This window comes from Calidris pugnax, unplaced genomic scaffold (assembly GCF_001431845.1).
Source record: "Calidris pugnax isolate Ruff unplaced genomic scaffold, ASM143184v1 scaffold15, whole genome shotgun sequence".
In the NCBI taxonomy this organism is placed as follows: domain Eukaryota; kingdom Metazoa; phylum Chordata; class Aves; order Charadriiformes; family Scolopacidae; genus Calidris; species Calidris pugnax.
In genome coordinates, this window is record NW_015090774.1 from 3,710,126 (window position 1) to 3,854,304 (window position 144,179).

Consider the following 144,179-nt stretch of genomic DNA (forward strand, 5'->3'; position numbering starts at 1 on the left):
TTTTTTCCATTTTCAAAGGTTAAGCAAAAACTAGATTGGTGACATTTCTGTAGGAAAAGAAAACGAAGGAGAAACAGAAAGGGAAGGGGGTAACATCAGGGATTCAGATAACAGTTTCACCATAGCAACTACTGCACCACAGAAAAGATTGATTAACATAAAGCTGGAGATTAGGATGGAATGGCGGTGGTGTCACTAACTTTCTTCTTCCCTCCCTCCAAGGGATATGTTTTTTTTCTCAGGGAAGACGAAGATGGCCAAGAGAGATATAGAACATTTTATTATTTGTCCCCTATTGAAATACAGAGAACTAGAAAACTTTTGTCAGTCTTTGCCCTTGTGATGGTATTTGGGTCACTCAATTTGGTCTCTGCTGGTTATGCTAATGGAAGTCCTGCTATGTCCTATTTCTGTGAGCTATAAACTTTGTCAACTTTCTGAAAGCTTGTATAGTAAAGGGTAGGTTTTAGATGAACTCATCTTAAAGGCTTATCTTGTCCTGGAAGGTTCCAAAGTTTCATTCAAACATGTAAGCATTTTTTCAAGACAGGAATAACCTTCAGCTAAGAATGTATTTTGGTTCTTTTGAAGAGTTTTCTTGAAAGAATTATGTCATCCTTCACCCTTACTGCAGGCTTACTGATGGATGTTAGATTTATTTATGACAGTTTAAACACCTTTTTCTTCTTTTAAGAATTTTAAATATTGATGCAAATCTAAGTCTATATAATAGCAGATGAAAAATGTATTTTAGCATGTGTACTATGAACACAACTTAATGAAAAGATGTTTGATGCTGATAAACGCAAATACAGCATGTCCTGATAGCTTATTCATTTGAATAGACAATTTATTACAGCAGCTGCAGGGACACATGTCACTCTTAGAAGTGTCATAGTCATAGTGAAGAGTACAGCAGTGCCTTCATCAGCATTTGTAAGTGCTTTCTGCAGCAGCATAGCTGCTGCTGGTAGAGCAGCTAGTAGTCAGCAAAGCAGAGAGTTTCTGCACATAGCTTAAAAGATGGGAATCCTGGATTTTAAATATATATAAAAGTGACTTTGTTGCATTTTTTTTTCTGAGAAAAAATATGCTAGCATTTTGTATGTGTGTGCATGATTCTGTTCCTGATCTCCTCACCTCTGACACTGGCTTTTTAATGATCACAGTTTTGACAACTCTGAATCAAGGTTAATAATATGGGCCTAGCTCATAAATAAAGTGGCTACCTTTGCTTTTACGAAGAAATTTAATACTGAAGCATTAAGTATTACTTTCCTCACTCTTCCAGTAAAAAAAAAACAACCAAAAAACCCCAAAAAAAACCCAAAAAAAACCACCACAAAAAAAACCCCAACCTTAAATTACAGTAGTTAAACTGAAAAAAAAAAGTGGTACAGAAGCAAATATTTTAGGATGTAGAAGTTTCAGTTAGATGCTGTCAAGATGCAGGTCAGAGGTGCAAAAGCAGCAGTCTGCTGATTACAATGTTTTCATTTCTGACCCTATGCAATCTCTTTTTTTAAGCTCTTGTTTTGCTGAAGTGCGTCTGACCTGTCTCTTCCCCTAAGTGCAGAGAGTAATTCTCTATAGGAGTCGCTGGCTATACTAGTACATGAAACAGAATGTAAATGATAAAATATAGTGTTCCCAGTGGGCCTGTAGGGGAAAAAAAAACACCCCAACCTGATAGTTTTCCAGTCCTAGAAATCAATAACAACAACGTTAGTTACCGAAACTAAAGTACCAAGTACAGAGATTGTGTAAAAAATTGTAGGTTTACTAAAATTATATGATTTTATACACCAAGACTCATCCTGCACTGCCACTGAATATGTGAAAAAAGAAGTGAAGGCACAGTTATAAAAATAATTTCCTATTCTGAAGTCATATCCAAGCTGTTCAATTTGTCATAAGCTACCAAAACAGGTTCACTGTTGCCAGACTATGCTTAGGCTTCTGTACAACATCAGAGTTGGGAATTGAGGCTCAGGAAATGTGACTCTGGAAGTGAACTTGAATTCTAATTCGGCCTCTTGCCTTGTTGATTGCTTTGAGGGACAGATAGGATAGCTGAAAGCAAGAGTGCATTTGTTTTCCGGTCAGCTCTGAGAACAAGGTCTGCCCACACTTGTCCAGGTTTCCTCACCCCGGGTTGACTTACAAGGGCTCAGAACTAAAATAAACTATCTTCAAACTGCAGTAAGTCTTCTCTGGCTGTATGAGGAATCTGTCAAATCTGTCAAAAATTTTCTGTTGTCATTTCCAGAGAAACAACCTCCCCCTCCCCACATTCTAAAAGTTTTGAAGTATGAAAATGCTATTGAAAGGAATAAAATCTGTCTTTTTATTGTGTCCCAATGCTGACTGCCATGCTATAGCATACTGAAATTCTTTCCAGGTTAAAGGTAGTAGCAATGAGTGAAAATGTTTTGGTTTGTTGGTTGTTGTTTTTTTTCAATACTATTTCACTCGGGGGAATACTCTTGAAGTCTCATAAGATGGATTCTGCAACGCAAGTGGGAAAATTTTCCAAAATATGTTAGCAAAATATTCCTGTGCTTCTCATGGCATGCATATCCTTGAGATACTTATAATAAGTGATGTGATGAAGCCATTGTCAGTCATCTCTAGGTGGCTAATTGGTATGGATATACCTCAGAGTGGAATGATATGTATTTAAGTATGAGTACCCGACATATGTTTATCTGTTTTAAGGGATAGCGGTAGTTTACCAAGAAATGATTTATTGATACCATATGGCAATCCCCCAAATGATAGTCTAATTAAGCTTAATTTATCTCATAAAAGCTCCAATTTTTGTCATCAAAAAGGTCTTAAGGACTGAAAATATTGCTTAACATAGCTTGTGGGTTTTTTAGATTTGTTCCCTTTTTTTCCTTTTATGACTTGTTAAGATGGTTAGAGCATCATTGAAGCTCCATGCTGCTGCCATAAGGAAATAAAGTTGAGAAAAGCCTTTTTCCCAGGTATTCCAAAGTGTTCATTTCAGTGCTGTTGTTTAGTAACCTCTTGCCGCTTTGAAGGCTTTCCTTCTCAGAAGTCTCTCCATCTTCAGAGGTCTATTAAAGATATATAGTAGATATCTAGAAATCTGCTAAAGATCCAGAAATCAGACAGAACGTATGTGCAATAAACTTTGTGATTCAATAAAAGTCTAATAAGAAGCCCTTCAGCAAATTAAGAATAAAGTTCCTTTAAAAGTTTCTCTACAATATAAAACAAAATATATTTGATGTTATAACTGAAAACAAGTGTAGAAATTTTAAGGAAGAATTGCTTTTGAAATACTTAGGTATGATCTCTAAAAATATACTAGAATATCAGGAGAGAATGTAAAAAAGTACATGAAGGTCTATGTTATTACTGTATTGCATGTTGTATCTGTGTGCTGGAATTGAGTGTGTGTTGCAAACCGCTTTTCCAATGTGCCCAGTGGTTAAGCAGGGTAAGAGGACCTGGGAAATTTGATGCAGAATAATTGCTTATTTTTCATGTGTGTCACAATTGCTTTTTCTGTCAAGTAAGTAACATTAAAAATCTGAAATGAAGAAACAGACATGTAAATTTCATTTGAGATCTGTTTTCTTTCTTAACTAGAGCAAGCTACAGGGGTATATTCCCCTCTGCTCCACATGACATGTATGTGCCTTGCTTAGGGAGTTTCTCCATGGTATGACTCAGGGACAGTGCATAGCAACATCTTATATATATACGCCTAGGTCTATTAAACAATTCTATCATGCTGCAAAATAGCAAATCTGCATAACTATTTTTGCATAACTATTTAATGCAGTTAAGCATAAAATTTCATTCAGATAACATAATATAATTATTCCCCCTCCCCCCCCTTTTTTTTTTTTTCTTGTGATCATGGAATGACCGTAAGCAGAAGACTATTTCTAACAAATTGATTTCAGTAATATTTTGGGAGGAGTGCTGGGGCACCTTGTTTTGTTTTATTTTGTAGATTTCTGTCAGTTACTAATGGATTTACTTTTCCCAATATAGTTTTAGATCTTGCTATTCCTGAGCCAAAGCTCACTAGGAGAGTAAATTAGACATGTAAACTCAGGGAAGGAAGAAAATCCAGGTCCTACCTCCTCTTAAACTGTTTTAAATGGAAGAGATATTATAGAAGGGCTAAATTTATGAAGGGGAAAAATTAAAAAAGAAAATTCCCTGTGAACAATAACAGAGCTTTGTGTACTCAACTACAATTTTGTTGCCTTGATTTAGCTGATTAGAAAGGCAAGATATAGTTGTCTGATACTCTTTAAAATCCAGAAACTAGCCATTTCCATGCTTAATTATATTCAGGATCTGAATTTTCTAAGTGTTCTTGGAGCATAATAGGGAGTGACTCAAACCTCTATAGAAGCAGCTAGATCCTGTACTTGATCATCTTGCCAAGCCTTATGTTTTTGCATTTTCAGTGAAAATTCACACTGCAGGATGATGTTTAAAAGGTTTCTTAGATGTGAGCCATCCTATCCCTCAGTTTGAAGATGGAGGAGCACATAGCCCAAATTGCCTGACTTGTGGGGACTAGGAGGAAACAAGAGAGCATCTCATGAATAAAAACAAGCACTGTTTTTTTATTGTAAAGTCTGATTTCAGGGTTTCCAGGGGATAACTTCTTGCATTCTTTCAGGCCAAAAAAAGGAAAAAGCTTCTGAGAAACTCCATTGTGATGGGAGCAATTTTACACAAAATCTCCAGAGGAAGAACAACCAAGGAGACACAAAGGCAATTCCAGGTTGGTTCTAAATATTATTACTGACTAGGGAAAAACATTTTAGTTTGAATAGTCTCTATACTGTTTCTCTAAATAGTGAAAGGAAAGAGTGAAGCGATGTCCGGAGGGATGTAGTTAGTCTTCCCTACCACAGAATGATTAAATGATCACATCTTTCCTTCTGGACCAAGTCCTGCATTGAAAAACAAGCACAGTAAAAAAAAATGTCTTATGATTTATGAAGTATAGTCCATCTGTGTGAGATCCAAAGCAAAGTAGTAGAATCTTTTCTACAGTTGTAATTCTAACACATTGCTTGTATTAAAGTTTGCTTAAAAAACTTAAATTCCACAGGAACGTTTTGCACCTAATTCTAGTGGTTATAAAATAGATCCTTTGCAAGGAAGCTGAAGTTCTTTCTTTAAAAAGAAAGGATTGAAGTGACAAAACCATTAAATAGTCATTGATATGAACTCAAATAATCAACCTGATGTAGTTCAGAAACTTTGAAAGGACTGGTAATTTGAAGAACCATAAGAGATAGTCATCCAAGAAACAGAGTAGTAACTTTTAAAGTGATATAAAAAATGATTAAGGATGTTAAGAAATGTAAACACCTACATATAAGTAAAATTTGAAGGAAAAGAAAAATAGTCCTATAGAGAAATGGAAAGAAAAGTTTAAGTAGTGGCATTTACAAGATGAGAAATTATGACCTTCATGCTACTTTGTTTTTTACAAGGAAAGATTTAGTCTTCATCTGCACCCAAGGATGGAAAAATGTGATTTACTGTGTGGCACTAGAATAAAGCCTCAGGAGTCTAACAACATGCTGTTGAGAAAGATATATATATATAAAAAAGTAATCCATACTAATTATTTTTAAACCATTTCCCTATATCTTTTAGAATAGCAGGAATCTTAATTAACTAAAAGAAGGCAGAGATAGAAAAAGAATGGACTCTTTTAAACATGCTGTTCTGATTAACAAGGTGCATCTGGAAATTTTCCTGTCTGTTCCTTTACATTGGTTGAAAACACAAACATGTATTTATTGTTTTGGCTAGCTAAGCAGTTTTTAATGAAATGTCTGAGGTCATAAAAAGTTATGAAAGGATTTTTTTAGGTTTCACAGATTGATTTGTTGAGAAATCATATTCCACTGTGATAAAATTTATATTCTGGTTCCCACAAAAGCTAGAAGCCACCTGATTCTCAATGTGTTGGAAAAACTAAATGGTAATCTGACTAAACTCTCAGAAGGCCTTCCCAAAGGCCTTACCTGAAGGCAGTGTTCACTAATGTTTATAAAATTGCCAATGAAATTAAATAAAGTGAATATTATTAAAGAAAATATTTTTCTAAGGTGGAAAGAAAATATGATTAAAAGTAGATAAGCCATTTGGACTCAGCTATTCTCTCTATATGCTAATTGTTAGTGTCTATGAAGAAAAAAATCAATTACATTATTATTTCCAGGTTTATTTCAAGTTTTGCATTTTACTGTCTCCAAATTTGATCATTTTTTGCATACTTTCACCATAGTGCAAGAGTTATGGGAGCACATTTTATTCCAGATTTCCAAACAAGTCATATAGTGAACAAATGTTCATTGTTTGCCCCTTAGATTTCAAAAAAGACAATCTTTTGCCTCTCCCCTATCCATGCATGTTTCAATTAGAAAAATGATACGGAGGCCCCACTTTGATTTTCTCCTTTTGGTAGGTGTAGGCTTAAATGCAGGGATCACTCACTGCCAATAGGTTGGCTAAGGCCACCTTATCTATTGGTTAGTTTGCTGTCCCCTGATCAGGTCTGTATGATCACCATGTAGAAGATTTTCTCCAGAGTGCTGACCTTCACTCTCACATTTTATTTCTTCTGTTTGACAGCTGCAGTTTGGCTGCATATATGTTTAGTCAAAAATTTATTCTAATTTGAGGTGGAAAATTATCAGAATACTGCCTGCTGACAAAGCTGGGTAAGGGTGAGAAGGAAAGAGTAAAACTAAGTGTACCGTAAGTTTAATTAACGTACCTATAGGTTTCTTATATCGATAAATCCTTGAAGGTACAGTGAGAAAAGGAGAAACATTCTACAAGGAAAATCTGATAGTTTTAAGGGTAGTATGTCCTCTTCTTTAACCTGTCAAACAGAAGGCTTGTCTGCTCAAGATTGGTGTTGCTTTTGTTTGTTGTGCGGGTGTCTATTTGTGTCAAAGTTAGGTTGATGGTAGGACAAGATGATCTTTAAGGTCCCTTCCGACCTAGAAGATTCTGTGATTTATACGATAATAAGATAATGGAAAACCATAGGAGATAATGCTGATTAAAGCAACGTTTTCTGCACCTGCAGAAGTAAAATGTGAACAGGAAAAATTTGCTGTAAATGGCAGATCCTGTGGTTCACAGTCTTGTAGCCACTACTGTTTTGAAGTACCCCCCCAAAACATATCAGGATTTTGTAATGATTCTAGCTAAAATGAATGGGAGCCACCTCACTTTGCACCCCACTTACCTCCTTACTTTAGGTGGCTTCCTGTCATAAAAATGAAGAGGTGATCTAAACCCCAGCCAGTAATCTTGATATAGGCCATTATATGGTTGTATAAAAAAATATATATTTTAATAGTAGAAATTAGCAATCACATCACAGTGCTTTTTCTCTGTTTCAAGTCTTCACAATGTATTACTGAAACATAGTCTGTTAGATATGTCCTTAGTGACGTTCCTGGAGATAAAATCTGTTTGAATGTAGTAATGTCAACCCTGTCAAATAAACGTCCTTCTGACACTTTAAAATGTGCATGTATGGATGACCCAAAGTAATAGTAGTTTTTCCTAAGGTACTGTGATAGCTTTTGTAATTCAGGCTGAAGTTTAAAAAGCTTGCAAATGCTTGCTGTAGTTTTGTTCCTATGAGCAGGCTGACATTTTCAAACTATTTCCTCTCCTTTTTCTCCACATTTGACGTCTGAAGATGTAGTACCTACCATCAGCCTGTGTGCAGCGAGCTGAGATCCTGACACTTCACAAAGACGCATGCCAGAACATGAAATGAGACCACTGAGAGAGGAAAAATAGGTATGTTATTTTTTTAGCCTACTTAGCAGTAAAATTTTAAGTGCTATAGACCAAGATTTTAATCAAGTATATGTGTAAAAATACTTAATAGCAATATTAGATAAATACTTTTTTCTTTTTCCAACCATTAAAAAGACATAAGAAAGCTTGAAATCAAATTCTGAATTCTTCCGTAAAGCAAGTACTTATTTATCTTTCCTTTTTGTACAAAGATTGCATTTAGTACATTATGTAATGCAGTATGAATAACTCATCTGCCAAGTTCTGCTACAGCACAGCTGAGTGGTCTCAGCAATAGCTCATAGATTGAACAGTGCAGAAGGGGAAATACAAAGGATGATGGCTGTGCTAAAGAGTTAATAATCTAAGGATGGATGGAAAGAATCACTGACTAAAACAGACATATGGAGGGGAATAAGAAACCAATGAAATTATACTAATAAGCATGAAAAACAACGGGCACAGAACATTATGCAACCTCCATGCTGTCATAATGAAGAATTTCAGACCCATTTTCCACAGTCTTGTTTCTACCTGTCGTAAGAAACTGTTCAGATGGTTAAATGAAAATCAACACAACGGGGACATGACCTGAAACAACACGGATGTCTTAAGAATTTGATAGGTTGTGTACTGAAACTATTTTATAACATGCCTCTAGATTAGGTCCTTCTACTTGTAGATATGTACTTTAAATCAGCATAACTGACAAATCTGTGTTCCTAGAGAAGAAAACAACCAGTGCATGCAATGACTGAGTAAGAACTGATTAAAACAACAGAAGTGCAAGTTCTTCTCTCCTGTAACATCAAGCAGCCAAGCACACAGGAGCTTTGGCATGGCATATCTGAAATTACCTGCAGTTTCTCTCTGGCAGTGTTAACCAAAAATGCATATTATGTTGTTTCAGCTGTAGACAAGCAATCACATTGAAATCAACAACGGCACTCTGTGCATGTAGCTGCTCACTTTAAAAAAGCAGTCTTAATTTATTAACTCTCAGGTACCAAGTGCATCTGTTGTCAGTGTCAAACCTTCCAAAAGATGAAGTTGGCTTTTCCTTTCCTTTAGCTTAAGGTTCTATATTGATCTATGGGATCAACCCAGCAGGTTATAACTATACAAAATGAAAATTATTTGCCCAATATAAAAAGTAGAACAGAGGCAGTACTTTAGTAAGGTGATGCAATGTCCAGGAATATTCATTATCTGATCAGTCTAAATGAAGTCTGACAAATTTATCAAACACTTTTCAATTTGATACTTGCTGCTTGGCTCTTTTTGCAAATCACTGGAAATGGATAGGTACTTAACTTTACAGTGCTGTATTCTTCTGAAATACCCCTCCCAAATATTCTTATAAATTTTTTAAGTTGTTTACTTTAAAGCAATGCATTTCAAATATTTCTAACATCTAGAATGAAGAAACTGAATGCTTCCCTCTCTCAGTAAAATTCCAGGAACGAGATAAAAGTAAAACAGCTACAAGTCAACACAGGGGAGGAGGAATTATGGCATGGATTTCTCCTTTCTGCTAATTTTGGTGCCTTTTAATATTCATTTCCCTTTCTGTCTTGTGCAGATTATGAAAGCTTTAGATTTTGATTTTGCTCAGCACTTGAGAACTTCAGTGAATATAAGCCAAAATGCCTCAAGTCAGGGATGTAATTTGGAAGTGGTCTCTCAGCCAAAGTATATCTTAAAAGGCTGTGCTCTTATTGACTTTCTTAAGTATCTATTTTGAAAATACTTTAATCCTAACAGTGCATTCATGAGTGTGGGTACATTAAAATCCTCAACCTACTCATAATTTTGGTTCAAAAACACCAAATCAATGTTTTAATCCATTCAGTAGCACAGATTTTCAAATTTGTTGTTCTTTAGGTTGCACAAATACTACATGAGCCCTCAGTACAAATTTGTCAAACAGCTAAGTCAGCTGATGGGAGGTCAAGTTGTGTTGGCTGCAAACAGCAAGCAGGGACTTTGGTGATGGTAACAGCACAAGGCACCTAGCAACTCTATTAGGGCTGATTCTAAACAAGAAGTTAGAGATAATGTTCTTTCAGTACTTCTGATACCTAAAGTAATAGTAGTAATAAGAAGAATAAGACTTTCTTTGTAAACAGCTGCAGATTCCTGATTTGCTGAAAATTATGAAGTTACTTTGAAAGCTTCTAGGATTGGTGTCCTCTCATGTAACTTGAAAAACTAATCCCAGTCCAGTGTGTATCAGCCCTGCTTCAGCTCTAAACCTCTTCTAAGGAAAAAGAATCAGGTCATTTTCTGCCATTGTGTACAGTAGTGGTATCATGTCAGATCAGTAGCTTTGTGATAGATACCAGTCACCTTCCTGATGACATCTGTAGCTAATGCAGAATTTGACTATTGCAAAGTTTACTTCTGTGGTGTGTTTAGCTCTTGCTTAGCAAGAAATTAGTCCTGGAGCTTTCAAAAGAAGTCTTCAATATAAGAAAGAAGCAACAAGCATGAGAGGCAAGAACGTGATGTATAAAAAAAGAAATGTCTGTTTTATTTTTTTTTCTTTTGCTATTTATATATTTACCTCATTAGGAAAAGTGGATCCACAAAAATGATCTGATATTGTCTCCTTTAGTAAAATATTGGACACTTGCAAACCACAGATTAGTAAGAGCATTAAAGGACTTTACAGGTTCAGAATAACTTAGGGCATTTTTAAATAAGCAAACAGAAAAGGCAATTTGATTGATCAGGAAGTGGTTAAGAACAGAGATTTCCTGGAAACTAAATTGCAGTATTCATCTTAAAGACATTTGAGGAGATCTCCTGTACTTTGATGGATTTTAATTATGCACCTGGCTATAGGGAACATACAGGCGCAAGCACCACAAGAAGTCTCTAGCCTAATTGCCTGCACTTCTTACTTTTGTGAATGAATAGCTCTTACATTGCCATTACTGTTTCTAGGTTCCTTTTCAAAAGCTATGTAATTATTGAAAAGTATAATACAAATATGGTAAGAGGTTTTCTGCATTATAATAGAACTCCGTAAAGGCTTGTGCTATATCATCTGTTTCACGTCTATATAGAAGAAACTTTTAACTTAGAAATACTTTTTACTGTATTCTTTTTCTCATTTTTTTCTTGTGCCTCCCCACAAAGAAATTTAGTCACATTTGATCGCTTTCTTTGACCCAACTTTTTTTTTCACTTGTTACCTGTCACAGCTGCAGCCTTCTATTCCATTTACTATGAAAAGTAATAATTTAAACCATATACTAGAGCCTTTTAAACTGAATTTTCAGACTTATCAAGGGAATGTGACTGTCACAGGGGAAAACTACTTAATATAGCTTAAGCCAAATCAGGATCGAAGCAATTCATTGATTTATTGACAGTATAAAATTAACCAGTGGACTAAATTCAAAATCTTTATCAGTAGTGCAAAAGATAAACCTGAACACAAGACTCTTAACAAAATGTTGAGGAACACCAACAAATTTCCAAACATGGTTTTATAACTAATCCCAAGGCATTATAATCAGACACACACGAAGCATGTGTCCACATGTATGTGCACAGATTCTCACCACTGCACACGCATACTCTGCCCTTTTCCAGGCCCTGTGGGTTGCAGTCACCTCACTCTTTCCCAAGATTTTGGTTCCCCTATTTGCTCAGCTCTCTGAAGGGAAACACGGGTGCTCCCATTTTTCATGTGCCCCTGTGACTCTCTGCAGCTTGTGGATCTTTCCCCCACCACGAGGTCTTACATGGACACCAAAGGTGTGGGTCCTCACTGGTTTCACCCTGGACTGACAGCCCACTGTCCAGATGTGGGCTGCTCATAATGTCCCATGGGCAGGTGGCACTTATCTGGCCTAGGCTGAGGTTACTGTGGCATGGAGTGATGGCTGGCAGGGCCAAACCAGGAGTCAGTCAGTCTTGTCGATTTCAGTGGCGTTTGACAGCACTGATATTGATTCTGTTACTGTGGCAGAGCACAGCTGGGTTGTTTCATGCTAGCTCTGCTGAAGCACTGCCAGCTGGTAGCAGTGGCAATTTTTCTTTTGGGCATCCAGAAATCTGTATGTTTCCCCAAGGAACCATGCTGACCCAAGTGTTTCTGAAGTTACTGTATGTTGCTTCTTGAATAGCTCTCTTAGAGGCTTAGACTGGTGCATGACTGTTAGGAAAGTGATCTCTAACTATATATCTCATGCCCTTTACCAATTGTAGAAGGCGGTAGACCCCTCAGCCTTTATACTGGAAAATTCCCAGAAGAGCTGTTTACAGGATGGAGGCTTTGAATTACAAGCTCTGCATCAAATAGATTACATCTTCCTAGATTTCAGCACAAACCCCAGTCAACTCTGAGTAATAATAGTATTAGAGAAATATATCTGCTTTAAATGCTGCTTGTATAAAAACATTGTAACACTTTATCAGAACAGCTTTCAGAACATTGTCTCAACGCTAGGAAATTCTGGAATTTGCTGATGAGCTATGAAATGGTTCTTTTGCAAATGCATTGCCTGACAGAAAATCAGGTACTTAATAAGCATGCACACAGAGCCATTGTTATCTGGTTGTTTTTATTTTGTTGAGTAGTTTTGGTTTTTTTCCCTCCATGTTGAGCATCTACTAATTTACTATGTATTACTGAAGCCTGTCTTAAAAAAAGAAAAAAAAATATAAATTGGTCTACTCATTTTCACTGATGGTTATTATTACCCTGTTGCAGTGTTTCAAAATACTAAGCTCTGATGAACACTTTGACCAAACATGGCACACTTTTCCTCCCATGCAGTCCATTCTACTCTGCACTTCACCCCACCCTCCTCTTCATCCTAGTCCCACTCTACCGTTACCTGATGCTGAAACTTGCATCACAGAGCACACAGTCCATTCATTTTTCCAAGGGATTAGCACTTGTCAGACACTGCCAAAAATTGCACATAGACACTTTGTTACTCTACTTCTATTATTTATTATAATCTCACCTAATATGAATAATATTATAGTGTTAATTTCTTCAGGCTTCTCATTCCAGATCCAGTCTGCCCAGTGCCCATTAATTCTCTCATCTCCTTAACCTTCTTACTTGATCACCTCTTCTTACTACTGTTTCCCTGCCAGGCTTCTCCTTCTGGGAGATATGGTTTAGTGATGGTGTTGCTTTTTGTTTGTTGTGTGGGTGTCTATTTTTGTCAAAGTTAGGTTGACGGTTGGACAAGATGATCTTTAAGGCCCCTTCCAACCTAAAAGATTTTGTGATTCTGTGATTCTTTGCTCAGACAGAATAATTTCTTCTTGCTTCCTACTCCTCATCAAATCAGTTTCTTTTCTCTGTTTATGCAAACTAAAAGCAACCCAACTCATGTCAGGGCTTCCCCTGGCTGTTTAGTCCATCCTTTTTTTCATTTGTTCACAGTTCTTTATTCACTGTCATTGTCTGTGAGACCTGTGAGTCTTTATGCTTCCCCTCCTCGTGGGTCCATCTGTCTCACAGATGAGTTAATACCAGCCACCCCATCTGACATTCTAATTTCTATTTTACCCTTTCCTCTCTTCTATAATGAGTAACATATTCCTGACCAAATCCTGTCAAATACCGGATATCTTTGTTGTAGCAGAATGATTCAATTCATCACAGAAATTCCTAGAATTTCTTAGCACAGTGAAAGCTTACCTTTCTCTACCTAGTAACTGAATTAATTTTGCTGAAACCTTTCAAAAATTTAGTCCAAGTAAAAACATATTAGGTGAAATTCCACAGAAAATAATGACTTTTTAATTGCATTAAGATTCTATTTTCGTTCTTACATATCACAGTTGAACAACCCTACAAATGGGAGATGCTGTAGACCACTGATAATATAACTAATACATGTTGCTGTATTTATAGGCACTGTAAGTTCCATAACTCCTCTATTGTAGTCTAAAAAGAAACATGAAACTGACAATTATCAAGCAGTAAAAGGAAATTGCTTTACAGAGCCTTAGAAATATCAAGTTTAGTGACTTTTGTTCTTGTTTTGACAGATTTTTAATTTTATCATACGTATTTTGTCTCTTTTAGCATGATATGTGAGGCGTATATCTGTAGTAATGGTAAGAATAAACATAATCAGAAGCAGAGTCTTGAAACAATAATAATAGAAAATAATAAAAATAGTTTAAAAAATTCTTTTATTTGCCTAAAAAATTCATAGTACTATAACTAAACAAGCATATGAACATTTCATTTAATCAACATATAGATATGTGTATGTTAATATTGGTATTGTTCAAATGTGTCCCTACATTGTTCCTCAACAAATATCGTAATTTTAATCTTTCAGAAGACTTCCATTATTGAAAGAGCTAGGTTATTTTAAGAGTTCTCCATGTATAAAATTCAGGTGAAAGTTCTAGAAAAATGAGATAATAAAAACTCCACTCAAAATAATTTATCATTAAAAGTAATATCCATCCAACTCCACTGTAATACTATTATAAGAAAAAGCATTCTCACGAATCTTAGTGCTCTTTGTCTTCTAGCACTCGGTTATATTTCTTTCGACAGATGTTAAATGCAGTGCTGCAGAAGCAAAAGGTAACATATGCCAAATATGTGGCAGGAAAGCAGCAGGAAATAAAACCCCTCTTTGAGATAATCAATTATCAAGAACAGTGCAGTGAAAAGTGCTTGCAGAGAAATGAATCTTTAAAAGAAGTGGGAAAAGTGCATAGATGGTTGGGAAAAGAATGAAAAAGGCAAAAAGAAAACTTAAGCTTTCCAGAAAAAAAGGGGTTAAGAAAGGTTAACCATCTAAAAGTTATTCATGTTGCCTTAAGCTAGTTACCTAGATAGTCAATAGAGATAAGCAACTCCTGAGAAGCCTCTAAAATATGCGAAGGTAAGTCAATCTGTAAGTAGCTAATGCTCTTGGAAGGGGAACTATAAAGGCAATCTTTAAAGAAGGAAAAATTTTGGAGAAAAGAATAGCATATAATGAAATAGAAAGAGACAACAGATGCCTGAAACCTGATAGAGATTGGAACCTTAAGCTACAGCATTTACAAAAAGTCATAGTCCACTTAAATTTTTCCCATTACAAGACTGTTATGCTCCTACTAATGAAAGAGTAAGTTAAAACCGTTCTGAAGACCCCTTACCAGAAGTGTTCATAACAGGGAAAAAACAGCTGTTCTTGATGCAAAGAACTAAAATACTGAGCATTGAACCAAATCTGAAAATAGTCTTATTCTGAGATGCATGTATACATACATATCACGTAGGCACAGGGATGACTTTGAGTGAAATGCTCCTCTCTGGAGAGGCAAGAAGTTCTGTGTGTGAACCAGCCAGAAGGCAGTTCTGAGGCTGGATCTGGGTGTAGCTCCCCTTCACTTTGCGTGTCACAGCTCATTACAGCTAACACATACGCTCTCTATAAACGATATCTGATAAAAACAAGACTTTAAAGTACAAGGGGTGAAAAGTGACTTGGAATAACACATGTGAATATTTATCAAGTCATCAAATTTGAAATCTCTTGATATTGATTGTAAATTGTGTTAAAGGTTATTTTAAAAAGCCATTTCTAATCATCTCAACTGATCAGCCCGATCATTTCATCCCAGTGGAAACCGATGCAGGTAACCAAAGGCAATCTGAACATAGTCAATTTTAGGTTCAATTTCCTAATGTGACAGAAGTTATAACAACTTGTAGCAACTTCAGAAATTAGGAGTGAGGAAGAACTAAGATGGGATGCTTCCTGTTTTAAAGAAGATTTTAGCTCATACTGGCATTATGTTTCTCACCAGTGCATTTTTCTCCTGTGTTCTAAGGGACATGATCCTAGAGAAGACACTTAATTTTAGATGGCTAACATAAGCTAACATCTTAGACCAAGTCCTCTGAAAGAAGCAAGATGTCTAAAACTACTATGAGGTGAAGCTTTTGCAGAATTTAATTTTTCTGTCCCATATTTCCACCACTAACTTTTCTACCCAATGATTTTTACCACTTCCTTTTAAGCTTTGGAAGGTCTGTGTTATATCAGGCTTAGTCCATTAGTGTGAAGACACAAGATAAATCAGCTTTTCTTTATGAAAGTGATGTTCTTTTAAATAGCCTAGCTTTAGACAGCAAAAGTCATTTTCATCAAACGGCTTTGCATTTTGCTAAAGGAGCAGCTTTATCCCAGTCTCATTCTTCAGAAACCGTTCTTCAAATATGGTGTCATAAAACCATCTCGAAGCTTACCTATTGTTTAAAATACCATATCTGGCCTTCAGAAACAGCTAGTTTTAATCATGCCATATTTTTATTCATTTCTAATTGTTCCTCATGTTGTGCTTTCACATAGAACACCAACAGAGAGTCTTAACCTGTTACTGTAACCTATATAATGTTTTTTTTAAAAAAAATAAGCTAAAAATAATGACTTAAAAACAAACAACCAAATAGCTCTCATTACTCCTTATTTTTCACTAACTAATGAAATAAATATTCAGCTCTCTGGAGGAGGGATTTATGTCCCAAAGAATAGCAATAGTTTTAAAGATCTCAATGTTTTGGTTTGTTTTTTTTTTTAATGAAAAATAACCTATTAATTAATGAATGCAGGTGCTTTAAAGTGAAAAATGTGAAACAGATTTTCAAGCTTACAACTGCTCAAATGTTTTCTAAGATTTCAGCTTCCTTTTTATGTAAAACTAAAATCCAGATTTGTCTAACTCTTTTTTCCTTTTTAAAAAAACAGGTTTGCCACTGTATCCTAAGAATAGCTCCTCTTGATCTGGTTTCATCCCTCCTCACTGAAAACTGTCATAGTCACCTTCAAATATAGGCTCTGATGAAAAAAGGCCTTATTGAGAAACAAATCCTATTAAAAATATACTACAAAACTAATTTGATTCACTCTTTAGGGAGAACAGAGAAAGAAGGAAAGCTAATTTTAAAGCTCACCTCAAAGACACAGTACTCTGTAAATAAGAATATGTTTTTTTTCCCTGGTAATTCAAGACTATCACTGTGACCATCCTTCTAAAATACAGCTCTAATTCTATTATTGTGTTTCCTGGTCTACAGTTAAGAAGTGTGATTGTATTCTAAGCAGATGTAAATTGGAATATTTTTTCAGGCTGTATTAAGTTATGATCTGCCTGCCACAGTGACAGTTGATAGCCACTTGTTTCTTAAACTAAATAGACCGGGATCAGCATCCATTTTTTGGTACGTGTATGTTACATCCATCATTGATTTTTCCTTTTCACATGTGGAAATCAACCCCACTAGAAGACAAACTGCTTAAGTTGATGCCTCGGCAAGGACTCTTTGGAAGCTATAGACTACCTGGAGAACAGTCCTTTGGTTGAGATCTGCACTGATACTCCCTTCCCTTATTATTGGCTCTCATGCTTCACGCCCTTCCAGTTTTTTTTTTAATACTCAAAATCAGCTTACTTCCCCCTGCTTCCTCTTTATTTAATCTTCCAGGGGCATCCTCAGTGCTGTGATTGCCCATTTAGCTGACCATCTGTCTCACCTCTAACCATGCTCTTGACTTGGCCCGCTGGGTTGTAGTGCCTGAGTTTTCTACCACACTTTGGCCTGCTTTTAACAACTCGGTCTTTCCTCTTTAGGTTATTCCTTTTCTTCTATATGTGGTTTAGATATGAGTTCAGGTATCAGTTCTTACGGCTGACATGGTCTTCAAAACAAACCCAGTGCAGATTTAACTGCTCAAAAAGACCTGAAGGTCATATATTGAGTATCACTTTCCTTTCAATAACTAGTGTCCCTGTATTCTTGTGTAATATGAACAAGCATTGCATCCTCCCATTTGTAACTCTAGGATTATTCTTGAAGAAATACTGAATATAGCAAAAAAAAAATAAATAATCCTTATGCAGAAGAAAAAAAATGTAGACAATAGTAAAAATTTTTTGCAAATTTTGCTTTACTTTAGTCAGAAAAAATAAACGAACATCAGACACAGTCCTTTGTAGACTAATCTGCAGATTTTCCACTGGTTCACTGGTTTAGGTGACATGAGTAAAGTAACACGTCACAAAGCACACCACCACCAAAACAGTCAGTTAAGGGTCCGCTTATGTCTTTTCACATATTAACATACTGATAATGGAATCAAGGGCTTCAATAACTAAGAATCAGAAGTATAAACTAATCCTAAAAGGATGAAGACTTACATCAAGTTTATAGCTACTTACCTAGCTCCGGAGTGCTATCCAGCCTTGCCATTACACACCCAAATAGGAGAAATAAATTGCATATTATCTCCTACTACCTCATCTAAGCCTCTGAAAATGCAATGAACTAGTATGTTGTATCTGAGAGCTGTTTACATGAGATATTCTTTGTATTGGCAGCTGATTCAGAGGAAAGAAAGCTTTCTTAATCGCTAACTGATTATTATTAGAATAAAATGGAACGCATTTCACAAACGCATTCTCCCTTTCTCTGTATGTTAGAAACAAAAATATAAAACACTGAATTGTTTTCCAGATCACAGAATATAGCTTGGTAACTGATTCAGTGTACTTTAATAGCTGGTTCCTAGCTAACCCTTATATCATACAAAGTGTCAGCCTAGAAATGGCTGCTTGTTTAGAGCTAGTGATTCTTGTCAGACTTAAACAGATTATTTTCCTATTCAGCCACATATTTCAATTAATAAGTCCCATTTCTAAGAGTTATAAATGGAATATGCTTGCTTGCTTGGTTTATTTCTTTCACGTTATTACAGATTTTAAAACTGTAAGTGTTCTCTTTGAATTGGTTTTCTGTGTAACCTGTGCTACATTCATTGCAGAAAATCTGCAGTTACTGCAATCGGCCACAATTTCCTTGGAATTAAAAGGAACTAATCAATCAGAAAACTCATTCTCATATCTATCATAAATAAAGCTGTTTGCATACATTTAAAGTGGATATGCTCCACCTGTTTGTTCAATGAGATGCCCTAGATTTAAGTGGCAATTAAAACTCACGACTCTCGCCTGAACATCAGCTGCCAAGAAATGCCCCACCCAGATGAAATTTTGCTTAATTAACAAAGGAAAAAATGTTCTATGAGTACTTAACACATGGTTACTTTGTACTGAGTGCTTTATATTTCCCTTTTTATGGGAACAAAACCATTCAATTTTATGATTTTCTTCACTTATGAAGCACTCATAAATATGAACTTGATCCTAGAAGATGCTGAGCATCTGGACTAGGTCCAGAAAAGCACTTCAGCGCATCTTTGAGTATGAAACTAATCTAAGGATTTAACTGACAGTTTTCCCAGCTGCCTATGTGCTTTGATGAATCAGTAGGGCTAGGCAGGAAGGATAGGGCTTTGGAAAACAAATTTTCTCTCTGTTCATGTTAGGTACTGCCTGCAGTTCACTGGTAAGTGCTGTCAGGTACAACAACAAATTATGTGAATCCAGGTGTTTCTTGTAATAATTGGGAAATATGACAGAGAATAATGATTGCATGGTGACAAATACACCAGAAGTGCTGATGATTCTGATTTCCTGTGGGTCTAGTCATATTTCATATCCCAGTGCAAAACTATGGCAGTTGCACAGTCTTCACCACATAGCAAGGAAACCTTGCTGACAACTTTGTCTAGGTTAAGAGTAGTTCTGCTGTTTCATAAAGAGTTTCATGAGAATACTTAAGTGCATAATTGAGCAAAAGCTTAAGGATGCCCGTCCATTGAGAGATGGATACACCTTTTTGCCAGTGCAGCATTTGACCCACATGATCCACAGTCCATCAAAGCTAATGACAGTGGTAGGCTTCAATCAGGAACAAGAATACGTTTCACTGGCCGAGACCAAGTCAAGCTAACGCAATGTTATTTCTCCAATAACAGCTAACAATAACAGAACCTAAACAGCTGTCTAGGGAATATTAGGAAGAGGGCAAACATTTATAACCATGCCCCTGCTATATCTTCTGAACCTTGAACTACTTCCATCTGAAAGGATTCCTCAGCCCAAAAATGGCAGGTCAATTTAGCAACCCACAGTGGCTTACCCTTTCAATCTTTTCCAGTTTCCCTGAGCCCCTCTAAACTTCTTAAATCCAGAACTTTAGCAAAAATCTATTGCAAGAAAAGACATCTTTTCCTCTTTTAAACCTGGCTCCTACTGACTAGCAATTTTATGAGTCTCTCTGATTCTTTTAAGTGTCATCCTGGCAGAGTTGAGAAGTTTTTATGTATATCCACCCTCTTCATGCCAAAAATCTCATTATCTTGAAGATGTCTTTCATAATCTCCTTATGTTCTCTATTTGCAGGCTGTTCATATAGCTTTTGATCACCCTGTTCTCATCCCAATCCACTCTTTCTTTTTTGGAGGAGGAGGCAATAAGGCTTTCCATGGTGAGTGTTTCAGTTGACTAGTTTTCTAAAGAGCTCGTTCATTTGAATTGCCACACTTTGTCCTAATTATATGTGATAATTAATTTTTAGTGACTGATAATGTCAAAGCTTTACACTAAATCCTATCTGTCCTAAAAGCTTGAATCTCTCATCTTCCCTCACCTAGTTGCTTTCATAGAACTGTTGCATTAATTGCACTGCATAGTAACTAATCTATTTAATATATACTGAAAAAATTTCTTTAGAGTTGGGTCAGATTCATAACAGAAACAAATGTTTCCTTTTTTGTCATATTCATGACTTAAAAAAAAAATGGTTTGAAAATGGAAAGATGAGAACTAAAATATAAATAGGATTATCTGTCTCAGGAACCCAAATACAAACAAGAGTTATTGCAAGATGGAAAGGAGAAGGCTGCTCTAGTCTGAATTTTAAGCAAGATGAGTGAGCAAGTGTAAAATGCTTAGAGTTCTAGCCCATGAGCCTAAATTCAATGCTTTTCAGGTCAAACCTGCATTGTGACCATTTTGGCCAAAAAGCAAAAGTATATTTCTAGTCCATTCATGAAGCATTTTGCCTAGGGGGGAAATAAATCTTTCTCATGAAAAAAGATATTGTAGTGAACTATTTCTATTATATTAGTATTAAACTTCAACAGATGGTATGCTTTGGAAGAACATGGATTAATTTGATTATTTGCTGTGAATGCTTTTGTTAAAGTAAAACAAAAGTGCAAAGAATATCATTGCTGTCATCCATCTGGTCAAAGCTAAATTTATGTCAAACTAGGGATTTAAGAATAATTGATTCATATTTAAACTGGTTAGAATCTTATTAGGAACTAACATTTGTAAAAGTAAAATGTTTTAATTTTTCAGTTCTTCTAAAATGACACTTCAGGTCACAAAACAGCACAAATCAAAACTGTTAAAAATTATATAGGATATATTGACTTTTGTACCCTCCCCCAACAGAATTAATATAAGTAGCGTGTACAAATAACTACCACTGTGCAGATGAAGTACTGTGGTACTTACAAGAACAAAGACTAAAACTACCCTATTAACCCCTACAGTTCTTTAACTTAACCCTTAATTAAGCTTGTATTCCAGGCTATTTTTTCTTATCTACAAGAAAATGAAGCAAAAGTTGTTCACTCCTAGTAGCACAAACCCTAACCTTAGGGGTTGGTTAAAGAATGTTATCCTACCTCACAAGCAGGTAGCCTATGGGGTATAGCTACCATCACGATACGGCTGAACCATTGCTATAGCTGTGAGTTAGTACTGCAGGAACTGACAGATTCTGTTTAGTGATGGGTTCTACCAGGTTTGAATTTCTGGGATAAGATCTGCAGGACTGAATGAAACTCACTGCTTCTTAGGACAAAAAATTAAAATATTTAGAATATAGTTAATGTTCTGAAATTAAAACTAAAATTGTAAATAAGGTATCTAATAAGTTATCTAGAACACATTGACTCTGTTATACTTACTTCCCCTGCTTCATCTATCTTTAGCGTTTCCACCATTTACTTTGGGTCTGATGTCTCTGTCCTCTGTTCTCTCCTCATACAGAGCACACCCAGTCATACGTCACTGTCACTCTTGCATCACAGGCTGAATGATGATGTCTGCAATGATTTCAAAGTTGGAGGGAATGATCTCTCATTGCCTGTTTTGCAATTGAATGTGAAAGACGTGGGGTGGAAAATTTTGATGAAGTAAGTAATCAGATTTATGTGTAACTTGAAACTGTGATTAGAATATGATAAATAGATAAAAAAGTAGTACTGAATGAGAACATGGGCATGTAATATTTCTCTGTTGGTAAAGCTGGCTCACCAAGTCCTTTACTTTGATCCAAGCTACCCATTCTTTCCATTGTGGCCCAAGTCTGGAGGACATATATCACAACTATAGTAATATAACTGCTTGTAAAGTCAACATCAAAACATTTTGAGTTTCTGTCTATGGGTTTTATAACCCCGATCATGATAGTCATTCAGTTCAGAGTATTTTATCAGGACAAGTCACAGTACTACAAGTGCTGCACAGGAGTGGGTACAAGTGGCAAAACGTAGATGCATCTTAGTTTATCTCACCATGAAAAAGTAAGTGCACAGTGACAACCAGGAAGGAGAAGACCACTGAATTTCAGCTACTCTCAACTGAATTTTATATACAAAAAGGTTATTATTGCATACCCATAATCAATAAAAAATATTTTAACTAACAGTTTGCCTAAAGTTAAGCAGTATTCTTCTCATATGCTGTACTACTATTGCTTTTCAGTTTTTACACTTCAACATCTCTGTCATTCTCTTCACCATCTTCCATCTATTCTTCGCTTTTAGTGTCTTCACCATTTGCAGGTTTTTCTTTGTATTCATCTCTCATCCTCTGTCCCATTCATGGAATGTAAAATATAGTCTTTCTTAAAAACATTAGCTACAAGTTCTGGAATTATTTGGTGGTGTCTTTGGTGGTCTCTTAAAATGACAGAGCTGTTTTGCACCACTATGTTTTTTTCCAGTAGAAGCTAGAGCATGATCCCTGCCGATAGTCATTCTGAGTATGAAGATTTCAAGTGGTCTTTAAAGGGCACATTCACTACTACACAAAGAGTTTTGATGTCACTCCTCTTGATATAACCCCAAGATCAATATTCATTTTCTTGGCAAAATTCTTCACAGCAAGCGATAGGTGACCTTCGAATGCATCTAGGACAAGGATTTTCTTAACAGCACACCCGGTCTCCTGATCCAAATGATGTTCAGCCAGTCCTTCATTAAATCTGTAGACATCCATCCTTGGTTTTGACACCTTACAATTATTCCAGTCGGCAGCTATTCCTTCGGCATTGCTTTCTGCTTCCATATCACACGTGGTAGCAATATTATACCATCTGTTAACACTACTAACATGACTATATCATGCATGTTTTCATACATTAAGGCTTTGATGGTGGCAGATTTTGTACCTATTTTTTCAATGCTACGATGGATGGCAGGTCAAAGTAAACCAGTTGTCTTGTTTGGCTCAGCAGATAATGAAGTAAAGGGTCAGATCTAGGCAAATTCTGAAGTTCTTTGCCAAAGAATATGGCAAAAAATATTATGTTGTATCATTTGAACACAACCCCCCTCACTGGTTTTGAATTCTTGCTGAGAAAAATTTTGTACTTGTGCTAGTTCTTAATCTTTCTGTTTAATCACTTTCCGTGTATCTTGTTTCCATTTCTTCTTTGACTTTGCACAAATTATATGACTTTGTTCTCCCTCTCCACGGCAGTATCTTCTTCTGGGTCCAATTAGGCATCAATTTAGTTCATAAAAGCTTCTATTTTGTTTTTTTCAATATTCTCACGTTTTCTTTTGCCATTATATTTCTTCTAAGCCTCACAGCTGTTAATTGTTTCTGCACCTAATACCACCATTAGTTGAAAAATTGCATCATACCCTCTTCCTATACCTTTTAGTACATTTCCTTTTGCGCTCGTACCTCTCATTTCCAGACCAGCTGCCATTTCACAATTCAATTATGAGATTCGGGGAGATTCATAAAACCACCAGAAATGCCAGCAGGATTCTCTGAGCTACAGCAGGTCACACAGCCGTAACAGCGAGAGGGTGACGAAAGCAGCAGTAATCATGGACTCTCTCTATGCCATCTTAGTCCCTCTGGGCATATTTGTGTTTCTTTATTACTGTGCGACCTCCCACACTGCACAGTCATCATGCACTTTAACCTGAAAGGAAGGTGAACCAGAATTTAAGTCAGTCCCTGATTTTTAATTTAAACTACTTGGAAATAAAACCTCGTCTTCTACTAGGTACATATGGTATATATTAAGCCAAGGCATCATTAGAGTCTTGATAGGATAAAGAAAATCAAACATGAAGACTTAAATTATTAAAGACCTTCTATAGTCCAGATCCTGAAGGTTGAATGAAAGGTTACCTAAATATGTGTAGTGCCAGAAAAAGAAAAAAAAAGAAAAAAAAAGAAAAAAGAAAAACGTAAGCCCCACCTTTGAGGTCCTTAGAAAGGAGAGAAGTTGTAAATTAACTGGGAACTGAAGAGATACATTAGAGCTACAGCATGTGCTGAAGTCCTTAGGTATCTTCCAAAGGTAGTATCATTTATTTGAATCACCATATAAGTGAATAACAGTTCTAGCTACACCAGCTATTTAAACAGCATAAAGGAGGTTGAACTAAAGGTCCTGTCTTGTGTACATTCTGCAAAGTTTTATTCATCTGCTTTTACTGAAAGTCAGCAAAAGTGAGTGATAAGGAAAAGAAGGTGGCATATATATTTTGTGCAAGTTTCAAGCAAATGGATACATGAAATATTTTGTGATAAGATTGGAAGCTATAACAGAAGTGAAGGGTTCTTAGCAAATCAAAGCAAGAGGTTTCCATAAGGTATTTTGTTTCTGAGCGTAATAAGCAAATCTTATATTTTAAACTAGAGTTGATGATTTGCCTCTCTCCAGATGTCTCCTTCAATCAGAGGTGCCTTATCTGATGATTAGATTTATAGTGAGACTTTTATTGTCTCTTATGGTAGATCATTCACATCTTTCACAGAGACATATGTTGCTCCTAAAAGACTACTGGAATTTGATCCCCTCTTGCGATAGATCAAAGATACAATAACCTGCATATTTGCTCATTTAAATGAATACAACACTTCAGTATCTTTCTGGCCCTTGTATACACAGAAAATACTCATTATCCTCATTAAGAATTCAACCTTATTGCATAAAATATATAGCTCTGTCTCTTACATGGTATAATACTTATTTGAATTTGAACTTGCGGTCTATTCTTCATACCAATATGTTATAGACAGACTTCGGAGATTTCCCTTTTTCTTTTGTCCTTCCAAAGAAAAAGAAGACATAGAAAAAGACAAGTAAGTAAAAAGAACTTACTGGACATTAATAACAGCATGAAGTATAAAGCTCTATCGGGTCTGCTGGTTGTTAGTTCTCTATTTATAGACTTGATGTCAGAGGTATAGTCCTCTCTTTTGAATAATTTTTAATAGCATAGACTTTGACAGAATGAGCTGTCAAAAAAGAAAATGTTTCACTGTTTTGGAAAGACAGAGCTCAGCTTTGGTTTGTCCTTTTTAAAGCTTCTGCCTTCTTTCTTTCTTTTTTTTTTTTTTTTTTTTAAGGTGAGAAAGTGTCATCGATGGCAGCTAATACCTAATGTGTCAAGGTTGCCAAGTAACAGGCTAGAGATGTGTCAGTGAAGGCTGTTTCTATGAGAGGAATTCAGTAGGGTAGTTTCAAGTACTTGGAAATAAACTCACCCCTGTGTCTGTCTCTCTTTTTTTGTAAATGAAAAAAACCCACACTTGTGCTCTAACTAATGATAATTAATGTAGTCAAACAAAGGATACAGTACATGCTTAAGAAACGGGTCTAAAATGGGTAGCTGTGCCAGTAGTTTGTGTTGCTTCTAAATTTTAAAAATAGTGGAATAATTAACGTAACATACTGTTGCCATTTCCAGAAATAAATGCATGATCGAAAAATGACATGAACGTATCATAATTTCGTGTGAAGTTACATGAATTAAAGAGGTGCTATAAGCAAAGTGTGAGCTTAATTGCTGAATCAATTTTAAAAGAGCAGAATTTGATTGGATAGAATAACAAGGTGTTAAGAAATTGCCAGTGTGAATTTATTAGGAAGAAATCAAGTCAAACTAGTATAATGTTTTTTCTTTTTTCCTTTTCACAGTCTTAGAACTGACTTGGTCAACAGTGGGGAAAGCTGGACATGTGATACCTTACCAACAACTACTTTTTTAGACACTGACTTCATTGATTCATGACTTACCCTCAGGCTGCTTAGGTGAGTTTTGCAGTGGTCTGTACTGGACAAGAGAGTGGTCAATATCTCCATTAGAGCTTTTCATTATGGAACATAGTGTTTCCTTATAAAATCCAATGGGAATGTTTGCAAGCACTTTGGAGGACAGGATTAGAATTCACAATGTTCTTGAAAGACTGGAGAAACAGACTGAAATCAATAAGATAAAATTCAATAAGGACTAAAGACAAGTATAAAGTACTACATGCAGGAAAGTAGAATCAAATCTCTCCCAAACAAAATTAATTCAGTACAGAATTAAAGAATTAAATCATAAAATAAGGCGGAAGGTCCATTCAGAGGACCATTTGCTTGCTTTGCATTAATCTGTACTGTGATTTATGATGAGCGGTCTTTCTGATTAAGGACGTTCCAATGAAAGGCAAAGTACTTTAGGCTGAACTTTTTGCTAACAGCTTTGTAACTATCAAGACCGACCACAAGTCTGGTCAATAAGGCCAGGACAGTTTTGGATCCATCCAAGCTTGAACTGCATGGAGAGACCTTAAATTGGATCATTCTAATGAGTGTGCCAGAGTCAACAACCTACAATTTATGTATGAAGCAGGTAAATTAGGCAACCTGGATCTGTGCTGTGTATCTGGCCAAGAATGTGCTCTGTATACAGAGATGACATTCAGAGTAGCGCAGGTCTAAATTTTCATGAGATTTAAATTTATGTCAAGCTACATTTGGATTTACTCATAGTTTTCCTAGGCTTTACCAAAAAAAGTGTTGTCTGCCATCTGAAACATAGACTAGAGTATCTATTTTGGAAGGCAGGTTACAAGTTTCTTTCAATGCATTGTGATTATGCATATCTCCCTACTGTAAAACGTATCACCAAGGGAATAGGACAAAAGGGCAAAACCAGAAATAACATCCACAAAATTTTAACAGAAAACTAGTAAATTTAATGCATGCTATCCTTGAAAGAGGCTGCCTACCTCTAACATCCCTTAATTATTGTTTTTCTTCCTTTCTCTGTCAGAAAGAATGAGAATGACTATGGTTGAACATCTCATAGCTTGGTTTGCACTTTCTATTTGTCTGTAGGTTATGTACATTCAAGTCTCAATTTGCCAAACAGAGAAATTATATTCTTGAATTTTCCATGGTTTAGAGTGTTTCCATTGTTTGAGCTTTGAGTAGTGGACTTTTCTTCATCATTATACTTCCTTCTCTCTGTTTTTAATATGCATATGTGCAAAGGATAGCTGTAGTAATTGGTTGGACCAGATGATCTTTAAGGTCCCTTCCAACCTAGAAGATTCTGTAATAATAATAAAATAAAAAAAAAAGCACAAAAAAATCAACCTGGAAACCTCAGTAAGTTTGCATACCTTTTTTTCTGATAAATCATTTCTCAGTATTGAGGGAGAGGAGGAGGCAAATATGAACTTTTATTTATGTCTTCTGCTCACCTATGCTCACTGAAGTGATCTAGAGCAGGTACAGTACTAGCCATATGCAAAGTAAATAACTGCCTCAGTTGACAGCATTTGTTTTGCCTGCCCTAGAGCAGGTGGGAGTTAGTTCCTTTAGCAGTGAGTGTAATCCAAGTAATTGCTTGTTTACTCTTCCTTGCAGGTGTCTCTGTTGCTGTTGATGTTCCTGATGGACTCACAAGGCTTGCAGTAAGTGGCAGAGCCAAACTCCTGTGTATTCTTCCACTGTCTCATCTTCAAACTCTAGCTCCCCTGAGCTCCCAGCCCCTCATCCTAGTTTCTTTCAGTCTCCACTGTCCTTACCTAATACCCATTGCAAACATCAGGAAACACACAGAAAATAACTCTTTACACTCCCTTTTTCCTATCTGCAGCCCAAATAAAGCCTTACTAACTTCTTCTACTGCCGCACAACTCATCTCACAAAAACTGCTTTGAAATTCTTACTGACTAAATGGGCAGTCTTGGTTTTCTACTTCCCCCATTATAATCAGACTAATGGCATATGTGGCGTTGACCATAGTCAACAGATAAACCCACAGCCACCCGCTCGCTCACTCCCTCCACAGCTGAATGGGGGAAAGAATCAGAAGGACAAAAGTGAGAAAAACTCATGGGTCAAGATAAAGACAAGTGAATAAGCGAAACAAAGCTGTGTGCACAAACAGAGCAAATTAAGGCATTTATTGACTGTTTGGTTTTGGCTGGCAGATGTCCAGCCAATTCCTGAGAAGCGGGATCTCAATGTGTGTAATGGATGCTTAGGGAGGATGAAAGCTATAACCACAAACGTTCTCCCTCTTCCTCCTTTCCTTAAGCTTTTGTGGCTGAGCACACATCCCTTTAGCCTGCATGGGTCAGCTCTCCTGCTCATGTCCACTGCCAGCTTCTTTCGCACTTCCAAACTAGTGCCTTTGAGGGAGGTAGAGTGAAAAAAAGAAAAGGCCTTGATGCTGTGCAAGCACTGCTCAGAAATAGCTAAAGCATGGTCGTGTTACAAACACTGCTTTAATCACAAATTCAAAACACAGCATCATACAAGCTGCCATGAAGAAAATAACTGCATTCCAGCCAAATGCAGTACCTGGCAAAATTCAATGTTATCAGCCGGCTGAATATGAGCCAGCAGTGTGCCCAGGTGGCCAAGGCCCACAGAATCCTGGCTTGTACCAGGCACAGGGTGTCCAGCAGGACTAGGGAAGTGATTATCACCCTGTACTCAGCAGTGGTGAGGTCACACCTCAAATACTGTGTTCAGTTTTGGGTCTCTCACTACGAGAAAGACATTGAGGTGCTGAAGCATGTCCAGAGAAGGGGAAAGCTGGTGAGGGGTCTCGAGCACAAGCCTTATGAAGGGCATCTGAGGGAACCTAGAGAAAAAGAGGCTGAGGGGAGACCTTATCACTCTCTACAACTACCTGAAAGGAGGTTGTAGTGAGGTCTCTTCTCCCAAGTAACAAATGATACGACAAGAGGAGATGGCCTCAATTTGCCCCAGGGGAAGTTTAGGATGGATTTTAGGAAAAATTTCTTCATTTAATGTGTTATTGAGCATTGGAACAGGCTGGCCAAGGAAGTGGTAGAATCATCATCCTTGAAGGTATCTATATGTGGAGGTGGTGCTTAGGGTCGTGGTTTAGAGGTGGTTTTGTCTGTTGGACTGGTGGTTGGACTCAATGATCTTAAAGATCTCTTCCAACCTAGATGATTCTATGATTCTGTGTTGCTAGAAAGTATGGAGTGACCTCTGTCTTGAAGTCTGAAAGTTCAGAATGAAAGTTCACAGCAGCTCAAAACAAAGCTGTGGAAAATTTAGGATTATAGTAAGAGAACTGATACTTCTGCATTACCAATACTTCACTTATTGCTGACTTTATCCACTTCAATGTAACTCTTGCTAATTTCTATATTCTTCTAAATGATAGTATCTAAATTTTAACATATAATTACAAAAGAGAATATATGTATGCAAAGCACATTATTAACAGTGAAAATAAATATTAGGCTAATATATGAAGGAAACTGCTGGTTTGATTTCTCAATTTAGCTCCAAAAACTGACAGCATATATCTGTCAGCCAACAAAACCATGGTGGAAGTCAGTTGATGTACTATTCCACTCTATTTCCATAGATAGAACATGCAAATTGTATGTACTGAACAGTATCTTCAAAATAATGACAAATAGTAACTACTGCCATCTTTTTCAAATATTCAAAGATACATTACAATATTTTAACAGCTCTTTGTGAAAATAAAACACCACCGATGTTTCAAATGGCAGTCACACACTCGACAACTACTTACTATGCTTTCATTCCAATTTCCTTTGAAATTTACAGGAATATCGTACCATTGAGTAAAGAATGGCAATTTCTTATTACTTTAGCTAATGCTAAAATGAAGTTTTTCTCAATTCTCATTGCTGATCATTCTCCATTAAGGAAAACAGAATATAAAAAGTAGAGGCAGCACTTTGCTGGGGAGCATGTAACGTCTTCTCTTATTCACAGTGCAAATTGGATTCACCCCGCACTGCAGCGGTGTGAACAGAGATCATTGACTAGGGAAGTGATTATCACCCTGTACTCAGCAGTGGTGAGGTCACACCTCAAATACTGTGTTCAGTTTTGGGTCTCTCACTACGAGAAAGACATTGAGGTGCTGAAGCATGTCCAGAGAAGGGGAAAGCTGGTGAGGGGTCTCGAGCACAAGCCTTATGAAGGGCATCTGAGGGAACCTAGAGAAAAAGAGGCTGAGGGGAGACCTTATCACTCTCTACAACTACCTGAAAGGAGGTTGTAGTGAGGTCTCTTCTCCCAAGTAACAAATGATACGACAAGAGGAGATGGCCTCAATTTGCCCCAGGGGAAGTTTAGGATGGATTTTAGGAAAAATTTCTTCATTTAATGTGTTATTGAGCATTGGAACAGGCTGGCCAAGGAAGTGGTAGAATCATCATCCTTGAAGGTATCTATATGTGGAGGTGGTGCTTAGGGTCGTGGTTTAGAGGTGGTTTTGTCTGTTGGACTGGTGGTTGGACTCAATGATCTTAAAGATCTCTTCCAACCTAGATGATTCTATGATTCTGTGTTGCTAGAAAGTATGGAGTGACCTCTGTCTTGAAGTCTGAAAGTTCAGAATGAAAGTTCACAGCAGCTCAAAACAAAGCTGTGGAAAATTTAGGATTATAGTAAGAGAACTGATACTTCTGCATTACCAATACTTCACTTATTGCTGACTTTATCCACTTCAATGTAACTCTTGCTAATTTCTATATTCTTCTAAATGATAGTATCTAAATTTTAACATATAATTACAAAAGAGAATATATGTATGCAAAGCACATTATTAACAGTGAAAATAAATATTAGGCTAATATATGAAGGAAACTGCTGGTTTGATTTCTCAATTTAGCTCCAAAAACTGACAGCATATATCTGTCAGCCAACAAAACCATGGTGGAAGTCAGTTGATGTACTATTCCACTCTATTTCCATAGATAGAACATGCAAATTGTATGTACTGAACAGTATCTTCAAAATAATGACAAATAGTAACTACTGCCATCTTTTTCAAATATTCAAAGATACATTACAATATTTTAACAGCTCTTTGTGAAAATAAAACACCACCGATGTTTCAAATGGCAGTCACACACTCGACAACTACTTACTATGCTTTCATTCCAATTTCCTTTGAAATTTACAGGAATATCGTACCATTGAGTAAAGAATGGCAATTTCTTATTACTTTAGCTAATGCTAAAATGAAGTTTTTCTCAATTCTCATTGCTGATCATTCTCCATTAAGGAAAACAGAATATAAAAAGTAGAGGCAGCACTTTGCTGGGGAGCATGTAACGTCTTCTCTTATTCACAGTGCAAATTGGATTCACCCCGCACTGCAGCGGTGTGAACAGAGATCATTCACTGAAATTAGAGTACTTAGAAGAGTGGAAAGAACAGTGAGGAAAGAAGATACAGGTTTTCTTTGCTAGTACGGCCTCATCACAGGCGGCTACTCTCTTTCTGACTCAAGTGCCAGGACTCCAGGAGTCAGTGACTATGCTAGTATGTTCACACAGCTGTCTAAGGTTCAAAACATGAATTTTTTTCCCTGTGTGTATGTAGTTATACTTGATCATTCCAGCTATCATTAGCTTTTTCTTCCTATAGTTATCTTAATGGTAAGAAAAATTGGTCAAGTTTCTTTTCTAGTTCCTCCAATAATGCAGTGTTTAAGAAAGTTATGAGTAATTACTTTACTTTCTACCAGATTCAGTTTTTTCCCCCAATAAAATTGTATCTTTTGTCTTTCACAATACAAAGGAGCTACAACAATACTTACCCACCCTTCTGCATCCAGCATAATCTTTATATTCATGGGGGCTTTCTCTCTGATCCACATAGCAAATAAAGCAGTATTTAGTATTCTGAAGGACATACCCTCATAATCCTTGAGAAGGCTGCCAGTATATGGTACAACAAAATGTAATGATGAGCAAAACAGCTCATTAGCATTTACTTTTCACGTTTAGTGTATTCCCTTTCAAATAACTATAATGCATAATAGTTGCATATCACAGCTGGACTTTCAAGTCAGCTATTACAAAAATCAGTAAGTGCTTTGAAAACCATGGCTACCAATGCCCAACCGAGCCCATATTCTCGGTTGTGTTTGTATTAATTGTCATGGCACTTTAAGAACAGTATTTAGTCTCAGAAAATGTTTTGTAATCAGTCAACCCTCATGGCTCTTCAGAGCCGGAGGTGCATATAGCCTCCCTGAATACAGACAAGCACAGCTACTGTCCAGATGGCTGCTCTGTGTCCTGGGAAGAAGGTCTATGAGTTTCCTCCCATCATCTCCACGCTGTCCTTAGGGCCTTCAGTGCTCTCACTCCAACTCACATTACTGTTGCACTAGAGAAAAAGGGGCAAAGCTTCAGATCACAAAGCGACTGACTCCTTCTCCCTCAGTGCAGCCCTTTCTGTCAGGAGCTGCTCTGTAGTGTTGGTCTTCATCAGTAGGAAGATGGAACTTTATTACTCAGCTCAGTCATGAAATGATGAAGGGGATGTTCTGTAACACTGATATCTGCAGACTGAAAAAAAAGTATGGGGCTTTCTGCTGAGCTCCCACATTAGCAACACTCTGGCGGGTTTGCTTCCCATTTTGCATATTGGGAGGAGAAACTGCAGGGTATCAACAAGCAACCTGTTTCAATTATCTTAATAAACACAGATCTCATAATTAACAGGATACCTTCCTCCAGCAAAGATTCTGAGATGTGCAGCTGATAAGTTTATTATTTGTCAGCACTCCCCCAGGTACGCTTACCTTTTCATCTGAAGGCCTTAATCATCTACTTGTGCATTTCCAGTTCTTTTATCTCTTTCTGCTCTCGGTTTCTGGTTTTTTTATTAGTCTTCTAGTTTCTCACCCAGCTGCTATTATTCATTATATCACTGCCCTTTTATCATAAATTGCTTTCTCTTTTGCTTTAATCCAGATGCCATTATTTTATTACTTGATCTTGCATTTGAAAAAGTTGTAATTTCTATTCTATGAAATTCTTTATTCTTATAAAACTCAAAACATTCCCTTTAAACTGTCCTCAGTTGAATTGAGGCTGTCCTCAGTTCTAAGTTTCTCCTCAAATCCATAATTCAAAGATGGGCGGCGGGGGGAGTATGGATGGCAGTTTGGTGCCTACTTTTTTTAAAGGCAGACAAGTAAATGGGCCAGTATTGGTTTAACAAGAGTATGTGCACTTATTAAGTTCCTGTAGTGACAAAACAGGATGACATCAATTCCTGTCAATAGTCAATAAGTAGCAATTACTGTAAACTTAACTAAATTACACACAAGGGCATCTCCAAGACACCCTGCTACCAGTAATCCATATGTGTTTTGTCCTTTGTTTTGTTAGAACATTGAGGTGTAACACCGAAATCGGCAATAAACAGCAGGACTTAAGATCAGTATTTGAGCCAGATACCTGAGAGGTTTTGACTTAGGTTGGTTTTGTTTGAGACTTAGAACTGATTTCTAGGGGAAATGTGCTGACTTTTCAATTAATTGGGAAAATGTATAGTTTCCACTGAAAACAAATAGTAACTCTCCTTTTTCCTCCTGCTTCAATCTGATAATATTCAAACTGTGATATCTCCAAATGCGTAGGTTTGTTTACAATAAAATTGATGTGCTAGAAAGTGAGACGGTGAATCTGAAAACATAAAACACACAGAAGGATGCCTGCAAACCAAACCCATAATTCAAATAGTTCAAGGAATATGTTATAACTTCAAGTAATTTAGTTTGCCTATTATTTGAAACTGCCATTTTTACATCAAAATGCGGCCTTGATATCAGAAAATATCTTGACAGCCTGTAAATAAACATAAAGAAATATAAGTTTCAAATAATGGTCATGATATACAAATACCTTTTTTCTTATAAAAAACACCTCAACAACAGTAATATAATGTTATAAAAAAAGAAAAGGAGTAGCTGGTAAGTTGATTTCACCACTGATAAGCTAGAGGAGTTCAAAGTGGTCTCGCAACAAGGAAAACCATCTTTGAGTGGAATTGCAGTATGTCAATATATTTTAAAAATTAACAAATAAATAATAAAAATATGTGAATAATAGTAAAAGCATTTTTGCTAATACCTCTATTAGGAGCATTATTTGTGCTTTGCAGATTTTAAGAACAAACATGTTCTTTGAATTGAATTAGATCTAAAATATAAATTATATTAAAATTATATTTAATATATAAAGCTTAAAGAAAAAAAGAATAAATTATACTAGTAAAAGTTTCTGTAAGAAGCACATTGGCATGTTTTCCTTTGTCCTTCTCAAATTTAAGCCTTACCTCAGGCACAGCTTTTGTAATTGGCTGGGATGTTACTAAGCAGACTGCATTCTAAGTGGCATAGAATTCTTGTGTGTTTATTTTCCATGACAGGTTTTCTGAGACCTCAGGATTCTCAGACACTTTTAAGAGGAGATTAAAAAAATATCTCTCGGGAACAATTTTGATTTAGTGGATTACATCTTTTGGTGGAGAAATGACTTTGGTGGAGAACAGAACTTTGGTTTCTATTTTCTAATTCTGTGATCTCCCAAACAGATACTCTAATTTGGAAGTTGCCTCCTTCTTGTGCATTCTGTTTTCTTTTAGTATTGTTTCTTAAGGAACTGTATTCTTAAACCCAGTGACTGACACATCTTTTTTAAACTGTCAAGTAGTTCATGCTGCCTTCGTAAGCAATCACTTCTTCTTTCGGATATTTGCCTCTCTTCAAGAAACTATCTCTGAAGTTACCACAGGTCTCCGTTCATTATCTTTTTTTTTTTTCAGTTTTCAGGATATCACATTAGGAATCAACCAAACCAGTTTCACCTCCATTTGTGTCCTGCATGCCCTACTTAGTATTGCACTTCATTATTGTTCTTCATTTTTGCATTTCCCTTTTGTTCTGTTTGAAGTGCACTGTATTTTATCTATTTTCTGGTATCCTGGCACATAGTTTTCACCTATAATAATGGGAGTGGCTGTTTTTCTTTTATCTTTAGGTGGAAGATGACACTTCTAGAAATAAAACGCAAGAACATTTATATATTTACACAAATATGTACAGAACTATTTAATACTGTTTCCAGTAATCTGGGGGGGTGGCGGGGGAGGGAGCACACAGCTATTCTTCAATGCCTTTGAGCTAACACAGTGTTCCTCCTGAAGTATTCAAATGCGCATCAGTAGCTCTAGCGATGGCACACAATCATAGACACTGAAGTATTGAAAAAAATAATCATAGCTGCAGGAAGGTTGTCTCCCACACAGCAATTCTCATCATTTTTTTTTTTCCCGGTATATCAGTGTCATTTTAAATATAATATTCAAAAATCACATTTTGCCATTGTGTGTAACTAATTTAATGGAAATAAGCTTTCAGGGACTCCCCTGGGACTTCAGGTTTGTATGTGCAGGAACAGTAAGAGAAATCATAAAATGGGATATTTGTCAGACATAGATTTTTTTCAAATGTTGTTGTTCGATGACAGAGGAGAAAAAACCACTGCAGCAAAGAAGTCACAGATATCCTGTACTTGCACATTACGATTCCAGAGGATTTAGTGGCCTGGCACAGGGATCTGAATAACTTAAGACTGATCACCAACTCTTTTCAGTTGCATGAGATTTATAACTAACATCTAGGGTTCCGTGTACTAATGGGGACCAGTTCTGAACCTCAGACTTCGGGCTTAGATAGAAAGGAACTTGTTTCCCTTTGAATAGTTAGCAAGAACACCCTCAGTCATTCATAAGAGCTCTGTTAAGGGCTGCAAGGTATGACAGGGCGCTGGGTGGAAGCAGCCAGGTGCAGCCCCTTTGTAGGGGAGCTTTGTATGGTTCTGGGCAAGAAGCCTACACATTGGTCTGCTGTGTCTTAGACATAGCTGTGCATTTCCCTGCCCAGAGAATCATCTTTTTCAAGCTAGACTGAATTATGGAATAGGTTTGTTTCTTGTCCTGTACGTTGTAAGTCACAGAGACTTTCTAATTAAGTGCTTCAGAGCCATGGACAAGAAACACTTCTTCTGACTGAAAGCATGTGTGTTGGTTTGGTTTTTTCCCAGTATGAGGAGGTACTAAAAGGGATTCCACTAATAATGTCTGATCTGTGTGGCAGAATTGTGCTTGGTGCTTCTTAACAAGAAGTCTGCCCTAAAGACTTCTTGAAAGTAACTATCAACTTTAAGCAAGGGAAGGGAATCATAAACCAGTTCCTAGTGTTGTCCCAAGTTCCCTCTCAGAAGAGGCACACCCAGTTATAACACTATGCTAGAAATAATGTTCTTTTATAATGATTCTCTACAATTTTTACTTTTTTTTAGAAATATAAACCATGTTTGTGGTTCAGTTACACACATGCAACATATAGCAGAAAGTTCCATTAACTCTTTCTTTAGGGCCTGCAGCTGCTTCTACCCAGTCTCTTTCAGTGCTCTGCTTTATTCAAAGTTTTTGTGTGGTCACTTTCAACACAGAGTCTGATTGCCAGCAATGCTTAACTTCTCTAGTCTCAAAGAGATTCAAAACCAGATGGTATTGAAATTCAGCTTTCACGGAAGTATTATTGCCTTTTTTAACTTGCATATTCTTAATCATGAGTTGTTTTAAACATCCCTTGTTCTTCCTGGAAAATGAAAATCATAGAAAACAAGATTTTCTCTCTGTGATATGTATAAAAGACTATGCGAAGATTTACTGGAATGATATAATGCATGTATCATTGGTCTGACAAAAGATTAAGACAGCAATTCAAAAAAGTAATGAAACTTTCACTTCAAGTTCTTGATAAATTTGGCCTTAAACCTTGTTAAAATATAACTTGCTAGTCTAACATTTCAAATTGACACCTCATGCATTAAGTGTGGCTCAGTTCTGTGAAACGGCATCTTCTGAGTACTTGGTATATAAATGTGCATGGTGATTTTGAAACACCTCTGAAACACAGGGAGCTAAAATATTAATAAAATGCTTGAAAATAAATAAATAAGAACTGGACTGTTAGGAAAGCTTTCCTCACTCACTCAAAGACATGGCTTTCAGTAAGAGCTATTAACATGGGACAATTAGTCCTAGCTACTGATAAGCACAGAGTAGATTAGAGTGAATTTCTGAAGGGATTAATGGTCTAGTACTTTTCCTTAAAGACTATTAACTACTATATTAATGCTCTTTCCACTGCACTAATATTAAGTAGTTAAATTGTCAGTCCAAGTATGGGTTATTCTAGGCATGTTGATGTCTAGAGATATGGTCCTTGGAAGGTCTTTAGTTATAAAGAGACTATGAATATTAGAGGCTTATAGATGCAGAACAAATATTTTTTGAATTTTTAAAATATTGCCATATCTAAACACTCAATATTGTATCCAGCAACATGAACCTGCACATGTGCTGTTGGTCCCACTTACAAAGTTTGAGGTCTATGACTTTCAAAGAGTTCTTATTTATTGGATTTTTGAACCTCTAAGGTGATGGTGACTGCAGGTATTTCTAGATATTGAATGCAGTCCAAATGCGAACGCGTAACATCTGTATATGGACATTCAGGAATTCTGTAATTGATTATCCTCACAACTTTTCATTGTGATCTTGTGATCACTTGATAAGTTTGCAATAATGTTTTTGCCTTTGACTCTACCTTGCTATTTTCTCTTAGTATTTAGTTTTCTTCCTCACTGTCTAAAATCGGACATTTTGTGAAACACAGGGTTGTGCAATTACTCATCTATCATGGAGTGTATTCATTGGGCGATTTAGGCTTGGAAATGTTTGGAGCTGTTTTTTTTCTGTAAAGTAAGAAATGTATCATCTGTAAGCCAGTAATATTAGATTACACGAAAGGAAGCAGTATAAACAGATGTCCTATGGGAGGTTCTGGTCTGACCCTTTCTGTGAGTCTACGTGAAAGATAATTTGTAAAAATTCTCCGAAGTTAAAAAAAAAAGAAGCCTACAGGAAAGAACAACAGCAGCAACACCCCACCCTCTCCTGCAGACAAAATAGCAAAGGCAGTTAAAGAAAAGAGGACTAAAGTAGAAAAACAAAAAGTTATAGCAGAAGATCAAAAGTTCCTGATAAGAATAAGCAGGCTTCCTTTTGGTAGTGGTTTATGTAGCCCCCGAGATGCACACTTGATAGGAGTAACGGATAGTGGTAAAATACAGAAGCCGCACAGCTCATCAAACTGCTTCTCATGTACTTCTTATGTTGATACAGTTCTCCATTAGGTGGCCGGACGCTGTCAAACTCTGGTTGGCAATGTCTATAGAACAATATCTGTAAAACATCATAATGTCTTTGTGTATTATGTAAGTGGTTGACTATTGGCTCACTCCCATTTCATTTGAATGCTGTAAATTCAGTAGAAATTTCTTGCAAATCCCCTGGTGCAGAGAGCTGAGGTGTGGTTTTCAAAGTTTTGCTAAGGCATAGACCACAAAAAATGATAGACAGAAAAAGGAATGATAGATTCTGACCAGCAGTGAGGTTTAGTTATGGAGATATGTGTTTGTCACTTTCAGCATTGCAGGAGCCCTTCAGATAGTCATGTACTGACAAGCATGAAAGCACACTGACGTGAAAAGAGTCCGTAAGAGAGAAACTGAAAAAGCAGTCCTGTGAGTTAGTCATTTCAGGAAAGGTTTAATGTATGTTGTTCAGATTTTTAAAATATAAAGCTGTTAAACATCAAGGAAAATAGAGAATCTGCAAACTGTCAGGGCACCAGTGCATTAAACAGACTTATACAGACTTAATCAGTTTAGAATATCTTATTTCTCCTCCTGAGGCCATGATTTGCTTATGCCTTTCACAGATGCATTTTACAGTGAATCTTCTGATTGTTCTGACTAGGTGTCGTAGCTTCTGACCTAATTTTTCTTTCTTTCCCCTGTAAAAAATAATAAGAGACTTGGTAAATCTGTTTGATGCAAACTGAACCGAAGCTGTTTTGAATTTTCTGGCAGTAGAGTTTTATCTGGTTCACAGATCTCGCATATAAACCCTGCTTGATGCCCTATAGAGACACAGAATGAAACATTTTCCCCAAAACAGATAAATGATGTCAAATCTAATACGATGCAAAGTGTAAGATTACCCATTGAATTTGGCTACACTGTCTTGACTTTCAAGCACGTATCTTGTCAAGTGAAATGTCAGTCTACAGCGGCATGTTGTGGGGTGAGTCTTTGAGTCACAGAGCGTGCCTTGAGTCACCCTTTGTCCTGTGAGGAGGAGGATGCCCAGCACATCGCAGCACGCTCTGCTGGAGAACGCTACTGCAGCTCCTCCTCTGGATCAGCACCGGATGAAGTCACCAGAACTTACAGCGTCAAAACAGCCAGCAGATCTCTGGAAAGCCTGCGCTGCTACTGCTCGGGATGAACAGCGACGCCTACGGTAAAGCTGCTCTTTGTCTGCTCTGTGCTGCATCTTAATTACGCTGGGATTCACAAACGAGGCCTGCAGGCTAGGACCTCACAGGTGTGTTTAGAGCAATCTGAATCCCTTGCAAAAATACATGGAGAAGCGTCCACTCCTGCCACAGAGCACAGCTGCAGAGCTGACAGGGTGCTCAGCTGGGACTCAGTTAATGTCTCTTCCGTATCTGATTGCATTTTGATGAAAGTATTTTACATCTCAGCAGAGTGCCCTAATTGCAGTGTTTCCAGATAGCCTGGGACATCTCTCTCTTGCTCTGAATTTCTTCAGCTGAAGGTATTTAATTAATTTCCCTACCAGAAAGTAATGAAATAGTCACTGGAACAAAGAGAAAGGAGAGGGAAAGAAACACAAGGCTGATTCATGTGCGGGCTCTAGTCCTTGCTCCAATGAACACTGAAGCCTCTTAATTGAAAGGTAGCATTTTCCACAGGAGAAAAAATTACCCTGGAGTGCAGCTCAGCCCTGTGGTTGGATTATTTGGTCAAGTATTAGCAGAGATCTGAGCTCTGCTAAATTGCTTGAGACTGTAAGTGGACTGGTGTAGCCAGCTGCTGGGGCAGGGGAGGTGCAGGGGAACGGCTCTTTCTGCGTAGCTCTGTCCGTATGTTCTTGGCTGCTTCCTGTTTCCTAAAAGCCCAAATACATTGTTTGCTATACAGAAGTTAAATTAGTTGGTAGAACATATGCCAGCAGTCCTTGCAATACCTGACTTTAATTTTCCTGTCAGATATAACCCCTCACGAATTTTAGGGATGCACAGACTTTGGAGCAGTGGGAACGTGGAGCTATCTACAATCTTTGCCCCGCAGTGCACCCCCAGTGGAGCTGGTTACGACTACTTACTACCTTCTGAAAAGGTAATTTTAAAACAATATGAAAATGTATCAGCAATACGAATTTGTGCTGGAATGAAAGAGGCATAACTTCAAACTAAGGCATTATGTAGTGTAAATAAACCCTGAATCAGACTCTATTTAAAACAGTGTTAAGGCAGTGACACAATGACGTGTATGTCAACGTTATCTCCCAGTTGTCATGGTTTTGTATAATTGGTCTTAATACTGTTTAGAAAGAGGTCTTTTTACAATTTATTAATGAACGAAATGTCTATGGTCAGGATTCAGCAGGCAGCTAAATGATGCAAATTTGCTGTGTCTTGTGGGCTACACATAATACTGCTGTATTATATACCATTTAATTACAGAAATAAAATATTGGTATGGAAAGAGGGACAGGACAGGGAAAGAGGTTTTGTAATTATGTGTAGATATACATGGACACCAGGGGAAGGTACAGAAAAAATACCTGGTTTTACTCAGTAGTTTACACTGGTAAATCTCTCTTTTCCCAGTGCTGCTTGAGAAATACAAAGTGATATGTAAATGAGAATGATGACTTTGGCTCACAGTTGCTTGTTAAAATCTTCTCATGAATGTTTTTTTTCCAATCACTGGTTAAATTTTGACACCCTGACAATTCAAATGGGACATAGAGTACTAATTATTTTTGTTGTTACATCATTCTTTAAAATGTTGCATTCATGCATATCAGAATTAATATTGCATGACTCAGGGGAATGGTTCTCCACAAAGGGTGAAATAATGCCATCAACCAAAACATTGCTTTTTAGTCTGTAAATACTTATGTAAGTAGCAAATGAATTATTAAAAAATAGGGTTGATTAATGAAGGATTTTCACATGTGAAAGCTAAGTTTTTTGTCGCTATTATTTGAACTAAAAAGCCTAATCAAGTCTACTGAAACATAATTGGGATTTGCATAATAGATGCTATGCTAGCAAAGGGTCAGTTGAGTTTCCACAGAAGACAATGACAATATTGTACTTGTTCAAATATGAACAGCCTTAGATGCTAAAGATATTTCATTGTGTGCTTGCATAATATGTCCTCTCATGCTGCGGGCTTGAGCTAAAAACCTGCCCTTTTAAGAGTACGCTCAGTCACATTCTATAAAATATTTAACTGCAGTTGCTACATAAAATTCTCACTCTGCTTAATATGTGACAGTTAAGATTAACACGAGTAAACAATAATTTAGCCTATATTTCAATTTCTTTACTTTCGAAGTTCAAAGGAAAACTTGGGAATGTTATAACTGTGGAGGTAGAAGCAATTCTTTTCGTGTACTGCTGCTGATGTCACATTTGTTCTATCCTAACAAGGGGTACACCTCAGCTTCTCTTTCCAACTCACTGATTTTGGTGCAAATTAGCTATACAGTGCAAATTCTGTAGACAATTCAGTCGGTTTTTTTTGAACACAGAGCAAGGTTTGTCTGTATCTGATTCCTAGGAAGCTGTTACACAGCTGGGAACAATCGCATCTGGCAACAAATCTCAGTTGCTGATTAGGAAAATAGTTGCCCAGTGCAAAATATTAAGTATCACAGTGTCTGAATCACTTGCTGCAGCTTAATGATGGCTTTAGAAGTGCTCACAGCTACTTCTTAGATACCTTAATACATTAGTGTAGCTTCTGAAATGGTGAGCAGAACAAATTTTGTCCTTTAAAACCTCCAACACGATGTTGGAGGCCCTCTGTTCCTAAATATCTAGTGGCCTCCCAAGCAGTGGGATATCCAGGCCCTTCTCAGCCTAAAGCTTAAGTTGACTTTTTATTTCGTTAGTGTCTACAGGTAGAAGCAAAGATGAGAAAACCCACTGTCTTCTCATAATACCCAAGATGCTACAATTCATTTCTGCAAGAGCTTATATTCTAATTCAAAAAGCACTACAAACATGATGTAAGGGCAAAGAGCTTTGAAGTGGAAGGAGGTAAGGTCTCTATCACTAAGCAAGTTAAATAGCTATTCATCTTTATGGTTGTGAGTCACCTGAAAGCTTTTTTTCCCTCTAATATATTCTTTATACAGTAATGCACTTGTGCATGAATGTGTATTCATAAAGCAAATAGTTAAGGCTGGCACAACAGTCCCAAAATAACAGACAAAATCCATTTTCCCCTGTTTATAGGTATTCTAAGTGCTAAAGAAAGGATCTTAGCTTAAAATTTTGTTTATCATATCCAGTATATCATATGGTCTCTGCATCTAAGAGCTGAATATCATCTTTAGCTTCCTAATGAACTAATGAACTCTTCCTCGTTCCTCCTTTCCAAAATGCCAATGACTCAATAACTAGTTGGGTGGCAGGTACAAAATTGGTAATTATGGAATTGTACAGCTATTGTGCACAAACAATCACGCATCCATTTATTCAGACATCTCTCTGGTATGGTTATGTTTATGGAAAACACTCAATTTATCTTAGAATGTAAATCAGTACATTTTATTATTTCTACACCTCCGCTGTGCCCCTGCTATTGTGGTTCTCTCAGGATGTAAGGATAGCACACTATATTTAAGTAGATAACCAATAATTACTAATATTTATTAAGACTCTGAAAGGTTTCTTGGCCTTGGTTTCTTCTCTACATGGCAGGGGAAAAGTAAGATGTATTTCTAATTAATATAAAAGCTTTAATTCTAGAGATCCAAAGGCTTTGTAAATTCAGAACCCTGGTATTGATTTTTTGGAGATCATTTGCTGTAAATTATTCACATGAAACGATTGACAGTAATGTAATGAATGGGCACTTATAGCATGCTCAGTACAGTTCTATAATGTAAAACCAACTGAAAAAGGATCTATTTTAACATGGTTTTTTTTAAGTTAACAGAGAATATCCTACCTGGGTCACAGCCAACATATATCATTTTCTCAGTCTGTAGTTATTAAGTCAGTCTCATTACATCATTCAGGTAAAATATAAAAGCAAATTCTTGCTTTTTCAGTGGAAAGTAGCTCTTTAATCCTCTGGCAGCCAGAATTTAAACCATAACAAATAAAACTTGTCTTTAATATAATTCCATTGCTATAATTTAAACTGTATCAAAATTAAGTTTGTCTTTAAAAAGCGTTTTCTGACAAGACCTTGCAGGTATCCATATCTTTTTGATTTGGATCACTTCCCCAGAAGCATGCTTTAAAAGCTTCTAGCCTACCAGCTGGGCATCCTCTGCAATTTGGAGGACTTACAGCAACTATTCCAAGTCACACAGGACCAGCCCTGAGATATAACAGGCAAAATTCTATGATGTGAAGGAATATGGGATTTCCTGCCATTCGCATACATAAGAATCTATGTCTGCTAGACCATCTAAATTAGGTTTATGGCTCCAGGATGACTTTCTCAGTTTGTGTCCAACAGAAGCCTTTCTGTCATCTCAATATCATGTTTTCCATGTCTAGACTAGTAGTTTGTCCTTGCTATATCTTATAACTTACTTACTTTTCTGCTGTTTTAAGCCCAAACTTATTCAGATGCTATAAATACTTTCCTGAATACAAATGTGTTCTTGAATTAAGACTGAGCAGTAATAAAAACTGAGTGCACAAACACTGAAAACAAAGGCAGCTTCACGTATTTAAAAAACATTCTTACATCATAATTTATATATAGTGTTGGTTGCTTTCTGTTCCTGTTAGTCAATTGATCCCTATCTTTGGTCAGAGTTTAGCAGATTGTGTCGGGACAAACACTCTTTTCTTTTTTTCACGTGTGTATGAAGCTATAATTTTGTTGAACAGCTTGTTCATAGGAGGATTGTGCCCAGCAGAAAACTAAAAGCTCTCCAGTAGAGCACTTTTTTTCTGACAGTCGGAGCGCCTGTGCTGACCCAGCCCATAATGTTTTAGCTATGCAAAGGCTCCCGAGACGCATAGTTTATTGTGCAGCAAGTACAATATTTTGTGGATGCTTATTGCCAGAGTAAATCAAAAGACATGTCAGACAAATTCATTGTCGTTGCAATCACTGGCAGGGCAGGGCCACTTTCAAGCAAGAGAAATAAAGAATGCAAGCAACTTCTCTAACTGGCAAGAATGACAAATGGAGATGAGTCAATTCTACATTTTTCTGCCAGAACAATTTCTTCTTCAGAATGCTTATTCATCCACAGTAATAGAAAACGTGTCACAAAATCACTAAGGTTGAAAGGGAGATTTTCTATTCCGACCCTCTGCTCAGAGCAAGGTCAGCCTGCTCAAAAACAGGTTCCTCAGGATCACGTCCAGTCAGGTTTTGAATAGCTCCAAGGATGGAGACTCCACAACCAGCCTAGGCAACCTGTTCATTTTCAGTCACCCTTATAGAAAATAAGGGGTTTTTTTCTTTTGTTTAAATGAGATTTCCAATATTTCAGTGTGTGCCCAGTGCCTCTCATCCTTTCACAGGGGCATCACTGAAAAAAGTCTGACCCTGTCTTCTCTGCACCCCCATGAGGTATTTGTACACATTGATAAGATCCCCCTGAACCTTCTCTTAAGGCTGAACAGTCCCAGCCTTCAGACTCTCCTTGCGTGAGAGATGTTCCACTCCCTTAAAAATCTTTGTGTAATTATGTGAGCAAAAATATTTTAAATAATATGACATGCATTAACTCCTTTGGCAAATATGAAGCTCTCATAATTCATAGGTGAAAGGATTTTTTCCTTCATTCATTAGCATGTTTACCAAGATTCTGGCATAGTAATTTCCAGACTTTTTTATTGTTTCATAAACCATACTGCTGAACTGCTGAAGCCATTTAGAATCTTTTTCCTTTTTTTTTTTTTTTCCTGACAAAAGGTATCGTTCCTTATGCTCCATTAAGAAAGTACACTGGAGTTTCTCCTAGAAAAGCACAGTACCACTTCCTTATTTTTCTGTTGTCCTCATGCACTGCAGGAAAAATTCAACAATGGAAAAAAATAACAGCTAAATGTCTTTTCCTCTAAGAGCCCATGCTTGTGCCTGAAGCAATAGGTCTAGTCATCTACAAAGACTTGGTCATTACTTGTTGAATTCATTATCATTTTAGGCTGGTTTATTTTCATACAAAAACAAGTCCCAGTTGCACAAGCACATTCGCTAATGGTATGTTGCAAACCTATGCAGATACGTAAGAATACACCTTTTCCTATTCTGCCCTTCCCTAAATCTCACGTCTTTTTCTTTTAGGTCCCAAAAAAAAAAAAAATATCATTTTTATTCCATCTAAACTCAGCCCCCAGTCATTGCTAAGCAATGAATTATTTTTAAGCACAAGACCTGATAAACAAGTGATGGCCAGTGAATACAAAATTCTCCTTCTAATTTTAACATATGCATTGAACCAATTTCTTGACTTAAATCTTATCTTAATAACTTAATGTACTCTGCAGCTTGTCTTTGACTCCATTTAAAGTGCTTTGTAGGGGTGATGATATAAAAATCCAGCGTGCAGCACTGACAGGTGCAAAGGTAGCCTAATTTCTTTTTTTTTCCTTTTTAAACTTTTTGGTCCGTGTAAGCCAGAACCAAGGAGCTACTTAAACACAGTTTCAGTCTTTATTTTATGTTTGAAAATCAAAGGTGGGCTTTTGAATGACAAAAAAGACCCCAAAACCCTGAGCTTTTCACATTTTTACTGTGTTTGATACTGAGGTTCCTTGACTATTGTGTTGAAAATGTAAAGGATCAGTATTTTGCATACAGTGCAAAACATATATACTGCAAAATATTCTCAATATCTTAAGAAGCTGGCATGATCCTTGTGCCACCTTATCTATGCAAAGGAGGAGTCATGGAGAATGGGAAAATGCTGGCTATATCTTATGATAGACTTCAACATTATTTACTTAAAATTCAAGTTGAAAGCATTCCTCTAGTATGCATTTATTTCCAAACAGACATTCATGAGATTTAACCCCCACAGAAAGGAGTTTTTAAATAACCTCAGGCAATAAAAATTTTGAACGTACTAACAGTTGCCACTGTTCACCCATCTGCCTGTTCTGGGGATGTTACCCAATAACTGTCATAATCACCATGGGTGTAAAAAACTGTCCTTTTAAAATTTAAGAGGTGCCTTGACTAATGCAATTTAGATATATATTCATCCACAGTGCAAGATTTTTTCTTTTTAGTTCCTTCAGGAGATAGATGAACAAATAGACATTTTAGATCAAATTCTGGTACAGGAATCTGGAGGTAACATTTGAATTGAGCTCTATTTGCATATCTTCAACACCGATCATGGGAATAAATCACATCTAAAAACATCATCCTAGTTATTTGTCAAATCCTTATCAGCATATAAAATAACCATCAATTTAATCATTTAAAAATAAAAGCTCACATCTTCCAAAGTAATAATTTTGCATGGCTATAACTTTCCATAACCAACACTGATATTGCTTTACTCTTAATCTCAAAACATTACCTTTTAAAAACCATGAAATTACGTTATCATTTTACAAAAGATATTACCTTGAGACTGTCATATAGTGACCAATTAATATTCCTTACTATTGCAAATTTTTTTAAGTACCAGTGTACCTCAATGAAGGTATTAAATCAGTTAGTTATCCATGTGACCCCTTCACAACGATCTGTATATCAAAACTGAATTTTTAGGAAATATATCTTTAGCTCCCAATGAACAAATAGCACACAGAAAAGAATTCCTAGATGTAATCTTCCATCTTCCAGATAACTTTTAGATGAGTTATTTGTATCCATGGATACCGAGTCATTGTGAACAGCATTCATTTTCAGCATTGCAAATAATAACGTTAACTTTCAAACCTAACCTTCAGTACTTAAATTTCCTCTGTCAAATTTCAGTGATAAACCACATATGGATACAATTAAGGCACGAAACCCAGCATTTAGTCTAATCTCCCATTTTGGACAATGATCTATGCAATCTGCTTGACATAGGACTTCACAGCCAGGACTGTGGCTGTGCTCATGCAACTATTAGTAGCTGATAGTGAAGACTGGGATCAATTTTGGTTTAATGCAATATATTTAAACCTGTTACACAGTCCAAAAGAGGGCATCTCTCATATTTATTCTACTTTTAGTATCTGAGTATGTAGCAGCCTCAACAGTGTTCAAAACACAAAGAAATGATATTGGCAGTACACCACTTTCCTGTTTCTGTTTTTATATAAAAACTGTTGCAATTATGAACCTGCCTTAATGTACTTTAGTACTAAGGGAAACATTAACCACTTCTGGAAATTCTGCTTATTTAAAAACTTACAGCTGCCCACCTCCACTGCATTTTATAAATAAGAGGAATATGTCAGTACATACAGGTACATGTATGCACATTTGTATGATAAATAAAACATATCCCTCTTTTCCTACAATCTCACTTTAGTTTTTACCTTTCATGCCTTTTCTGAAAGGAGCACAAAGCCAACAACAAAAAGTAGGAAAGCAAGATGGTCATTTTTCAAATTGAAGATGGCTGTAATTTTCCACACCAAAGGGCACAGTGGAAAGAAGGTTTGATACTTACTTGTTCAGACTGTAACAACCCACTCCGTTTGCCAACATTTCACACAAAACTACTAGCAGGCACGGAAGGTCAAATCCTTGTTGAAATTTGGACCCAATTTTTCTGGCATATTTTCATGGAGAACTATTCTAGAAGTTTGAAAGCAGCAGAAGGCTTTATATAATATTGAGTTGTATAATGTTCAGCAAACATGATACAAAAGGTTTTTTTCTTATGAAGCTTTCTCTTTGCGGTATTTATGAAGTATTTCTTTTTTATATATTATGAAGTATTTCTTTTTGCAAACTATACAAGTGTGTAATAAGCTACCAGATGGACTTTAATATGACTATTGTTAATATTCTGTTCCATTTATATCTATTAAAAACAAAAGTTTTAGGAAAACAAGAGATGTTGAATATTACCTTAAATGCTCATATGATATGTCGAATGCTTATATGGTTGTTTGCATCCCTTTATAGGTGTTACTTCTTCCAACTATTTTTTTTTCCTTATTGCTGTTACCTGCAAGAATATCATTACCACTGAAACATTTCCACTTATAAGTTAGTTAAATATAAGAAAGAATTTTAAAATAGCATGCATTTTCTATTGAAACATCCATCTAATTAAATTATGCCTAATATGATTTTTATTGTATAAGGTCACTTATTGCAAAATCATTTTTATTATTGGAAGTATAAATTAATTCTGAATATTATTTAGAACTACTACATGATATGAACTAACATGTGACAGATGTATCATGTTTTAGTGCCACAAAAAATGGCGCTTTAAGTCAATATTTCATAATTCTATTTAACACTGCACAGAGTGATTATTATTTAAATATGTTCTCAGTGCCTTTTTCATACAGAACATAGGTGCAGGGTATCAGATTATACACATTAAAGCCTGATTAAATCTGTTTCCACTTATTTTTACTGCAGGTCTTCTCGTCTTATTTTATTGTTAACATTTTAATGGAATTTGCATACTACAGTGCAGAAGTATCTCGAGTCCACCTCTCCTGTTCAGGAGACATACAGTTATTAATTCAAATACCCTGTAAGCGTACAGACTGGGAAGCAGGGAGACCAATGTAATTAATTTACTTAGAAATGTCATAAAACTCAGTGATGTATAATGAAATTACACAGCAATAAATATGTAAGCATCACTTAATTCCATTATAAAGTCTGATGTGACAGAAGTAATGATGAATAGTAATGTAGGATGAAGCTTACTCTTGGTGATGAAACATTTTTATTAGAGAGGTCAAGTTTATGGTACTAAAGATGCAGATTTCTTTAAGAAATGTCCATGAGTTCATACTCATCAGCAATTAAAATTTGAAAGATTCACTGATAAGTATCCTAAACTAATTTAAAATAATATTTGACTGGGGTGTAAGCTTAAAGACATTATTGATAAATGGATGTAAACATCAGAAGAAAAAAATCCAGTATTTTACTTTAACTTGTGTTCTTAGTCAAGAAACACCATATAAATAAAAATAAACCAAAACCTTAAAATCCTCCCCATACTTGAAATAGTTGTCTTTACACTGAAAATACTGAATCATGTAAGATATAACAGTATGACTCCTTGTAAAACTTAATCAAAAATATCCCTGTGGACCAGAGAAACAAATAGTTTTTTTTAAAATTGCACAAAATCTATGCTGGAAGAACATCTGGAAAAATAAATAATAAGAAGAAAAATATACTAATTAGGCAATGGTGAGTTAAGTTTCAGTCAACACACTAATCTTTCCTCTTAAAGACTGTGTCTTTTGCATTTTGATAAGACAGTATAAGTACAACTGAAAAGTATAATCATGCATTAGACAGTTATTAAATATATATTAAGAGTGTGGTATGTAGAATTTTAACCTTATATCTCCCTGCATGGAGGCCTCTCTATATCCTTGCAGTCTTTGGGATGACAAGATGAGCTGACCTCCTGAGATACTTACCAGACTTTTTCCTAAGACTTTATGTTAAACAAAAAAAATAACTCTCCATGCTTTGTTCCACATCATGCTCAGACTTGCAGGATGAAAATATACATTAGCTGAGATAAGACTTGTCATAAAGGCCTTTGCCCACATCCTAATGCAGTCCTCATGCACAGCATGACAATTAGAGTGAAAAAGTCTGCTAGATTGGCTGTGTAAAAGGAACTGGAAAACTGTATCATTGCAGATACATACCAAAATGCAAAAAAAAAAGATACACATGGGACTGCTTTAGAATTATAAATTGGTGTAATTTATCAGAGTTCATCCGCAATATGGAGAAGCCAACAGATGCAGAATTGAAACTGCCAGCATTAGCACAATATCCGTATTTTCATTCCTGACCCTTTCACACCTTTCAGCAACAAATAAGTACATTAAATCTAAAGTTCTCAATGTGAGTATTGGAAGGGTTCATGTGTTTGAAGGTAGGAATCCTTTATTAAAATTCAAGTTTACTTCAGAAAGGTTTAAGAAGTGATTATCCTGAACAGTCAAAAAATTGGTTCCACTTAAGACCAGTGAGAAATAATATATAGTTAGCAATTATAACAGCAGCACATTCTTCTAAATAATTGGAAGAATTCTGAACTTATACTGACAATAGTTACCTACCACGAGTGCACTAGAGAAAGTAAAGAAAGTTCTGAGATACAACTGATGAGTTTTCAGCACGGAATCAGATAAACTGAAAAGCTTATATCCAGGTGAAAAGGGAAAAAAAATAGTTGAATAAACTGTGATTTTAAAATTATAACTTACTAAAGGCAGTATAGTGCACTTTTATGAGGATTGCCAGGCATAACATGTTTTCATATTTATACACAAAAATATATGTATAATATATTTTATATTTTTGTTGTCCTTGAATGAGGGATGTGAAGCGGAGGAAAAGCTGTTTGTACAGCTCTACCCTTCTGACCCTCTTTTTCTCTCTGTCTCCTACAGTTTAGGAAAGGAGTTAGCAATCTTTCAAGACTATGGTCAATCTTTCAAAAGCTATGTTTTTCTTACCCCAATTCTCTCTCAAAACATCTTGCTCAGGACTCTGTTGTTTCCTGTTTGCATGACATTTAGTCAAATTGTGACCCTAAATAAGAAGACCAAAGTAAGCACACAATAGCCAACAGAGGGAGAGTAAAAGTTAAAAAATGTCCCTGTTTATCATAACTACGATACGTATTTTTGAGTGGACTTTTACTTATTACCAAAAGAGATTATAAGGTACAACTCAAAATAAAACTGCCTATTCATAAAACTAAAATATATATCTCCTAAATAATTCAGAAAACGTCATTATTTTACATTTCCCAGTTAAATGTAATTAATGCCGGGAGGCATCACAGACAGCTTGAAAAATCAGAGATGTCAAAAATTCTAGCAATGTCCTTTTCTAGTAAATCTCTTCTGTAAATAACTGTAGATCAAACAATAATTTCTTCATATAAAGGGATTTGCATATTTTTCTGCCATGTAACTAAAATAGGCATCAGTTTTTTATAAACTAAGAGTTCTTTCTGAATTTATTTGTAGTGCTTCCTATGGTTCCTATATGTATGCTGAAAATACATATTTCCCTTTAAATCAGGAAAAAGATGCAAGAGTAAGGCCAGGAATGAGATCTGATGTTTTCCTTGGTTTGCATGAAGGGAAGGAGTTTGACGTGTCAGAGAAGATTTTTCTCACTGATTCAAAGCTGACGAGAGATGCAAAGTCTGGTCTCCTGAAGGATCCCTTCTTTTGCATGATTCACTACTTTTGCACAATACACTAAAGCCACAGAAAAAAACGTGCAATCTGTTTGCGGGTAAAACTCTCACATTCCAATGAGAAGAGGACTTGACCCGTGCACTTTTTACTCCTAGCTAGAAGTCTGAACATAATTCATCATAAGTATGTTTCTTTTGCACCACATGGTCTCTAGTCATGAATAATTCTTTCTTGATAGATACATAAGCAGACTTTCCGCATATAAGGGTGCAGAAAATAACAGCCAAAGGTTTCAACAGACATTATGCTCGTCTTTCCAGTCGTACCCATTCTCACTTAAGATCATGTTGTAGTCAGAACTCTAAACTTTTTGCTGAGTATGATCATTAAAATGATAAAAGTGTGATCTTCCTACTGCTATTGATTTTTCCACTGTGTTTTCAGCATGAACATTCTCTGCTCCTGAGAGCACTCCAGCTGTGCTGCACAACAGGATAAAAAACATCATTCTGTTTCCCTGAGAAGCTGCTTTTTTCATCTTCTGATCTGACTTTTCCAACTCCAGTTTATTTTTCTTTACACAAACCAGTTTGTGGATTAAAAGAGAAAAAAAATTTAAAAAACAGTCAAATGAAAAGGATATAAATGAAGAAATTACCTAGAAGTTGTCAAGTTCTTTCGAAGGTTCAACTGAAATATATGCTTTCTAGATTTCACCTTTTACTTTAAAGGTTAAAGGATGCAGCTGGAGTCTTGATGAGAAGGAAGGTTTTCTGGTTTTTTCAGTGATTCCAGGTAACTGCCTTCCTAAGGAAAGCAAAGAAAATAGAAAATATTGTGATGTGGATAGTTTTAATTTTGGTTTTAATGTGAAGATGTTTGAGGTTTTTTGGACTTTATTTAGACTGTCAGAGTGTATTTTTCACAGCAACTGTAGATACAGCTCTCCTACATATGAAAGCACAACACTGTCTGTATTTTCTCTGAGCAGTAGATCACAGGTGTTTTTATTTATTTCATGAATCATTCAAAATTTGTTTTAGTTATTCTATGAAGTAAGAATAGACTGTACCCTCCTTGGCAAAGAGAAAAAGACATAGTATTTTTGTCTGCTTTTCAACAACACACACTCGATTAACCTCACCTTTTTTTGTTTTTAAGCTACAGTGCCATAAACTACATCAATTTATCCAACAATTAAAAAAGAAACTTAATCTTTTCCTGCTTTACTATGAATTCGTTCTTTGCTGTTCAGGAACACAGAACATGGATACCTATCTTCTGCAAACTCACAAGCAAAACCGGCTCTAACTGAGTAGGTTTTAATATAGACAAATATTAAAAGTATGCCTGGAAAGAACTAGACAGACATACTATGGTGTTAGATGCTACATATGTTCTGTGTAATCTCTATTTTCCCTCAGTTGGTCATGATAGGATGTTACCATTAACAATTATCAAGCATTTAATAAATGTAATTAATTACACTGCCTGCAAAATATTTTCTTTATTTTTAATTTGTAGGTTTTAATCTCTGTGGTATACACTGAACGTCATAATCCTGAAACTGTTTAACAGCTGCTGTTGACACAGAATGCTTGGTCAGACATCTTGGTAGAAGCAATCAAGATGTACATGCAATGTTTCTCAATTGCCATTGAGTAGACTGGGATATTATCTATCCTTAATGACCTGCAGTCAACAGCAGAACCTAGGAGGAAAAAATGCTCTAGGACTTTTTTGCAGCATTTTGGAGCTCAGATCAGACCTTCGTGAGTCTTCAGGTGACATGTTCTAATACTTAATCAAAATTACTATTATTTCAAGCAACTAGAAGTGCATCACAAGCATTTTCACGCAATCAAGAATCACAGGCTCAAAAAACGATTGAGGTGGAAAGGGACATCTCGACATCATGTCCAATCTCAACACAGAACAGAGGTGGTGGCCTTAGAGAGGATCATGTCCAGATGGCTTTTGAATATCTCCAAGGAAATGCAGTTCACATTTGTGGGTCTTCCTAGAAAAATTGTAGGGACACAGTAGGAGTTGGAGGACAGAGATATTGCTATTAGGATCACACTAAGTGTGATGATACTAAATTGCCTTTGTAGCTATGCTTTTGTTGTCCATGGCTTGAAAATCCACTGAGAAGCAGTGACAATGTTTTAAAGATGGCATAACACAAGGGCTTTCGTACCACCTGACTTTGGGCACCCAAATTAAAAAGTTGAGTCAAATACTCTTCCTAGTGATTTCTAGTCGTTTCAGATAGTTACAAGTACTATGAAGGAATTTACATAATGTCTTCTTGGATTGTCATCTAAAGGCTTCCACTCTCTCTAGTTTGCCTGTAGAGGGAGCCTAGGGAGGATAACCATCTACCAAATCCTGGTAGTTATGACATCTCCCAGTCTTGCCCAGAGATACAATGCAGGAAAACAAAATGCTGTGCATTGCATTTGCAGCTCCTCACTCAGATTAGCTAAGAAGCACTTCATTCCCTGTTCTGCTAACAACTGTTCTGCTAGTTGTTAGTATTCCGAATTAAAATTATCTCCAGTGTCTGGGATAATATGAATAAAACAAAAAACCCCTACAACTGTCATAATATATATCTGAATGTGACAATCTATGTTAATTCAAAACGTCTATATTTCATGCTTACATTCATAACCTATTTAAAAGCCCCTATAATAGACTCCATCAGAAACAACAGGAGGGCTCTCAGGTGCAAATGCAATAAATATACTTTCATAGGCTATTCATAAACGTACCTTGTGGATACTGTATTGCTTATTTAAAGTTTCAAATTTATCTCTTCCTGATTCTAAGCATACCTAAGAGTAGTAAGAAAGTTGTCAATGTACATATCTTATTTTTCTTCACAACCCTTAAGCTACCACAGCCATTGCACAAGTTTTTTCCTTAGCCTGCATATATTTAAAATACCACAGACCAGATTTGTTTCATTGTTAGTACCTAGTGAGTAGGTTTTGCTGAGCCCATGATATTTTGAGTAAGTAGACAGGCTCAGATTAAATTTACCAAAATCACTTAGAGCGACAATTGATACTGTGAAGGCATCTCCTCTCCACTCCCAAAACTCAAATCGGAAAAGGCCTGACTACCAGCAGATGTTTTATGGGAAGGTGAGAATAGGATTGATACTTGAAGGTATTGCATGATTCATTGCAGTGTTTCTGCAAGCTGTTATCAGAAAGACTCTATGCCTTTTTGTGTATTGCTGGTTTTGTTCCATAAAATTTACATTTTAATCTACAGGGAATTTCATGTTGTTCTGTCAGAGTAGCAGCAGATACTCCAGGAAGAGTTCAGTTTACTAGTACAACTATCTTCGTATTATTTTATTTTCATGTAATGAGATCCATTTTTTGCCTTGAAATAACAGAGCAATCATATTTAACTTGTCTTAAATTTTGTATTGAAATGTGGATAAGTCAACAGACACCCTGAAGATGTGCTTCTCTGCTCATCTTCATTATGGCAAATGTGAAGTATACTATGTCTCTCTCGCCCTCTCTCTTTCCCCTTTTCTCACAGAAAGGTGAGTTGATGTAAATATTTTACATGTCAATATTTTTACTTAAATTTGCATGTACCTACATTTTTATTTAATTATTCCTTATCTAATACATGCATTTACATGTAAATATTTTTACACGCTGTGTAGATGTACACTGAAACCTAAATTGCTATCTGCTGTCCTGGGATTAAAGGTAGCCCCCTGGACTTTCATATCCTCTACTGTCTTTTCTTGTTCTTTCTATTTTGTTAAGTCTATGCTTTGCCCTTCACTACTTCAACCTTCCTCCATTAGACCGTTCAGCATCACTTTTCTCTCCCTTTTTTCGGTCACGACACTTGCGAGCTTCCATATCTGCTTCTTAATGTTCCCTCATTACCCTGCATGTAAAAGAAATTGAGTTCTCTGTGGCGTAGCACAGTCAGAGCACAAACTCTAATAGTATCATTTAAAAGAACGTTCAGAACAGTATTGCTGAAAACTATGCTTGAACAGCTCAAAACTACTGTTCTCATTAACAGGATGCTTTTTCTGAGCCAACTGAGAGAAAGTCAGTGGATCTTTATAATGAAAGGTGCAGAAACATGAGGGGGAAAATGCAACAGCAACAACAAAATGTTGAAACGTGTTCTGGCATTGCAAGGTGTCAGCGCTCTGCTCTGACAGAACTGAAGTTAATATAAGTTTTGACATAGACTTTAATGGGAAAAGCCCTCAGTTCACTGTGAAAACTAATGTCTGGTTTTTGTTTGCTCTTCGTGACAAGCCTATGAAAACATATTACCTGCTGTCTGAAAGTGGCATATATATATATATATATCTGCTATTTATATTAGAGTAGCTCCCCCTCAAAGTCTTTACAATGTGTTTTGTGCAGTTTTTATGACTTCAGCTTTGGGCAAGGATATGAAGGTTCTAAAAGCATAATATCCCCACATGGGATACTTCCAGTTTTCATTAACAAAATTAAATAGCCTGCACTGGATTTTGAATCCATCACTTCTTTTTTTAAATTTCAATAGGATTGCAACTGAATGTGGGGAAAATATACTTGTCTAAACTACTGTATCTTATCCTGAAAGCACAACATGACAGCTAGAAGGCAGACTACCTGTGGTTGAATTAGACATGACATACATGAATTCACTCACTTATTAAGACACCAATTTTAAGGAGGTTTTATTTTAAATCCCTAGTTTCTTCACTGAAATAAACAGACATTCTGACCCTGTAGCTTCAAGAAAAAAATGTAACTTATAATACTGTGTGATGGCTCTTTTTTGGTCTCAAAGAGGTCCTCCGGATATTTTTCACTCCGTGCTCTCTGAATGCAATGAGAGGGCAAGTGAGATAACGTACCCCACAAGCTTGCATGTGCCTGTGACATTTGTCAAAGCTGTTACATTCGATGACAGCTGAGAGGTGTGCAGTCATCTGATTGTGCAGGCAAGTGAATCCCCTTGTCATCACTCCGCAGCCTAAAAACTGCTTGGTCCTATGCCAGAAACACTGCAGTTTTAGCAAATGCAGCTTGTTGATATACCACTATTGCTAAGACCTGGCAACACGCTCAGGTTAATGACAGCTGCTCTGTCAACTGCTTCCTGATACAGCATTGTTTACAGATTAAGGAGTAAAGGCAATGTTTCCATAGGTTATTTTAGGTATCGCATTTGAATGTTTGTCTGGTTTTGTTGGTTTTGTGTGTTTGTTAACTTTTTGGGTTAAGCTAGCATGTGAGCAAACTGGTAAAATATACTTCTACATATGACAAAGAAATGAGTTGTTGCTATTGGGACTTTTCAAACAATATTCACTACTCTGGAAGACTAAAACGAGATTCTGTATTTCATCTCCCCAAGAAAAGGCAAGAATGAGACCCTTTCCACCAGGATAACAGTTAAACTATTAAGTAGATGTTTAAATGCATGCTGTTAAATTTTTTATCTAACTTAGACAGTGGTTAGAGTAATTGCTGAATCCAAAGAAGGCCAAAGGCTTATTTTAACATCTGATTTGGCTCTGTGGATGACCTCCTGACTTTACTAAGTCGAGCACAAACCTCTCATTGACTGCAATGAAGGCAGTATTTCATCCTGTCTGTGTCACTAAAGTGCAGCAAAATATACTCAGGTTTTGGCAGACTCTGCACAATTTCTGTCTTCCACAGTTAATGTCAGACCTGAACCGCTTCTGTATAAGACACCACAAAATTTCTACTCCTTTGGAGACTTTCATCATTTCATACAAATTAAATCCAGAGATACCATTACATGATCCTACACGTACCATTGCTTCCTAAGGTGCAAATGCAGAATAACAAAGAAAAATCTGCAGGGTCTCAAGCAGCCTACAGGGAGCTGCAGCATATTCCAGACACACAGGCAGCCGAAGGCCTCAAAAACACCTTTTCATCTCTATACCCTGCTGTGCCATCCTTCTTTAGAAATTTCAATTACTACATTGTCTGTCCCTCTGCACATCAAAAGTCACTAGGTTTCTCTCAGATATACTCTGTCAGGTGAAAAAACTTTAGTGTAGTCAGCAAAATATTTCAATCTTCAGAAAAATTAAAACATGAGGTACAGGTAGGGTACAGCACACACTAAGGAACTGCTAGTGCCCGAGGTCCCAAACAGACAGAAACCTCTGCTGCTGTTCCTGCCCTTCCCTTTCAAGTTCTATAAGGCCAGGGGAACTTCTCAGCCTTGAAAATTTTTTTCTTCTTCTGATCTACATCTCTTGCTGAATTCATATCTTTTATGCCTCCAGGCACTAACCAGGACATCTTAATGGTAAATGGAGAACAGCATTAGTCAGATATGCTGGCTCCCTGCAACCTTAAACAACCTTAAATAACAGAGAAGCATGGAGAGTGGCAGAGAACTCAACAGGAATATGGATCTGAAGATATGGAGGCACAGAATGAGGAGGTGCAGCATCCAGCAGAGATGAAGATCCTGTCCTGAATCAGTGCATGGACTGTTTTTATTTGCCATTGACACATACTGATAACTACGGTTGTTAGCTGGAAACAAACACTATGTTGCCCTCTTGATCAACAAAAGTAATCTATATATGTATGTGATTTTTTTAAGTGCTCCCTAAACACACTGCCCCCACACACATACCATTAGTACTCAATTTGTGTACTATTCTCAAGTTCTAAGTCCTTCACATCTTATCAAACCAACATTTGCTGTCTTTAACATCTTCTGTTCATGATCTAGCAAGAGCAAGAGAATTATGACAGCCTGTCGCGGACGGAGTGATTAACTTCACTAGTTAGAGTGAAGCAGAGAAATATGTATTAAGGTGAAACAGTGATTTAACAAAACCAGTAGTGTGATAAAACCAGTGGTAAATGCGATAGTGTTTACAAGATTCGATGTCAGGGTACACTCTATTATTTACTGCACAGAGGACAGGGTCAGACAGAACTGTCAGGGAGACCCTCCCGTTGAGTCACGAGGTTCAGAAAGGACCCCCTTGCTTTCTAAACTCCTTCTCAGAGAGGAGTCTAGGTGCGGCTGGATCCAATCCTAGTCCCAGACTTGGTCAACGGTTTATGGCTAAAGGATTATATATGCACAATTAATCCTTTACATTACTTAGATAAAATTTCAAAGTTTAGCATGCTATTAGTCACTTACCGAAACTGTTGCGGCAAGGATTCCCTCAACCTCGAGGAGTAGAACTGGAAACTCTGTTGCAGCAAGAAATCTCTCAACCTCGAGGAGTAGAACCTTCAGTGAGCATCCTCACCAAAGGGGAGATCCTGGCGTGCAGCCCACTGCCATACAGGAGAGCTCAAAGGGGCTCTGGGGCTGTCCACTATTTATACAGTAAGATAATTGACCTATAGTCATATTTTCATGGCAACAAAATTTCTAGGTCCCCACTCCAGACAGTATTTTGACTCTGCTGCCAGCCATCCCCCAGAGACCAGGTGCAAGTTATCACAGCTGCTGTTGTGATGGCCTTGGTGGCCAAGGCCGGGCAGGAGCTGAGAGGGAGGGGGGGGGGGCAAACCAGGGAGAGCACACCTAATTCTAGCAGAAATCATTTAATGGTCTTACTTAGTGACAATAAATAATCCTAACCAATGCTGAGATTCTCCTTGATTTTGTCAAAAAACTAAGAGAGTTTTCAAGTGAAGAAAACCGCAACTCTAAAACCACCTCTATAAAAGATCATTGCTGTTTCTGGTCACTTGCAAATGAAGTGACCACCACATTTTCTAGTTTTCTAAACAGAAAAAAGGTCCTGTCTTTTCAGCCACAAAGATTCAATCTGGGCTCCAAAAGATATTTCCTCCACCAGTGTCAGTATCAAACAAGAATCAACTGATCAAAAAAAGTGTTTATCAGTCATCTATTATGAAGTCTTGACTACTGGTGATTGTAGATAAATCAGAAAGCACAAAACAGCACTTCCTTGGGTTCCAAGTTCTTTTTAAGTCTAGTTGAGGAGAAAAGAGTCTTTTTACTTGTAAAGGCAAACAATTTCAATATGTACTCAGTGACAAATCATAAATAAGTCTCTCTATTCAATCACTTCTACCAAAAAATTTCAGTGTTTTTGACATACAGAAATTGAATATAAGTTTAAAACATTTTTATAATAATCTTGATAATAATAAAATATAATTTCTAAAGAGCTACTTATTTTACAAAATGCTGATGTTGAAATGGCTAGACATATTGAGAGTGGTTCTGCTCAGCCTTGTGCTGGATCTGATGCTGTTAATTTTTTATTTATTCATGAACTAAATGGAGGAGTAGACAGTGTGCATAGGAAGTCTGTTGACAAAAACAAGCTGAGAAGAACTGCAAATATATTAGAAGAAAAGCTTTACATTATAAATTATTGTACAGTGTTCAGTTTGGGGGTCTGGATCATATTCTTATGAAGAGAGGTTGCAACTTCCTCAGTGTGACAGAGAGAGGGCTGAAGGAGTACCTACAACTACTTCAAGGGATAATTTACTCAAATTCTTCTCAGTTGTGTCAAGCAAAAAAGCAAATTGCATGTGAGGAAGGTCATATCGGACATTAGGAAAGAATTTTTCACTATGAGGGCAGTGGATCACTAGAATGGATTATACCAAGAGGAATCTTCCTCCTTGGAGGTTTTCAAGAGGTAGCAAGACAAAGCCATGGCTGGTCTGGCCAAGGATATGCAATACTCACACTTCAAACTGGTGTTTTGGACTAGATGACCTTGGGAAATACCAATCACCGTTCCTGTCATTCTGCAGTTCTGTGAAAATACTCCTGTAATGGCAATAGTATAATAAAAAGTTTGCAGAAAATAAACAAGGGCAAGATAAATGCAAAATTGATGTGAGTTGGCTCACGAGTCAAATTCTGGAGTCTATTGCAGATCACAAAATAAACATTAGCTAATGATATCAAGCTGTCACAAAAAAGGGAAAGTGTACTTGAGTGCATAAACAGACAAGATGTCAGAGGAATTCCTCCTGATTTATTCAGTACACGGCATGCTATGTCCCTTTGGAGCCAATTTTAAAATGTCTTAGCAAAATCTTTGAAACACCTCTTAGGGAGAAAAAGACGACAACCCGTGATTTCAAATAACCAACACTGGCTTCAGTTTAGATTATATTTTTTTCTGGAGCTGCTCCAAAAACACTTTAAGGAATTAATGATCATTATTCTCAGGTTACAGACAGAACAGACACGCACACACACAAAAATGAGTAATGAAGGATCATCACCTAATCAGTTGAAGCAGCTCAAAACTCTACTGCATCAATAATACATACTGAAAATGTCAATTTGACTTAAAGTAAGTGTTGAACATCAGGGGTTTTGTCATTTTTGTGTAATCATTATTTCTAGTTCATATAGACATGTTTAATTATTATGATAAGAAATACTACTTTTAGTAAAGCATGTCTCCAATCATCATTGTACATGTACCAAAGAGAAATGTAGAAGAGGTGCAATTAAAAATTGGATTTTGGTTTTAAGTGACAATTTCCATTATGTTTTAAATGTGGAATGCTACAAGAACTTGTCATACCTTTTAACCTAGGATGAAGCCTTTCCCAGCCTTAATGTCATGATCTCTGTCAAATATGCTTTTTCTACTGGCAGTACCTAATCTTCAGTTTCATTCACGTACAACTAGAGGAATAGTATTGCAAGAGCCAAAATGAGCATCTGTTGCTTTCTTCCAGTTCCCAACCAGCCAAAGAAGATCTGGGTGGGGGAAAAATATCGACTATAGTTTCTGTTTTCTAAGAAAATTCCTTAATACAGGATGCAGAAAATGAGATTATGTCTACAGTTGAGCTTGCCACATACTATTTATCAAATACACAATTCATTGATTTTTTGTCATTTTTCATTGACTAAATTATTCAAATACTTCTTATGATATTCAACCAATTCTGCAGCAGCCAAAATGCTATTCGTCAAATAAATTATTTGACAGTATTTAATAATAGTATTATTCAAATCCCTTAATCAAATGGTTCTATTTATTTATTTATTTGTTTATTTTCAGCTAGCTGCAATCTCTGACATGTGCAGTTAAGCTGCTTAAGTACAAATTAATGATGCACATTAAATGCTAACAGACGTAAAGTTTCAGCTCAGATACTGCTGTATTTTCTATCAGTCTGTATCTTTCAATTGTTCCTTAACCATTTTGTTTCCTCTGATCCTTCTTTCCTTACTTTTTTCTTCTTTCCAGCTTATCATATTGTTTTCTAGATAACAATTGTCTTTTTATATAGTTATATCCAGGAGGTGACTCGATATTTGGGAAGTGCTTATGATTTGCAATCTTTAATTATTGTTAAAGTTTTAACTGCAATTTAACTACTCAGATATGGCTTCATAAAAACAGAGTTCTGAGAATGAATGTTATTTGTGTGCTAAAGAACGATCTGAGCTCTGCTGCAGCTATTGCTGTTGTTGAAAAATGGGGAATACATGGTGCAGCAATAGACAGGAGAAGAGACTGTTTTGCAATTAGGAAGATGTTAGTATAGACAACTGGACAGAAACCTTGCCCATGGGCAGGGTGCTGAGCAAGCAGAAGAATTTTTATCAGTAATCATGTCTTCCTCTTTTTCTGTATTCCCAGTGTTGAGCTACCACCAGTGGGGGCCCATCAGAGGGGATGTCTGTTTTCCTGGCTCCTTGGTGCAGGTCTGAGCTGGGCACAAGAGGCTGGGGACATGGGTTGTGGGAATGCATAGCTTGCATGTTGGAAAACAGGAATTTTAAAGTAGGAATCACCATTCCACTGCTACACCCACCCTCCTTAGTAACTAAATTACAGGTTACATGCTTCTGAGTGCTAAAGCTCTGCTCTTGTGGCCATCCCACCTGAATTCATCTTGACAATTAACAATACGACCAGGTTTTAAACTCAGAAGTTCCTCCATTACTTTTGGGAATTGGCACTGAGAATTCAAGAGAGGCTCAAATACCTAGATTTCTTATTTATTTTTAATAACTTAAACATGTAATTACTAATTTTATCATTAATTTGAGGGACATTAAATTTAGTATTATCAACAATTACTATATTGAACACTTAGTTTTTGTAAATTCAAGCTTTTTCTGCAACAGTTAAATCCAACCACGTGTAGGGGGGGTTGCATCTTATTCAATGCAGCTAATTATTCAGTTCAAATTCAATAAAAGTGTAATTAAGATGCTAAAAATTTGTAAAAGTAGCTCTAGGTATCCTAAAATTACATCACCTCATAATGCCAAACTGGACTACTTCATTTGCTCTGCTGCAAACAATTAGGAATATATTTTGATTTATATTTTTGTATAAATGCCTTCAGTGGTTTTCTTTTTCTTTTTGAAAGCTATAGGCATGCTTGTTGATGTAATTGACTAACAGAAAATTCATGAGAACTAACACTGTAACTACCAAATAACATATAAATCACTCAGATAACCTTTCTGCTCCGAGTCAGATAGCCTTTCTGCTCTTAGTGATCAGAAGTAACACCGGTCCTTCCCCGCAGTGGTCCTTTTGTTAGCTTGTGTGACTTTTACACTGCTCTCAGTACTGGATGTATGCCCAGATCTACTTTAGATGTTTCTTTTTTTTTCTCTGAATTTGTTTGCTCAAATCAACAATATAAAATCAAAAATCAACACAATACTTGGATTTTTTCCTTTTTACAATAAAATCTTCATGGAAGTAATGAACTACATTTGCAAATTCTGAAACAGAGCCTACAAACAGACTTTGGCATATGTTGTAGGATGCCTGTGTGAAAAAAAACACACCTCCAAATGAAGTCAAAGTTGTTTAAAATGCACATGATACACAACATGAAACATCTTTCTCTAAGTGAGTAGGAAGACGATCTTAGGAAGTTATTAAACACGGCAGGTTTCATGCAACCTTCTTTCTTACACCAGAAAGAAGTCAAGAGAAACTACATGGCTCTGCTTTCAGCTCATGGTGTCACTGAAACAAAATACCTCAATTTACCTGAGTATCTGAACCACACACATAATTCATTATGTTATTTCTTTAAAGCTGTAAATACAATGTTACCTCGGGTATCTGGCAAAAATGATAACTTTGGGAATAATTAAATAAATAAAAATCCTTAGAGAAGACAGTAGAAATGGTGAAGAGAGAGTTCTAGTCAGAGAAGACTCCAGAACAACACAAGAAAGACTTGCATACCCTACGCCACAACAGCACCAAGACTCAAATTATCCCTCATCCACTCATCCCATCTGAGTGATGGCTGAGAATCTGGCTCTTGATATTTAGCTAGATTGCTAATGATTCAGCTGTGGGTAACAATGATCTCTCTCTGATACTACAACTCAGCAGTCGTGATGGTGCTTTTAAGGATTAAAGTAACTGCATTAACTGAAAATAAAGAGTTGTTTAACAAAACTACCAATAACTACGCTTTAACTTCCTAAGTGGCTTTTATATAAATCATAGAAACCAAAGTAATCCACATTATTAATATGATTTATCTACATGCTTTTAATGATTTCTGATTATAGTTTTACATAAATAACATTCTGCAAATTCAGCAGGATAAAAGATTGCATTCTGTAGTAAATATCTTCTTTATGACTTGCTAATTTTCAGTTTTATGAAAAAAACCCCAAACAAATCTGAACTGCAGCATGCCTGGCTTGTCTTGTTTCAGGTGTGGGGGATAATGAGCCATCTGTCTTTTTTTTTTTTTTTCATCTTAAGCAGTACATGGACCAGACAGAATTGCTGCTTTAACCCCTGAGCTGCACTGAGGCTGCATTCTGTTCCAAAGCAAAGAGTAAGGGGTAACAATCTGCAAGGCTATAGCCAGGGAGAGAGGTGGTGCAGAGGGACAGGGCTGCACCCCCACTGTGAGCTGGCAGCTTGTGCACAGCCTTATAGACAAACAAGCTGCAGGAGGCCTTGTGTTCCAAGTGACCCGCTGTTGGTCTGAGCCACACAGCTCCACATCTTGACACGTTCTCACTCTGGAATTCATATGCATATTCTTCATATTTTGTACAGCCTTTGATCTCTAAGAGCCCATTATGATAAGAAGGGGAAAAGGAAAAGATAAGATTCAGCAATTATACCACCAAAAAAAAACCATTACAAAGATGTATGCTAATTTCCTTGGTGGGAGTTTGCTGTTTCAAACATATGGCAAATTAAGGGTCTTGTTCTACATGTTTTGAAGCACCCTGCGCAGCAACACAAGTAAATACCCAAATTCTGCTACCCTACACTGATGGGAATCAGTGTCAATTGTCCTGATAAATGAGATGTCTCCAGACTTATTTCAGAAAACAAGGACAGCAGAACCTGGCCCATGGGGAGTTGAGGGTAGTCACCTTTTTGTGAGGCAAAGTCTGGGCATTTCTGCAGCTGAAAGTACACAAAACATATGCTGCCACTTATGAACTAAATGTCACCTGTCTTCTAAAACTGCTTTTACTGTGAGGTTGCTATTACTTGTTTCCCCACAGTCCCCATAGCAACTATAAAAATTTCATTTCTATTCTAAATATTTAAATCCCAGTCAGACCTGTTAACATTTTGGAGAGTAAACACAAAGGAGCCGTATGATTACTCTGCACTATACTGGGCTTTGCTGGAAGGTTGTATCAGCTATAACTCTTTTTGCATTTTGGGCCATAGAGATTTCTTAGTAACTTCAAATATAATGTGTTCTGAGAGAATATAATTGTTCCAGGAAAAACTAGTTACAACACATTAGTGAACTGTTGGGTACTGGAGTATTATTTCCTTCATAGTTGTTTTTTGTTGCAAATTGAAACATTCATGAATCAAGGAGCATCACCTCATCAGGGAGTCAGACTTTTTCAAACATTGCCAGTGTTTGAGCTGACATCAGTTTAATTATTAGCATTTGTATTGCATATTATGGTTGGGATTAAAATCGATCATACAAACAAAAACTTTCTCCGGTCTGGAAGTCAGCATTTTCTAACAGTCACTACAACTATTGTGTAATTGATCTTACAGGTGAATTCAGAGGTTCTCATCCATATAACACCACCATTGTGCTAGCACAAAAATATGTGAAAACATGATGCCAATCACAAAGATTTTATAGTCTAAATGAAATTATATATGACCAAAAATGGTAAACAATCCATTTTTTCCATCCAGATGGATTGATCTGAATGTTCAGGTTAACAAGAAAATCACATCACTTTACAAATTAAATATAGCCCAAACATATTGTTCTAAAAATCTTAAAAGTGGTTTCCATAATTGCCTCAAAAAAGAAAACAGGAATTTGTTGTAACAGATGAATAACGAACACCTTTAGTGCTAATAATAATCTGACTATTTTCCTGCTCAGAAAATTTGTGTGATTTCATATTGTTTTCTTCATAAAATTTGTTGGCTTGGTTAATTATAAAGGAAACAGCTTGAAAACACCACAGCTGAAAATTAAGAACATTGATCTAAGTGCTCTTATATTGATCTCAGACCAGTCTTACTGAGAACATCTGCATAATATTCGTGCCTTAGGCACATGTGTCAGTCAGTACAAAATCAGTTTTATCCACTCTCATACATAATATTTTATTAATGAGAAATCCAAGAAAATACTTTTTGAAACAAAATGACTCTGATCTCTCTTTAGGAGTTATACCCACAGGCACAATTTGGCCAACAAAAATTTAGTATCCGTGGAAAAAAAATAAATATTTCTGCTTGTTATTTGCATGGGAGATCTATTACACAGAAGTGCAAATCTACTGTGCTGATGCTGAAAAAGCAGTGTCTAAAAAAAGTATTGACATTTACATTAATTGCACTATTTTTGGTCTGTTACTTGAAAAAATACTGTTATAAAATTAACTCTTATTGTAAAATAAGAGAGCTGGTGTTCAGTGAGCATAATGTGGAAGGGGAGAGTAAAGTAAAAACTAGAGTAATAAAGGCATTTTTAAGCCCCACCTGTGGCCTCGTGGGGGACCAACAACTTTGCAATAATAATGACAGTTACAAATGGCACTCATTTGATCTACTGGCCCACCCTGCACTGCCAAAAACATCTGCCTTGTATGGTGCCCCAAACTTTCTGAGGAATTCCCTGTAAGACAGAACTGTATGTATTTTATCATCCAGTGGTGATATCTACCAGTTCTATTGTTTTACCCCCCAAAAATGCACTAAGCACCTTTTAAATCTAATAAACTGTACTTGGAAACTTGTACTGTTTGTTGACTTGCAGAGAAGGACTGAGGGGGGCAAATTCTAGCTTCCCTTCTTACTCTCATATATTTTTTGCAACTGCTTTTGCACAAGTTAAGGCTTCAGTTTAAGCCCATGACACCCATGGCTAGCTGTCAAGCACCCACCTGGCCACTCACTCCCCACCTCAGTGGGACAGGGGAAAAAAGTAGGAAGAACGTAAAGGAGAAAGCCTTTGGGTCAGGATAAAGGCAGGGAGATTGTTTACCAGTTATTGTCATGGGCAAAACAGGCTCAACTTGTGGAAATTTAAATTAATTTTGTTAGTTTGTTATAGTAGTATCTCCTCCTCCTTCCTCTCATGCTTTTTTGTTCTCTCCTCCTTTTTCTGTCTGGTGTTTTATGCACTTTCTTGAATACACTTTCACCGAGGCACCACCAGTGTGGCTGAGGGGCTCAGCTGTACCCTGTGGTGGCTCCATTGGGACCAGCTGTGTCCTGGCCTCTTCCTTCAGGGACCACCCCTGCAGCCCCCCCACAGCTGCCAACACCTGGGCACCTGCACCCAGCACAAGACTCTTACTTAAGCATTTCTCTCCCAGATGCTGAAACCTTTGGCTGTATGCTACCTCTGATTTGAAACTGAGCAGAGTTTTTCTTCTGAAATAAAGCAAGCTATACCTCTTATCTTTCTTCCCCTCCTCTCCCCCTCACCTCCTCAGAAAAAGAATAAAGCAAAAAAAAAATATAAAATCCCACCCTCATTGCCTGGCATAACCTGACTGTCTACTATATAAATCCATTTATTTTCTACTTATTCTTCCATCCATCCACAGGCTAATCTGTCCCTGTGTTTATGTGTGTTCTTCTAGAAAAATGTAGAAGTCTTGATGGCTCATGTAAGAGAGCTGTATGTATTTGAGATTGAGAGCAGTGCATTGTTTTGAATGCAAGTTATACTATTTACAGAAGTGCCTCCTTGGTGCACTTCTCAGTCAATGAAAGAATTAATCTCCTTCACATGTGTGCTGGCATCTAAATAAAGTAAATAATAAAGACCAGTGAGTGAAATGTGACTGTTTGTTTGAAACCTATCAGGCCTCTTAATTTGCCAATTTGTAGAACAAGATAAAAGATTACACCCTGTAATAGACCAGACATCAGGATTTTGCGATTTTTAAGTATAATCAGGCATAACGGAAAATATAGATTAAATCTCTAAGGACATTAAAAGACATAAAAATGGCAAAAAGAAGAGAAAACATATTATCTTAAGACTCTCTCCTCCTTTGATCTCACTAATAATGGAAATCGTATGCTGGAAAAGAAAACCTGGAGATAGCTTGAGGAAGGTATGGAAGATAACTCAATGACAAAGAAATTCTCCAGAATAGCTAAAGAGTGAGCACTTACATTTACATAAAGAATCAAAGCTTTTATCACACACAAAGAAAATGAGAGATAGCAGAAGCTTGAGAGTTTCTCTCAGATGCTAGTTACCCAAATCAGAAACTATTCTTTAAAACAAAAAAAAACCCTAGATCAATTGCATAAAAGAACCAGGCTGGGGCATAGTAGATGGGTCAGAAAATTGTTAATCAGGAATGATTTTTCGCAATATTCTGGCTTGAATGTGATTTGAGCTAGTAATGAAGAAAAGCTAATTTTGTTTCATAGTTGTTTAGTGGACTGTGAGACATTTATGGAGAATCATTTCATACGTATTCAATTTGCAGTGGGCAGTATTCCACATGAGACCTGCAGATAGTAATCCTAGTAGAGCAGCTATGGATTAAAGGGACAATCTCCCTCCCTGAATTAGTTCTAGCTCAGGGCAAGGCTGACTGAAACAGCAGAACAGGGATTTGTACTGATCCTGAGCACTCTGTGTCATTTGGGGAGGCAGAGGCGGAGAGCAGAATGAAGCAGTAATAAATAAATAAAACAAGAACCTAGAATGTGTCTTCTTACCAGTTGCCCAGCTATTATAGTTTCTCATTCACCTATACTGACAGGTGACTTTCTCTGATCTTGACAAATTATTTTTGGTCCATTGAGGCAGGATTCTATAGGAATTAAAGTATGAGTAAGGTTAAAAAGAGAAACTGATTTTTTGTAACCTTAGTGTTTATAAAATTGAATTGATAATAACTGTAGATTCTTAAATGAATTGCAGTGGATTATAAAACAGTTTTTGCAATGAATTTGTTTTATAAACATAATTATTTATAAGATTTTTAAGAAATGCTTATACCCAGAAGGTAAAGCAGTCATTTTCACCAGGAAAGCTGATCTGCTTGTCTGCTTTTAATCTTCTTACTTCATAAATAGAACACACAGGATGGGAGTAAAATAAAGGACAAGAATATGACTAATCTTAAAACAGAGCAAGCTAGACAAACAAAAATGTTCCTGTGACTGGTGATACTTCTCAGTCTTCTCGTCTTTAAAATGTAGAATAATTAGCACTGAGAACGAAAAAAAAAAAGATATTTGCAAATGTGAAAGAAAAGAACCACCGTTCCTTGAGCAGAACCTGATGAGATCTGAACAAGCGAGTGAGGAAATTCTACAGCATCTACCTATTTAAAAATAAAATTCAAGTAAAGTACAGAGAACATCTCTTCAAAGGCCATTAACTCAAAATCTATGACTAATATTGCATTAACTCCCAACAGAATCATCTTTTGAGCAAAATCTTGTCAGAGTAGTTGTAAAAAAGAACAAATAGAACTCTTACCATTTTTCAGTTTGGGAATCTAATGTTTTCATCATCATCCTTCCTACTATAAGATATGATATCCAATATCCTGGTTTTGAGAAAGGCTTCTGGTGTAGAAGTGTATTAGTCTAAGAGGTGAATTTCCAGTATGCAGGCATGAAACCTCTCTAAGATCTTAAATCTATGGATTCTACAGCATCACCAAAGTATTCCATGAAGGAGTTTGTAAGACTACTGACATGGATGGACAACTAGACACAACTGAGCACAAAGAAAGACAAACTAGCCAAACTATTATACCAGAGAAGGTGTCTCTCATAAAGAGACATAGATCATAAAGAATCATTTAGATATTTCGAAGTGAAAGAGTAGAGCGAGATCTGAAGCTAAGCTTTGCCTATCATAATTGTTCCCCAAGGTTTCACTCAAGGGACTGCAAAAATCAGAGAAGGCACTCAAAATGTCTCCCCAGACATTTCCTTCACAAACTCGGGACTGCAGTTTACCAAGGGATATTCACAAGATAGAAAATGAAACAAGAATGCTGACATTTACCTCTTGGCATCTTCATCTGACTCTTTGAGTTGCTCTTAGCTGCATCCAACACCATGGAGCTCCAATAAGAGCTGAGCAGTCTCACAGGTGATGTCCGAGCTTCTTCCCCCTTCCTTTAAGCCATGAGGTAGAACAGCAATGATCTTCCCAAAATTTTGTGAAATAAGGATACTAAAAATAAAAGAAAAATTTATTGGTTGCTGAGAATTATCACATTTTCCATATAGGAGATAGTAGGTTTTGGTTTATTTTTTTTTAAAGTCATATATTTATCTTAATAAAATATTTAATCTTCTCCATATTGATACCAGTATAAATAGTTTATATGCATAGACATATACTGCAACCTACAGTTTAGGTTTTAAAGTCAGCCTAATGGCAGCCTAATATGAGGGAGCTCCCTAGAATTCTTTGGAAGGCTATATATGCTTTTATTGCATCTATAATAAAGTCATGAAAAGGATCAAATAAATTTCAGTAATCCCTTCAAGCACGTTGTTTAAAGATGACAAGATCAAGTATTCATTTGCCTCCACTTCATGAAAAGACTTTCTGAAGCCATGTAATGAAAGGAAAAGTGAGGGGGGGAAGGCGATCAAGACAACACGAGAGAAGGACAGGTAACTAGGGTTATATGAAGTGCATTCAGATATTAATGATTATGCTGTGTCTGTAGAACAGTTATAGTTCATTTGTTCTTAGTTTAACATTAACAGCTTATTTCATAATGCAAATATCTTTTCAAAGGGACACAGAACAAGCAATATTTATATGTTTTTTCCCAGTTATTTATTGCAGAATACAGACATTTGCATATAAACCACAAAACATGCATGCACACACACACACGTATACGCTATGTGTGTATATGCTCATATATATCCCACCATTATGGAAAGTGAAAATGCATTCTGTTTAGTAAAGCTTTTTGATAAAACAGATACAATCCTTCACAGTTCAGATTACTATGCAACCGCATTGCTTAAAATATAGCAAGAAAATTATTACAGCAGTGCAAACTCCAGTTGTGGAGCTCTAGCAGTGGACCACACAGGGTACTGTAAGAGTAACATTATTGATTGCTAGCAAGTCTATAGTGCTGAGAAAAAGAAACGATCTATCCCTAAAAGAAGATCCTCTAGATTAACAATACTGTGGAAGTAATAAGAAACAAAATGACTTGATCTAGACCATTAAAGCTGGAACGGTATCCACACCGTTTCTCTACTCATGTCCTTTCTGCCACGGATGGGTAGTTTTACTCACCATGTGCCAACCATCCTACACCAGCATCCTTCCTAGTGTTGATCCACATGATCAAGCCCTGATATGAATTTTGTATTTCTGAATAACACCAATACTCTCCGAAGAAAACAATAAAAGCAATTTGAAAAATTGAAAGAAGTGATACAGGTTCTTTGAGCATCCATTATTTAGGAATTTTTTATTTGGATAACTAATAGTTTCTTTTCAACAGCTACTGAATTCTAGGTGTGGTTGCTTCCTTAGATCTTGATATATAGATATATATCTCTTACATTTCCTTACTGGCATCCTGTAACTCTGAGACCAGTCAGTGAGAACAAACAGGTAATAAAGCAATAAAACCTCTTTAGTTAGAAATTACTATTATTCCATTAGTTCAGCTTTAAATATATTATTAGGTGCATAGAATCATCTAGAGGACCACCTCTGGAAAGATGTGGTGTTTATTCTTAGCTGCAGCTGTTTTCATTTTTTTCTTAATCTGACTTCTTTCATGGCATGAGCCACAAAAGCAAGCACATAGGAATACAGATTTATCCTGTCCTAAAAGGGGTCATTTGAAAACTGAAAGAATTGGAAATCTGTAGATTTTCTACTGAATTAAGTCCATGGCTATTAGATGACTGCATTTGAATCATCACAAATAGTCACCTTTAAGCAGAGGCTTACAATTTTCTATGAATACTAAGGTACATTTAAATATTAAGTATTAGTAATATGAAAAATGCACATACATTAAATTAAAAAGTTACTAGTACTGATCTCTATGCAAGAGAAAGTTCCATAGAAAAAGAAAGCAAAATAGAGTAACGAGTTGAAATTCAGGTAGTAACATTTTTTCCCTATCTGCAATATATTTGATTGCAAAGGTCTACATATCACAGCAAACAGTGAGTTCACCTCCATTGCATGTAATAGAAAACTGACCATAGCTGCATCATAGGCATCATATTTCAGATAATACACTCACAGCAGAACAGTAGCTCATATTTTCACTACATCAGAGGCTGTCTCCTGAGAGCAGTCAATAGGAGCTGGATATAAGTAATTGGCTTAATAATACTGAAAGGAAAGCAGTTCAACCACATCAACAGATGAGAAAGAGTACGTTTATCCTTAGGCAATCAGGATATCAAATGGGCAGCAGGAATTGTAGAGAAATTAGGGGACAGTGAGGAACAAGACATATATATCCCATAGCTTTAGTGGAAATTGCAACGAATGAGAAGTTTTTGCATAGGTTTTTGATAAGGTAGGTATTACTGTTTTATATTCTCATTGACTCAAGTCCAATCCACGCTTTGCAACATTTTTCATTCCTTAAGAAAAGCAAAGTGTTTTAATTTCAAAAAGTGCAAAACATAAGGTCTTTCAAGAAAACGAAAGAAGAAACAAAGAAACAAAGAAACAAAGAAAGAAAGAAAGAAAGAAAGAAAGAAAGAAAGAAAGAAAGAAAGAAAGAAAGAAAGAAAGAAAGAAAGAAAGAAAGAAAGAAAGATTGCTTTATAGTCACTTTAACAGCCAGCTTCTCTCCATAGCAACCATTTCTTGATGCAGTGGCAAAAATGCTTACAGAATTATCAGCTCATTGAGCTCATGTTGCTGCTTGGCACATTAGGATGGTTCTGTTTCCCTTAGCATCTGAATATAAAGGAACTGCTCTGTTGGTTTTACTCTAGTTTCTTTTGGTACAACATGAGGAATATTTATTTTGTTGTGTTTTACTTCAAGGATGACTGGCTGGTGAATAAAGTCAGGCTAATTTCTCCTTAAGACATCAGTCATTAAAATACTGAAGTTCTCCAGTAGGTCCCATAAAGAATTGCTTTACCTTGCACAAGAAGAAAAAGAACAGACGTGGAAAGGAGATGTATAATGGAAAAGGAATAAGTCCTGCAATATGGGTGTCTCACCAGCTATATTGGAGACTAATTCTCTTTGCTCCTTGGTTGCCATCTTCAGCACCCAACAACTCTAGCCTCACAGTTCAGCCCGTATCTTGTAAATACAGAATCAAATACCCCTTGAATATGAGTTTTATCTATTTATGCTGTGAAAGATACAGATGAGAATATGAAAACAGGGCTCTAAAAAATACAAGCAAGTGCAAACCCAGATAAAGAGACATGATAGGAGATACTTGTGGTTGTAATTGTTGTTTTCAGTCCGTAAACCAAGAAATTACACGCTTTCTAGCAATTTTTAATAGATGAGATGCAAAATATCGTAGTCAGATTTATCGCCAGAAAGATGAGCATAGTCCTACCTTAGTTGAACTGAAGGAGGAGAAAACTGTAGAGACTCAGCCACCAGGTCTTCAAGTGATACAGAAGTAGATCCTGGTATGGCAAAAGCAAATATTCTGTGAGCTTCCCCCCAGAAAATCTGTGCCTTATGTCATCTTTCCCAGGACAAAAGCACAGTAGAAGACCTGGTAGCTGATGACGATCTATCAGAATATGTTTATCATGAGAGAGAACAGTTGCTATGATTTTGATCCTTCCTCCAACCTATAAAGCCCCACACAGAAGAAAATGGTTCAAGATATAGTAAGCATATATGTATGAAGGCAGACAGATCTGAGTTTCTGTAAGTGAGCACAAAGTGAGCTGGGCATAAACAAGTTCTGGCCTTGAAAGTAGAGCTAACATTTCTCTGTATTGGCTGAAACAAAAAAATTCAGTCTTCTGACCAAAAGAACACTGGAATATTGTTTATTTTGCATTTTAACTGAGATGTTTTTCTTGCCATGTAAGAAGATGGAAGCAGCATGTTTCCTATCATGATAATGTCTTTAGTATCCATTTTGCTTTTGCTAAAATCCAGTGATCCTATTATTGCTGTGATAACATGACACTGCGAGTTGTTATGACATGCTGGCTTCACAGCTGAAGTTAGCTGGACAAGCAAAACTTCTGTTCCTGAGTAGCTGGATGTGAGTTTGGGGAGTCGAAGAAGAACACAGTATCCTGAGTGGAACAATCAATACTGAATCCTTTACATTATTAATTTTTATATAAAATTCCCATGTTGGACAAGTTAGGAAGGAATTTTAAAGTTGTAACTGGAAACATTACATAAAAATCATTGGTCATAAAATAATTAAAAGAGCTGGCAGGAAGAATTAAGGGAACTGACATTTACACTATAACCTTAGGTTACAAAGCTAAACAGCTAAAGGGAACGGAGTACATCCTTTAATACAACATTTTGAACTCTCTGAAGGTTTGGCAATGTAAGATCAGCAAGACAGATAGCTTGTCTACTATTCTCATTTTCAAAATTCTTTTTATTTCAGAAGTGTAAAAAAGATTTTTGATTGAGCATGCTTTCCTTCTTCTGATCTAAATTCAGGAGAAAAGCATTTCAGCAAGGCTTGTGTCCTAAATAAAACAAGTGGCTAGAAATCAAATGGAAATCTTAGTTAATGAGAGGCATGCTGATAAATTGGAATAAAAATGGATTCTATAATGCACAGAAGCTTAAAGTTCAAAATCTTTAGAGCACTACACAGTTGTTATTTTAATTAAAAAAAAAAAGTTCTAGCCATCTTAAAGAAGCAAGGTCTAATGATCAAAAAACTAGATCTAAATCAGGAAAAAATCCATTATAATCTTTGTACTTTAAAGCTGAAATATAAGGTTAAATTCAGGCCCCCAGTAGCATAAATTGCATGCATCATCAGTTACGGATGGATATCTTCAAATGAAGAAACGTTCTTTTCTTGTCACATTATAATATAAAATGTCAACACACATGGATGATTTTTATGAACTTGCCTGTATCTGAAATTTTCTGGTAGATTTATGCCATCAATAATACAGTCTATTTTCCAATCTCTACATAAATCCTTTTAAAGATATAGTGTTCTGCTACTGATTGACAATAACTGTTGAGGTTTTTCCTACCACTAATATAGAGCCCCAAGGTATGAGAGAAGAAAATTTTGGATTTGTAATAGTGGCAAAGTACAGGCTGGATGATTAAATTAACATTAATCATTGTTGGATGTGAATTATTGTTTGAATCACAATTTAGAACTGAAGATTGATTCTTAAACATCTCCATCCATGTTGTTGTGGAGCTTGAGCACTATTTCCAGTGTTTTAACAGGGAGGAGTATAATATTTCCCCATCAGTTGAAGATTGCTGAGGTGGCAGAGCCTGCCTTCTGCCTTCCCCAGCCATCAAGGCCCTCACAGAAGATTATCTCCACGTAGGAAGAAATGATAGAATGGTTGCTGTTATCCAGCAGTCTGTACCATCACCAACGATCATACCTTCTGAATCTAACTACTTCTGAAACCAAAATAAAAGGAATCGCAGAGAGAGGTCCAAAACAGTTGGCAACAATACGAAAGTAAATGCAGAGCACAGATTAGACAGATCAGAAGATCAGGGCTGTGTCATTTACCCTTTATATTTCTTTGACAAGATTTACTGTATTTTCTGCTCTGGAATCTAAAAGGCCAATCTTTGTTTGGTAAATTAAAAGCTGACTGGAAGTTTTCAAGATGTAATATATCCATTTAGTTCTTGTTTGCAGAAAGCCTGTGAACTTTGATAGGGCAAAACCTTCAGGCTAGGAAACAATCACCTTCCCCTCATTTCCCCAGTATAAGGAATGTTTAGTTTCCCATGCATTATAAAATCCAACAATTGTCCTTCTGTGCATGCATTCCTGAAAAACCATAGGCTAGTATTAATGTTTTAACCTGACAAGTAAACAGCAACACAACAACAGTAACACATCAATAAACATGGCACAGAAATTCCATGTTTCTCCCCGGATGCTAAGACGTTGCAAATTAAATTTAGTTCCACATTACATTGTGAAAAACACATTCATAGCTTTAAAACATTTTTCATTAAATATAAATCTTAATAAATTACATAATGCTAAGCTTAAAGAAGGGTTATTTAGGTTGAAAGACTCAAACGTTAGGACATGGTAGATTTATACTTAATTGGACAATTATAATTCTTGTGTCATTATACTTACGCAACATGGCATGATCTTCAACTTCAGGATCACATGCGTTTACCACAGGCTGTTGTCTCACTCAGGAGTAAAGCTGCATAAAAAAATTAAAATGTGATTATTCAAGTGTTTGCCTTTGCAAGTGAAACATTTCTGCGCATCCTCTTATGATGTTTTTCATTTTTCCTTTAGCTATATATTTTTACAGTTAGCAGCAGAGTAGTTACATTATTTTTAATATTTACACTCAGGATAAATTGGGCATCTTTGTTTTATTTGGTTTCACTTTGTAGTAAGCTAGCATGAGCCTAGGAGCCTCTGGGACAAATTATCTTCATACCTTTCTTAATGCCTCGATAACTGTGCCTGAGTTTATACACTTCATACAATGCAGAATAACCAGACCTAAATCCAAATCAATCACTTCTTTACTTGTTTCACCTGAACTTTTTTTCCCATGTAAACCACATTGTTTTATTAAAATTTAAAGGTCATCTCAAAAAGCCATAAGAACTTCTGCCTATACAGAAGTTTCACATTATACTGCTATTACAGCCATTACATATGGCTTTCCACAGATCCTACAAAGACACAAATATTTAAAAAAACCTCATCAGTGCCCTCCAGGTAGGAAATCAAATTAATAAATTAGGTCCTGTCCTTAAATTGTTTTGATGTTTCAGTGTTGCCAGGCTCTTCCTTTAACACCAACAGGATACTTGGCAAGAAACTGTGCCCTTCTTGGTATATTAGAAATGTGATCATTAAAAGGAGCAGAGGATTGTTGTTTGAAAACTAACACTATTCTGTCAGTTTATTTTCAGCAGTTTTCTTCTTTCTTTGGAAAGAGGAAATGCAGGGTAATGATGTGTGCTAACTGACAGCTTTCCAGGAGGTGTATCATTGAGAACATTTACTGTGAAACATCAAGATAACATTCCTTTTCCTGCAAACTGTAGTGGAAAGCTGTCAAATTCTGGTCTCTTCCTGTGCATAATGAACTTCTGCTGCTGTTACATTGTTCTGACTGATGTGGGGATTATAAATGGATTATAAATTATTCTTAGGTATGTAGTCTTACCTTTGTCATTTGCATGTATTTTGGAAGTGTTTTGAACATTTATTATGCCCATAACCTAAGGTCCATAAGCTGTTCATCCTCTGTTCATCACCTGACGGGAATAAAGAGCCTATGGAAAAGCAACAGAAGGAACTTTTCTGTAAACACAGACTTTAAGCTGTAAAATGAAATTGAGTTAGCTGTTTGCATTATTTTCTTTTTCCATAGCTAATAGACTTTTTGACTTAGTCACTTTTAATCTTCTCTCTTCTTAATGTTGATATTTCCCCCCACAGGTATTACATTTTTTATGTTGGAATTTTGAAACGTCAGATAACAGCTTTCTCTCCAAAAATGTTTTTCCAAAATATATCCTGGCAATTAAGGCCAAAAGTCTTCAAAACAGACATGCCTTGTAATTGCCCTGATTTTTGAGTGCTTTTTTATGCTTGATTTTCTGAGGTATAAAGTGTCATTACCCTGGTAAACACAATGGAGATTGTGGCAGAATGGCGTTTATAGGAATCAGAGACAAACAGCTGCCACTCACCTTTGCAGCAATGGGCCTTTATCCAGAACCCACTGCAGTTAGCTTAGTTAACTTCAGATAACTTGGTTAGCTCAAGGTGACAACGTGTTAGTGAATACTTCATTTGTTAGCTTAAGATCGAGGTTTCATCAGGGTATTCACCCTGCTGAAAAATTAAGGTATCATTTTAAAAACTGATTTAAAATCTACACTCTGGCAAACAGACTGCAGATAATAAGATTTGTCTTCCAGAATATTTCTGGAAAAATCGAACACTGTTTTTTTCCCTTTCCCCTTCAGAGTGGGAAAATATCTTGACTTTCTGCCTCAGGCTATTAGATTTTGAACACTTATGTTCAGTCACTTTATTTATTTTATTTTTATTTTTTTAATTCTCTGCATACTGTTGTCAGCTCTAGCACCCTCAGAAACCTTGTTCTTGCACAAGCAGGACATGTCAAGTATCAATGTTTTACTGTCAGCATTCAGTGAGGATGCATGAGAGGGAAGGAGGATGCCAGCAATGGAAACTGGTTTCATCCATCTCTTCTGTCAAATTAGGCAGCTTTGAAACAGATAAAATTCTTGCCATTCTACTGCTAAGCATTTTAAAAATTCAGTTGTAGGGAGCTGCTGACAGATCAGAAACAGCTTTATGGAGGCTGCTATTATAATTGTTTCATAATTAAAAATGGTCTCTAGAGAAATGGAGGCATTGTAGAGTAATTTGTGCATAAACCCTCCTTTTTTCCTTTGGTGCCTCTTCGTTTAGCAAGGCTCATTCGGCAAGCGGAGGATAGATCTTACCCTTTGAAATCCAGCAATTTCCTTCATGGTCAGTTTCACCCAAGCGATGCCTGGTACTTGGGAAGCACTCCTGGATGTTTACATGAGGCCTAGAGCAGCCTTGCTGAATAAAAAAAATTAAAGAAATAAACATTAACACCTAGAAAAGGACAAAACAAATAAGAAGGATCAAGGAAAAAAAAAAGTGACAGCCTATGAAACATGCAATAGCACAAAACACTTTACACTGTGCTCCTCAGCTGTAGGTCTGAGAAGCCTCAGAATTCAAAGCTCTTCAGCAGTTGCCTCAGGCATACAAAAGGATACAGGAGAATTAACTGAAATTTGTGTAATATTTCAATGAAAAATCTAGATTTATTTTTATGTTCAATAGTTTAACAATAAAGCACGAAAAACAACTATTAATCTTTTTTCTGTTTAGTCCTTTTTATCTAACAGTGAACTATTTAAAAATTCCAATATAAAACTCACAAGTAACAAAATTCAAGAGAGAGCCTTTTTTTAAATATATTTTCACATTATTCTTTGCCCCTGTTTTCTGACTAATCTGAGACCATAACTTTTAAATGCATTTATTTGTGTAAGGCAAGCTTTTAAAAATTCAGAGGTATACAAGTTGCTGTGAAATAATAGGAAAGATAAATGTGTATTGAATATTACAACTGAATAATGTGTTACATGTATTGTATAACATGTAATTACCTGTGCTACAGTATAAGTAAGAATATTACCTGTTTATTTATACTTTTGCAAAGGTCATTACTATCTTTCTCTCCTCACTAATGACAAAATTTATGTGACTGTGGACTTCTTTACTATGAAAAAATTGTGTGAAAACGATCAATATGTAAGTATTCAAGAAACTGAACTTTTAAGAACACCCAGGCAAGATTTCTGACAAGAGTTTCCAGGAAAAAAAATAATACTATGCTTTGTGCCAACAATACATTATGTTCTATTTTGTACAGGCTCAGGATGTTTTGCTGATAAGCAAGGCTATTACATGGCCATGCATGATTTTGTGTTTTCCTCCCATCATGCAGAAATTTTTTTTCTGAACAGAATTTGAAAGCTTTCTGAATTTTCTGGAATCTGTGGACATCGTGCTGTTTGATTTGGTTCCTGGATTTCTGGAGATAATGGATAAGAAGTGACATTAGAATTGGATGCCACATCAACAGTAAAATAAGTTGATGCAATCAAGATCATTTTTAATTATAGTGAATGTGCTATCCAGATGTGTTCCATGTGCAGGAGTAAGTCAGACATGATAGATTCACAGTACCTGTATCACACCCTGTATATGCACATAATTCTATCTTGTAAATCCTGGACATAAAAATGTGAACTAGTGTATTTAAGGGGAGGTAGAGTGTAAAAGGTAACCTGCTCTCTGCCTATCCCTTCACCTTTTGTGTAAGGAAGTAGTGACCCTGTAGAAGCTGTCTCTCCACTCTTTTGGGGGTTGTTAGATATGTCTATACAGAGAAATACAGAATACTTTGACACATTAGGGACTGTTGAATATGCAAGTGGAACAATTACTACAGCTGTTGTTGGTTTTAGTTGATTTTTAATACTTTCCCTTAAATTACTTTTTACTCCATATCAAATTCTCACAACAGTCATTTCCTGGGATCACAAATTTTACCCCCAAACTGTTAAACAATGAATAAATATGAGGAAAGCGTTACCTGCTTCAGCAGCAGAAGTACAACCACTTATTTTAATCGGGTCAGCACTAGTCAGAACAGTGTAAATCACATTATTTGCTCTTGTTAAAGAAAACTCTTCGCATTTGGATGACAGATGCAAGTACAGGCAATCACAACACCAGGATTTAATCTCATTGGAACCCATACCTTGCCTCTCTATAACAAACCAGCTGAATTATACTTGCCAAGCTGTATTTCAGAAACAAACTTTCTTTAGACAGCCAGAACTTCTTCCAAAGGAATCTTGAATTTTTATGGGAGCTGAATATCTTATGTCCCTTAGGATTTGTTTACGTTGCTGTTCTGCTTTTTCATTTGTTTTCCAAAGTCAAAATTCGTACTGTTCCTAGTATCTCCTGTGGAATATTTTTTCCAATTTTGAGACTGAAATCAGGCCAAGTATAGTGAAGCAACCCTCTTCTATTCATGAATGTGGAGTAACATTCTCACCATGTGCCTTGTTCAGTGGAGTTGTTTCCTTTCCCATTTCAGCATGTCACTTTGCCTTAAGCAAGGTGAAGGAGAGTTGCTGTGTAGGGGATGGGGAAGTATTTCTTCCTCTTTTCCATCCCATCAAACATAAAACCATATGATCTACCACATTTTAAATCCTTTCAAAATCTATCCTTACATAAAGGAAAAAATATATGTGCAGTTATAGTAGCTAGTCTGCCATAAATATGCACTCCAAATTTCAATAAGCCTCTTAAGCTATTAGGTTCCATCAGCATTTGTGCACCAGCAACAAAGGTTGTTCAAGAACATCAGAATCAATAGCATATTATATCAGGAGTGTCTAACTGTTGCCCAAATTGGTACAATTATATGAGAACATAAGAATAAAATGTCAGCTAGGTAATCTTGCTCTCCATTCAATACCAGTCTGACCTGGCCACAAACATACCATCAAGTGCTGGGCACTCTAATTGAGGAAAAAATGTGGGTTAGGTAGGCAATGACCAGATGAGAGGAAAAAGAACAATTAGTAGTAACAAAATACTAGAAAACAGTGGAAAAAAATTATTAAGTCTGGGAAAAAAACAAATCAAATAAACAAAAAAAAAAAAAAACCCACCCTTTAGGAGACATGATCATAATTTTCAAATATATAAAAATCTACTGCACGTTCACTTCTTTTCCTTATAGTCCCTGAAGACAGGAAGAAAAATACTGGATGTGGGAAAGATTGTGGAATCATAAAGGAAACATGAGGAAACGCTTTCTAAAAAGTAGAAGGATAACCTCCCAAAGGAGCCTAAGTATTATGGAGGAGGACAGTATTATGTCTGTCAGGAATCTCTCAGTCCATCTGTCTGTCTACTGGAATACAGTATTAAAGGGAGATAAACTAAGGCACTTTTCTTTCCTCTGACTCTGAGATTTTTTCCATTTTAACTCTCCTTTATATGAAGAAGCATTTTCAGTCCCTGCTGTCCCTGCCTGTCAAAGAAAAACCTTAGGCAACAGCTGGCTGATCAGAAGTCAATACAACAATCAGAACAGAATGGCAATCTACAGAGCTACATCAGAGCAAGACCAGAGTAAGACGAACACCACGTTCTGAATCTTGACTTTTCTAACCATAACACAGCACACTTTTACCTAAGGCTTTCTTTAAGATCAAATGAAAAGCTGAGACAATAAGCCTAAGAAAAATCTTTCATATGCTTAGCCTTTACCTAGGGAGTTTATGCTATTGCAAGAGAAATCGAAGGAAACCCAAGCTTTATAAAACCTAACTTTAAGATTTAAGTAAACTTACTTTGAATTCCTATTCCCATATTGCAACTGTTCAAAAAAAGATTCTGAATACATCCACACAGTGGCCATACCTTTAGCTAGATCAGACTGGTGTACCTTCACCGACTTTGATGTATATACCCTGATCTACATCAGATGGAAATCTGGACCTTTTGCTTTTACACACTTCGTTGTATTTGCATTGATAAATTTTCTAGAACAAATCAGACAGAAAGTAATAACCTTTTTTTTTTCATTGCAAATTCCTAATTTACATCTTTTTTTTTCCTGCTTCTAGATTGACCTCTACAATCTAGATTTCTGTGTCTTGCTAGTCATCTGGTTTCCCTTCATAACTAGTGGAGGCATATCTAGAGTACAATTCACCCTAACAAGACTGTCCAAAATGTCAAATGAATTACACGCTGCAAATGCCTAGTTCTCTTTATTGACTGCAAAAATATCTTACGCTGATAGTACTTATATAAAATTAGGTGATTAATCTGTTATGATTAATCTGTTATTATCTCAGCTACCTCTTTAAAGATGGTTAAGACATCTCATGAGATCTGTGAAACATACAAGTTATGTGTTTGTTTTGCAAGTATCAACTTTTCCACAGTTGGAAAGCCATGGAGAGAAGCAGCCTGTTTCTCCAAAGTACATACTGTCTGGATGAATGCAGGCTTTGAACAAAAACTGATGGGTTTGCAACTCTCTTTCAGCCAGTGAGACCATGCTAAAATGTGTTTCACTACTGGGATTTCACCTGCTTTTGCCCATGAAATATCTGCACGTAAATCAAGCTTTCTGGAATTTTATACTCTCAGATAAGTAGACAAGTTGTAGGGGGATTTTTTTGTAGGAAATAGAAAAATTGGAATAATAATATTTTCAAACAAGAGAGAAACATACACTGCAGCAGTAATTAGTCAGCAAAGACAGATGATGTTCTGTATTTTAGGAAACCAGGCAGTCACAGTCATTTCCAGAAAAAAAAAATTATAAAAAGGGACATTAAACATTCAGTTACAATTAATATTTCTAACATGTCTTTGAAACTCATTTTCCATAAAACTCAGTTATTCAGATGTGCCCAGAGAATAAACACAAAAGGAAATTGAGTATTTTGTTACAAATTAATTAAAAGCCTCTGATAGTATATTGATGGACACGTGTAAGAAGCTACATAGCTATTTATTTTTTAAAAAATCAAACAAATCTTTTCAGACTTTTTTTGTCTTTTCATATTTTAACCAGATACTACTGCCATAAATTCTGTTTAGCAGAGATCCATGGTTCTGAAGTATGAAAGTCTGTTTATCTAAGCCCTTTGACTTTATTCAGTTCTGTCACGTTTATGTGCAGCTTTCTTATAATATGCTTTGGACAAATAACTTGGGGATCAGTCACTCAAAACCTGCTGTTGTTTGAAGTGCACATTTACAGTTATATCTGGTTTTAGTCAAAACAAAACTAAAACTCAAAAAAGTTACACGTCTTAATTTGAGCTGAATCCGGTGCCCTACAGTATCTAAGACAGCCACACAGGGCCTGCCGTCGCTCAGGAACTACAGGAAATCTACTCCCTTCTGGGTCACCAGCTGGAGGCTGGGTCAGACACTCAAGAACCTCTAAAACAATATTAGATGTTAATCTCCAGGCACCTCCGCCAAGCCACTGTTCTGAATAGAAAAATGCAGATTATTTTGAGGAAGAACAGTAAGACTGTCCCCTGGATGAAAGTCTTAATCTGTCTGAAGTCTGTGGGTAATTTCAAAAGAACAGTGGTTTACAGAGGCTAACAGAGGCATTAGAAGGAGGTATCCTCTGGGAGTGTTCTGGCGTGAAGGCTAGGAAGGTTAAAGCTCTCTAATAGATGCAACCTGAAATATAATACACACTCAAAGAAGAAACCTTGATAAATTTTTTCTTAGAAGAAGAAAAAAAGAAAAATCATCTGAAGGAGGGAAAAAGGAAAGGAAAAAAAAAGGAGATAAATCTAATTTGCTCTTATTTTAAGTAATTAAAACTTTTTTTCATATCTCTATATCTTTTATAAATATTCTTAAATGTTTATCTATTTTGGATATTCTAAGCAAATACTTCTATCAACATTTTACCTTAATCTGCATTGAAAAGAATGTGATTTTAAGATAAATCAATAACAGCAAGACTGGATTTTAATAAGAAGAACTGAGGCCTCCGAAATAGCAATGACCTCGTAATGCAGAAGATGCAGAGAAGTCTTTCAACAATGAGATATATTCAGGAGGACACTCCAGCATGCAGTAAGATATCAGCTGCAAACTTTCCCCAACTGAAGCCCAATTTTAAGATTTGAAGGGATAAGGTATTCTTCCGAACCAACATTAACCAAAAATTTATACTGTACTTTACCAAGCGTTTTAACAAGACAAGTGCAAAACCTTCTCAAATGCAAGCAAAACAATTTTTAAATAGATTGAAATTTTTCGTTTTTTTCCCCCACATCCTTACAGAAGCAGTATTTTTCCAGATAACATATTTCATTCCTTCATTTTTGTATCAGATCTATAACACTCTTTCAGATTTCTACTTAAACTCCAGGGCTGATCTCTTTTACAATAATAAATTGTTCCATATCTCTTCTTGATGTAGAAGTTACTAGTTAAAGTGTATGCTTTCCTCAACTGCTAAGTCAGGAGTTTGCTTTCTTGCCATAGTCAAAGCATTTCTGTTTCAGTCTGAAAGAGTATATAGCACCATCTTGGTTAACAAGCTGCCAAAGTTAAATGTACCTTGAATAAATCGTTGTTCACTTACTGTAGATTTAATGTGCTAAAGATTTCTTGGAGCACTAATTCACCATAATTATCATCTGAAGAGTTTAATGGGAAGCCTTTCTATTATAAACCAAAAAAAAAGAAAAAAAAGGAACTGATGCTTGCCCTAAAAGTGACTTTTAAATTAGTTTCAACAAGAAAATAAGATGTGCACATTTGAGAGACTATAGTGATACAAGGCAAAAGAAAATTAACAACAGAAGGATTCTTGTCTGGCTCATATCGTATCATGTCACAGATGAGTCTAAAATTACTCTCTGTGCTGAAGTTTTCTCTACAATATAATTTAGGTTGGTTTTTTGGAATTGAGTTTCTATCAGGGACCTTATGTCTTACCTTACGTCACACTATTAGTTTTAATACTTAATATCTTGTAAATAAGGAAATGCTCTTGAAATTAATTTCATATTTGTAAAGAAAGCCTGCATTTTATTTCACTTGTTTTCATATTAAGCTGTGTAATTATATCAATAGAAAATAAATTACTATTGTACTGCCCCTTTAACAGTTCTAAATTGAAGATTAAACTTGCATATGTAACACATAGTGACACTGCATCAGCAAAGATTCTGTAACTGTGATCCTCAGACCTCCTTACGGTCCAAGTAGATTTGTCTTGAAACTTCTTACTGAGCAACAAGTCTTTATATTCACTCGATACATTCCAGTAACAAACATTTATTGCTGAAAAATATATGTTTAGACACTAATCTCCCAAGAGGGTCAGAACAAGATAGAAGTACAATTATTTTTTTCTTTTAGAAAAAGGGTGAATAATTATGGAAAACAAGAAAATGAGAACAAATCAAAGTATTAAAAATGCCCCCAAATAATCATTGAAAGTTTTCCCTGCAGTTTTTCAACAAATCCTAAATACCTATCTATGCTTAAAAGTTTCCTTTCAAATAATCTATGAAGAAAAAATGGTAAGTGAAAAAAAAAACAAGTTCAAACAATAGAAGGAATGTGACTAGAGGGAGCAAATAGAGTAATTCTTCATAGAATCAAATATGGATTTAACAATTCAATAATTCAGGTATAAATAATATTTATTTGGAACTTTGGGATTATAAATCATGCAAACATAGTAAGATTTCTCTAAGTATATAAAGTAAATATTCTAATTTAGTTGTAACTTTATAAGTAATCATGCTCACTGTAATGGCATTGTCTGTGCCATTAGTGGAATTATTTAACAGAATTTGTTCCTTTGTAAAATGGTAGTAAACTTTCAAAAGTTAGTCAAGGAAGGTTCCTGCATGTTAAACATTAATATATTATGTATAATTGACTAATTACATACTGAAGATTTTAACCTTCATTAGATATTTATGATTTATGCAGAACATTAGATGCCGTTGATAGAAAATTAAATTCAAAGGCAACAGGACTCAATAATGTGCTTACTCAATGCACTGGTAACATGAGGCTCTGGCTAGCTGCAAATATTTAGAAGAGATTATCAATCTAAGAACTTCTGTTCTTTCCTGTACCAAGTTCATACTTGAGTGCCTGGTTCCTATGAGCACTCTTATAGCTTATCTGGTAAGTTTTCCACGGCGTTGCTCAATGACATATGCAAAGTGCTAAAGAACATCTTCAGGGTCCTCTATACTAGGCACAACACGGAACATGAAGAAGGGAAACAAAAAGAAAAGTATCTCTGTCTTCCAACTTCTCATGCAAGAATCCACAGCAATGCAGAATCCCTAAAAACTGTGCCCACAGTCTTTTGTGTGTCTGTGTGTGTCATTTTTGACTAGCTTGACTACAGAGGGAGCTGGGGGACAGTTCTCTGAGGAAATGTTCTCCCACAGGTGTAGTTTGTTCACATCCTCCAAATACTGTTACAGTACTGAAAAGGGACAAGGGCGGAGAAATCATTTGCTCCATCCTTAAGTGCCAAAGAACTTCCTCTCAAAATCAGTGTGATATGAATGTGTTATAGCTATCACAATTACTGCTAACTGCCAGTTATGGAACTTTTCCCAGCTTTATAGTCCAAGCTTCTGCCTGCTGCTACACCAGTGTACAAATCTGAAACAAAACAGCAGAGGAGCTATTTCCTCCTATCTCTTGCATGAGAAAATAGACTGGCTGGATCTGTAATGCACTGAAATACACCAGGAGGGCTGCCTAGCTAATGAACCAACCCAGCCAACGTCTGGCATGGAACAGGGTACAAACTGCTGAAAGAGGTACGTATCATCTCCTGGCAAGACAGCACACAGTCTGCTATAAAGCCATCTATCATGCTGTCAAAGGTATCAAATCAGCACTGCTGCAGAGGGATCCCTGCCATTGTGACAGAGGCTTTTTCCTACCATGTAGTGCCACCTAACTATCAGACACCTAGCTTAGCTTTAACTTTCAGTCCAACAAATACCTGTCATTGCTTTTCCCTCTGGCAACCTTTCTTCTTCCTCGCATTTCAGACATGAAAAATGGAAAAAAATTTACATGTTCATTAATCACTCAACACAGATACCAATCTGTTAATGGAAAATTAATTGGCAAGATGAAATAATCTTTGAAATCCATCATCTAAGCACAAGCCGTGGACATTGCTGTTGTTGCTTTCTTGCCGGTTGCTGAAACAACTTAGAGTAGAACTGAGATAAATTTTCCAGGTAATAAATCTAGTCTGTTCTGATGCTGACATATTTCATGTCTTCTTGATATTACAAGAAACCGTGAAAATAATTTTGCTTAGGAGAATTTTCTGGACTGAGATATTATGACAGTCTTATCTTTTTAAATTTTGAATTCTACAAAGAAAATCCATTACTTTTTGACAAACCAAATTGCCAGCACAGCATAGGAACTAACCATAATAATGGATAAAGGTCATGTCTGATACAGATAACAAACTTTAAAGAAATTTGGACAAGACCCTCTTGTTATGATGGATACTATATTAGCCATTATATCAATGTAACAGCAACCTATGTGTAAGAGGAAGAGGAACAGTCTGAAGATAATGAAGCAGACAATGCAAAGACTGGTGGGCCTAAAGTTAAGAGAACGCCTACTGGAAATCCCTTTTCATGTAGCCAGAACTCAAGACTTACTTTTAGATCATTTAATCATTTATTTGTCTGGCTTGACAGATCCTTTGCTTCTGGCCTCAGTCCTAGATTGAAGAAAAACCTCAGCATTTACGCATGTTCCAGTCACTCCTCCAGCTGACAAAGCCAGTGATCTTAGGTACGTTCTCCCTCACCTTTCCCATGCAAAATGTGACTTCGGTCACACTTCATTTATTAGAAGTTGTCTTTGAGCATTATGTGCAAAGATTGATTTTATTGCTGCCAGTTTTAAAAAAATATCTTCCAAAGCAAAGAGCTTTTATAAGGCCCTCCCAGGACTTCAGTTCTGCTTCCGTCTTTCTGGATGGTATGTCCTTACCGGGAAAGCTTTCTTCTCAAACCCATCAACAGATGTCACAGTATTTGCATTCAGAATTAAATCCAAGAAACTCCTCAGCATAAAAGGAAAAGTTTTGTACTTGGTTTATAGGTCTTTGTTCCCAAGTTCAATGCAACAATTTAGACCAGTTACTGCACAATCCTATCAGACCTGTCAGTCACCAAGTATACTCATTGCCTCTGTACTGGATAATGAAGTTGCCTACATACCTCCACGTCACTGCACATGATCAAAACATTCTGGATGACATGTAGGTCATGTTTAATCTCCCATGCAAGCAGGGGATAGGCAAGGATGTGCTGAAACTCTGTGTTGAGTGCCTGCTGGCATTCTGAAATCTGTGAGGACAAAAGGGTCTGGAAGTGCTTCAGAAAAGTCTGGGATGTCTGTGCTGCTCCCAAATGCTGCAGCTCTCCTGTTTCCTGCAAAGCACTCGTGGGAGCTTAACCAAGAAACACAGGCCAGTCAAACACCATATGCCATAACTGGAGACATGAGTTCTATTAAGCCTTGTGAGTTGCATTTTGGAGGTTTCTGGCTTCTCCCTTTACTTAAGTTCCCACCTATTAATTACTCCACAAAACCAGATTCTTATTATTAAGGGATCAAAACCCGTAAATTAGTCACTTTGAGTAGAAATTCAGAATACAGACCTGTAATCTCAGCAGGCACTTCTGCCACTTTCTGTCTTCATTACTTCTACCATTTTACCAGGGTGAAGGGTAGCTATCGTATTTATTAGTGATTTAAAAAAGTTTCAAATTGCTATGTAATAAAGATATGTTTGCTGACAGCTCCTATCACACTCTAGTAGACTAATAAAGTCACAAATCTGGTCTGAATTGCCTTCCCTAACAGAAAAAAAAAACACCACCAAAACCTATGCACATTTTAAAATGCATTTAAATATAAAGCCCATAATTAAGTGCTAGTGTTCATAAGATTGGGTTTAAATGTGAATGTTTGATGTTGTTACTGATATATTTAAGCATATGCTTAGAATCTTAACTGTCATTCACTACTTTAAATCCATTAGAATTATTTGACCTTTTAAAATCAGAGTTAATCTGGTTGCCCTGACCTATACTGCAGATGATCATTTAAGGCACAGCTAGTGTTAAGTGCTGTGTTAACAGTTCAATAGTTTTGACATTGATAGTGTGGATATCATCCTTCTAAAACAGCAAATTAGATAAGATTAGCACTTTAAGATGATCTTTAGATTACTGTGTATTTAATTAATTAAATTGCATTACAGTTTCTTCTTAAACCTTTGAACATTTCATGCTAAATGAATATTCATTGGATAAATTGGTGTCATCTCTGAGGCAACAGTGTGTGCTGCAGGGAGGGGATGAAGGGAAGCACTGGCTGCCTACGAGAGGTCACAGGTCTTCTGCACGACACTTCTGTCTGGGGAGGGTCCTGCACAGCAATGCAGCTGGCACACTGTCTCACACAGCCCCGCAGCCAGGCAGACAGACGTGTCTCTTAGGTGTAGCCTCTTTAACGACACTCAGGCTCCCGGTGGGGTAATCAACGTAGCCTGTCTCCACCTACATAAAAACTATATAAAACTCGCTTAATCTCAAGGCGGGGGGGGGATATCTTACTAAAGATCAGTTTGGGAAAAAATTATTAGAACTGATTGACTTCAAGACTCCCTGACAATACTGGGTATTACAGCCTAGTGCCCCTCCCTGTCTCTCTCCCTCACACACATACTTTCCTGCTCACAAGCAAACCAAATAAATCAGCAGAATGTATTAACATAAAATAGGAACCAGAAAACTTTAATTCCTCCTCCCAGGTGATAGCTTGTCTTCCCCAAACTCTTTCCTGTCTCTATCTTGTCCCTTGCTCTAAGAATCCAGTTCTTGCTGCCTACTGCTGCAAGCTCACCAGTGAAATTAAAGCGTCTCCTATCAGCTTAGTGCTGACAGCATTCTCAGGAGCAGAAGCAGCACACTTGAGCAGAGGAGACCTAAGAACTCATATTTCACTTTACAGGGATATGCTCTAACTTTTATGTTGTTTCAAAAAAGGTAACAATTCAAATGCTGGCTTTGTGCATATTCTGAACTAAACTCTGATTCCTACACTTTGAGTATGTTTGCTTGGTGAAGTGCCCCCTCTGAGAATGCCTGAGGGTCAGATCTCTCTGAAGACTTTAACAGTTCAGGAGCCACATCTCTCAACTGCAATGGAGTTCAGCTGCCATCTGAGTGTATAGCCAGTCAAACTCTAAACTATGCAGAGATCCTTATTCACACACTTGTAGAGAAAAATGCAATCTAGAATAGAAACAGTTCTAAGTATTAGATATTTCCCAGCTAAGTGATAAAAGGAAAGTAGGGGGCCTGAATAGCTTGCTTGGTCTAACTTTACACCTAAATTTGTTTTAAACATTAAAGTTAGGCCATTTCCCAGTTTAACTTAGATTAAACCATGAGCTCTACCCTGTCCGGTAATACAATATCACATTTACCTGTTTTGTACATAACTGTACTAGATTAGCATATAGAAGGAAACAGAAATGTATGCCTTATCCCTCACAGGTAGAAGAAAATGTCTTCTGACTTTCCAGAGATGTTCAGACACATGTAAATATACTTTCGGGCTTGATAATATAATTTCCCACAATTTACTGTACCCTTGCTTTTTTTGTTTTCATTATGGCATCCTGACACTATTTAAAATCCTTTACAAAGCTCTTTTTCATAGGTGTTGTTATTTCTTTACTTCTATTTACTAATAGTTTAATAAATGCTTTCACTGAGATGAAATGTGTTTCTTTACATGCTAACAAGATAAGCAGCATATTTCTGAAAGCCAACGGTGTTTATGCTGCCTTCACTAAGAAGTCAGCATGTCATTGTATCTTTCTGAAAAAATAGCCCAGCTTACACTTTTCTTTAAAGATTTTTGGTATTCCTGTTGAGCCGTATAGAAACAGACCTTGGTAATAAGAAACTTAATGCTTCTTCATTACAGGTATTGCTCTCTCAAATGTTCTCATTTTTTTAATTTTATTTTTTCCACTGGGGGAAAGTAAGCAGTTGAATGTGCATAGCAGAGTCAATTTCCAATTAGCAATTCATAATATATCCTGTATTACAACCCTTGGCATCTATCCTTCACCTTCCTAAGCTTGATTCCAGCTTTTACTGGTGCCAGTAAATGCTTAACCTAGGATTTCCTAGAGGCATTCCTGGTTGCATTTTATACTGAGCTAACTGCAGTAGATATCTTTTCCCCCTTTTCAAGCCCTGAATATGAGAAGAGATGCACGAGGGCTTACTTGTATACCTTAGTAGGTGATACAACTAGTCAGCTTCTGCAAAACTATATGCCCAGCTTTGCAGTCAGTCATATAACGCAGTCAATGCTGTATACCCAGTAACAAATACTTAGCCTACAAGACGCCACTTCTTTTACAGAACATCTGCAGTCAAAAATCTACAGTCTACACCTTAGATATCTTATTTACTTTCCATCTACTATTTACTGCAGAGGGACTCAGAATGATCCTACTGAAGCAGATGCTCATCTGCTTTTGGATATCAGTAGTGGACAGGTATAGTATACTCCTTAGAAACTTAAGTTTCATTTTATGTAGATATAAAGAACTTTCCTTGCATAGGATGATTCATGAAAGAATGGCTGCTTTAGACCCTGAGCATCCTGCCTACATGTTTGCTACAGGGCACAGGCCTTCCAAATTTTGCTGGTGTACATGCCATGGTGTATTATATTCTTGGCTGAGCTGAGGCATATATCAAGCACATAATCACATTCCTATGACTGAACAAGTTACCAAGTGTCTTAATCCACTAAATACACACACATTTACTCCAAGCTTGCAGTAGATATGAGGAAACTAGGCTATGTTGCTGGACTTGTCATTAGATAAGAACATACATCCACAGTCAATATCATTTCCTCCATTCAAAAGATATACTGAAGAGCACCTACTTAGCATTCCTGGAAGTGCCCAGGAGAGATGCGAGACAGAAACCCACAGTCAACATAGTTAAGGTTGGAGGTTAAGACCATGAGTTAAAGAGCATCCAGAATGGGGGCAGGTGAGACAAACTGTCCCAAGGCTGTTTAGTTGTGAGGGTTTCACCCATTGTATCATAATAGATGGATACCATGATCTTCCCACATGACAGTTAATCTCAGTTTGGTGATCATTCATGAAAGTATATTATCTTTGCTAAATTGAAACAGAAGGAAAAATAGGCTTAATACAGCTTTTCATAAACAAGTCAGTTACAAAAATGGATTGCTTTGCAAATCCAGACAAGGGTGATTTGCATCTAGATACAAGTGCAATAGATCTATCTCTGAAGAGGAAGGCCATATAACTAATATGTCTAAAGATCATTAACACCCAGAGCTCTCTAGTCAAGTGTTTTCACAAAGAACAATGCATGGTTAGACATGTTTGGATGCTGAACTAAATAACTAAAGAGAAATCATTTGAAAACTCCAAGGTGAATGCCATAGCTATAAAGGCTGAATCCACAAATGAAGCTTTTTAGATGTGATGAAGCTTTTTAGAAATGCTGTATTATACCTAGCGCTGTTTCAGCAGTTGCCCAGCTGTGAATTGTTCTGATGTCTCTCAGCGTGGGCTGCCATTTTAATGCGACTTCCTCAGCAAAAAGTCTAGCCTGTGACCCTGGCTTTGTGACAGAGGAAGTTCTACAGTAATCACCAGATGAATAGATGAGGGAATCAGCAGATGATGATGGAGTATTTCGCTGGTGGTGTTTTAAGATAAACTCTGCTCTTTACTAAATTTCCTACACTTAGTTTCTTTACTGTGGTTTCACAGAATAGCTTGTCAAGAGCTTAAGTTGCAAAAGTAACCAACAACCATTTTATTTCTTTCCTGGGTTACCTGCATACTTTCCCTGTTTCTGCCTAATTTTTGCTTGATAGTTTCAGAACTTCATGTTTATCCAAATAGTGTACTGCTTTAAGCCAAATATTATACAATCTCACAGACACAAAAATACAGACCTATCTGACCTGCCTTCTCCATCAGCATCTAGCAACATAGTAAGTAGCTGAGATGAGGAGACACTTCACACAATCAGGGTATGTGACACAGTAACAGGTCCACAACGGGACTAGGTTCCTAAGGATGCTTCTTAGCGCCTGTATCTAATGTGGATGAGGCAATGTCATTCAAATGCCCTTCTTCTTCTTAAATCACTTAAGTCTGGGGTTAGATGTTCATTAAGACCAGATCTTTGAATTATGAGATGACCAGGCAGTAGAAATGACGAAGCTGTGCAATTTGCTGCATCAGAAGGAAAGCACACCCACATCATGCAGTACACTAAAGATGTCACTCATGAGTTATGCACTGAGTCATCCCCTACAAAGGCAGGAAACTAATATGGAAGTAACTTTAAGAAAGAGACAGCTTGATACCTGCACCTTCTTTTCTTCTTGTCACTTATACAATACAAAATAAGAAGTGCACTAGGCCATACCAAAAGATTCATCTAGCCCTATATGTTGCCCAGCAGTACCTACAGAAAGTTATATGAAAAAGACAAGCCCAGTACAGCCTGTTCAGGTTCCTCATCATAGCACCTATGGGCAGTTGGTACCCTGGGAGTCACAGCAGGCTTTGCTTGCATGGAATCTCCCAAGAAGCTTCTGTACCAGACTGCTGCTTGTCCACTGTGGGATGCTAAGGAGGACACATGAGCCAATGAGGCTGAGACAATGACATAAGGAAGGTAACAAAATCCTACTTAGCATCTTCAGCATTGCAGATGATGTCTTCTTGCCTAAATGAATTGTTCCTTCTCTGAACATGACTGAGCAGTATTTTCAGTAAAACATATGACATCATAGGCTTACTGTGGCCAGCTCACTCCACCCTTTTCAACATTGCATAAATTTGCATACTTTTTAATCTCCTCTAGATCATCTTACCAGCTTCCAGGCTTTCTTCAGGACACATTCATCATGCTTTTGATTGTTATCTATAGGTATCATTGTGGTGTATCTTCTTATTGAGATTCATTAACTCAAAACAAAGCAGACTTTCGTTTCTCCATGCTCTCTTAAATTCAATATTGTAGCAAAGACTTGGAAATTCCTGTCCTGACAGATGAAGGGCTAGACCCAAGTATCTCTGAGGCATTTGGGGGAAAGGTGAAAGAAGACACTGACAGCCAAAGTACTGACCTTTTTGATACTTTGTTAGCAGCCCTCAAACTTTATGATGTGATGATCATCCTTTTCACCTCAGGTCAACAAAGAGACCTTAGTCAGCATGTCCTATGGGCATCCCTATTGCAATCTGATCCAGTTCCTCATAGTAGGGCCAAAATAGCAAACTGAACAGAATCACTCACTGTTATATAACAGCAATTCCACAATTATAGCTGGATTTTTTCTAGTCTTTTCTCAAAATTTGACTATATAGAGATCACTAAAAGTCCACACTAAAATATATGGACAGAGATGGCATAGTAAATCATACCACCTCAAATGACAGCCATGCTGTCTCCCTGCATGAATACTGTCCCCTGTAACCTGAGCTGCTTATGGACCTTACTCCAGTGTGACCTTGAAGCTTATGATCTTGCAGGCAATCACGGCTCTGGTTTCAAGGTGGTTTCTAACCATAGTTTTGGGTTTAGCTGAACATCACTGTCACACTGTGCACTGAACAACATTGTCATTTTGGTATATATAGACATACACCAGCTTCACAGCAAGACGACAGTCCTAGAGCATAGAGAATAAAAGAGAAACGAGCAAGGTGGGGTAGCAAAATAATAAAATAAAATAAATCCCATCTCAAGGGAAGTATCATTAGAGAGGCAGTTCAACACTTAATACTTCCACTGGCAGGAAGTCAGTTTTATTACTCTCCCCAGTAGTTTTTTTAAAAGGTTTGATATGTTGGTCATTTTTTTCATAAGCAAAGAAATTTACAATATACAGAAGAAGTGTTTCTAGCCTCATAGGGTTTCTCTAGAACCAGATATTTTCCAGTTGTTGCATTATACCAAATTGAGCTCCTGAAAAAGTAAGTTTTCAAATAGAGACAGAGAGAAGAATACTATTAAGAGTAGGAAGTAATTAAAGTTCTCTGGCAATGCTGCACAGTCATGGAGAAGATTCAAGGACACTTTTGAATCTATGCATGACCAGCTGGACTCAAAAACAGTCACAAAAGGTAGCTATTTCTTAAATAAAGCAATAGCTGAAATTCTCAATTTCCTTGTTAGTACAGTACTAAAAGAGAATGGAAGAACTGGCTCTGAGAGTGTGTAGGAAAAATACTGTGCTCCTAAGAAAAGTAAAACTTTTGAAGGACATTATTGTTATCATTTGCACCTCTCAAAGAACAGAATTTCTTTCATTTCTCTAAATTTGAGGAATGTTTGACTGACAGTCACTTAACAAGTCAGCTGTGTAATTATGGCATACTGACTGATTCCATTAGAAAAGATCAAATAGTGATTGGAATCAAAGATATAAAGCTACGGGAGTGGAGTGACAGCTACAAGATAGAAACCTAAATCAGGAAGAGCAGTAAGGACATGTCAAAAAGATGCTAGAAGAAAACTGAGATGCAGTTACACTGGATAAACAGATTATCACAAGGGGAAATTGGAAAATGGAAAGACAAAATAAAGTGAGAAACATCACGGAATAGCAAGAAGCTGTGATGGACAGAAAGCGTATTAGCTGTAGAAATATGCACAGATCCAAACATCCATATTTAGATGGCATAAACATAAAAAAAATACAATATTTTGCAATGTAACAAAAATATCAGCACTCCATCTTAAGGAAAAAGTGTGCAAAAAATCTTAAAAGAACTTCTAGAGAGAGCCTAAGTCTTCAAAATCCTCTGTCAGGGCTGACAGAGGGCTGACATGTTGCCCTATACACGAAGGGAACAATTCTGAATTATAGATTGGGTATTAATACCAAAATGAATGTTGGATGGGAAATATAGCTGTAAGCTTTTGAGTGAGAAAACAAGATGACTAAAATCCCCATCAAAAATGCCTTTGGGGTTAAAATTAGTTCTTCCTGAAGAATAGCATGATCTTGAATTGAAAATCAAAAGTTAAAATAAAGCTGGTTACATTTGTTGTAATTGCTAAGCCCATAAATATTCTAAGCATTTACCAGCAGGTTAAATTCAAAAGTCAAAGAGAGATATTGAAGCTGTGATACACAGTTACACGTTTGGTCTATATTTACAGACACTGGCTAAACCAGTTTGATGTTGCATTATTATTCACATTTCTATGAGATTAGAATCTTGGGAGATCAAACATGAAAATCTTAGCGTACATTTGCAATATTGTCAAGGAGCACAGTGTCATATGTCATAAGTGCAGATTAAATCTGTACTTACAGGACATGAAACTCAGAAAGTTTTTGTCTGGTCACAGTTCAATGAACAAAAGAAACAGACTCTTCTGTAAACTGTTTAAATTTCTTTTTCATGAGAGTCTGTATTTCAGCATTTAACATACGCATCTGTAATTGAACAGCATGATGAACAAAGAAATTAAGGCAGTTAAAAGATAATTCAAAAGGTTACAGAGGTTGGAAGGGTTTAGCTGTACTAAACCTAAGAGCATCACCTTTGCAGCACACTACATCACCGTTGAAATTGTGTTTAGCAGGGGAAAGCAGATTCTCAATTTAGCAGAACTGCAGCAGACAGTAGAACAAATTGTAATGTGCAGCAAGAAAAACTGATAAAGACACAAAAAATGCATGGTATAAAAGGGATTCAAAAGTATGAAATCTGTTATAAAGTGGAGCTACAGTTCATTTCTACACTGATATTTCATGAACTTTAAATACTACAGCTATCAGAAAGGTTACTTCTCATTTCTGTGAAGTATAGAATCCTGAAAATGGAGTTTTGAGGAAAGCAAAAGGTGGATGACAACCAGTTCTTAACAACAAGAAGACCCCAAAGAAACAGTAGCAGAGATGGCAAAGGATCAGAAACAGGAATGTTTCATACGATTTTGGCTGGAATTCAGGGAAGATTTGTTGAATGTTGCTAAAATGGTTAATGGATAGTGTGTTTGACAAAAGGATTATATACTGTCATGTTTAATAACTGAATAAGATCATCAGGAGGCAAGTCAGATACATAATTAACATAAATATCTAGTCAGTCTGTGCCCAGTTTTAAGAAATGCAGATTGCACAACTCACAACCAAAGAGACAAGCAATAGTGTCTGTTCCCTTGTGGTTTAGTGGCACTTACATCGCATTGTCCTTCTCCTTTAGTTATGTTACTGCATAGTCTTATCAAACTACTTTGGAGAACTGCTTTCTTTAGCAGTCTTGAGTTTTTCAGCCTGATTATTTTCCTCTTTCTGCTCTTTAGGCATCCTAAAGATTGGTGCTTCAGCTGTCCTTTGACTGCTGCTGACCACCAGTACACTACCTAATTCTACTCCTGACTCCAGGCAGGCAGTTTTGCTGCTGGATCAAATTTTCTTGCCCAGGCTGTTGAACAACCACGCTGCTTTGTGTTGCTGCCTCAGCTCACCTTATTCAGCTGACTCTTGCTGAGACCTGCCAAACTCTCCTCAAACTTTTACTTCAGCTGCAAAAAAGTGTAAGTTTTCCAAAGAAATGTTGTATTAATTTGCATTAATTTTTGCTGTGAGTCATGCAAATTATGTATATAAGTAGCCTTAAAGCCTCTGGAAATGTGCTTAAGTGTCCTCCAGTGTCACAATATTTGCTTGACCTAGGCCTAGATACGTGTGAAGAGTCTCTGGGAAACGTAAATTTATCCATAATTCATTTTGCAACATGGACAAATTGAAATAGCATGAGAATATCTTGACTGTGACAAGTGTGTGAGAAATTCCGACATTCACTTCCAAAAACCTTAATCTTGAATAATTTATTTCATGTAATACAGGTTCAGGAATTTGTAAGCTTAAATGTCTAAGTAAAAATGTGTGGAGTGCTGAGTAAATGTTAGTATTCATCTGGAGATGCATACTTAGACAATATAGGAGTTTGCCAGCCCTGCAGAACAGGTCTACTTTCATGCAAACGGTGATATTTTTCATCATGACAGTCAATTGGTATAGAAAGGACTATAGCTGCACTGAGAAAAGCAGTGACAAATTCATGTACAGCTTCATCTGTGTTCATTGTGTTAGAAGCCATAAGGTTAGCAACTACTGTAGATCTCTCCTGTCTAAAATGTGGGCATAAAGCGTAAAACTTCAGATCACTGTGATGCTGCTGACTTTTAAAATTTATATTTTTAATTGTGCATTAACTCTACCCCTGCATTAGCTGTGACAGGAGTTCAAAATCGCAGTTTGAGTCCAGATCCTACAGACATCCTACTTAAAGAGTAATGTCAATGCAAGCAAGTTACTCTGCTTTTTTCCTCCCTCTTCTCGGCTTGATATTACTCAATGCAATACCAAGCATAAGTCTTTAAACTTACGGGTTTATTCTTGAACCACAAATTCATATGGCTGTTTTTTTAAAAGAAAAGTAAAGTTTATCTTTCTTATACCAAATTTTAAGGCTTTTTATTTCCTTTATGTAGTTTATTCTGAAACATTGAGATATCTCAATACTTTTGCAACTCTGAAAATCGAGCAAGAGTTGATTGAAATTCAGTAGCATTTATTTATGGAACATCTACAGTGAGTAAAGATTGATACCCTCTGGTGACTATAAGGGAATGTTGTGCATCAATGATACTTTTTAAAACATTCTGCTATGGGCATGTGTTTGCCATGTTTTAAATTCTGAACTGTTGAGGGAATCATGGAATCACAGAATGGTTGAGGATGGAAGGGACCTCTGCAGATCATCCAGCTCAACCATCTCCTGCTCATGCAGGGCCAGCTGGAGCCAGCTGCCCCAGGACATATCCAAATGGCTTTTAAGTATCTCCACATCCTTCCTGGGCAACCTGTGCCAGTGCTCCATCACCCTCACAGAAACAATTGTTTCCTGATGCTCAGACAGAACATTTTGCCTTTCAGTTTGTGCTCATTTTGTCTCGTCTTGGCACTGGCCACCAGTGAAAAGAACCTAACTCCATCCCCTTTGCACCCTCCCTTCAGGTATGTATGTACATTGACAAATTCCCACCTGAGCCCTCTCCTCTTGAGGTCAAACAGTCCCAATGCACTTAACCTCTCCTTATATGACAGATGCTCCAGTCTCTTAATCATCTTTATGGCCCTTAGCTAAACCCACTCCAGTAGTTTTGTATCACTCTCATACTGCGGAGCTCAGAACTGGACACAACACTCCAGGCAGGTGTCTCTCACTCTACCAGTGCTGAGTAGAGGGGAAAGATCACCTCCCTCAACCTGCTGGCAACACTTTACCTAATGCAGCCCAGGAGACCATCAACCCGCTCTGCCACAAGGGCACATTGCTGGCTTATGGTCAATTTGGTGTCCACCAGGTCCTTTTCTGCAAAAGCTGCTCTTCAGCCAGGCAGTCCCAGCATATATTGGTGCATGGGGTTGTTCCTCCCCAGATGCAGAACTTTGCAGTTACATTTGTTGGACTTCATTATGTTCCTGTCAGCCCATTTCCCCAGTCTGTTAAGTTCCCTCTGGATGGCAGCACAACCTGCAGCAGATCATCCAGCTCAACCATCTCCTGCTCATGCAGGGCCAGCTGGAGCCAGCTGCCCCAGGACATATCCAAATGGCTTTTAAGTATCTCCACATCCTTCCTGGGCAACCTGTGCCAGTGCTCCATCACCCTCACAGAAACAATTGTTTCCTGATGCTCAGACAGAACATTTTGCCTTTCAGTTTGTGCTCATTTTGTCTCGTCTTGGCACTGGCCACCAGTGAAAAGAACCTAACTCCATCCCCTTTGCACCCTCCCTTCAGGTATGTATGTACATTGACAAATTCCCACCTGAGCCCTCTCCTCTTGAGGTCAAACAGTCCCAATGCACTTAACCTCTCCTTATATGACAGATGCTCCAGTCTCTTAATCATCTTTATGGCCCTTAGCTAAACCCACTCCAGTAGTTTTGTATCACTCTCATACTGCGGAGCTCAGAACTGGACACAACACTCCAGGCAGGTGTCTCTCACTCTACCAGTGCTGAGTAGAGGGGAAAGATCACCTCCCTCAACCTGCTGGCAACACTTTACCTAATGCAGCCCAGGAGACCATCAACCCGCTCTGCCACAAGGGCACATTGCTGGCTTATGGTCAATTTGGTGTCCACCAGGTCCTTTTCTGCAAAAGCTGCTCTTCAGCCAGGCAGTCCCAGCATATATTGGTGCATGGGGTTGTTCCTCCCCAGATGCAGAACTTTGCAGTTACATTTGTTGGACTTCATTATGTTCCTGTCAGCCCATTTCCCCAGTCTGTTAAGTTCCCTCTGGATGGCAGCACAACCTGCAGCCACTCCTCCCAGTTTGGTGTCATAAGCAAACCTGCTGACGGTACCCTCTGCCCCATCCTCCAGACCACCAATGAAGATTGTGTAGGACTGGGCCACTACTGACCCCTGGGATACAGCACTAACTACTGGTCTCCAAACAGACTTTGTACCACTGACCACCACCCTCTGGGACAGGCCGTTCAGCCCACTTTTCAATCCACCTTGTTGTCTGATTATTCAGCCCATGGTTCAACAGCTTCTCTATGAGGATCTTATGGGAGACAGCACTGAAATCATTACTGAAGCCTAGGAAAAAATGCCTACTGCTCTCCCCTCATCTACCAAGCCAGCCATTTCATCATAGGTTATCAGTTTGGTCAAATGTGACTACTACTTGGTGGATCCATGCTGACTACTCCTGTTCACTGTCTTGACCTTCATGTGGCTAGAAATGGTTTCCAGGATTGGTTGTTCTATTACCTTTCCTGGGGCTGAGGTGAGGCTGATCACCTATCAGAATAGTATAGTTTTCCTCCTAGTAGCAGAGAACAGCTCTTTTAGTGATTCTTCATTGCTGTTACTGGACAATGATCTCCTAATTCTAGTTTTTCTGCTCGTGTTAGTTCACACCAACAGCTTATTTATTTGTTATGTTTTAAAACATTCTTGTTCTCCCTCTGATTGCTAACCCATAACTCATAGATGCACAAAGACTTCTTATGTAGGGGAGCTAGTTAAGAAATTTCAGCATGAATACTCTTGTTTGCACAAAAATATGATCATTTATGCTCCAGTAACCTTATTCATATGCACAGAAGCTCTTCTTCAAATATTTGTGTGAACAAAAAGAGTTTGTATGAATTTTCATGGGAAAATTGAACAAATAAAAGGTGTGTCCATTACTGAATCACAGAGAAATAAGAATTTGTAAAAAATACACATGATCAAAATTATTCTTCTTATACCTTAGTTGAGGTAGCAATCCTCTAACTTAAACATTTTCAATAAGCTCTGGACTTTATTTCTGTGTATTAATTATCTCAATACCAGTAGAAATTGTACTCTTAGCTGAAAGAAGTTGGGCTAATCTGTGACATTTCTATCGCCACAGAGAGGTGTCTGTCCAAATTCACCTGCTAGATATTAAATTCCTTTGTTCAAATCCCAACTCTAGATCAGTAAATTTGTAAACATTAATTTGAGGGGATTCCATTGATGTGCTTTTAATGTGAAACATTTTGCCATGCATCTCCTGGGCCACACAATTTCCGGATATATATTTTGAACAGAGATTCAAAGATAAAATCTATCTTTCTTACACAGATCTACAAATCTACAAAAAAACCAAAACAAACAAACAAACAAAAAAACCCAAAAAAAAAATTGATACCCTCTGGTGACTATAAGGGAATGTTGTGCATCAATGATACTTTTTAAAACATTCTGCTATGGGCATGTGTTTGCCATGTTTTAAATTCTGAACTGTTGAGGGAATCATGGAATCACAGAATGGTTGAGGATGGAAGGGACCTCTGCAGATCATCCAGCTCAACCATCTCCTGCTCATGCAGGGCCAGCTGGAGCCAGCTGCCCCAGGACATATCCAAATGGCTTTTAAGTATCTCCACATCCTTCCTGGGCAACCTGTGCCAGTGCTCCATCACCCTCACAGAAACAATTGTTTCCTGATGCTCAGACAGAACATTTTGCCTTTCAGTTTGTGCTCATTTTGTCTCGTCTTGGCACTGGCCACCAGTGAAAAGAACCTAACTCCATCCCCTTTGCACCCTCCCTTCAGGTATGTATGTACATTGACAAATTCCCACCTGAGCCCTCTCCTCTTGAGGTCAAACAGTCCCAATGCACTTAACCTCTCCTTATATGACAGATGCTCCAGTCTCTTAATCATCTTTATGGCCCTTAGCTAAACCCACTCCAGTAGTTTTGTATCACTCTCATACTGCGGAGCTCAGAACTGGACACAACACTCCAGGCAGGTGTCTCTCACTCTACCAGTGCTGAGTAGAGGGGAAAGATCACCTCCCTCAACCTGCTGGCAACACTTTACCTAATGCAGCCCAGGAGACCATCAACCCGCTCTGCCACAAGGGCACATTGCTGGCTTATGGTCAATTTGGTGTCCACCAGGTCCTTTTCTGCAAAAGCTGCTCTTCAGCCAGGCAGTCCCAGCATATATTGGTGCATGGGGTTGTTCCTCCCCAGATGCAGAACTTTGCAGTTACATTTGTTGGACTTCATTATGTTCCTGTCAGCCCATTTCCCCAGTCTGTTAAGTTCCCTCTGGATGGCAGCACAACCTGCAGCCACTCCTCCCAGTTTGGTGTCATAAGCAAACCTGCTGACGGTACCCTCTGCCCCATCCTCCAGACCACCAATGAAGATTGTGTAGGACTGGGCCACTACTGACCCCTGGGATACAGCACTAACTACTGGTCTCCAAACAGACTTTGTACCACTGACCACCACCCTCTGGGACAGGCCGTTCAGCCCACTTTTCAATCCACCTTGTTGTCTGATTATTCAGCCCATGGTTCAACAGCTTCTCTATGAGGATCTTATGGGAGACAGCACTGAAATCATTACTGAAGCCTAGGAAAAAATACCTACTGCTCTCCCCTCATCTACCAAGCCAGCCATTTCATCATAGGTTATCAGTTTGGTCAAATGTGACTACTACTTGGTGGATCCATGCTGACTACTCCTGTTCACTGTCTTGACCTTCATGTGGCTAGAAATGGTTTCCAGGATTGGTTGTTCTATTACCTTTCCTGGGGCTGAGGTGAGGCTGATCACCTATCAGAATAGTATAGTTTTCCTCCTAGTAGCAGAGAACAGCTCTTTTAGTGATTCTTCATTGCTGTTACTGGACAATGATCTCCTAATTCTAGTTTTTCTGCTCGTGTTAGTTCACACCAACAGCTTATTTATTTGTTATGTTTTAAAACATTCTTGTTCTCCCTCTGATTGCTAACCCATAACTCATAGATGCACAAAGACTTCTTATGTAGGGGAGCTAGTTAAGAAATTTCAGCATGAATACTCTTGTTTGCACAAAAATATGATCATTTATGCTCCAGTAACCTTATTCATATGCACAGAAGCTCTTCTTCAAATATTTGTGTGAACAAAAAGAGTTTGTATGAATTTTCATGGGAAAATTGAACAAATAAAAGGTGTGTCCATTACTGAATCACAGAGAAATAAGAATTTGTAAAAAATACACATGATCAAAATTATTCTTCTTATACCTTAGTTGAGGTAGCAATCCTCTAACTTAAACATTTTCAATAAGCTCTGGACTTTATTTCTGTGTATTAATTATCTCAATACCAGTAGAAATTGTACTCTTAGCTGAAAGAAGTTGGGCTAATCTGTGACATTTCTATCGCCACAGAGAGGTGTCTGTCCAAATTCACCTGCTAGATATTAAATCCCTTTGTTCAAATCCCAACTCTAGATCAGTAAATTTGTAAACATTAATTTGAGGGGATTCCATTGATGTGCTTTTAATGTGAAACATTTTGCCATGCATCTCCTGGGCCACACAATTTCCGGATATATATTTTGAACAGAGATTCAAAGATAAAATCTATCTTTCTTACACAGATCTACAAATCTACAAAAAAACCAAAACAAACAAACAAACAAAAAAACCCAAAAAAAACCCAAACAAAATGAAACACAAAAACTACCAAAGCCCAAAAGCTATCCATTAAGCCTGCCAGAGCAAGTTAGGAAATATTTTTTAGGATTTGAAATTAATTTCACTCTCCATGAAATGAAACTTTCAAAAGACAAATGAGGGAAAAGAAAGGAAGAATTGGAACAAAGATTTAGTAAGAGTGCAGCTGATTGGGGGAAGCTGGAAGTCCAAGTCAAGACAGTTCAGGCCTTTAACACATATTGAATTACTTAAGAAATGTGGAAAATCTTCAGCAAAGATGAATGAGTAGATTTTACTCTGTGATTATCTGTAACCTAATAGAAGTATTTACTTGAAACAAACATAAAAGATTTAAGCATCTATAGTGAGTAAGGCATAAGAATTCCAAATGTCATTCTCTCACCTACCAAGTAAATACCATGAGCATTAGTGCATTAAGCCATAGGTTAGTCTGAGTCCTTATTCCTCATTTCAGGTCCACCCAAGCCTGATACACATCACACGGAAGCTGTTGATCTTCAACACATAGATATTTTACTAAAACAACAAAAAGTTTTCAAGAAAATTCTAAGTTGTCTCTCCTGCAGAGGTACCTTATCTCTGTGTCTCTCTTTACAGATGTTATGAACCTGGAGGAAGATATCTCTGCCACCCTTCTCCAGAAAACAGCGCATATTTATTTCTTAAATCATGGTCATAGAATTATATTTTCATGACCTTTAAGATCATCGATCTAACACTACCAAACTCACCAGTAAATCATGTCCCTAAGCATCACATCTACCCATCTTTTAAACACCTCCAGAGATGATTGAAGGTGATGTTACTTTGGTTTCTATAATTAACTGACAATTATGACCAATTCTTAAGTCAACAATTCCTGTGATCCTAAAGCCAATCTCCTTGTCTTTTTTTGGAAATTTCTCTGATTTTCAATGCTAATAAGAAATGCAGCCTCTGTTCTACTTTTGAGGAATTTTCCCTGTTCCCAATGCCATGAAACTTACACCGTTTTCTCTGGGCACCACCTGCAATCATACAACATTCTATTATTCTGATGAGGACTGACATACAGCACAGGCCCCTGCATTACACCAATCCCTCTCTCCCAGAACAGACCACTAGGAACTGTTGACAAATTCACAACAGCTTTGGTGCAATTATATGCAGTCCTTAGAGCCAGTTTGGCTCCAGGGTGTGCCACACTCCATGCCACACTATGCACTCCACAGCCATTCTCAAAACACTGGCAGTGATGCTGGAATGCACACGCTGCAGAGTTTCTGTGCAAAATTGTTTAACTTTGCTTTGCTCTATGTGAATAGGAGTCCCTGAGTTCACAGTGTTCTTGCCCTCATCGGTGTTGAGAGAGACCATTTTATTAGCAGATTTCACAGAGACTTCGCTTGGGAACAGCTTCTAACTCTTGGTCTAATGGAGTAACATTGGTTAGTTGTTACAAAATTGATTGGCTTTATAAGGGAAATTAATTGGCCATGAAAGGGAAGAAAGGAAAACTGTACACTTTAGTTAACTATCAAATAAAATAGACTGAAAGTTCCTCCTATAGGCAGCAAAAACACTTTAATGAATTTTTCAGTGCTAAAGGGTGGCAGATGATTCAGAAAACTATAAAAGCTATATTAAATACTACTAACTAAAGTAAGACTGACTCTTTTAAGGCTTCTAGCACATTTTTCTCTTCTTTTTTTTTTTCTCCCAGAACTGTAAGTGCCATAATACATTGGAAACTCCCTATGACACAGTGTATTACATTGTATATTTCTTGAACTGCAGACAAAAATATTCTAATGTTATCTCAGCAGTGGTCTGAACTATGCACCATGCAATACTACTGCCATTCCAACTAATGCCTCTAAAGTCAGTAAGGTTACGCTAGACTGTGATTAGTTCAACAAAACAACAGCTGGTCCAAGATTTTCACAAACAATGACAACAAAATATCTTGATTTTGTTTAAGTGAGAAAAAAAAAAAAGGTTATTCTATGTTAAAGGTTATTTAATGCTTGGTTTATAGATATTTTTTTTCCCGTTTTATTCTGAAAAGAAGAGAAGGCAGCTGCAGTGCCTTGCTAAACAGGAATGGAAACCACTGTATTTTATGCCTGCCCACAGCTGTGGAACACTGCATTCAATGACTCAAAGATTACTTTCTTCCAATCTCTGTTCCTATAATAAAAGCTAAACCAGCATTTTTTTAAAGGATCATTATTACCACTCACAGGCATGACATATCTCCATGCTCAACAAGTAGACCATGCATTTAGGCGTCTAAACATTAAGTAAAAAGTTCAGTTCAAGTGACCAGTTGAATGCCACATATGAAAACACTATTAATAGGACCATTCTGGAAGACAGATGCATCTAGAAAATTTATCTGCCTGTTACCCAACTGTGTGCTCACCAGTAAGTAATCGAGAACTTAGATCAAACTCTGTTGTTATGGGCACAACAAATCATTCTAATTAGCATATAATTCTAGGTGGTTGTTTTCATTTTATTATATTTCTTAGCTGCTACTGCATTTTTATACAGACAGCTTTTATATGTTTTCTTGCTATTTTCCCTCATTACGTACTTCCAAGATGAATCTAAATGTGATAAAGACTGCTATTTTTCATGCTAATGAATGACTCAAACTATTGAGAAACATCTGAACTGTAGCCAAATTCATATTCAAAAGCAGTGTTGCTTAATTATATTTTATTATACTATGAAAACTGTTTTAATGTTACAGAAAGTACCCACTGTATGGTGCCTGGGAGGGGTATAGACTTTTATCACATTTTAGCAAACACAGGGCAATCTATCAGTACTGTGGTTACTTCCATCTGATTGTGTTAGCCCTTCTATGTGTACCGAAGTTCCTTCGCTCTGCCCAGCTTCTCAAAAGTCCCGTGAAAGGACCCGAAGCCATAGCAACTTTGGCATTCATGTCTGATGCTCTCAACAGCTGTGAGGAAAAAACAGCAACTCCACCTACAAATTTTGAATGATGAGCACGTAGTGAGAAAAGTTGCTCCCTCACTGCAGCTCCTTTTGGAGAAGTAGCGCTCTGGAGCTGTCACTAGGTTGAACAGCATTATTATCTGTATCTAAATATTGCTAAGTTAGTCCACTTCACCGTTTCTAATTTGTTATTCCTGGCTTTCTGAAAAATTCCTTTATAGCACAACTGAAGTTTTGTCAGTGCTGGCACTAAAGCTAAGGAAAGTTCTGTTTTGCTGAGCGGTTTCTTGCTTTCAAGAACAAGTTCCCTGCATTTACTGTTGCTCTGGCTCTCCTATTTCCATGGGTTGTAACTAATGATGTCATGGTAGTTAGCTGTCACAGCTACCTGATGTATTTTTACAGCACTGACTGAAAATGCAAAGTGTTAATAATTACAGTATTGTTTCATTTTGCCCTTTTCATTTTCATGAACCTTATATGGTTACATGACACGTAACTAATACACACAGAAAAAAATGAAAAAACTGGAGCTTACCCCTAGCAACAAATACTTATCAAAGAAACATATATCCATGATCTTTGCTGCTGTACAACAATGTAAAAATAAATCCATCTCCATTTTTAGAAATGTGTATGTAGCAAGAACATGAATCCACATCCACTTAGACCTTTTTTGAACGTCTGAAAATCAGTGATTAGAACTGATGTTAAAACAAGTATCCCACCTCAGTTATGTATTTGACCTAATCTTTCAGCCCACTGAGTCTCAATACGCATAATTATGCACCTAGCCATAGTGTTATCAGAACTGACCTGTTAAAATTCATACTATACTTAGATTTTTGCAATGAAGAAGATAAAGCACCAATATATTGCATTATTTAAACAACAACATATTCTCTTCACGTGTACAGAATAGATGATAAAGTAAACTTACGATATACTAGGGTGGTTCCTCATAAATTTTCAGTATTTGTCATGAACACCAGACTCACGGACTTCAATACGATTTATCTTCCTGTCCTCTGAAGTCTTTCTTCTAAGAACGAAGTAATTGGTTCAATGTCTTGTTGCAATGAAAATCTGCAAGGGGGGAAAAAGAAAACACAAAAACCCTCAAAGGTCATAAAATCGGTTCTTTCTTACATTATGAGGGTCACCTCTAGGTCACAGTTGTGCATGGTGCTTGGGCGAACAACTAAAGCTAGAGGCTCACTTTTCATTACTTTGTCAGGAGCAGAAATACTGAACCTGTCAGAAACTCTAATGGCAAGAGCTATACTGCACCAGATATGACTAGACTTCACCTCATTTTTCTGCAAAGGCAATACAGTGTCCTCTCTATTAAAACGTTGTCCAAGCCATCTACTTTTGGGCAATATTCATGGTGAGGAGTAAAGTTTTCTAGAACATTTCAACTACTCAGGGTCCAACAGTGCTTCTGATAACATCAAAGTCTAAATTCACATCTACTTCAAAGACATCTGGAGCCACCATGTGTTAATGAGAATAAAGGAACCTTAATGTTGTGGGGGGAGCAGAAATTACTCTGGACTTCGGGCTTCATTCTTTCTTTTCTGGCACTCTGGTAACACTCAAGGCCACGTGATGTGTAAATTGACTTTTTCCTCCCCACCACCGTCATGGCGTAACAGAACTATATATTTTTTTTCATTTAAGGTAATGTTAACATTTAAAATAATGAATTAGAATAAAGTTTTTAATATAATGGTATTATATGTTACCAGGAAGAGAACGTACTCACTAGGCAAAAAAAGCAGGGTAGATCTCTATTCCTCATCGATAACTAGTTTGGGCTTTTTTGGTCATTTCCTCATTTGGGAGCAACCCAGCTATTCGCTTTGTTATATTCAGACATTATTTATTATGAAGTTGCTAAAAATACAGTAGAGAACAATGAAAGAAGGGTCTGCTACAATGACAAACGATATCCCATTTCTTATTAAAAAGACAGTGGTTGATAGTCAGTGTGTATAAATGCTTCTTGGTGCCTGTGGCAAAGTGACATTTTAAAGGCTATTCCTCTTTCTCCACTTGTAAGCGAGGCCTTTGCTACTCCATCTCAAATTGCAGTAAATGAAAACTCCCTAGACATTAGAATGTGAGTCTGTATGGCCTAAGAAAAGTGAAAGAAAGAAAAGTTTTTTGGGTTGTTTTGTTTTGTGTTTTTTTTTTTAAAAAAGGAAAATTATTTGCCTTTACTATCCCTCTTTGATGATTCTCTGCCCAGGTCACAGCTTCCTTGATATGGAACAGGTTAATACACCTCTCTGGTTTTGATCAGCTATCTTGAAAGTCTGACATTCTGTTTATATTTTTGTGTACTCACTCCTTTCCTCACCCCTTTCCTTCTCCAGACCTAACCTATTGATGAACAAACAATACAGTTCCCTGCTGTTTAACCACAAAGAACTATTCAGACACCATAATAAGGGTGGGAGAAGAAAACCACTGCAGAGTTACAAAGAACATCGAGGAAATTGCTAGATCAGACCAGCAATTCACTTACTCTGGAGATGGGTTATTGCAGAGGCAGCAATTCATGCAGAAGGGCACACAGAGGGGGCCAGAAATTCTGCTGAGGACAGCATATGTGCTGCTCAGCAGTGGTGGAGACATGCTGCAGGGCACAGTCCCCAGCAGCCACTGGAGCATTTCCCCTAGCGTATCTGAGGTCTCAATTTGAGTGCATATGCATCTCTTCAAGCCTAGGACTGCAGGGACGCTTGAGCTCTCAGCTGAGGCTGGGGTGGCAGGAGGCAGGCTCCTCGCCTGCAGGAGTGCACTGGTGGAAGGTCTGTCTAAGTGAAGGAGCTCTGACAGGAGATCAGCATACTGCGCAGCATCGGAAAGGGTGAAAAAGAGACTAAAGTCCCTGTCCGCTGCCCTGACCTGTTACCTGGGCTGGTTTGGTGCTTGCCAGGGCTCAGATTTGAGATGTTGTAAAAAAACTGATGGAACTTCACCAGCCCTTAGACTATTATCTCTTCTGTTCTTCCACCTGGAGCATATCAAGCGTGATTATATGCCTCTGGGGTAATCATCAAGCGCACAGGTGTTTTTCTCCTTGATCCTGCTGGTCAACCACTGATTCTGTGGATCCACAGCCAGAAGCATGGCTGGTGTTGGAAACAGAGACAGGTTTTATGGTGATGGGACTCTCCAAGGACTGAGGACTGCTGGGAATAGACAGGATCCACCTTACAAAGTGGGTCAAAATCATCTTTGCCACCAGGCTGTGCAAGTGAGTGTAGAGAGTTTTAAAGTAGGAACAACAGGGAAGACAGTCAACAATGAATAAAGACGTGGTGGACCAAGGTGGCAAGCAAAGGGTTCAGGGTGATGTGGACTTGAGCATCCTCATGATCAAGAAAACACAGTTGAAAGGGGTCCATTTCAAGCATATGCACAGAAATAAAGAAGTACCTGCAAGAGAATTATCATGGGAAAGGCACTTGTACCTTTTCTGGAAAACGAGCACAGCTGGGTACCTCCCTGAAGTGCCTGCACATAATGAATGCAACATGGAGAACGAATAAGGAATCAGAGGTCAGTGTGCAATTGCAGGGCTGAGGTGTTGCAAAATAACTCACACAAGTGAAGTGCTGCAATGGATGGATGCTTATTCCACTTCAGAAATGACAGGCCAGGATGGGATGAAGGAAGAGTCACTCTTTATGGGAGAGGAGCAGGAATGCATGAAGCTCTGCCTTCAGATGAATGATGAGCTAGCTGAGACCTTACAGGTCAGAATTAGTGGGAAGACCAAAGTGGGTGATACTGAGGGCGGGGTGTGTCTGCTGCAGAAACACCTATCTAAAAAGTAGTTGAAGTCTTCAGATAAATTCACTTTTGCAGGCCATGATCCTCATGGGGAACTTGAACAACCACAGTATCTCCTGGAGAAACAACACAGAAGGGCACCAGCAACCCAAGACACATAGTGGTGTACCCAAGGGTCAATACTGCAGCAAATACTGTTTAACATCTTCATTAATCACTTGTATGATGGGATGGAGTGCACCCTCAACAAGTTTGGACATGACACAAAAACTCAGAGAAACTATTTATAATTCCTATAGTTGTGCTGTTCTTCAAAGGGACCTCGACAGGCTGGAAAAATGGGCTGAAAGGAATCTCATAAAGCAAATAGAAAAACTAACTCCTGCACCTGCATAGGAATAATTTTACGCACCAGTACAGGCTGCAGACCGGTCGGAAAACAGTTTTGCCAAAGAGGACCCCGGGATCCTGGTAGACAAGTTGAACATCAGCTGAAGCTCATGTGACCTTGTGGGACAGAAGGCCAAGAACCTCCTGGACTGTGTTAGAAAGAACGTTGCCAGAAGGTTGAGGGAGATGATACTTCCTCCCTGCTCAGCCCTGGTGTGACACATCTGGAGTGTTCTGTCTAGGTTTGGTCTCTCCAGTACAAGACAGGGACATATTGGAACGGATAAGCAAAGGGCCACAAAGATGACAAAGGGACTGGAGCATCTGTCATACAAGGAGAGGGTGAACGTGCTGGGAATATTTACCCTGAAAAAGAAATGGCTCAGGGGAGATTTTTTTCAATGTTTATAAATATCTGATGGGGGAACTAAAGAAGATGGAGCCAGACTTTTCTCCATGGGACCCAATGACTAGACAGGCCAGCACAAACTAAAATACAGGAAATTCTGTTTAAACACAAGAAAAATCTTCATTTTTTTTTACTGGGTGATGGACAACACTGCACAGGTTGTCCAGAGAGGTTGTGCAGCCTCCCTCCTTGGCAATATTCAAAGCCTGACCAGACACAACCGTGAGCAACCTGCTCTAGGTGACCCTTCTTTGAGCTGGAGTTTGGTCTGGAAGATATCTAGAGGTGCCCATCAACCTCAACTTTTCTGTGATTCTGTGATGCAGTAGCAATGGTGACAGATGCAGGCTACCAATGTGCATAGAGAACTGTATGTGCATTTGGAGTCTGAAAAACAAACACATCCACATCTGTAAATCTATAGGTACGACTATAATATATGTGAAAATAAATATGGCAAGAAATTGTCATACAGATTGTAGTAGCAATCTGTTAAAGTTATTCTTAGAGGCGGGGGGAAAAGGTAAGAGAAGGGCAAGGGGAAGAAAGAGAAACAGTTACAGGTTGTCATTGAACCAGACACAATCAGCAGTTTGAGTTTATCAGGTGTCATGACAGCAATAAAAATTAAAGGATATAATAGGCTATATTTTATCACAGATAGTTTCCCTTGTATAAGCTACGGTATGTAGAAGAGATGCTGACTACCAAAAAAAGACGCTGATTTCTCCCTTTGTCCTTCAGCATGCCTCTATTTTATGAATTTTCAGTTGTTGCGTCACCAGTCCCAAGGCTTCTCTTATGTTCCTTACTATTCACAGTTCAAGGAAGATGCCAAAAAAAAAATCTCAGGTTGTGTATGTATGCATACATGTGTGTGCACATGTGTATGTGTATATATAAGACAAGTATCATCCTAAATCTTATTGGTCAGCATCTAGCTAAATTTCTACAAGATACAGGCATATTTTCACATACAAAAGTAAAAAATCTGTAGATATAGACATTTAACAAATTTCTGGATGTTTTCACCATCAAAATAAGAATCTGATTCTTTTCTGAACTCCACAACTCTCCACACGATAGAACTATGGAAAACTCTACTTTGTTCACATTCCAATTATCCTGTCGAACTTTGTGTCATTAAGTATTTCTAAGTCTATCGCTTTGTCTTACTGAACTATAGCCTAGAGCTGTATAACAAAAGGTATATGAAAATAGCCTTTTCCTTCTCCTTATCCCTTTGCAACTTCTACCTTTAATCAATACTGAAGCTTTTCTGTCTCTTTTCTCATATATTTATCTTTTTAATCTGTTTGTCATATTCTTCATCACACAGCACTGCATCCTCTTACTCTTTTTAGAGACAGGAAAATCAGAACTGAAAGTAGCATTCAAAACAACTGGGTAACCTTATACATTGGCATTGTACTTCTTTTCTCAGGAACACCAGCAGGATATGAGTTTGGGATCACTGTTACACATTGTGTCAACATTTAACGAGCTGTCCCAGTGGTCGTTATGCATAGATTCAGTTAGTGTTAAAGCTAGCAATTTCCATGATCTAGAATCAGCAGCTGTAAGCCTGCCACTGGCCTTAGAGTCACATCACATGCAACCAGCTCACAGTGTACAGGTGTCGCTAATTTACTTTGGAAAGTGGAAACCTCAGCAGAGTGACACTTGTCCTCCCTTTGTCCTTCATATCTCTCAGCTGTGAATCTGCAGCTCACAACAGTAACTCCAGAACTCCCCTTAAACTCTTTACCTGTTCACAGCTGGAGAAACTCACACGAAGCCATCTGGTGCATGTCTGGGGCCTTCCTCCAGGTTCCTGGGCCTCCATTTTGTTGCTTGCACATCCTAGGAGCACTCTGCTCGGATAGAGAAACACACAGATAGTTATGCTTATACGGTGCATATAAGCACTCATAAATTGGCTGAAATTGCACAACTTGGATCTGCATGAGTGTTGCCTACCTCATCATTAATGGACAAAGACACAGCATTGATCAACAGACAAGGAAATGAATGCTTTCACATTTCCAACAATCTAGGAAATCATCACATAATAATACATTCTCTCATCAATAAGTGGATGTTTGATGGAAAGCTATGAATGGAGACAGTAAGTGTTGCAGGAATAGGAAACTAATTAAGTAAGGTCCATATGGATTACACTGTGAGCACAGTGGGATGCAGAGCAGAGGGACCGAGTGCCATATGGAGAGTAGATGGTGAGCCCATCTGGGTGTTTTCTTTATAAAGGAGACCCACAATGTTATTATACTCTTTCTGAGCTTCAAATTAAAAACATCTTAAAAATGCTTGAATTATTTTTATTTTTACTGTGATTCATTTATGGGTACATACAACACATGTCAGTTGGAAGTATGTGATTTTCAGTTATAAAGAATAAGTCTGTTACTGAGATTCACTAATGTAAGGTCAGATTTGAAAGTTCCCTGGCAATCAGTAGTGAGAGACAGCAAAAAGCTGTACTATAATGGGAACAGAACAGGAAGAAAATTATGTTACAGCACAGTTATGTCCCTGGTTCTTTTTAAACTCCGGGGCTGGGAGAAGGGATGGGAAAGGGGGAGGAGGGGTATGGGGGGAAATTAATCTGCAATTTTTCTCAATTGTTACCATTTCTTACTCTATTCCTTTTCTAATTTCAGTATTTCAGCTTGGTTTTTTGGAGCTAATTCTCCATTCAGCTGTGTAGTAAGAGGAAGGGAGAGGAAGGAAAGATGACTCAGTCATCAAATGCTCTGCAATGTCTATCTTATGTTGCCTACTCAGAGGAATAATAAATTTCCTTATACCTGTTTACACAGGATAAGCACACTCTTTACCCAGGACTCTTTACCAGGGAATGTAGTAACAGGATAGGACCATAAAATCATAGAATCATCTAGGTTGGAAGGAACCTTCAAGATCATCTTGTCCAACCATCAAATCAACTCTGACAAAAAAAAACCCATCGCTAAACCATGTGCCCCAGCACCATGTCAACCTGACTCCTAGCAAAAAATCCCCCTTGTTAGCCTTCCCCTTCATCCTTACCCACAAACATTCAACTTTATCATCACTGGAATCTACCTCTGTGCAGTGCAAAACACTCCCTAACGTACAGCGCCACACCCCTGCCTCTCCTTCCTTGCCTATTCCTCCTGAAGAACTTACAGCCACCCATCGCAGCATTCCAGTCATGACCGTCATCCCACCATGTCTCTGTGATGGCGACCACACCATAGCTGCCCTGCTGCACAATGGCTTCCAGCTCATCCTGTTTGTTGCCCATGCTACGTGCATAAGCACACAATTTGTGCTCTCGTGGAGCCTCCACCTGCTCCTTTTTCCCTCAGGACGGCAGGGCCTGGCTCCACCAATCCATTTCCCTTCCACATTCCCAAATGGACCTCAGTCTTCCCACTCCCTCCTTAAGCTCAGCCACCAGGCTGAGCAGATCACGGACTGCAGGAATCACAGACGGTCCCTGCAGCCCCTCACCCAGACACCTGCACGTCTCTGCGGCAGGTCAGTTTGGGTCGCTTTATTCCATTTGAGCGCAGCTGCAGGCCGAGTGGAGGCCATCTTGGAGGTTTTCTTTCCAGTCAGCCCAGCCCGCCCGCCCCTCGTTCCTCCCCTCACACTCACCCGGCACGCGCCGCGCTCCGCAGAGGGGGCACGCGCCGCGCTCCGCAGAGGGGGCCCGCCGCTCCGCAGGGGGCACGCGCCGCCGCTCCGCAGGGGGCACGCGCCGCCGCTCCGCAGGGGGCACGCGCCGCCGCTCCGCAGAAACCTGACCCCGCCCACCGGCTGAGAGACTGCTTTCACAGCCTTTAAACCTCCGCGCGGCTCCTGGCCACGCCCCCTCCGCGCCTGATTGGCTGCCGCGGACTTCCTGGTCCCGGCTGGGGCTGGGGCTGTGGGGTCCTTGAGCGGGATCCGCTCTGTGCAGCGCCATCCCGCCCCCGCCTCGCGCTCGCCTCAGGCCTGCCCGCCGGTGCTGCCGCCCCCTCGCCGCCAGCAATGATGAGGGGCAGCTCCTGTAAACTGAAAGAGGGGAGATTTACACTAGAAACTAGGAAGAGATTCTGTATTGTGAGGGTGGTGAGACACTGGAACAGGTTGCCCAGAGAAGCTGTGGATGCCCCATCCCTGGAGGTGTTCAAGGCCAGGCTGGATGGGGCCTTGAACAACCTGCTCTAGTGGGAGGTGTCCCTGCCTATGGCAAGGGGGGTGGAACAAGATGATCTTTAAGGTCCCTGCCAACCCAAACCATTCTATGATAACCTTAAATAAAGAAAAGGAATCCTATATCTCCAAAATCTGGATTTTTTTTTTTTTTTGTATGTAGAGGACAAGTTTTGTGAGTCCTTTTCATTTGGCACTGCAGCAACAATCAATGACATGTCTCAGCTGAACTTGTAAAATCAGCATATCACGCTCTTGAGCACTTAACTGATCATGCTCTGAGTCTTATTTACTGCTTTTCTTATTGCTGGATTATAAATAGGTGTGTTGCCCCTAGGCAGTTCATTAACATAGAGGCTCAAAAACATACATTTTCTGTTTCAGCCCAGAATGTATACAGCCTATTTTAGAACGTTCAGTGCTTTTAGCTTTATCTGTTTTTCACATGCCCTATCCACCATCAAAAGGAACACAGACACTGAAACAACCTGGCAAGGGATCATACTTACTTGCTCCCGTAGTTAACCACAGAATCCTGTTTCTGTATCTGACTAGCTCACCGTCAAGAAATTAGTGATTGCTCAGAGACCTGAAGACATGACAAAAAGAGATAAAGTGGTTTTTGTGGAGTTTTCACCACTAACAATACTTGTGTCTGTGATAGATACAGTGTGCTGAATTAAATACGTTTATCTTCATTCAGAATATATTAGGACCTTTCTTCATTTTCCAGGATAAGTCTGTTTTCTCTGCTTATGGATCAAAATGTATGCAAAATAATTCACTGCTTAAAAACAAAATCATCAAATGAAACTGTAATATCCAGCTACAAACCTTAGTTTGAATTTCAGATGACCAAACCCGTTCTTGCCAGCCCAAGGGCAACAAGAACTTTCTGTCTTGTGCTTGTCATTTCAGTGTGCTTGATAAATTGGACTGGACAGTAATAAGAAACTAGAGCCTTTGGAATGTGGCACCATGGTAACTTCTAATACAGTAGGAGAGGCAAGCAGTGGGCACTTTTGCAGACATATATTAGAAGGAAAAAAATATCTAGGTTCAACACGACACCAATTGCATCAGTGTTGCTTTGTATAAACACAACTGAAGAACAGTGATATGACTGCAAGCTTGAGGCATTATAAGTTTTGCTTCACAAAAAACCAAACACTTATTTGCTGTTCCATAGAAGAAATAATGAGATTCTAAATGGAAAATAAATTTGTATTGAAATAAGAATATGGAGACCATTCTTTTTTATAGGTTTTCTGTACCAGAAAAGAGACATGAAGTAATTTAGGAGATGTATATGGGAATGTGCATGCTATTTTTATTCTCTTACAAGAGTGACCAGAATACCACAGAAAATTATAGATGCATGAGTTCATTGGAAACATCTGTCATTCTCAAAATGTGGAAAGCAAATTATTTTAACATCTCTAAGTAGTGTGACTTGTTTTGAGAACACTTGGTATTCATGTTTTTTTAGGCTTTCAGTAGGTTTCATTGGGCCAGGATGTCTCTCATTGTATCTTCATCCTCAAGAAGTGATCTACCTAGGGTTTTCCCTTTATCAGTGTAAGTCTGCTGTAGACCAGAGGCCTGCAGATTAGTCTCAATCCTTTGAAGTAACTGGAAATAAACTCTCACGGGACTTGAATCAAATACTAAGCATATAACCTGTATCACTATTAAAAAGCCAGAATGTCATAGAACACAGTTATACAGTACTGTATTTGTATTTCAAGTTAAAAACTGCATGTTTTATATTCTCCTATAATTTTCACTTCAACTACATTATTCAGTAATTTCTCACGTAAAATCTCTTTCCAGAAGGTCTCTTCCAGTTTTATTAGAGTTTTCCTTACCATTTGAAATGTCATGTGGATCTGTCTTTTTCTAAAATTTATTGTCATATATAAAATTTTATCTATGGATTTCCAAAAAAAAGTAGCAAATGTAGTTACCATACATCAGTATAGTACTCCCAACAGGGTAACAAATATTTTCCATGAAAACATCCCATTCTTTGTTCAGTATGTTATTTTTTCTGCCACTTCAATCTAGTATTTTACACTTGCTATTGATTGTTCTATTTATGTCATACTCCCTGAGTCTGGCTGCCTCGTTGTTTCTTGGTTTTGAAAACTACAAAATAAAAAGAAACGTCACTCTCTAGCAAGTATAGCCAAACAAGAAATCAGCTGGAGCATTTTTATATCAAATCTATGACAATGGAAAACCAAGCCGACAAAGAAACCTGAGCACTGCCTTCAAACCCAAAGGAGGAGAAGCACTCAAAACAGAGAGAACGGAAATTTTAAAATGTACAACTTCTTTATCAGTGAATATGAAGAATGATTCCTATCATAATTTGAAAAGTAGAAATGACTCAACTAAACTAACAGAAAGGCATCTTCCTTCTGGAAAAGAGTATATGCTCAGAAATATACCATGATTTAACAATTAATTTCAAAATTACTATGGATTGAGTTTCTGGTGGGCAAGCTCTGTAAATATCATTCCTCAGAATGACCTTTCTGAATGACAGACATTTTTTCTGGCACTTTAAATAGTTATAGTAAGGGGGTTTTATTCACCTGTACTAATTATAAAGTATCCATTAAAATCTGAGTACCAGACTGTATGCTATATTTCACTCTTGATTTTACCAGTGTTGCAGGCAGATGGATAATGGCTTCTCACTCCTACTCACTTTTAACATGGAAGAATGATATTAACCCTTTTAGCCACAGCCCTGTAGTGTGGTTTTCTTTCATTCACTTACCTTTATAGTTCCTAGAGTTTTCTGAGACTTGCAGCTTTCCTTACTCTAAAATCTTCAGCAGTTCTTATTCTTCAGTGCTTCACTTTGCATTTGTGAATATTAAAACACTTTTTTTTTTTTAATGTTTTGGCGTGGATCTAGAGTGAGGCAACTCACTCATGATCCAGCTTAATTTCAAATTATTATTTTCAAAAATTAACACGGCAATTTCCTTGGTATTCTAAGCATTCGTTGAAAAGGCTATTAGGATTATAAATATGAGTTCAGTGAGTTAGGAAGTCACAGAATCAGCGAATCACAAAGTAGCAGAGTTCGGAAAGGACCTATGGAGATCATCTTGTCCAACCCCCCACTAACGCAGGTTCACCTAAAGCAGGTTGCAAGGATCATGTCCAGGCAGGTTTTGAGTATCTCCAGAGAAGAAGACTCCACAACCCCTCTGGGCAGCCTGTTCCAGTGCTCTGTCACCCTCAAAGTAAAAGAGTTTTTCCTCATGTTCAGACGGAACTTCCTGTGTTCCAGTTCGTGCCTGTTGCCCCTTGTCCTGTTACTGTGAACCACTGAAAAGAGTTTTACCCCATCCTCTTTACACCTGCCTTTTAGATACTTATAAGCATTGATGAGATCCCCTCTCAGTCTTCTTTCCTCCAGGCTGAACAGACCCAGGTCTCTCAGCCTCTACTCATAAAAGAGATGCTCCAGTCACCTGATCATATGCATAACCCTCCGCTGGACTCTCTCCATAGTTCCTTGTCTTTCTTGAACTGGGGATCAAGATCATAGAGATCTAAAAGGTGATTACCATGAAAGTTTCTTCAGGGTAGACACAGCTTCAACACTGTAGCTATTCTCCCTAAAATAGGAATAATCATTAGTTACCTTCTAAAGTTGTTGCACTATTAAATCAATAATTACAGGTTAAACAAAATATTCCTTAACTGTTGATCAAAATATATGTTATAATTTTAATGAACAGCAGTCTTTTCCATCCTAAACCAAATGCAATTTTCAGGCTTTTCTGTCTGCACTTCATAAGACTGGGTTATTTATGAAGTCAAAAACAGATATCTGAAGAAAAGAAGCAGGGGGGAAAAAAAGCCAAAAGAATGTGGACTTTGAAATTTTACTTGATTTCTTGGCTACACTTCACCATCCACACTCCAAAGTGAAACTGAACTATTTCACTTAAGGCCAGATAACACGAGTTTAATCCCAAATTACAGACTTTACATTCATTTTGATGACTTTGAAAAGAAGTCTGAACTTTACCTAAGGCATTTCTACCAATTTCCACTTCAGCCATCAAATAAACAAACAAAGAACCACAACAAAACCCACATCGCTTACTATGAAACTCTACAAACACAAAAAGCTAAAAATATTCTTGCTTTTTCCTAGCTTTTCCTTCCTTTCTTTCTAGTATTCTTTACAATGAATTTGTTCCAGCTGTGGTAAATATTGTTCAGGCCTGAATCTGCAATACATTTTGCACTTTGATATTCATAAGTATACATTTCCTTCCCAGCTGAAGACATTTATTGCAGCTTGACTGGCAGTTAGAGACACATTTTCTGGGAGAAATATATTATATATTTAGCTTGCTTTCCCACTTTTCACTTTTGTTTGTAACTAGATTATATTCTTTTTTTATTTATGTTTGGGTTTGTTTTTTTTTTTCCCAATTATTTGTTCATCCTCCTTTTTTTATTTATGTTTGGGTTTTTTTTTTTTTTTCCCAATTATTTGTTCATCCTTAGACATATCTACTGCAAACTACCAGTCCAGCTCTTTCACTTACTTTCTTTGGATGAAAATGTGAATCAAATTCTATATCTTTATTCCAATAATTCAGTACTTCTTCAAAAAGCATCAAAGCACTCTTTGATCAAATGGGAAATGATCAAAGACTAAGCTTGTTAGAAAAAAAAAAACGCACAAAGTGGAGATTCTACTGCCTTTTTTCACTTTTATCTTAGCTCCTTGCTTTGATTATGTGTTTTATTGTATGAAGAAGGTTGATGATAGAATAAAGTAAAACAGAAATTGAGGGCTACTGGAAGTATAAGTATTACTGAAGTGCTTGACTGTTTCATGCTCTTGTTTTCAGTGCAATGCTAGCTTGTGGAACAAGAAGAGTTGTACCTCATTGAGAACTCCATTCTCATGTACATACATAAGTTTCCACCTCAGGTTAAATAGGACTTTAAATTCAAATAGGATCTCTGAGTATGAAAACAATGCCAGCTGCATGTTTCTGATTAACCTAGCAGTGCACTGGAGTACAAAGCACTCTGAGAGGCTGATGCAACTCTTTTATTCTACTAATCTGGCCCTCCTGTGTAGTTCTATCTCTACTTCTGCAATGTGACTGCTTGCATTACCAGTAAGGTGACTTGAAATGTTATTTCAAATATGGATAGCTTGAGTTATCACTGCACCAGAAATAAAGTGTGAAAATGATAATAAATAAGAAGTTGGGGGGTGAGGGGGGGGAGAGGAAGGGGAAGGGGGGGGGGGTTTTTTTCATTAATTTCTTAATATGCACCTGGTCCTGAATTAGGGCACTGTATTTTTTCTAAATTTACCTGAGATCAGAGTTTTCATCATATGAACACTACACAATGCTTTGTATATGCTACAAGGAATGTTTTAGGAAGGGTTTAAAGGAATGCCTTTAAAATCATAATATCATAATATTTTTCAATTATAGGAATTTATCTTTGAGGCTTTGTTTATGCTATTTTAGATGCTTGCTACCTGTATCTCTATGCTTGCTTACTATATCTTTTATTAATTAAACCAAAAATACAGAAATTGACGACGATTATATTTCAGGGCTGTGTGTCAAAAGAAAGTGTTCGGACAGGCTGAACCTGTCTACATTCACCTGAAAATTAAACAAAAGTAAGAAAACAGTTAATTTTAAAATCTTTGGAATGTTAATGAAATCTAATTTTTTTAACAAGTTTGTCCTGGTTTGAGGTAGAATAAAAACAACTTTCTTTTCAGTAATTTTACTTCTCAATTAAGTCTCTTCTGACTGCACCCTCTGAAATTAATGGTACATTTTTCAGATAGTGTCTGCTCCTGGCAGTGATAATGTGTGATGTTTATAGTTAATACCAAGGAATGGTATGCATTCCTTGTAAGCAGGATCCTGCTTACACTTATTGCTATAAGAACCAAGGTCAGTTATGTGTCCTGTTGGAGGGCTGGAAGCAGAAAGTGCAATGGGGTTGCACCTACAAGTGTCATGGGGAGAAGCACACAGGACAGGTGACCCAAAACTGACCAACAGAGTATTTCATCCCATCTGCATCATCCTCAGTATAAAGCTGAGGGATCAAAGGGTCAGCCCTCTTTCTTCAATGGCTGATGTCTGAGGAGGACCTCGTCTGTTCTGCCTTTGATCCCGATCTGTGTGTTCCTGAATCCAGTTCCTGTCTGCAATGAGTCCAGTCCAGAATTTTCCCAGTGCCTTCTGGTGACATGAGCATTACCCTGGGAGCTCAATATTGGTTCTATACATAATTGTACATATTTCATTATTTTCTTATTAATAATATTTTTCTTCATATTGTTAATATTTCATTTAAGCTGGTTTATCATATTATTTTTTTTTTCAACCCACCAGCCTCTCCCTTATTCTCTCCCTTTCCCTTCTGGGAAAAAGGCTGACATTATCTTTACAGGCTTTATTTAGTCCCAGCACAGGAACTCTCATTGCCTCATTCTTTTCCTACCTTTCCCTCTCATATTTTTAGCACCGCTTATCTCCAAACCTCATACATTAACCTATCAGCTTTTTTTTACCCCTTACACTCGCATTTCACCACCTTCACTACCTCCTTAACAGCCATCATAGAACCGGATTAATCTTATCCCAGGACATACATCAGCAGGAAACAGTGAATAAAACTGGGTAGGTTTACAGGTGTATTGTTGGATCCATACACGATCGTTTGGATTTACCTTTGCAAGGAGAAATCAGACTGATTTCTTAGAGGTGAAATGCAGATTGAAAGATGACTTGATCATAGCTTACAAGTGCATTCACACAAAGAAAAGACTAGCAGTTAATCTAACAAAGGAAACGTACCAAAGAGAAGATTAATGACTGGAGGCTTAAATCAGAAAAAACTCAAACTGCAAATAAAAGGCAAATTCTTAACCAGGTTTTGTGTGATCCACCACCGTAATGAGTTACCAGAGAAAATTATTATTATCCAGTTCTTAATATCTTCACATTACACCCACTAACCACTTTTTGAGAAAATGGCCTTAATCTAGTCATACCAATTACGGCAAAAAGCAGGGATACTGGTTGATATGTAAAATACTGTGATGCAGAAGCCAACTAAATGCATTCATAGTTAGAAAAAGAGTAGGGAAAATGTAATGTTAATTTTGTAATGAGTGGAGGAAAAAAATTGGTAAGTGATAGGTGATGTTGAGAAAGCTGAAATGTTTCACTTTTTTTTTGCATCAGTCTTCATTAAAACAATACATTGGAAGCATTTAGCTACTTAATACTAATCAATAGTAACAAAAAAATGGTAAGGTATCAGCCCAGAACAGGGAAGGGAATGTTTATAGAATAACTTCTACACTACATCTTTTCAAAAATATGGAAGTTGGTAAACTTCTTCCTGAGATATTTAAAGGAACATCTAAAAGCTCATAGAATCATTCTTTCTGTGAAAATCATCAAGGAGGATTTAGGCACCAGAAGACTGGAAAAGCATAAATGTAATTTAGTAAAAGTACTAAGTGTAGTGTTAATCAAAAAAACCTAGAAAGCATGCAAAGGGGAACCGAAGAAATACAGCCAGCTTGTGCTTAGTTCTGAGAAAACTGTGAGATAAATAGCAAACTATTTACAAACATTCTGCAGAAGTAGGGCACATACTTAAATATCATAATATACGCTCACAAAAAAACAGGAAGGTGAAGCTGATTTAATTGCTACACAATAGTTGCAAAACCAGTTGGATAACTCCAGCCAGAGAGCAGTTAACATGATGAAATTCAGAACGTTTTGAGGGACATATAAAAATCTATACTGAGCTCGAATCTATTCAGTGACTTCATTAATGACATGGATGGTGGGGCTGAGAATGCTTAGTAAATCTGCACTAAGGTAAGGGGGAATGGCATCTAAATTGCAGGCCAATGTGCAGATGACAAAATGGAAATTGGTGCAAGAAATTACACTTTGCCAACAGCAGCCAAATATATATAGCATAAAGGGGACAGGATGGGAAGAAACTGCCCAGGTACCAGATCTGCAGAATAGGATATGAGAATTATAGGGCATCAGAGTCTAAATATCTGTTCCCTGCTCTAATTATAATGAGCAGAGCCATCATGAATAGAGCAAGCTTGGTTACTGCATTCCACGAAAGATGGGAATTAACTGGATACAGCTTAGAGAAGGTGGCCAGGGGTCCAGGAAGCACAGGAAGACAGGACTAGATGTCTTTCTAACCTAAAGACAAAATTGAATGGAGAATAGGATAAGTTTTAATTATGTTAAGTGCTGCGGAACAAGGGAACAATAATTTATTCCTGCATTACAGTGGTGTATGGGACAAGAAGTAACAGGGTTAAGCTGCAGCACAAAGTACAGAATATTAGGAAAGAATTGAGATGATAAGGACTGAGCTGATGGTGCAGCCTGACCAATTAACTAATAGAATCCATCCTATTGGAATGATTCACAGGCTAGGAAATAACCAGGTCTGCGTAAAGCAGAAACTAATATTGTTGATGTAAGTGATACTGGTATAGCAGATGTACCTGACGTCCTGACGTAGCAATCCATGAAAAAGCCCACAGTGGCTTCAAAGATGTTATATAGGTAGTCACAACAACTGCATTTAAGTTTATCTGGCAAGTAAAGGCTGTAGTCTCCTTTAGAGGGGCAAGTGGTATTTTGTCAAACTTCTATAGCAAGTAAAGGATCATACCTGATATTCATATGACATTTCCAAAGAACAGAAACCTTAAAAAAAAATAAATCTATAAAATCATATTCAAAGACCTTGAAGAAAAGACACCTGCAGAGATCAGTTTTCACCTACATTTGCTAAAGCACTGGATTCACTCATCTGTATTTTATTAACTGAAGATAACTTGATTTAAAACAGGCCGCTTCATTAAAGAGCTGTTTTAGAATTACTATTCAATAAAGCAAGATTTAAGAATTCTATTATAATAAAATCACAGAGTCTTTTCGTTTGGAAAAGACCTTTAAGACTATTGAGTCCAACTGTATGGTACGCTTTCCTTTTAGTTTTTTGCTGAAGAATTAAAAGACTTACAAAGTTGTATATGCACTAGTTGACACAAACCAATTCAGTATGATTGAAGATATATTCTGTGGGTTTTTGCATTAAAAATGCAAATAAGATGAAAAAGGTGTGCAAAGGAGATTAAATGATGACCAAGTAATTTTTTTTCCAAGTACATACTTGACAACATAGCAAACTCAATTATTCTCCCAATCCACATTTCATGCTTATATACACATAAAATCCATTGTCTATTGTCCTCAATGGTTTTCAAAGTTGTTATTTACAGATTTTCAAGATGACGGCAATGTAGCTGTAACTTTTGCTGGACTTCAGTTCATTAGTCTGTTCCTCCCTGTGGTAATTTCATTATGTCTTCAACCTGTGTTCCAACTCCCACTGCTACAATTACACATGAAATTTAAAGCTACCAGATTGTAAAGTTATGCTACCTACTACTTACTACCCAAGGGTAATTTAACCATTAATTACTGGAGCACCAGCTAACATTCCTCCCTTCTAGTGAGCAAGATCCTCCGGGCTCACACTTTCCATCATCCCTAGCAGTATACTTTGTTGATCTGGGGCTGAATGTCCCCATTAATCTCACAATGAGTAACAGGTCTTAAAAGCACTCTTTAAATTACTTGGTAATTTAAATGGAAATAAAATAAAATTTGGAGAGCTGGAATGAAAAACACCATGGAAAACTGCCATGAAGAGCAGGACCTCTGTGATTCTGGATGCTTTTATTTGGCTACATCTGTCCATGGATTAAAAGCCTGAAGGGGCCATATACTGAATAAACACAAACATAAATTCTGCTCTTGAATTCAGTGGAAATATATTCATAGAGTGCAAATCTTCGAGGACTGGATCCTTTAACAGTCAAAGGCCGGGGAAATGACTGGGAAGACCACCTGCTCATTCTGTCCTGGTGCTGCTGTTTATCATTAATATGTTACACACATAAAGCTGTGATGAGGGGGGTTCAGGGGTGCTAGTGACTTGGTTTTAAGTATCTTCATCTCCTGGGGTTCACAATCCCACCTGATCTGTCCCAACCCTTTGGTTTATAGAGAAAAAGTCTAGGAACAGGTATCAGAAAACCCAGTGTCAGGGTGATCAGGAGGAAGTGATGAGGTGGAAAAAGGAGGAACCTAAGTCTTACATCTCTTAAGTGGGGTGCATAAATCAGGCCGCTGATCAGCAGTAACTAGTTTCTATGCACGATTTGCAAGTGTAAACCTTCTTCTGGAAGAAATTTAGTCTTTTTTAAAGGCACTGAAGCACTGCTTAGAGAACCTAACACATTACTTAGGCTTCTTTCCTTCTAAGATACTCTTTCCTGAAGAGTTTTTTTCTTTTAAAGGGTTTCCTGTATATGTATATATAGTTTTGTCAGGGGTTTTTTGGTTTATTTGCACTACCACATTGGGCATCAGAGCCCTTCTTTTACAGCATCCAGTAGCTCATGGGAGAGAGAGGAGAAGACATGCTCTCTTGCAAGTGCATAGAATATCATGGTGGGCAGGGCTCAGCAATAGCTAAAACATTGGGGTGTAACTGTTTTAGTCACAAATTTAAAACCACAGTATGGTATGTGGGATACTATGAAGAAAATTAACTCCATCCCAGCCAAACCCAGTAGAGCCAGTCATGAAATTTTAGGTTAGTTACTCCTGCTGTAGTCACTAGCAGGGCAACACAGATATTTCCTACTTCAAGCATTACATCGATGCAAGACTTCTTGACTCTTACTTTCTGCCTCCTTCTCCTTTTTTTTTACTATCCTCAGAACCTCATTTGGCATCCGAAGCCAGCAGAGGCACACAATGTATTGTTTGGATGTTGATGCTGCTGCTGCTAACATGCTACTAAATCCGTAGTAGACATAAAGCCTACAGGCTTGTCGTGCCATTTTTATCTGTGGCAATTTCATTAGACCTAATGTCTTCTATCTGAGTTGGTTCCTTTCTTTTTTGGTAGAAGCAAAATCTTCCAATTGTTTCAAGGCAATACATCTCTTCTACCAAAATTCCCCTTTACCCACTTCTTTTTTCCTTGCCTCTACTTTATACAATATATACTTAGTATACTTATGTAAAACCCAAAAGTATTCACAGGTCGATACATTATGGATGTTCCATAATTTATATTAATAGGTCTGGATTTCATACAAAGGACAAACATGTCAGGAGGTGGTAATGAGGACGTTTCACCCCTGAACACAAGAGGGGTGTCTGAAAAAAAGGCAAGGGTGAAAATCATTAGGCAGAGGAGAATGGAAAGCAGGTTTTGTGCTCTCCAGGTATTTGGGCCCAGGATGTCTTCTGTATTTATGGACTGAACTTATTTGCCAAAGAAGGACTAAAGTATCTAACTGCAGGAAAGATAAATGCTTCTTTTTTTTATACTGGAAAAGGACTTAGAAAGGTACTAAGCACATAAGTTCCACCACACAGAATAACTCACTGATACACTACCACACAGCATCTAATTTTTCATAACACAATTTACTACCTTGTGTTCCAATTAAAAAATTTTGTTCTAAATTAGGAGATTCCTGTACCAGGTCATTCATTCAGGTCAGTCTGTACTTGGATGTTACCTGTGAGAAATTTATTTTTCATTCTGTCCCAATAGGGCTGTTTTCTGTTTGACTGTCTGTTAGCATTGACGTTTTCTCCCTAAGGCATTTTTCTTCTTCTTTTAGAACTTTATTGAGATTGTTGCATGGAGTTTGTGCAGCTTTTATCTCAAGGAAAATGTCCTATTTTACTTTGTGGTTATTCTGCTGCTGACATTTGGTGACATTTTCTCTCCTTGTTGACAGCTTTGTATTTAGTTAAAGAGTAAGCTAGTCTAGTGAAGGTGTTTCATTTGCTTTGTCCAGCCTTTATCATATCCAGCAGATACAGTACTCTTCTTATTTCATTCCTGCATTAGGTTTCCTCTCCGATTGCTTCTTTTCTGTATATTGGTCTCCTCTATGCCCTCTGTGTTCTTTTGGGCAGCAGCCAAATATCTCTTTGCTGATAACTTTTTTTTTAAAAAAAAAAAAAAAACCACAACAAAACATTCAGCATTATAGCAGAACATTCTGTAGATACTTTAAAACTGTAAGTAAGCAAATCTTGTAACATTAAGATTTGGAAGTTCCTATTGGAAAAGGTCAAGCATAGAGTCTTCTTGTTTCTCCTTCTGCCATGCCAGAGCTGACTGATTACTGCTTTTTATAAAATACTTAATGCACTGACTAAAAGTCAAGATTTTTTTCTAATAGCTGATGCCAAGGTGAGTTACAAAAACAGACCCCTGTCTCAAAATGGATGTGACTGGGATCTACAGCTTCACTGCTAATGGCAGGAAATACAAAATACTACTGAAGAGCTTTCAAGCAGAGATATATGATCTGTCTCACAGTCACCAGAGATGAAATACCTGCCAAGCTGCAAATAGCATTGTGTCTTACAGCTGCGGGATCATAAACAACTGATGTTTATAACAGCATTTTTAAAAGCTGTTAAAGTCTGAGCACTGAACAATAAAAGTAATTGGTTAATTGCAGCTCAGCTATTGAAAATTAGAAGCTTTAAGTTTAAGTTTTCCAGAGGTGATATACTCGCTCTTCTTAATCAGTGTTAGATTTCAAAATTACTTCAGTGGGGAGAGGGAAGATGGCAATTTCAATTAGCAGTGCTAAGGAATAAAAGAAATTATGTTTTCTGAAAACAAAGGCTTAGCCACACAGCTGTGTTCTGGATTGTGTCATTTAATTTTCTAACCAATGGTATCACGGGTTTGCAGTTTCAGCTTTCACATTGAATGCAGAGCAAGAGGTCTCCTGCAATGTATGCCAGAGAGAAACAAAAAATTTGGAAAGGAACTGGACTTCCCATATAAGTAAAATTTTACAAAATTTTCTATCTCTAACTTAGGCTGAAACCAAACATTTTCAATGTTTTTCCATAACTCTTTCCCATATGTGTTTTGAGTGTAGATGGAAAGAGGAGCTGCAGTCATGGCCTCTGTGGGAGGCAGCCAGGGGCTGCCCCATGCTGCACACAGCCAGGTTCAACGGGCTCCAATGGACCCACCACCGGACATAGCTGAGCACATCAGCCAAGCTGATGGCATCTCCATGAAAACATATTTTAAGAAAGGCAGAAAACACCAGATAGAGAGAGGAGGAAGGAAGAGAAAGTGTGAGACACAGCAGGGGAAAGACCAATGTCAGAGGAGGAGGAGGCGCTCCATGGCAGAGCAGATATCCCCTACAGCTTGTGGAGGGTCGATGCGGGAGCAGAGAAGCATGAGGAGGAAGAAGCAATAGAGATAAACTGCCATGTACTGACCATAACCCCATTACTCCCTGCACCACTTGGGGCAGGGGCAGAAGAGTCAGGAATGACAGAATGATGTTAAGCACGGGAAAGGGGAGCCGGTGGGGAAAGGTGATGCTTTAACATTTGTCTTTTTTTTCCCCTCTAACCAAATTACTAACTACATATTTATTTCAATTAGCAATAGGTTAGGTTGGGTTTTCCAAGTTGAATCTGCTTTGATTGTGACAGTAACTGGTACGCCATCTCTCTACCTTTACCCCAATCCACGAGCATTCTCCTTCTTGTTCTTTCACCTTTCTGCACTGTCCTGCTGAGGAGGGGGAGTGAGCGAGCAGCCAGGTAGATGTTTGGCTGTTACCTGGGCCAACCCACCACAATGTGCTGTGAGAACCTCAGAATGCATAGCCTAGACTCACACAAAGTGGGATTTGAATGTTGGTTCCATACAAAAGGACATCAAAACTGAACTATCTGTCTTTCTGATATATATGTGCACTTAAACTTTCGCTCCTTTTCCCTTCACCCATGGATCTTACAATCATTTCTCAGCAAAGTTTCAAATTTTAATTTGAGCAACCAACGATCTCCTTTTTCTACATATAACCAGAATTCTTCGGTTTCCTAAAACTGGTTAGTAGTTACACAGCATCCTTTCATGCTTATCATTTTGCAACTCAGATAATGAGGATAAAAACTACAACATTTCTGGTTTTCTCCATTTTGTGCAATACTACAGTTCTAACCGAGTGTAACTAAATTTTAAAATGTGTGCTTGTCTGTCTCTCCTACTGTGGATTTACAGGCCTTAATAGGCTATGAAAATGGATTAGGAAATTGAGCATGTTGCTCAGTACTTGGTCTCTGTTTCTTATTTCTGTTGTTTGTTTTTGAAATAATTTCCTGAATTTGAATTACTTCCTTTTTTTTTTTTTTTTTTAAATAGTTGGGGTTATTTTCTGTGCTTTCTCAATTCCTGGAATGCTAATAGCTCTGAAAATGACATCACCCGTCTGCCTTGTCTTCCTGTCTGTAGCACCAATACTGTATGACTATCAGCATCAGAACAGAGCTCACAGTAACCTTGTTCAATGAGATTTTGACACAGACAACTGACGCTGAAAATGACATGAAGTTTGTTTTTGACTTAAACAGTATTCCAATAGAATGGATATTTTCTTACCTGTGGAATCTCACCTTTTGAGCAACAGCTTACCTTGCATGAAGCCACCAGTAACTGAAGAAGATGCAGGTATCACCTCAGTCTCCTCTGCTGGTTGACACCATTTCTGGCATGCATAAAGGAAAACAATCTCTGTGTCGTTGCTGAATACCTTTCTCATTCCAGCAATGTGGAAGAACAGGGACTGTTAGAGACTTCATATCTTGAGCCTTCCAGAACTGAAGCTACACTGCTGTGAGACAGGAGGCTGAAAGCATCAGGAGGTAAAAATATCTGTTAGGAGTTATGCTTCTACAGTTTCACGAAGAGGCTAGCAAGGTTACCAAGACCATCGCAGGTTATTCCATTGACAATTTAGCATTTACTTACTATGAGGCAAGGTCAGATATTGATGACCTGTCTCAATGATTTGTCCTAATATAATGTGTATGTATGTACCATTAATGTACTCATAAATGTAGTCATGTTACGCAACAGTTACCTTACTACTCGACCCTCTTATCAAGAGGAGTGGCTGCCCGTGTAAATCTGTACTGATAAGCTGATTGATTGCTTTTCTCCACATAAACATTTATCTATGCCTTCACATACATTCTCACTCTAAAGATCCTCTCTGAAATAATGCTGTTACCTATTTTTTAACTAGTCTGTGGTACAAAGCTGCTCCTAGATACGTGATCCCATGAAGTTCAACAACCCCAGAGATACCATGAAATGTCCAATGCTAGTATAAAAAAACCAAACTGGTTTTTTACTTTGTACAGATATCATGAGGAAGAATTGATGACTAGAATGTGCAATGTGCTATACACTCTCTTTAGCTTTAACTTTCTTTCTATTTTCTTATGGGAAGTACAAATTATATCCCTCGCTACTATTTAAGTGACATTTTGCAGATCATATAGAGCTAGATAAAAAACTTATAAAGTGCACTTTGGAGCAGGTTTAATTCAGGCTTGATCCATTTCAAGATATTGGATTCTCTCACTATAAATCGTAATTTATGGTTTTCCCCATTAAACATTAAGGTTTCCACAACAGCGGCCTCTTTTAAATTGCACTGCCTTTGCCAAATTAGAGTATTATACCTTGTTTGTTTTCCATTAATGTATGTTTACGTTGATCTTTAATTTATTATATTTGTTAATATCAAGTAAAAGCAGAAATACTGAAAAACTATCCCATATTTACATATTTATTATGCTAACGGTGGTTCTAGAAACAATCACAATTTTCACCTCAAGGTACTGCTTTAAGTCTTTGTGCAGCTGTTAGAATGGAATTGCCACAGGTAGTGGAATTAAAAAAAAAATGTATGGAATTGATTTCTATGATAACTCCAGTAAAACTGGTGACATTAGACTGGATGCAATTTTAACTGTTTGGAAATATAGAATTAAATCTTTCCAAAAGTAATTGCAATCTGGAGTAAAATTCTTTATGTCAAGTTGGTAGTTCAGATGAGTAAAAGGTTTAAATCTTTGCTGATTTACACTCCCACTGCTTTATTCTTACTCTTCACACCAGTACTGACTGATGTCTGACCCGATCCTGAGGGTGTTTATATCACTGCAATCTGAGTACTTTTATAATATTAGTTACATTGTTAGGGTTAAATGAGCATTAAAAGTCAGATTCACACCATAAAAACAGTATAAATTTAATCCAGACTTTCTTACCTTTAGAGATTTATTATTAAAAAGACATAAAACACTACCATTTGCTACATCTCCTATAGAATAAAACTTCCTAGCCCAGAGCTTCAACGGATTTATATTACTTCTGTGGCACAAGAGAACTCATTTAAATTTCAATTCATATCTAAAATCATCTATAAGCTGTCATTAATTACAAGCATCAAAATTACACGTGTCTTTTCTATCTCCTTGGTGTTCCTCAATAGTAATCCAAAGTAGCTATATCACTTTGATCGGATATGCTGGCTATCCAAAATGATCACATGCTTCTGACACTTTTTTTGGGGGGGGGGGGTTTCTTGACCACCAAACTTAAGTGAAGCAATAGTATGTTAGAATAAAGCTTCTATAAATTTTTTATTCATGTGTTATTGTATTAACTGGCCATCTCATGGTCCACCTGGAGTTACTGTGCTTAAACACAGAGTATGAGACTATCCTCAAGATCACATAAGATGACATGCTTTTTTGGCTGCAGCAGAGCTGGGTTAAGCCACTACTGTTCTCCGCTCCTCATCACCCTTTCTTTCCCATTAACACCCCCTCAGATCTCCTGGCTTAACCGAGGTATCAGCACTCCACATTAGCCTAAGCTAAGAGTAGGGGTGTTTTCCAACCCGGATAATTTTACAGAAGCAAGTCAGTAATGACTGAGTGTGCTTTGAGGCTGGCAAACAGAAGTGGTGATAACTCTTAGAGGTGATGACATTCTGGGAGAAGCGATGAGCTAACTTTTTCAGTCCGTTGTGCTGCATCAGGAACAACACATCTCACTGCAAACTCAAAAAGTTTGAGTGAGTTTGAGTTTAGAGAATAACTGCTTGAGAATAATTCACAGCTGCATCTAGAGACTGTTAAGGGTTAAATATGTTCATTATAGATAACACATAACTGTGCACTAGATAATGTAGTTATTTATCTTTCATTTTTAATTATTAATTAATCCCCAAGAAATAAACAAGTGAATTTAGATTTTTTGGTTTTAAGCTGCTCAAGGGTCAGTCCTGAGAGTTGTATATATATTTTCTGAATATTCATACTTCAAACGTGAGACCAGTCATTTCCAAAACATTAATATTAATAAATTATTTTTATGACATGAGTGTCAATAATGAAGAGTTTGACTTAAGCTATATAGTCATTTATGACCAGAGTGAAAGGCTTTAAGTTCTCTTTTTTACGGTATTTGACCTTCTATCATTAAGAACTCTGGTACTAAATGTCACAGATGCTCTAAGTTGTATATTATTTTTGTATTTCAGTCTGGACAGATGGCTCAAAAATGAAACAGCTGCATGTGTTCTAACAGCCTGGAGGCACTGCTTCTTGGACAGCAAAAAGTCTTATAATGGACAGGTTCAGATTTTAGGGACAGTCCTACAAACTCTTGCTGCAATAAATGAGCTTGGTTTCACCTATGGACTCTGGAAATGTCAAAGAAGATAAAGACACGGGAATCATTTTGTGCCAGAATGGAACTTTTCAACTTCCTCTCAGTGTAAGGGCTACTTGTTGTAAGCATTTTATTAAATCAGATAAGGTTTCAAGCTAAGCAAAAGTAATTTGAGACCAACATGAATTTTTTTTATATAGTCTGAACTTAGAGATTTTATGAAAGATTGAAATGTTTGAAAAATGAGTTCCAAAAGGTCTGATCTCTATGTGCTATTGGATTATTTTAAAATATCTTATTCTCTGAGGTCATTTGCCAATGAGAAAATACAGAGCTGTGTACATTTGACCTTAATATGACTTATTTTTCAGGTATAGGTGTCAAGAATTTGATTGTTACAGAGATATCATTCTGAGAAATTTGTGAATTACACGCAATAGGACTGAAAGGGACTATAACTTTTCCAGGAAAATGGGTTAACATGAACCTACAGATCAAGTCAGAAAGAAAATCTATAGAAGGATAAAGTCTCTTTTTTAATGTAATGAGGTGGCCACAGTGATGGAAAAAACACATGGGTTCTAAAATGCCTTGAGGAAAATTTAATGAGAAAAACAGTAGCACTAATGCTTTGTTAAGGCTCTAACTGCATGGTGTAACGATCACTTGGTAAAGTGCTAAATTTTAAATTGAATGCATTGATAAAGATCATTACAGTAAAAAAAATGTTATACTGTGTAAGAGGCAAAAATGGGAATTTCAGAATACCAGAACTGGTAAAAATCATGGTGTAGAAAAGGAATCAATGCAGAACTTAAAGATAATCTGGGTCATAAACATATCATTGCTGTGAACATTGAGATTACATATTGATGCAATGACAGAATTACTCAATATTGTGGCTTTTAATGAGAAAATATATGAAATACGCAAAACTCCAGCTGCCCAACCAGAAAAAGTATTTTCCAAGATTCATTCTTGACTTTCATTATTACATGGACATCTTAAATTGTAAGTCTTCTGTGCTAGAAAGTCAAAATATTTAATTATCAAAATAATTTTTTTCCAACCCAGCCTTTAAATGTCAATCTCATGTAGAGTCCAGCAGAATGAATGATATGCAATTGGTCATTTGGGGCTACTCAAAATGCAATTGCAGAAATGCAAAAATCACAAGCATCTTCTGAAGTGCACCTTGTGTAGGCCATTTGTGGAGTTAGGCATAGTTACCCAAATTGTTTTAGCACCTTTCTTCACAATACTTCTAATATTTACAAGCATAAGTTCTGCATGACAAGATAAAAAGAACTGAACAGTCGGATCTGTGTATGAACAGATGGAAGAGTAATCTAGAAAGGTAGCACTTGGCCTAGTTATAAAATCACAGATGATAAAGCTGCAGTGGTGAGGATATCACAAGATGAGATACAGCCAATATTCAAAGCAACGGAATGAGACACTCAGTAAAATTTTAGATTATAAATGAAAAGGCAACGTATGGGAACATGATGAGAGCATAAAACAAAGAATGAAAAAAAAAAAAACAAAACAAAACATGAAGGCCTTGGTGTTTTTTAAGGATAGCAGAGGTACATTTGTTCTACCTTAACAAAACTTTCTAAAAAAAAACTTCACAGTAGGATCACATTGTCCAGAATAACGTGTCAGATACTGGTCAAACTCACAAAACCATCATCAGAAAAATTCTGTCACACACATAGAGTCAGAGTATTTGTTACATATTTAAGGGTGAAAGCAAATAAAACAACAGCAAAATACAGAACCTGAGTTCACTGTGAGTTAGAAAAGAAAGTGTAGAAGATTATGCAATCGTTTCACTTACTGGAATTACACATGTAAGCTCATATAGCAGAAGAGAGATTGTACTATTCTTATCCAAAATCTGCTGGGCAGTTAGAAGTAGGTTTCTCATTTCGTTGTAATTTAAAAATTTATAATTCCATTGTCTTGCTATGCACACATAGTGGGTATCTAACCTAAAATCCTCTGTAATGTACTTAAAGAAGATGATTCCCTTATATCTTTTACAGACTAATTCAAACCAATGTAAATCACTTGTCAATGTGAGATTTCTGTAATATTACTTCCTCCATAATATTCCTGTATTTCATCTCAGAAGGCAAGATGAAAAGTAAAAGTTGTTATTCATATATTGAAGTAAAACAGAATAAGCTGCACCAGTGAGAAAAGGTTCGAAAATAAACAAAGCGTTACCTCTCTGGTTTTGTTTTCTTACTCTGTTAACTAAAGAGGTGTGGGAAGAGAGTGGCATTTAATGAAAGAAAAACACAATCATTGTCTACAAGTATCTTTCCTGGAAGGTACTCTAAGTACTAAGAATGCAGCAATCCCGTGTTTAAAATAAGTTAGAAGCACACACTTCTATGAAAATAAAATTCCCACACATAAGTGTAGCAGTGAAGCATCTAATGCTTCACCTTATGCTTGAGAAATGTTTCCCAGTATATTTTCTTTGATTAGAGCTCTCAATATTATATTAAATATATAAGGTAAATTATAATGTTCTAGGGATACTTGCACCACTGTATTTTTCTTCCATAATGTTCTCATATATATAGTATAATAACACTAATAAATGCTAAACAACAACAAAATAATATGATATGACAGAATCCATGTTTCATCTGAAGTTTTAAATCTTTTTTATACATGTTGTTAACTTACACTTAGGCTGGTAATCAGTTATCATGTGAGAGATTAGGCCTGAAAAAATAATGCAAAATAGTTGTGACTTTTCAATAAAAAAGCTAATCCCCTTCCATGAATACAGTTTCTTACTCTTCTTTCTTTATATGAAACTCTGTACATAATTTGACTATTGTTCATAAGGCTGAAGGAGGAAAGAAAAATATTTCAGTATCCTTATGCTATAAATTCTCATGTGTATATTGTTGCATATGAACTTATACCTTGTGGAAGATTTATAGGCCAGCCATGGACCAGAAACAATTTTGTCATAAAAGCAATCATTAAATATCACAAGTGGTGGATATCAAGTATTAGAATACTAACAAATGCTAAAAACAGTTGTAGACTGGCATTGTATAAGAACAACAGTTTGGCAGAAAGAATTTTCCATCTACTAATTTTTGAATATGATTGTTTCAAGCACCAGTCTGATTAATACAAATCAAGCTATTCTTGAACAGAAGAAGAGAATTCACTGAGTAAAATACTTTTCAATGAAGCCACTTATATTCAGGATCATTTTCCTAGATTTTGTATTTGGAAATTTTATCTAATGAAGCTTTATCATTACCACTTTGTGCTGATTAAATACCATAATCCTCTTATTTGTGCAGATCCCTAGTGTTCCCCACTTTTATTAAAAGCAGGGTTCTAATGAAGCTCATGAGGTGTCACTAGGTAATTACTACTTACACTCTGAAATGAAGCTCAGTTCCAAGCTATTTGCATTTATGTGCTAAAACTAAATGATTAATGTGGATTTTTACACATTTTTAGGTTTAATTTTTCAGTCTAATGAAACCATAAATTTCAAGCTTTCAAAAATATTCCTATCTCTTATTTAATTCAATATGTAATTGAGAACATGCTTTTGCTACAGATGGAGAGTCCTTTTCAAATTTGAATTAATTTGGTGTTTTGCTGAGCTAGTAGATTAAGTACTACAGATTGCCTGATGTTCACTATGCTAAATCTTAGCTTTCAATTTAATGGAATGAAATTTTGGAAATCCGCAAGGTCAAAAATATTTTCTGCAAAGGCGATAGCAGCATTTCCTGCCATGCTGTGCACACTGAGTGACATCCACAAAGTGGTGACAGCTGGAAACAGTTAGAAGCAGAATTCTACTACACCAAAGTGAATGAAGTCCAAGTTCAGTTGAATACACACTATATACAAGTATTCATGAATCACACCTCACTTTAAGGAAATGAAGATATTATATTTAGCTGGTAGTACAAACACCCTATGCAAAATGATTACAAAACTATTATCCTTAACGTTTGGGGAAATATACCAAGTTGTGAACACCGGGCTGACACAGTAGCTTCAGTGAGAAACTTCTGGGAGGGAATAAAGGTGCACCAAACCAAAAATCAAAACTTTAAAATGGTCACATTTATAAATATTAGAAAAATAAAAAGGCCAGTGTAGCTGCCTCAAAACTTGCACAAGTAATTCTGCCATTGACATATCAAAGAATCATAGAAGAGTTTGGGTTGGAAGGGACATATAAAGGTCATCTAGTTCAACTTCCCCTGCAATGAGCAGGGACATCTTCCGCTAGATCAGGTTGCTCAGAGCCCTGTCCAGCCTGACCTTGAATGTTTCTAGAGATGGGGCATCTAATGACCTCTCTGGGCAACCTGTTCCAGTGCTTCACCACCCTCATTGTAAAGAACTTCTTCCTTATATATTGTATAAATCTTCCCTCTTTTACTTCAAAGCCATTACCCCTTGTCCTATTGCAACAGGCCCTGCTAAAAAGTTTGTCCCCATCTTTTTTATAAACTCCCTTTAAGTACTGAAAGGCTACAATAAGATCTCCTAGAGCCTTCTCTTCTCCAGGCTGAACAACCCCAACTCTCTCAGCCTGTCCTCATAGGAGTGGTGTTCCAGCCCTCTGATCATTTTTGTGGCCCTCTGGACCCCATCCAACAAGTTCATGCCTTTCCTGTGCTGAGGACTCCACAGCTGGACACTACTCCACATGAGGTCTCCACAGAGACCCCTACACCACAGAGGGAAGTAGAGGGGCAGAATAGACCCCATCCAACAAGTTCATGCCTTTCCTGTGCTGAGGACTCCACAGCTGGACACTACTCCACATGAGGTCTCCACAGAGACCCCTACACCACAGAGGGAAGTAGAGGGGCAGAATCCCCTCCCTTGACCTGCTGGTCACGCTTGTTTTGATGCAGCTCAAGATACAGTTGGCCTTCTGGGTGGCAAGTATGCATTGTCAGCTCACATCCAGCTTTTCATCCACTAGAACCCTCAAGTCTTTCTCGGCAAGGCTGCTCTCAACCCCTTCTTCCCATAGCCTGTATTGATACTGGGGATTGCCTCAACCCAGGTGCAGGACCCTGCACTTGGCCTTGTTGAACTTCATGAAGTTCACATGGGCCCACCTCTCAAGCCTGTTCAGGTGTCTTTAGATGTCATCCCATCCCTCAGGCAAATTTGCAGAGGGTGCACACAATCCCACTGTCTAGGTAATTAATGAAGATATTAAACAGCACTGGTGAATGGGAAATGAACCAAGATGGGAAAAAAACCCCGAACACCAACAACCCAACACTCTTTCTGCATCAGCATTGTTGAAGAATGTTATTTTCTTTGCCTTACATAAGCATTCATGATTCTATGATTCATGTAGTCTTTTGTTCCTCTGAGCTAGGAAGGGTAAGGTTATGTCTTTCCCTTGGTTATCTCAGCTTTCGCCACCAGTCTCTACTGAGCAATCAGGGCATTTTTCTTTGAGTATGATGAGAGGCACCAGAGAGTTATCTGACTCATGTTGTCACTAATAATTTAATGCCTAACTTTATAATATACCTACTACTGGACACACTGTATATCTAAGGGCTACTTTATCTATCATTATACAGAGGCTAACAAATCTTTCTGTGGAGTAATGTGTCACTGTATTTGTTCCATGACTAATGTAATTACTTGATATTCAGAACTATCATATTTTACCTTTGACAGAAGAGAGTAGTTATCATCAGGAAAGTGTTAAAGGGTTAATCACTACATTCAGTCATAAAGTCTATTAAGAAAAAGTGTCTCCAAAATGCTCACAGTAATAACAGTAGTTAACAAAATTGCCATGGATGATTACAGCTAAGTCATCCAACTTACAAATCCCCAGGTTCAAATCTTCTAGTTGTGGGGGTATAAAATTCAGGGCAATACCTCATTTTTGCTCCATAACATCTGTGACAAGGGGTAATGCATCACTGACAATCTAGTGATTCATGAAATGAAAATTCCTTCCTGTTTATATCTGCGCAAATATTCCCCAGGGGTTCTTCACAAAACACCTGTCCGGTTGCACAGCGTGAAAAGCATGAGACATTAGCTATCTTATAAAATTCTCTTCTTTCTTTTTTTTTTTTTTTCTTTTTTAAAAGTGCTAGCCTTAGAAAAATTGCAGTATCTATTTCACTTTCTGTCACTAGAATTTAAAGACACTCTCTGTGGGTGCAAGCAGCTGACTGATAACCTCAGCACTGGTGTTCTCTACAAGTCTTTGAGAGACATGTGCAGCAGCACAGGTAATTCAAATGGTTGCTTTGCATTTATTTCCCCAACATCTTCAGACTCCCTCTTAAAAAAAAAAAAAAAAAGAAACCCTTTTACCTTAGGCAGAGCTATACTTCTGAAGCATTGCTCACAGCTGTGAAACCAAGAGTGCACTAGTTGCTCCTAACTCAGAGAGTGCAAAGACCTACTTGGCTTCCTAGAGACAGCATGGAAAGAAATTAGGCACCTGCTGAGGATAATCCTAATGCCCCAGCTGTGAGGAGAAAGCAGTCTACAGCAAGTCAATAGAGAATTACAAATGCATGCACTTCATCTACCTTCCTACCCTGCCTTGAAGCGTGGTGCCTCTCTCCACTTTGAATTCAGCCTCATGCCTATTCTTTAGAGGGAAGGTTCACAAGCACTGTTTTCTTCCCTTTTTCCAAAAAGGGTAATAACTTTACTGCTCCGTGCTACGTGGTTGCTGAATTCCTTCTGACTAAGGAGATATTATAACACAGCCCTTTGGTATCATGCAGTCCTGCTAGTCACACCTAGTAGGTGGGACTGTGCAGGCAGGACTGCATCAGTAACAGATTGTGTGGCTGTTGCATCCATTGTGTTTGGAGAACACCTGCTAGACAGGGTTTCTCAAATGACTGCAGTTCTTCTCTGGCCAGTTTTGGGATTATTGACATGCCTAATTTCTCAGAGCAGAGTGGTTCTGGGCATGCATGGAGAGCAAAGAGGGACTTTTGCAAATTCCAGGTCAGGCAGATCTCACACATTGCATTAGTAAGCAATTTTAATTTTAGGAGGTCAGCATCTGCATAAACCCCTTTAGACACTTTGCCAGGTTCTGCACTGTCTAGAGGGGATGAAGGCCTAGAGCTTTGCTCTAGCTCCCCCTTTCTCCTCATTCTCATGATGACAAAACTGTGAATATCTTTCCACAGCCTCTTTGCCTCACAAACCAGCCAAAAAAAAATGACAAAGTCTTGCCTGATCATTGTTGCTATGATGAAGCAATGTTGGTCATACATAAGATTTTAGGGCACAAAACATCAGCACTTTAGTAACTATTTGCACTCAGAAGTTGTCTTTGGTATTTAGATGCTGCTTTCACCTTAACCATAATCCAATATTCTCCTTTTGTTACCTGTAAATTTTTATGCTTATATTCCAACCGCATCTCTCACAAGAAAATTCAAAGCCATAAGTCCTTCTGAGAGCTACCATTGAGGTAAGATGGCAGTGGAACTACCACATCTCTTATTGCTTGCTGTTACTGGTACGCTGGAAAAATGTAGTGCCATACACACTGTAAAAATTTTGCTTTACATAGGTGGTATAGCCAACTGAATTCCATAGCACGTAAAACAATAGAAAGAACTCATTAAAGTTTTTGCCCACTTTTCCTTCTAATGAGTGTTCACTCAACAATGCTTGAATAACAGACTGAATTTGAGAGCACAGCTTTGATTCTGAAACCTGCAGTTGTGGAATGATTGCAAATAAATGTCGTGCACCATCATTTTGATTCAGTTCAAGACCTCTTACATTTCTCCACAGCATTGAAATTGTCATGAATTAATTCTTCAGTGTAATGGGACTACTCTTCACAATTGTGGCAGTGCTTGGTCCGGAATGACAAATTTCTGGTGAAAACATGCTCTCTGTGAAAACTAAAATTGATGCTTCTTTAACATAGAAAGCAGTATCATCACATTTATACCATAACAGTCTGCCTCTGGGCTACCTATGCTCCATGGACAGTAGATGAAAATATTAGGAATTTAATCTAAGACAAATTACTTTCTCTGCCACATTTGTATTAACATACAGCATGGAAGATGACCAATAATGTAGCATGAATTGCACTCTTTAGCCCCCACACAGAGACACATTTGAACACTTTCTTTTACTTCCTTTTATCTTTTTCATTCCTCAAAGTGCAAAATCACTCTGCTCCCAAAGCATCAGCTGTACATCAGCTTCATGGTGAGAAGGATCCCTAAATCTACTATAACATTAAACCCAAAACTGTACGTGGGGTTAGGGTTTGGGCCAGTAATTATACCTAGATTCAAAATTCCGGGACAACTTTCCCACTCTAAGAAAAGCAAGCTAATTTTGGTTTTCCATTCCTTTCATAGTCTCATAGAAAAGATTTTACAAGGAACTGCATTGAAGTCTTTTGTCATAACTGAAAACTTGTTCTTGTAAAGACCTTAAGAACAGGTAAAATGCTGATGGGACTGGGAAGAGTAACACTTAAAGCAGATACTGCAGTTTTCAGGGTTTAAAACTAAATTTCAAAATTTATTAAATAATTTTCAATTATATCAAATCTATTGAAATTTAGTGTGTCACCCACAAATTCATCTGGACTTTTTTTTCAAAAAGTAGTAATTAACATATTTTTCAGAATTCTGTACACAGGAATCTGCTAAGCTTGGTCTGTGAGCTGGTTGTGATTCTTGTAAGTATGCCAGCCATGTTGTAACTGGGAAAGCATAAATGGTTTCTTGTTGGTTTTAGTGAGAAAGGTGCTATTGAGTTTTCTCTTTGTTGTGATTTTGGGAAGCTCTAATAAAATACATTGATTCAATCTGCAGATAGTGGCTATCACAGGAACATTATTTTTCACCTAAATAGTTATTCTTTTATATGTTACAGAAACCTTCACTTTTAACCTTATCTTAGAGATAATATGTTAAAAATTCAGCAAGCATGAGATTAATCTAAAAAGAGCTCTGATGGAGGACTGTCATTAAGAGTTGATACAAGAAGATTTTGTTACACATGCAATGCAATAGTTCTAAATCTTGTGGTGGTTTTTTGATAATGATGTTTCTGTAGCTCTCTCAAAACAAGTCACTTTGTAGAAGCCAATTCATTCCTCTTGGTCACAGCAGTACCTCTTTGTCACCTTGAATAAGTGTTTTTCTGATCCTGTTCCTGCAAATTACAGTGTTCCCATGAGCTTTTCAAAGGATTTCTTGCTGTTATGGTGTAAGTTATTTTTCTAAACAGAAATTGAGATACATTATTTATTTATTTTAAAGTTGCCCTCTAACTAAACCATGTCTTAACTTTTCAGAGAGGTTACCAAAATCAATGGCTTAGAACATTTTTTAAATTAATACAATGACATTGCAAGTTTATAAAGTGCTGTATTTGAAATTATATTTCAATGTAAAGGATTCAGAATCCTACACTAAGCTTTTTTTCCTTAGGTTTGGATTATATAAGATCAAACTCAGCTAGCATATAAACATGTAGAAGACAGTAATACTTTCAATGAGAATTTCTCTCCCATCCTGGCTAGATGCAGCTTTTTATCTTTATTAGCAGACATCTACTACATCTGTAAGCAGCCAGCTCAGATAATTTTCAGTTTTGTTTTTCCTTTAAACTATCCAGCTTCTAAAGACAAAACTATCTTAATATACCTAGAAGTACTAATTCAAATTATTTATGATTCATATTCCTATGATTATTATACATATCTCACCTTCTGAAGTATTTCTGTATCTCCTTGTTCCCTATTTTAAGAGTTAGGATTGTACAAACATCTATACAGATGTGTTTAAAACTGAAAGGTTGTTATTTAAAACAAAGGTGTTGAGCTTAATATGAATCAATCATATATCTGTGAATGTTGTAATACTACAGTATGTACAATGATACCATTAAATATTATTTCAGAAATCTTAACAGCATAATTATTCTCACATCTATTCAGAAGACATTTGCCAAACATTATTTTATAACCAAAATATTATTGGAGTACTCAAAAC

The 144,179-nt window shown here is 37.3% G+C and overlaps 1 long non-coding RNA gene across 3 annotated transcripts; it reads right to left on the minus strand.

The window, feature by feature from the left end:
- Positions 1–14,097: 14,097 nt before the first annotated feature.
- Positions 14,098–117,013, minus strand: LOC106890117. 3 transcript variants are annotated; one of them, XR_001412468.1, is made up of 15 exons: positions 116,928–117,013; positions 113,984–114,089; positions 108,550–108,695; positions 78,821–78,923; positions 77,506–77,614; positions 76,446–76,518; positions 70,178–70,348; positions 60,393–60,476; positions 52,312–52,460; positions 50,958–51,033; positions 48,349–48,448; positions 47,945–48,072; positions 26,081–26,263; positions 25,016–25,109; positions 14,098–23,971 (listed from the first exon to the last, which is right to left on the minus strand). It is a non-coding gene; the product is annotated as an uncharacterized LOC106890117 (long non-coding RNA). The 3 variants fall into 3 exon arrangements; XR_001412469.1 differs by lacking the exons at positions 14,098–23,971; positions 25,016–25,109; positions 26,081–26,263 and adding an exon at positions 38,991–39,038; XR_001412471.1 differs by lacking the exons at positions 14,098–23,971; positions 25,016–25,109; positions 26,081–26,263; positions 47,945–48,072 and adding an exon at positions 38,856–39,038.
- Between the last annotated feature and the right edge of the window lie 27,166 nt (positions 117,014–144,179).